The 139054-nt window shown below is 42.2% G+C and overlaps 3 protein-coding genes and 1 long non-coding RNA gene across 6 annotated transcripts; 3 read left to right on the top strand and 1 right to left on the bottom strand.

Moving 5' to 3' along the window:
- Positions 1–19560: 19560 nt before the first annotated feature.
- Positions 19561–29105, bottom strand: LOC103215004 (uncharacterized). Of its 3 annotated transcripts, XR_012092816.1 has the most exons (5): positions 28758–29105; positions 27073–27235; positions 26257–26494; positions 23564–23611; positions 19562–20356 (listed from the first exon to the last, which is right to left on the bottom strand). It is a non-coding gene; the product is annotated as an uncharacterized lncRNA (long non-coding RNA). The 3 variants fall into 3 exon arrangements; XR_005237382.2 differs by lacking the exon at positions 27073–27235 and having other exon boundaries at positions 19561–20356; XR_489949.3 differs by lacking the exon at positions 28758–29105 and having other exon boundaries at positions 27073–28343.
- MARCHF6 (membrane associated ring-CH-type finger 6) lies at positions 28402–111260 on the top strand. The gene is made up of 26 exons (XM_007961212.3): positions 28402–28630; positions 51330–51426; positions 52284–52357; positions 54994–55137; positions 60223–60295; positions 63583–63751; positions 64783–64972; positions 67019–67080; positions 67672–67704; positions 70203–70254; positions 73815–73873; positions 75023–75103; positions 75346–75414; positions 75495–75569; positions 76374–76508; positions 78551–78670; positions 80112–80212; positions 83884–84021; positions 85071–85275; positions 88139–88208; positions 89166–89347; positions 90954–91088; positions 97461–97550; positions 100090–100222; positions 103440–103575; positions 107093–111260. Exons 1-26 carry the CDS (start codon positions 28612–28614, stop codon positions 107181–107183), a joined length of 2733 nt encoding a protein of 910 aa, XP_007959403.1. The 5' UTR covers positions 28402–28611; the 3' UTR covers positions 107184–111260.
- Positions 111261–114909: 3649 nt separating this feature from the next.
- Positions 114910–135628, top strand: ROPN1L (rhophilin associated tail protein 1 like). Its single transcript, XM_007961214.3, has 6 exons — positions 114910–115353; positions 115477–115648; positions 117604–117727; positions 119315–119476; positions 131471–131646; positions 135452–135628. The coding sequence occupies exons 2-6, from the start codon at positions 115518–115520 to the stop codon at positions 135549–135551; spliced, it is 693 nt and encodes a 230-aa protein (XP_007959405.2). The 5' UTR covers positions 114910–115353; positions 115477–115517; the 3' UTR covers positions 135552–135628.
- LOC103215006 (uncharacterized) lies at positions 133358–135628 on the top strand. Its single transcript, XM_007961213.3, is given in 3 exon segments — positions 133358–134300; positions 134303–134448; positions 134451–135628. Coding segments are annotated over 3 exon segments (726 nt in total). The 5' UTR covers positions 133358–134260; the 3' UTR covers positions 134991–135628.
- Positions 135629–139054: the final 3426 nt, after the last annotated feature.

Below are 139054 nucleotides of genomic sequence, written 5' to 3'. Positions count from 1 at the left end.
TGATCCTTCCCCCTCAGCCTCCCAAAGTGCTGGGATTACAGGCATGAACCACCATAACCCAGGTAGGTATCTTTTGGTTGGAGAAGATTTACAATTAAGTACTGAAAACTTGTGAGACTCAAAACCATACCATAGTATTAATATGAAATTTGTTTAAATAGGGATATATGCATATTTGGTATTTTGTTCTTAGTATAGTTAAGTGAATTTGGCCTGTTAAAAAGGTCAGACATGTAACGCAAAGTTAAAAGGTATAAGTAAATAGTTAATTTAGACTTGTGATTTAAGGATGAAGTCTTAATTAGTTTATTTACCATGTTGAAATGCTTAGGAGAGAATTTGTTTTTCTTCCTTTGCAAATTTATTAGGTTTCCTATAATTACTTAGTATTCAGGAATTTTTATTGTTGTTAATTCAGACAGCAAAAGTACTCTAAAAGGAAATCAGTTACACTAAATTTATAAATGTGGTTGAAAAGGTTTGAAGATGGTTAATTAACTAAGTTAGGCTGGGTGCAGTGGCTCACACCTATAATCCTAGCCCTTTGGGAGGCTAAGGCGGGCAGATCGCTTGAGTTCAGGAGTTGGAGACAAGTCTGGGCAACATGGTGAAACCCCATCTCTACAGAAAATAAAAAAATTAACCAGACGTGGTGAGTGCCTGTAGTCCCAGCTACTTAGGGGGCTGAGGTGAAAGGATCACTCAAGCCCAGGAGGTTAAGCCTGCAGTGAGCCAAGATCATACCACTGACTCCAGCCTGGGTGACACAGTGAGACCCTGTCTCAAAAAAAAAAAAAAAAAAATCATTTTTTAAAAAATTAACTAAGTTAGTAAATAGCACCAAGTATTATCCAAAGACCTCTTTTTTTTTTTTTTTTTTTTTGAGACGGAGTCTCGCTCTGTCGCCCAGGCTGGAGTGCAGTGGCCGGATCTCAGCTCACTGCAAGCTCCGCCTCCTGGGTTTACGCCATTCTCCTGCCTCAGCCTCCCAAGTAGCTGGGACTACAGGCACCCGCCACCTCGCCCGGCTAGTTTTTTTGTATTTTTTAGTAGAGACGGGGTTTCACCATGTTAGCCAGGATGGTCTCGATCTCCTGACCTCGTGATCCGCCCGTCTCGGCCTCCCAAAGTGCTGGGATTACAGGCTTGAGCCACTGCGCCTGGCTTCCAAAGACCTCTTAAAATGGATTCCTGAGTATCCTAGATGTATAAGAAAAATGAGATCTATAACCTAAACTTTAATAACCAATGAAAGAATACACATTTAGGATTTGTACGTTTGATACATTGAAAAAACATAAAGCCAAAATGAACATCTGCATAGTTCCTCTGTACCTACGAACTACCCTGAAGAATACCAAAAACCTCCTTTTAACAAATCCATGCCATCCCTTGTCCATTTCTGGATGCCAATGAATGTATTGAATACTTTTTAAGGTCCAACTAAAATGCACCAAGTTAAAAAATTTTTTAATTCCTAGCTTTCTGTAATTCAGATCACATGTTAAACTTCCCTGCTGTAAACCACTATTTTACTTGATTTAAAACTATGATGTGAACTTTAAGTGCTTTGCCTTGAGTTGTCATAGTCTGTGAAATGTGTTAAGTCATGGTAGTTAAGCGGCGGAGCTCTGAGCTCTGGAGCAGGCTGCTTGCGTGCAAGTCACAGCTCTGCTGCTGTGCTTAACTCTCGATGCCTCTTTGCGCATCTGTGAAAGGGGGTAGAAATTGTGTCTACTGCACACAAGCTATTTTGAAGATTAAACTATATGATTAACAGATTAAATTCTCTGTTAAGTGCTTAGAACAATGCTTGGTACTTGGTAAACATTCAATCAATAAATAAGATACTATCATGTTTGTGAACTTTAGTGTTCCTAAACTGTGTCATGACATTGCAAGCTTGTTGTGCAAAGAGATCAGTCTTACTGAGTTGATTATAAAGGCAGGATTTCTCAATCTGCAGCAAGGTAACTGGGTTCAAAGAAATGGATTCTAGATCCAATGCTTGTTCAAACAGCAGGCTTGGTGGGCTGACTAGAAAAACAATCCCCTTAGTCATCAATTAATTTTTCTATCTACAAAGCAAGATGACAAAGGGCAGCAATGCGGGGGAAGATATCTCTTATCTCTGTTCCAAATGAGAGCTTTCCTCAAATTTGATGGACAGTGTGATGGTTAATATTATGTATCACTTTGGCTAGGCTATGGTGCCCAATAGCTTGGTCAAACATTAGTCTGGTTGTTGCTGTGAAGAGAATTTGTAGATGTGATTAACATTTAAATCAGTTGACTTTACATAAAGGAGATTTTTACCCTTGATAACGTAGGTGACCCTGATCCAATCGGTTGGCCTTAAAAGCAAAGCCTGAGACTTCACAGAGAATAAGGAATTCTGCTTTGAGACTGTAATATAGAAATCCTGCCTGAGTTTTCAGCCTGCCAACCTGCCCTACAGATTTCAGACTTGCCAAGTTCCACAGTTGCATAAGCCAGTTCCTTAAAATAAATCTCTGTCTATGTTAGTCTGCTAGGGCTGCCATACAAAGCACCACAAACTGGGTGGCTTAAACAACAGAATTTTATTCTTTCACAGTTCTGGAGGCCAGAAGTCCAAGATCGAGGTGCTGGCAGGGTTAGTGTCTGTTGAGGCCTTTCTTCTTGGTTTGTAGATATCTGCTTTTTGCTGCGTCCTCACATGGCCTTTCTTTGTACCTGCAGAGCAAGAGATCTCTTGGTGCCTCTTCCTCTTCTCACAAGGACCGCAGTCCTATTGGGTTAAGGCCCCACCCTTATGATTTCATTTACTCTTAATCACGCCCCTCAGGGCCTTATCTCCAAATCCAAACACACTGGAGTTAGGGCTTCAACCTATGAATTTGGGGAGGATACAATCCAGGGTAGAACTCTATCCATCTGTCTGTCTATCTGTCTGTGTCTGTGCCTGTATATCTGTCTGTCTGTCTCTGTCTATCTATCTGTCTCTGTCTGTCTGTCATCTATTTATCTATCTTCTGTCTGTCTTCTTATCCATCTGTCTATCCATCCATCCTATCTGTTCTGTTTCTCTGGAAAGCCCCTAATTGACACAGCAGAATGAAATATGAAACTTCATCATATACAGTCATTCAGCTGACTCCAGTGCTGGCCTTTATAATCCATCCAACCTACTTGTTGTTTAATGTAAGCAGTAACACCTAGATTTTCTACAAATAAAAGTGATAACGCAAAAAAAAAAAAAAAAAAAAAAAAGTACTCAAGTAGTTTCAGGGGAGGAGTTAAGCTTTTTTTTTTTTTTTTTTTTTTTTTGAGACAGAGTCTTGCTCTGTCACCCAGGCTGGAGTACAGTGGCACAATCTCAGCTCACTGCATCCTCTGCCTTCCAGGTTCAAGTGATCCTTCCACCTCAGCCTCCTGAGTAGCTGGGTCTACAGGCACGCACCACCATGCCCGGCTACTTTTTGTATTTTTAGTTGAGATGGGGTTTTGCCATGTTGGCCAGGCTGGTCTCGAACTCCTGAACTCAGGTGATCCACCTGCCTCAGCCTCCCAAAATGCTGGGATTATAGGTATGAACCACCATGCCCGGCTCATGAGTTAATTCTTGAAATAAAAAGTAAAGTAGCATAAACTACTGTATAATATTTCTGCTGACAAAGTAGCTTTGAAATCAACAGCATTACAGGTTTTTGTTTATTTGTTGGTTTTGAGACAGGGTCTTGCTCTGTTGTACAGGCTGGAATGCAGTGGTGTGATCATGGCTCACTGCATCCTTGAGCTCCTGGCCTCAATGCACCTGGCCTTGCATTACTGTTGTCGTTGTTGTTATTTGTCCTAATTCCCAGATCTGCGAATATTGCATTACAGTTTTATGAATTAAAATGAAGAGGCCAGGCACAGTGGCTCAGGCCTATAATCCTAGCACTTTGGGAGGCTGAGGCGGGCGGATTGCCTGAGCTCAGGAGTTCAAAACCAGCCTGGGCAATATGGTGAAACTCCATTTCTACTAAAAATACAAAAAATTAGCTGGGTGTGGTGGCACGCACCTGTAATCCCTGCTACTCAGAGGCTGAGACAGGAGAATCACTTGAACCTGGGAGGTAGAGGTTGCAGTGAGCCAAGATTGTGCCACTGCACTCCAGCCTGGGTGACAGAGCGGAACTCTGTCTCCAAAAATTAAAAAAATGAAAAAATAAAAATTTTTAAATAAAAATAAAATGAAGACACGTTTATAGCAGCTCTAATGTGTACTTGCCCCGAACTGGAAACTACTCAAACATCTCTCAATGAACGAATAGATAAACAAATTGTAGTCATCCATATAATGAAATACTACTAAGATTTTTTTTAAAAGTATTGATACATCTTAGAACATGAATGAATAAGTGAAAGAGGTCAGTCTCAAAAGGTTGCCGCCTACCTGACTCCATTGATATGTCACTCTGAAAGGTGACCCTGCAGGAAGGGAAATCTGGTGATTGTGAGTGGCTGAGGTCGGGGGAGGGTTTGACAGCAAAAAGGTACTTGAAGGGGTTTTCTGGGGGAAGGAAATTGCTCTATATCCTGATTTTGGTGGTGGATACATATATCTGTACTATCTATACACCTGTTAAATTCACAGAACTGTACACCAAACTCAAAAGTCAATTTTGGCTGGGCACAGTGGCTCACGCCTCTAATCCCAAAACTTGGGAGGCCAAAGCAGGAGGATTGCTTGAGCCTTGGAGTTTGAGACCAGCCTAGGCAACATAGTGAGACCATTTTATAGTATGCAAATTAAAATAATATAAAATACAGAACAATACAAATATCATACAACATAGACAATAATTTTTCTTTTCTTTCCTTTTTCTAAAATTTTTGAGACAGGGTCTTGCTCTCCTGCCCAGGCTGGAGTGCAGTGGCACGACCACTGGTCACTTGCAGCCTCCGCCTCCCAGGCCTAAGCTCTCCTCCTACCTCAGCCTCCTGAGTAGATGGGACGACAGGCATGCACCACTATGCCTGGCTGATTTTTGTATTTTTTTGGAGAGATAGGGTCTCCCTATGTTGCCCAGGCTGAGCTGGGGCTCCTGGGCTCAAGCGATCCTTCTGTTTCGGCTTCCCAAAATATTAGGATTATAGGTGTGAACCCACCACATCTGATAATAATTTCTTAACTTGTTCTTTTTCTCCAGGTATTTGCTGCTCAGAATTTTGGCAAATAGAGGAATAAATTCTGTTATCAAATTTCTTAATTTCAAGAGAACCCATGAAAGGAGTATCATCCAATCGGGTGGGTTTTTTCCACTGAAACAACAAAGAAGTTCTTCCTGAAATGATAACCTGGGGGCATAAGTTTTAATTTAAATTCTTGCAAGTGATGTCATGATGTCAGGGTGAGACCACAGAGTACAGGGAAACCGCATCCTTTTGGAAACAGCAATGTCTACCAGTGCAGGGAGAGCTGCTCTGAAGAAGAGAGCAGACAGGGAGAGCACAATTTCACTAATGCAAACAGCAGTGAAGTGCAAAGGAGGGCAGCCTCCAACTCCTTCCAGTTGGCAGCGAGCAAAGCACTGGAAAAGGCAAAATGAGGCACAATCATCAAACCCCTTTATCAAGTTCTTTATTTTAAATTTTTTTTTAAGGCAGGGTCTCACTCTTGTCACCTAGGCTGGAGTACAATGGTGCGATCTCAGCTCACTGCAATCTCCACCTTCCGGGTTCAAGCGATTCTCCTGACTCAGCCTCCCAAGTAGCAGGGATTACAGGCATGTGCCACTATGCTCAGCTAATTTTGTATTTGGGTAGAGATGGGTTTTCACCATGTTGGTCAGGCTGGCCTCAAACTCCTGACCTCTGGTGATCTGCCCGCCTCGGCCTCCCAAAGTGTTGGGATTACAGGCATGAGCCACTGCGCCCAGCATCAAGTTCTTTTTCTTTTCTCTCCAACTAGCTCTTAGTCTCAATGATCAAACTCCTCAGGCGTGTTAAGTGAGTAAAGAGTATTATATTTTGGCATTTGAATCTAAAATCATAGGCTTTCTTAACAACCTTGCTTTCTTATTTCAAAGGTGAAACCCTACTCTACTGTTCCGGAAAGTTGGGAAGTGTCTCATTTCTTTTTAGAGATGAGGTCTATTTTTATAGGAAAATGAATCCATTCTGTCACCATTTAGGATACTATTTGCATTAATTATCTGCTGCTGCAGAACAAATGTCCCTAAAACTTAGTGGCTTAAAACAACCATGTATTGTTCCTCACGATTCTGCTGGTCTCCTCTGGGCTCAATGAGGCTGGAGGGTCTAGTGGCTTCATTCCTATGTCTGGGGCCTTGGTATGGTTGCCGGCTGGGCTCTTCATCCGTGGACCCTGGGTGTTCCAAGTGATTAAAAATGGAATGTACAATACTTCTTAAGGCCTATTCTCAGGGGCTTCACAATGTCACCTCTGCTGCATTTTATTGGTTACAACAAGTCTCAAGGCCAGCCCAGAGTCAAGGGGTAGAGAAATAGGTCCCACCTCTTGATTTAGGGAGAAGCAGCAAAGTCACATTGCAAAGGAGTGAGGACACAGGGATGCTATTCACTGGAGGCCATGGCTGTAAGTCTACCACACAATTGTTAGTGATGTTTAAAGTGATTATAAACATTGATTAAATTGCTCTTGGCTCTGAACCATTAGTAAACTGGATGAAATTAGGCTAAAGATGAATTTTGGATTGGAAGCCCACATTCAGCTCAGCTTTAATGTAGTTAACCCTTATTTCAAAACTATGAGAAATTACTTATAGATGAGTCAGAGAACCTTGACCCCCTATTTTTTAATGGGGATTTTAACTATCAACTTAGAGAAAAGTAATGCGGAATCCATTAGCCATTTTAAATGCACTATTATTCTCTAATTGTAGGTCAACCGTCTTTGGTTTCCTAATGTCTAAATATTTCACAATTTGTGGAATTATGAAAGGATCCAGCTCCCCAGAGGATGTGAGCACATCTGACACAATTGTACACTACAGTCAGACCACTGTTAGCTTTCTGGGGCAAAAGACACAGAGAAAGACCAGGATAATCTTGTGCATGCAGCTCAGACTTGGCCCCTGTCACCACAGGCTGCCAAGCCTGTCACATTCTGGCCATAAGGAGCAATGCTTGGATGGGGACCAGGACCATGCTGACATCTGACCACCTCTGCAGTCTGGGTGAATTCCAAGAAATCCCTCAGAAGAAAGTGCCATGCAGAAATATCCTGGCAGGGAAACTGGCCACACACCTGTGCCAGTTATTCACCCTCACCAGATTCTTCATGCTCTTTCCCACTTCAAGGCCCTTGCATTAGCCGTTCTCCCTGACCATGCACTTGACTCTCAAGAACATTCAGGTAAGTCATGTCCTTACCTAAGCGTAGGGGCTTAAGCTAGGGACTTGGCATCCTGGAAGTACTCCCTGGCTCACCACTCTATGTAGCACCCAGTCCAGATTTTCAGCCTCCATCCATCCTTTGGGATTGTTTTATCCTCTGATCCCTTGAGACATGGGCCCTTTCTGTGACCCGCCAGCCTGTGCCAGAGCCCAGGGCCTTAATTCTGAAGGAGACATGATGCTACCCTGGGAACAGGTCCTTCTGGGACACGAGGCAACTGGAGAGCTCTGGGTGTGACAAAGGAATAGGGAAACAGGGAGAAGAAACACAGAAACAGAGAAATGAGGAAACGAGGAAGGAAAAGGTGGCTCCTGGAGACAAATGTTTCCTTCTCCACACTTCTGCTGATGCTGAGGTGGCCTTTAGAGTGCCAGCAAGGAGGAGCTGGGAGGGGTGGGGTGGTGTGTGTGCCAGGATGGGGGCCTTCCTGGGCAGCCACTGCTGGATGGGCGCCCCAGTCAAACCATCAAGACAGAGAGCTAAGGCTTTCTCCCAAACCAAAAGAACTTGCAAACTTCCCTACAAGTTCTGAGTTTTCCTCTGTAGCTAACTTCTTAGAACTCAGTGGAGTGAAACCGTGATGCAGTGAAAGCATTTAAGGGCTGTACATGCCCGGGGGGCTGTCAATGTCATAGACAACGTCATTTCTCTCTCCCTGCACAAAAATAACTAAAATCTTGATGAATCCAGCTGGCTCTCCCCTCTCCCTCGCTATCCTCCGCCTTTTATGCAGTCCTGTGGACATTCTGATCTGTTTCCTCCTCCCCATCCTCCCCTTCCCTCCCAAGTATACTCTCAGCTCTTCATAGTCTCTCCCTCTCCCAACTGCAGCCTCCCCCAAGACTCCATCTTCAGGCCTTCTTCCCTCACCACCTCCAAGGCCGCGGCTCCAGGACACAAGTTGACCATCCTGCCCAACCCCAAGTCCTCGACTGATGCTCAGTGCTTATGGGTTCAAGTCCAAGCTCCCTAGAGTAGCACTGAAGTCATGGCTCAGTTTACCCTTCCAAGCCTGTCTCCCCCAAGTCCTGCCCTCCTCTTGTCATCGCTGCCAAATACATCAAGCACTCCCATGTGGCTGGGCTTTAACCCAAGCTGCTCTCTCTTCCCAGAAGGCTCTTCTCTGACTTGCTGCCAAAACACAAAGTCGCTTGGAGGTGAAGGCAAATATTAGTTCAGCTGGCAAGTTCCTCTCCACATCCTCATCAAAGCCCCCATTCCATGAGCTTCTGGGCTGTTCCTGTGGATTTCTGCACTCTCTGTGTTGAAACATCTGTAACGGGTTATAGCTGGGAGTTGGAATGTCTGCCTCCCTCTTCGCTGAGAAGAAGGGGGTCCTTACAGGATTGAGCCCTCCCTGGGCTCTGTCTCCTTCCTTTCAATCTAGTAAGCAGTTCCTCCTGCCTAGTGGGTTCTCCTTAGATGTCTGGGAGGTCATCTATCCAGTGCTGTTACAGATCTGTGCCGTTGCTTTTTGAACAGGACCCACATCCGTCTTCCAAAATATCTAAAGTTAGGTCTTTGACAGTTTCTGAAAATGTTAGTTGTTATATAACCCAGCAACTCCACTCCAAGGTATATAGCCAAAAAAATTGAAATCATATGCCACACAAAAAATGTATACCTGAATGCTCATAGCAGCGTTATTCACAATAGCCAAGAAATGGAAACCACCCAAATGTCTATCAACCCACAAAGGCATAAGTGAAATGTGATATATCCATACGACGGAATACCGTTTGGCAATAAAAGGAATGAGGGACCGATTCGTGCTACAACGTGGATGGGCCTTGAAAACATGCAAAGTGCAAGACGCCAGTTACAAAAGATCACATATTATATGATTTTATTCGTGTGAAATGTCCAGAAATAGTCAAATTTATGGAGAAAGAAAGCAGATTAGTGGTCGCCAGGGGCTGGGGCAAAGGAGGGCATGAGAGTGTGAATAGGTATGGCTTTCTTTTTAGAGAGGAAAAAGGGGTTGTGGTCATGATTGCGCAGCATGTGACCCATGGAGTTTGTGCCCTTGAGAGGAGGGACTGCTATGGCATGTGAGTTACATACAATTAGGTCTTCAGTGCTGTCAGCATTCGCATCCTTGGAGGGCCAGGTATCTTTTTTGTTCTTTTTTGGTTTTTGAGATGAAGTCTCACTCTGTCACCCAGGCTGGAATGCAATGGTGATATCTCGGCTCACTGCAACCTCCCTCTCCCGGGTTCATGTGATTCTCCTGCCTTAGCCTCCCAAGTAGCTGGGACTACAGGCACCTGCCACCACGCCCAGCTAATTTTTTTTTTTTTTTTTTTTTTTGGATTTTTAGTACAGACGAGGTTTCACCATGTTGGCCAGGATGGTCTCGATCTCCTGACCCTGTGATCCGCCCACCTCAGCCTCCCAAAGTGCTGGGATTACAGGCGTGAGCCACCGCACCCCGCCGTATCTTTTCTGTTCTAAGCACAAGAAAATTGTCTTGGGAACAGCTCCCGGCTCTTGGTCTCAGCATCTTTTCTTCAGCCCCACGTTTCCCCTTTGCTGTCTCCCCACGTGTGATGAGGGCTGCCTGGGTGGGGCTGTCACAGCGGCAGGTCGGGTGAGGAGCCCCTAGGCGCGTCCGGAGGAAGGCTCACCCGGAGGCCGCCTGCAGGCGCCCAAGTGCCAGCCACTGCGGGCCTCTGGGGCTGAAGCCGGCGGAGGGGGAGACGCTGGGTCGTCTGCAACCCTGCCCTAGACCCTGGGGACGCAGGTCTAGAAAAAAGCTGACTCGTGACACTAAAGGAGCTCTTTCAAGCTTCCTCCACGCTCTTAGCGCCAGCGCACCCCAGCCGTCCATATTCCAACTCCGAATCCGCTCGATCGCTGGGGACCTGCCATCTGGGTTCGGTTCCCCCGGGTCGCTGCCGACCTTAGGCCGCGGGGGTGTGGGGGGGCCGGGGAAGGAGACAGAAGAAGGACAGGCGCCCCCCAGGGCCGCGGGGACACGTGGGGCTGCGTCCTGGGTGGGCGCGATGCTCCCCCCCAGAACAACCGGAGATGGAGAGGTTCGGGGAGGGAAACCGGGCGCACGAAATCAGGGCGCTGAGTCGGCTGAATGCGCCCTGACCTCCCCTGACCGAGAGCGGGCTCAGAATCAAAGAGACGGCGCGGGGTGGGAGGTCTGGGAAATGGCAATATTTGTATTAAGGAGAGAAGGAAACAGGAGTGTGAGCCGCAGGGCCTGGGGCACGCGGGAGACCGCGGATCGCGGGGATAGCGCAGCGCGGCTGCCCGGGGCTGCGGGGAGGGGCCGGGCGGCGCCGGGGCGAGCAGGATAACTGTGGCCAGACGGCGGCGGTCGGTCACCGGCTGCACCAAGGTGGTTCCACCACCGCGCGGGGCGCTTGCGGTTCGTCCGCTCCGGAGAAAGCCGCGTCCCACGCTCCCCGCCGCCGCGTGGTTTTTCCTCTGAAACGCGCGCAGCACGGCAGAGTGTGTCCCCCCACCCCCCGGGTCACCCACTCACCCCCCGTTTTGCTTCCCGCCGAGGGACAGCGGCGCCCCAGGGGCTGGCGGTGGATGTCAGGAGTGCGCTATCCTTCTGGGCCTTCTCCCTCATGACTCTGGTTTTGTTTTTAGATTACAAAAATAATTTATGTTTTTTATTTAAAAATACATAAAATATATTGTGATAGTACAGAATAATGGCCCTCCAAAAATGTCCATGTCCTAATGTCTAGAAACTGTTATATGGCAAAATAATACATAAATAAGGTGGAAGGCCTTTGCAGATGTGATCAAGCTAAGGATTTTTATTTTTTTATTATTTATTTATTTATTTATTTATTTATTTATTTATTTATTGAGACAGTCTTCCTCTGTCGCCCAGGCTGGAGTGCAGTGGCCTGATCCTGGCTCCCTGTAACCTCCACCTCCTGGGTTCAAGTGATTCTCCTGCCTCAGCCTCCCGAGTAGCTGGGATTACAGGCTCCTGCCACCATGCCTGGCTAATTTTTGTATTTTAGTAGAGACAGGGGTTTCACCGTGTTGGCAAGGCTGGTCTCAAACTCCTGACCTCAAGTGATCCATCTGCCTTGGCTTCCCAAAGTGCTGGGATGACAGGTGTGAGCCACCGTGCCCGGCAAGCTAAGGTTTTTTAGACCCGGGATTCCCCTGGATTATCTGGGTGGACACAATGTCCAGTGTTCACAGGGGTCCTAGAAGAGGGGGGCAGGGGAGGCAGAGGAGAAGTGAAAGCAGAAGGAGAGGTCAGGGGGATGTGTTTGCTTCAAGGATAGAAGAAGGGGAGCACCAGCCAAGGGGTGCGGGCAGCTTCTAGAAGGTGGGAAAGGCAAGAACGCAGATTCTCCCTGAGCCTCCAGAAGGAACCCAGTCCTGCAGACACTTTGATGTTAGCCCAGTGCAACCCACTACATACTTCTGACCTCCAGAACTGTGTGAGAATAATCTGTGTTGTTTTAGGCAATTTGTTACAGGAGTCATAGGAAATACATAAACACATACATTTAAAACATAAAGAAGTCACTTGCAATCCACTTCCCAGAATGAACTCATTCAGCAGCCTGAGGAGCAGGGCAGACTGATGAGAGCACTTGAAAGGAGGAAGTGCTGTCTTGCTAAGGCTGGTGTGTTCAGATGAGGACACCGCAAATGATTCTCCTGGCTAATGGTCCACTAACAGGAACCAGGGCTCTGTGGAGAAATGGCGACTTCTGGAATTAAGGCTAGAGAGGAATAAGATGAACCCAGAATATATTATTCTGGCAGACAGTGAGGAAGTGCCCAAAGAATGGTAGGAACTCATCCAAAGGACAAAAGCTTGAAGGGGCGCTCACTGGCCAAATCTGGAATCTTCTGAGTAACAATCATGTTAGTATTGAATTGTAACTCTCTCTTTTTTTTTTTTTTTTGTAGTAGCTGGGATTACAGGTGCCTGCCACTATGCTTGACTGATTTTTGTATTTTTAGTAGAGATGGGGTTTTGCCATGTCGGTCAGGCTGGTCTTGAACTCCTGGCCTCAAGTGATTGGCCCACTTCGGCTCCCCAAAGTGCTGAGATTACCGGTGGGAGCTACCACGTCCGGCCTATAACTCTTCTTACTTTATTATAAGCACAGTCTAAGAATCCACAAGTAATTACAGGTACAGTAATACAAATGAAAAAATAAAGAGGGAGAAGAAAACTCTTTCTTATCAACTAATAACTGCAGAAAGATAATGGAATAAGAAAATACCGCGTGGAACCACCATAGTAATGATTATGTCAGGGAGAATCATCAGTGAATTCTAAATTGTGAGAAAAGTTTGAGAAGTAGGATTTGTATATGGTCTCAAACTATCTCCCCACAAGGGAGATGCCCAGTAATGACCGAGGGGAACACAGTCACTTTACCGTGAGAAAACCTGACAAACCTTATTCAAGCGATCAAAGTTAACATCACCAGCAACGGGACAAATAGGCAACACGTGCCTCTGGTGTGATGCACAGCCCTCCATAATACAATAGCCCTTCATGGCGCTCGTGCTGGCCGTGCAGAACCTGCGTTCAACTGTGAGGAAATACCAACGCATCAAAAGGAGGGACATTTTCCAGAATAACTGGCTTCTGCCCTACAAAAAATTCAATGTCATTTTTGACAAAGACTGAGGAACTGTTTCTTATTGAAGAGGACTAAAGAGGCCTGACAACTAAGTGCAGTGTGGATTCTGGATAGTGGGCCGGACGGATTTGCTCGTTTGTTTTCGTTATAAAGGAAATGAATCGTACTAAGGCATAGATGAACCTTGAGGACACTGTGTGCGGTGAAATAATCCAGACACACCAGGCGCAGTGGCTCGTGCCTGTAATCACAGCACTTTCGGAGGCTGAGGCAGGCAGACTGCTTGAGCTCAGGCATTCCAGACCGGTTTGGGAAACATGGTGAAATCCCATCTATGCAAAAATTAGCCGTGTGTGGTGTCTCAAGCTTGCAGTCCCAGTACTTAGGGGAGGTGGAGGCTGCAGTGAACTGTGATCATGCCTCTGCACTCCAGCCTGGGCGACAAAGAGAGATACTTTCTCCAAAAAAAAAAAAAAAAAAAAAAAAGGTCCGGGCATGGTGGCTCATGCTTGTCATCCCAGCACTTTGATAGGCCGAGGCGGGTGGATCGCCTGAGGTCAGGAGTTCTAGACCAGCCTGGCCAACATAAAGAAACCCCATCTCTACTAAAAATGTAAAAATTAGCGAGGCTTGGTGGTGGGCACCTGTAATCTCAGCTACTTGGAAGGCTGAGGCATGAGAATCGCTTGAACCCAGGAGGCAGAGGTTGCAGTGAGCCAAGATCACACCACTGCACTCCAGCCTGAGCGACAAAGTGAGACTCTGTCTCAAAAAAACAAAAAATAGTAGAAAAAAAGAGAAATAATCCAGTCACAAAATGACAAATTATCATGTGATTCCACTTATATGAGGTACCAAGAATAGTCAAATTTATACAGACAAAAAGTAGAAGGAAGGTTACCAGGAGCTTGGAGGAGGGGAAATAGGGATGTAGTGTTTAATGTGTTCAGAGTTTCCGTTTGGGGTAATGGAAGATGGGTAATTATGATAGCTGTACAGCACTATTGTGAATGTAATCAATGCCATAAGTTATACTCTTAATGGTTAAAATGGTAAATCTTATACATATTTTACTATAATAAAAATAATTTCTAAAAATAAGTCTTCAACTTTCAAATAAATGGGTAGACAATTGACAAAATTTACGTAAGGTCTGTAGATTATATAATCATGGTATGTCAAGATTAATTTCCTCATCCTGATAAATGTACTGTGGTTATGTAAGAAAATGGCAGCTGTCCAAAGATAGTGAGTTATCTCCATTGATTGTTCCCAGCCAATTACATATCAAACTCCTTCTTCTACTCTTTCCCCGCTTCTCACCACTGCACTTGACTAGTTTTAAGATAAATAAAATGTCTGTGTGTGTCTGTGTGTGTGTGTGTAAGAAATACATATTGGGGCCGGGCGTGGTGGCTCACACCTGTAATCCCAAAACTTTGGAAGGCCAAGGCGGGTGGATCGCTTGAGGTCAGGAGTTCGAGACCAGCCTGGCCAACATGGTGAAACCCCATCTCTACTAAAAATGCAAAACGTAACTGGGCATAGTGGTGCATGCCTGTAACCCCAGCTACTCTGGAGGCTGAGGCATGAGAATTGCTTGAACCTGGGAGGTGGAGGCTGCAGTGAGTCAAGATCGCACCACTGCACTCCAGCCTGGGTGACAGAGCAAGACTTTGTCTCCAAAAAAACAAAAAACAAAAAGGAAATGTACATTGAAGTATTTAGGGGCAACAAGGCATCATGTCTACAATCCTCTAAATGGTTAGAAAAAGTAATATATACAAGCTATACCTGTATGGACAGAGAGAAAGAGAAGGGTAAAGTAAATGTGGCAAAACGTTAACATTTGGGGAATGTAGAAAATGTATATAGGAATTTGTACTATTATTCCAACTTTTCTATAAGCTTAATAGTAAGCAGTTTAAAACATTAGAAGAGGATCAACCAACTGGAATGGGGCACGTTCTAAAGGAAACAATTCTAAGGCCTTATGGTCGAGATGCAGTGAGCTGTGTGGGCAGCCAGGGCTCTGGGATGTCCTAATGAGGCAGGCTCAGGAACAACGGATGCAGCATCCCAGCCACACTGACTGGTGGGGCAGACAGAGGTGAGGAACATTGGATCGGAAGCCCGGTCCACTTACAGAGATGGGTCAGGATCCAAGGAGGCATGGTGAGCTGGGTTTGGTTCAGATGGGCATCCATCCAAGGAGTTTCAGTGGGAAGGTGTGACGGTTAGTACTGAGTGTCAACTTGATTGGATTGAAGGATGCAATATTGATCCTGGGTGTGTCTGTGAAGGTGTTGCCCAAGGAGATTAACATCTGAGTCAGTGAACTGGGAAAGGCAGACCCACCCTTAATGGGGTGAGCAGCATCTAATCAGCCGCCAGCGAATAGAAAGCAGGCAGAAAAACGTGAAGAGGTGAGATGGGCCTAGCTTCCCAGCCTACATCTTTCTCCCCTGCTGGACGCTTCCTGCCCTCAAACATTGGGCTCCAAGTTCTTCAGTTTTGGGACTTGGATTGGCTCTCCTTGCTCCTCAAGCTTGCAGACAGCCTATTGTGGGACCTTTGATCGTGTACGTTATTACTTAATAAACTCCCCTTTATATATATACACACACACATAAACATATATATACAATACATATGTATATATATACGTGTACATATATGTATATATATGTATCTCCTATTAGTTTTGTCCCTCTAAGAGAACCCTGACTAAATACAGAAGGTGAGGTGGAAAAGCCAGGAGACCAGTCCTGTTGCTGGAGGTGGAGGAACGCATGCTCAGCAGCACCACCCCCATCCTCCAACTGCACACCCAACACGGGAGCATCTAATCAACATAGTGATGAGTGAAGTAAGCTGCACACAAAATGTCCTTGTGAAGCTCACATACAGGCAAAACAAACAGATGGTGATGAAGGTCATATTCATGTCCACAGGGAGTGGATATTAGCTGGGAAGGGCAGGAGGGAAGTTGGTGGGTCCTGGAAATGTTCTATATCTTGATCTGGGTGTTGGTTTCAGTTTATCAAGATGAGCGCTTATGCTTTGTGCATATTTTTCTGTAATGTGTAAATCCTCCATTTAAAAAGGTTTGGATCGCCCCACCCCCACCTTGGCACAGAGCACTGAAATCACATCCATCTAAGTGAGGCATTCACGGAGATTCAATAGAGACACGATTTACGCTGTTTGTTATTTCGTTGCTAAGCAACACAGTCTAAGCTGCATAACCAAGTGACACCAACCATTAACAGCCAACATGGTGAGGAGGGGTGGGTGTGCTAAGACAAGGAGCCCAGCGTGAGGGCTGTGGATGATTCCTGCTCCTAGCCCCCATTTTGCTGTTGGCGGTGGGGGCTGGGGGTTGGGGGTGCAGTGAGCAGTGCAGACCAAACAGAAGGCCTGGCCCCTCCTGGTGTGCGCTGGCTGCAGTGAGCCCTTTCTATGTCTGCCTGCTGCATCCATCGCTATGGCAACCACTTCCCCAGCACCGGGGCTAAAATGAGGTTCTGTGGGTGTCTCGGCAGTGACTGGAGATCTCCCATGCCATAGAATTGAGCTGCCTGATGAGGAGACAGAGAAGTCACTGCAGGGAAAGGCTGAGACTTGCTGAGCAGGGCCATTCCTGCCGAAGTGGCACAGATTTGAGGCTGGCGCACAGGCCTCAGAGAGTGTGGTGAAGGCTGTCTGAAGGCAGGGGCGGGAAGGATGCCAACAGAAAGACCTAAGGACTGGTTAAAATGAAAATGATGTGGAAATAAACAAAGACCACCCAATGAGAACAAGCAAAGGCTATTCAGGGCTTGCTGTAGAAAAGGAGGCGGCTGCCATTCCTAGTGTTTGGCAGAGACTGAAGGCAGGCAGAGGAGCGGAAAGCTTCACAGTGGAGGAGGAGAGGCTCCAGGTGTGCCCCGATGAAGGCTGCAAGCCTGAGGAAGCCTCAGGTGGCTCACCAGAAGCGAGGCATCCCATTGATTGGGTAGGGGAGCATGTTGGGCTTTCTCTAGTCCTAAATTGGAAGCAGCAGGAAAAAGTAGGGAAGCCAGTCGTTATTGATGACATCCTGACCGTTCTGGGCAGATTGCTGTGGACGCTGTGGTTTGGCATCCTGGACTGTCTGCTGCAGATGGCAGGTCACAGTTCTGCTGTCATCTGTGGGCTGGCTGCCGTCTGTATATTCTGTCTCTCAATGCAGCAGCTGCGCAGGTCAAGAAAGAGGTCCCTACTATCTATCAACCAGGAGATGGGCCCTTTGCAGTGCAGGGACACAGCTGTGAGGGCTACCCCAGGAGAAGGAGGACATGAAGCCTCACAGGAAGGAAGGCATAACAATGCCCTGGTCTGTTTGGGGAATACAGACAAGAAGAAAGGTCTATATGTGTTTAGTACAGATGAACCTGTCCTTGATCCACAGTTGGTTGAAGTCATGGATGCAGAACCCATGAGTACAGAGGGACAACTGTATATTTAAAGAGACTCACCAGTTAGAGAGCTACTCATCTGGGACCTAGGGAGCTGACCTGATACCCATTGTAACCACACGCAGCACAGGAGTTTGAAACTCTAGGCCAGGGAGGTAAGTGAGGTTAAATATCTGACTGAACTCAGAAACCTCCAAGGAGCCCCACATGCTTTCCTGACACAGGCCCTGGGGCCATTTCTCAAGTGCAGCCACTCAGGAGGTGTGAGGCCTGGGCAACTCGCTGCACCTGAGTGTTCTCCGCCTCCGTCCTGGCCTCGTTGGTTGGATGGTGCTTGCGCTCAGCAAGTGCTCCATCCATGCTGGATACTGCAATTATTTTAGAGCTTCTGAATAACTGGTTACAATTTCAATTAAAAATATTGTTAGAATCAATGTCAGTCTCTATTGGTGCAGCCATGAACTAAATGTCAGAAGCCTGGACTCAGAGTGGGGGAGAGAAGTGGATTGAAGGGCCAGCAGTAGAAATACAGCACCTCTAGGTACAAGGAGAGGGTACATGTAGTCCTGCCTCCGCTATCCGCCCTCCTCAGACTGGCCGATTCCCCTAGAACTCTGCGTTTTGAGTGAGGGAGGCGTAGTTCTATAAAAGAAAGGAGGATATTATTGCCAGGAGAAGAAGGAAGGAGAACTTAATGGACAAACATAACATGCACATGCACTCAATGTTTGTGGTCAAATAGAAGACTTAAGCCTAAGGGATCTAGAAATTCTAGTTAGATCCCGAAGTTACATCTAAGCAGTCATAATGGTGATCATTATGTGACTTCTCTAACTGATGTGGCTTCTCTAACTGATGTTGTAAAAATGATTCTCGCCCAGTAAAGCTAGGCAGTAGTTTTTAATCTAACTGTAGCCTTTGCCTTCTTTGAGGACAGAAATCAGGCCTTAGACTTGCCTAATCTTCTTGTTTTGGGGATCTTCCATAGCATATTATACAGAATAAGCACTCAAATGATGTTTGATGATAACTGTCTTGTTTCAGTTCAGGCTGCTATTTCAGAATATCATAGACTGAGTGGCCTAAATCCTATAAGAACACTAATTCCATCATGGGGACCTCGTCTTCACGACCTCATCTAAGCTCAATTATCTCCCAAAGGCCTCATCTCCTAGTACCATCACACTGGGGATTAGGATTTTAACATATGAATTTTGGGGGGGACACAAACATTCAGTCCATAAAACAATAAAGACACATGAGAAGCTAACAAGAGAGATTTAGCGTCAGAGCTCAATGGTTTCCATGAACAATGGAGTGAGATATGCCAGATAGTTCCTCAAGGTTCCTCTGGATTCCATGTGTCTAAGATAAAAACTCTTAGGAAGAGTTTCACTTTGGAGCAAATATACAATTTCAGGTTAGAGGTCAAAATACCAGATGAAAATGTGTGATCTCTCCACAATATCTGTGAGGGACTGGTTTCCGGACCCTGCACCCAAAATCCATGGGTGATCAAGTTCCTTATATAAAATGGCATAGAATTTGCATGTAACCTATTCATATCTTCCCATATACTTTAAATCATGTCTCGATTACTTATAATGCCTAATACAATGTAAATGTTATGTAAGTAGTTGGTGTACCATATATTTATGTTTACTTGTTTGAAACAGGGTCTCACTCTGTCGTCCAGGCTGGAGGACTGTGGTGTGATCACAGCTCACTGCAGCCTTGACCTCCTAGGCTCAAGTGAACCTCCCACCTCAGCCTCCTGAGTAGCTGGGACTACAGGCACACACCACCATGCCTGAATAATTAAAATTTTTTTTTTTTTTTTTTTTGTAGAGATGGGGTCTATGTTGCTTAGGCTGGTCTCAAACTCCCGGGGCTCAAGCAATCCTCCTGTCCCAGCCTCCCAAAGTGCTGTGATGACAGGCGTGAGCCACTATGCTTGGCTTGTCATACTATTTCATTTAGGGAATACAGACAAGAAGAAAAGTCGATACATGTTTAGTGCAGATGAACGTATTCTTGATCCACAGTTGGATGAATCCATGGATGCAGAACCCACGAACAGGGAGGGCCTGCAGTAGATTTATTTATTTGTTTATGTATTTTTGAGACAGTCTCACTCTGTTGCCCAGGTTGGAGTGTAGTGGCACAATGTTGGCTCACTGCAGCCTCTGCTTCCTAGGTTCAAGTGATTTTCCCACTTCAGCCTCTTGAGGAGCTGGGATTACAGGTGTGCACCACCATGCCTGGCTAATTTTTATATTTTTTTAGTAGAGAAGGATTTCACTATGTTGGCAAGGCTGGTCTTGAACTCCTGGGTTCCAGTGATCCTCCCTCCTCAACCTCCGAAAGTGCTAGGATTACAGGTGTGAGCCACCCCACCCAGCCCCTACTGTATATTTAAAGAGACTTGTCCATTAGAGAGATACTCATCTGCCACCTAGGGAGCTGGCCTAAGAATCACTGTAGCCATACGCAGCACAGAAGTCTGAAACTCTAGGCTCAGCTGCAGCCTTTTCGGTGATGAAGTCAATGCTGAAGTCTAGACTAGTGATGAATGAGGTAGCTGTAAGCATGAATAGTTCGTAACCCACTGCTGGGTTGGTGTCCTCCTCCAAATAGGCCCTCCTTATTTGCTTCCTACGGCTGCTGTAATAAATTATCACAAACTGGGAGGCTTAAAGCAACAGATGTTTATTCCCTTCCAGTACTGGAGTTAAGAAGTCTGAAATCAAGGTGTTGGCAGGGCCACATTTCCTGCTGAGGCTCTGAGAATCCATTCCTTGTGTCCTTCAGCTTCTGGTGGCTGCCAGCATTCCTTGGCCTGTGGTTGCATCATTCCAATCTTTGCTTGAACCCAGGAGGCAAAGGTTGCAGTGAGCTGAGACTATGCCACTGCACTAAGAAAAAAAAAAAAAGAAAAGAATTGGAGATTGACACAAACAGAAAAAGCACGTTTTATCTTACTGGAAAAATTATGGGAGAATTTTGTGGTAAAGAGCTTAGAAGGTTTTGTAAAATAAACTTATCTTTATAAATAACAAGAATGTTTTAAATAACATGCACTTTCAAATTTAAGAACCATTTTAAAATTTGGCTCTCCTGCTTAATGAATAAGATAAAAATGAAAGGATCTGAGGATTTACTCCATAGAATACTTACTAAATGATGAGACTTGGCAACCACCACTTTAACCAAGTACTCAAACTCAGAATGTGAATCATGGCACAACCTGACTTTCTGGCCTCCTGATGTACTGTAACATGAAAAACACATAACCAGCCAGGCGAGGTGGCTCACGCCTGTAATCCCAGCACTCTGGGAGGCCAAGATGAGTGGATCACTTGAAGTCAGGAGTTCAAGACGAGCCTGACCAACATGGTGAAACCCTGTCTCTACTAAAATACTAAAAATACAAAACACAAAATTACAAAAATTAGCTGGGCGTGGTAGTGTGTGCCCGTAATCCCAGCTGCTTGGGAGGGTGAGGCAGGAGAATAGCCTGAACCTGGGAGGCGGAGGTTGCAGTGAGCCAAGATCACACCAATGCACTCCAGCCTAGGCAACAGAGCGAGACTCCATCTCAAAAAAAAAAAAAAAAAAAAAGAAAAAGAAAAAGAGGGGGTGCCGCGCGCGGTGGCTCACGCCTGTAATCCCAGAACTTTGGGAGGCCAAGGCAGGCGGATCACAAGGTCAGGAGATCGAGACCATCCTGGCTAACATGGTGAAACCCTGTCTCTACTAAAAATACAAGAAATTAGCCAGACATGGTGGCAGGCGCCTGTAGTCCCAGCTACTCGGGAGGCTGAGGAAGGAGAATGGCATGAACCCGGGAGGCGGAGTGCACTCCAGCCAGACTGCAGTCAGACTGGAGACAGAGCGAGACTCCATCTCACACACACACAAAAAAAAAGAGAGAGAGAGAGAGAAAAGAAAAACACATAATCATCTATCAAATATTCTTGCAAAAACATGTTTAACTTGAATCAGATTAAGCCTCTAAGCCTACCTTCTAGTTTGTAGGAAATACAGGGGCTAAAGGAACAAGCTAATGACACCAGTCAGGAATCAATCAGATAAATCTACCATGAAAGACATTCATTGCATGAAACAATTGTTCTGTGGTCTTCCAAAAGGCATTGTCATTGGAAAACAAAAAGTACAGGGACCATTCTAGACTAAAGGAGATGGACTGTAGGGACCAAACCAGTAGCAATACAGGAAACCAGATTGGACCCTTGTTAAACAAACTAACAAAATTATAAAGGTCATTCTTGGGACAATTAGAGAAACTTTAGAGTCTATATATTATTATGGTGTGGAAATGGTTTTCAAGGAGGTTATTCTAACCTTAGGAGATACATGCTAAAGTATTTAGGGGCAAAGATGTTCAAATATATATATTTTGGTCAGGCTTGGTGGCTTGTGCCTGTAATCCCTGCACTTTGAGAAGCCAAGGTGGGACGATCACTTGAACTGAAGAGTTTGAGATCAGCCTAGCTAACATGGTGAAACCCCATCTCTACTAAAAGTACAAAAATTAGCTGGGTATGGTGGTGCACGTCTGTAATCCCAGCTACTTGGGAGGCTGAGGCACCAGAAGCACTTGAGCCCGCGAGGCGGAGGTGGCAGTGAGCTGAGATTGCACCATTGCACTCCCGCCTGAGCGACAGAGCGAAACTGTCTCAAAAGAAAACTATATATATACACACACACACACACGAACTATATATATGAACTTACACATATTTGGAAATCATAATATATAATATTTCCAAATGATACAGAAAGGAATATCATTAAAATAAATATGGCTAAATATTAACAATTGTTGAATATAATGAGCATACAGGTGTTCATTATATTAATCCTTTAACTTTTCTGAATATTTCAAAATGTTTATAACAAAAGTTTGGAGAAAAGAACAGCTGGTCTTCAAGGCCTTCATTTTAGTGACAATCTGGGTTAAATTGTAAGTATTTTTATGTGAATATTGTATAAGAAACACATGGTGCTCTAGTTTGATTATTTAACTTGGTGTATATCACTGTTGAGCATATCTGCATGAAGCACTGAAAATGAATTCATTATAACCAAGAAATCCCGATGTAAGAGCATAGACACACTAACCCTAACGTATGGTTGTTACTGGATTGATTTTTCAGCTATGGTATGAATTTGTCTTTTCCTAAGAAAAGCATTCACACACATGTTGCTATTTCAGTGACATAAAGTATCTCCTGGAAAATCATAGTTACTCATTCAGCCAAAATTTAGTGACACCCTACTATGTGTCAAGCCCTGTATTGGCCTCAGCGATACATCGGTACATGAAACGAGGCCTCTGCCATTGGGGAGCCACAGGCCACAGACTCTCACATGCCTAAGGACAGCCACGCCCTCGCCCATGGAAAAGTGCAGAGTTCTCTGAAGATTTTGCTTGCATGCAACCTAAAAAATTATGCATTGCATATCCTCATTTCTCGATGAATACAATTTTATATTTTATGTTTAAATGGTGGCAAAAGATGTAATTCCAGTTTAAAAATTGAGATTTTAAAATAAAATTGTTTCATTACTCTTTTTTAAATAGTCATAGTGTAGTAGCTTTATCATCTGTGTTTGCTAACTTCCATACCTGAGGTCTTTGTGGATGGTTTCTGCTACCTGTTGCGTGTTAGTTCTTGTGCTAAATGTGAAGTGTGTGTGTGTATTGTATATACACCAACACACACACATCTATCTGTCAAAGAATCTCCACAAATAAATTTCTAGGGACAATGAGTAGCATACAGGTACATTCTTCCACAGAGAATTTGTGTTTGCTTTTGCCAGGTGCTTAGGGGATCCCAGCAGCCCAAGATTACTTCAAACTAAATTCACTGCTTAAGATTATTTGATCACTAGGGTATGGATTTGGGGTACAGTCTATGCCAGGGCTGATTCACGGGTACAAATTTTCAGGAACTTTTAAAAAATAAGGCTCAGATAAGTTTCTTAGAAGTTTCCAGCAGAAGTCAGATTTACTTGGTTCACCATTCCGAGATAGCAGCAGTGTGAGTCTTGGGCAAGGCTCCTGGTGGAAGGTCCCTTAACAGATGCCTTACCTTGGGCAGGCTCTGGACTTTGACAGCCGTCCTTCTTGCTGCTAGAAACTGTCAAACAGAAGTTCAAGTTTGTCTGGTTCAGCAAAACAAAAGCAGCCTTCATGTTCCATTTACTTTTTGGTATTCTCTCCTGTCCTTAGATTTTGGCCCAGTAGGCCAGGCATGGTGGCTCATGCCTGTAATCCTAGCACTTTGGGAGGCTGAGGCGGATGGATCATTTGAAGTCAGGAGTTTGAGACCAGCCTGGCCAACATGGTGAAACCCTGTCTCCACAAAAAATGCAAAAATTAGTCAGGTGTGGTGGCACATGCCTGTAATCCCAGCCACTCAGGAGGCCGAGGCGGGAGAATTGCTTGAACCCAGGAGGCAGAAGTTGCAGTGAGCAGAGATCACACCACTCCAGCCTGGGCAGCAGAGTGAGGGAGACTCCATCTCAAAACAAAAACAACAACAACAACAAAAAAAGATTTTGGTCTGGTAGTTACCTTACTATTTTTGTCAGGCCTTCAGTGCTTTAAAGAATCTGTTTTCTATATTTTTCTTTTTTTTTTTTTTTTTTTTTTTTTTTTTTTTTTTTTTTTTGAGACGGAGTCTTGCTCTGTAGCCCGGGCTGGACTGCAGTGGCCGGATCTCAGCTCACTGCAAGCTCCGCCTCCCGGGTTCACGTCATTCTCCTGCCTCAGCCTCCGGAGTAGCTGGGACTACAGGCGCCCGCCACCTCGCCCGGCTAGTTTTTTGTATTTTTAGTAGAGACGGGGTTTCACCGTGTTAGCCAGGATGGTCTCGATCTCCTGACCTCGTGATCCGCCCGTCTCGGCCTCCCAAAGTGCTGGGATTACAGGCTTGAGCCACCGCGCCCGGCCCTCTATATTTTTCTATAGAATTTCCAACTGTTGGTCTAAAAAACCCAGTCTGCCATAGTCTTAGAAAGGGAAGAGAACATCACCACTTTTCTCAATACTTTACATGAGAGGGTCTTTTAACCTAGGATTCATGCATGGAGTTCAAGGCATCTATATACCCCCCTGAAATTGCAGGCAATGTTCTGTGTTTAACCAACTTTTTCTGGGAACAAAATCCATAGATTTTATCAGATTGTTAAAGGTGTCAATGATGGAGACACCCTCAAATTTGGTAACTATTGCTTTAGAGTTCTATCGGTACCTAGTAATTTAATTAAAAAATGATTTTAGAATAATTTCGAACTCACAGAAAAGTTGCAAGTAGAGTGCAAGACAATCTCCACATTGTCCTCACCCAGATTCGCCAATGTTAACTCCTCCCTGACCCCACGCACAATGAGTCTTTTTCTGAACCATTTGGGAACAAGCTTCAGACCTGAGTCCACATTACCCCTAAATGCTATAGTGGGCATTTCCCCAGACAGGAGGAATCGAGAAGTTAACCTTGCCATTCACAGACCATTCACAGAATCTATTTAAAGTTTCAATTTTTCAATTTCAACTGTCCCAAGAATATATTTTTTAAAAAATTGGGCTGGGTGGGGTGGCTCATGCCTGTAATCCCTGCACTTTGGGAGGCCGAGGCGGGTGGATCACAAGGTTAGGAGTTCAAGACCAGCTTGGCCAAGATAGTGAAACCCCATCTCTACTAAAAATACAAAAATTAACCAAGCATGGTGGTGGGTACCTGTAATCCCAGCTACTCAGGAGGCTGAGACAGAGAATTGCTAGAACCCAGGAGGCAGAGGTTGCAGTGAGCTGAGATCATGCCACTGCACTCCAGCCTGGGCGACAGAGCAAGACTCTGTCTCAAAAAAAAAAAAAAAAAAAAATGTGTATAATATTTACTTCACAGGATTGCTGTGGATGTTCATTGGACATCATAAGGAGTTTGGTTAGTTGTCATTTTTAGTTTGTTAAGTTAGTACTCAAAAACATTACACTGTGTCCCCCTACACTTCGCCTCTTACTCATTGCTTATTGGGGTATGGAAAGCCAGCATCGCTACAGTATTCTCCCAGCACAGTACACACACACACACACACACACACACACACACACCCACCCCAGGCTGGAATCATGGGTATACTATGTCTTTAATAAAGTATCTTTCTTGGCCAGGCACAATGGCTCACATCTGTAATCCCAGCACTTTGGGAGGCCACGGTGGGTGGATTGCTTGAGCCCAGGAGTTCAAGACTAGCCTGGGCAACATGGTGAAACCCCATCTATACCCAAAACAAACAAACAAACAAACACACAAAAAACAAAAATTAGCTGGACATCATATGCCTGTTATCCCAGCTACTTTATACTCGGGAGGCTGAGGTGGGAGAATCACTTAAGCCAGGCAGGTGGACTGTTTCAATGAGGCAAGATCATGCCACTGCACTCCAGCCTGGGTAACAATGTCTCAAAAAAAAAAAAAAAAAAAAAAAAAAAAAAGGTATTTTTCTTGATTGGACAATGAGAACTCTAATACTGATAGATATCTATTGTTTTGTCCTCCCCCTTCTTGTGGGAGACGGTCTTTCTCCACTTCCACAAGGTAGTGTCCATTGTTCTTACCTGAACATGGCAGTTACAAGAACATGACAATGTCCACGTTCTTAAAGATCCTAGATCTTTGGCACAATCATTTGATTCAGGGGCAGGCAACTAGCTGGACCAATGAACTATCCTTCCCTGAGAATTTTTAACTTGGGACTAGATAGAGATCATGAGCCTTACCTCGCCTATCTGATGATGGGGCAGAAGATGAAATGTTGGGAGCTGTCAGTGGCCTTGTTTCCAGACATATGGAGGAAGCCGGTCCAACAGTATGAAGCCAACGTGCAGAGAGAGAGGCAGAGCTGAGGCATGGGGGCAGAGAGGCATTCTCGTTCCAGTAGTCCCAGCAGTCCCTCCCCTTCTTGGAGTCTGCCCATATGAACAGTACATTCCTCCCTTCTGCCTAGCAGTTGAGTTCCTGTCAATGGCAACCAAGAGAGGTGTGACTGATTCATGTATTGGAAGGGCTGTTGTGAGAACCAGTGCCTGACTCACAGTGGGGACTCAACAAATGTTGGTTTATTACTCCTATATTTAATGCCTAAGTCTGAATGCGAAAAGGTTAGGGCAATTCCAGAAGGAATTACTATGCAGAAGGGAGAATTAGTTAAAAGGTTAACTTTCCTTTGAACATCACAAGGGAAGGCATGTAAAGACAAAAGGAAGGCTCCCTCCACGCCCCCCATACACACACATTCCCTTCATTCTAACCTGGCTCTGCAGCTCTGAGGGTCATGTACCTGCCCCTGGCACTACCAGTACTTCCTCCAGCAAACCTCAGTCTTTCTTTCAGAATCCTTCGCCCTTATGCCATATAACATGATAGATCTGATCGTCCTGATCTCTTCCCCTAGTCTCAGCAGGCCAACAAGTGTTCTGCTACAGGTCTTCCAGGGAGGGTTAGCTCTTGTTGGAGTTGGATCGGAAGGAGGGGAGCTGGGGAAAGAGCTGTCTTCAAATTGTTTCTTGGGAGGTAGAATATATAAACATATTTACGCAGGGCATAGCGGCACACGTCTGTAACCCCAGCACTTCAGGAGGCCAAGGCGTAAAGATCGCTTGAAGACAGGAGTTCGAAATCATACTGGTCAATATAGTGAGACTGCAGTAAGCCATTATCGCACCACTGCATTCCTGCCTGGGTGACGATGCGAGACCCCTTCTCAAAAAAAGAAAAAAAAAAATCATAAGCAAACAACAACAAAAAACAAATTTAAAGAATGGCTGTCTGCTTAATTATCAGGGCCAGCCCCTGAAATCAGTGGGTCCGTATCATGTAGAGTTTGAGTTCTTTCCTGCCTTGAGTAACATGACTGACATCAGTAACATTAGTCAAGCGCTGCTCTTTTTGAAAAACTGTATTTCATTATTTTTATTCTAAACCTTATTCTATTTGATGAAGATTGCGGGAGGGGCCCTCCCAATTCCACCACTCACACATAACAGCGGTTGCTAGCATTCTTTATTTGTGCTAGGTCATCTGCATATTGTTTAAACATTCTTCGAGGCTGGCAAGACTGCTACCGCTCAGGCAATTCTGACTTGGCGGCCCTTCTAATTTGTATTCTCTAAATAATTCTTCATTTAGAGAAACAGTCAAGGATTACAGTGAGGGAGGGTGACGTGGTGATGGGGACAGAGCTTGGCCTTTGACCATTTTTCCCTTAGCTCTGCGCAGACAAGCGTCCCTAACTCGGTATCAGAACAGATCTCCCTTAAAGGAGGATTATGTTTCAACCCCCAGCCTCAGCGGTTTACTCAAATAGTCCTTCCAGCCAAATGCAGAAGTCTCCCTGGGAGTAATTTTGGTGAAGTCAGCGTTTGCCTTTTTCATCACAGTGAGGCTTTAGTAGTTCCTCAAAACGTGCACCACAACTGCCCGGGTGCCAAACAGAAATGCTGACGCCTGGGCCCACTCTAACCATTTGGCCTCGGCATCGCGGTGCGGGAGCGTGGAGGGCAGACTCGCATTGTCACAAGGCACCTCCCGGCCTCCCGAAGAGCCCCGCGCCGGGGCCTTTGTCTCGCACGTCGGCTGGGGCGGGCGCTAGGTTCTCGCGGCCTCTTCCCACCGCTCTGCGCCCCTCCAGAAGCGGTCACCAAAGCTCAGCTACTGATTAGGTTTCGGCCCCGCTGTCCGGCGCATTCTCCGCGACTATCCCAGGTGGCCCAGCGCACGCGGTGATTCACCGCGCCCCCGAAAAAGGTGCTTCCCCGCCTTAGCCGACAACCGAGCGTGCGCACCGCGGCCGCCGGAAGTGACACTGTCTGTCGTTGGGGAGCTCCCGCCCCTTCCGCCTCGGTGCCCCGCCCAGGCCTCGCCCCTAGGTGTTCCCGCCCCTCCCCCTCCCGTGTGGTTCGCTTTCTGTCAGCCTCTCTCCCTCTCCCTCTCCCCTCTCCTTCCTCTCGCTTCCTCTCTCGCACCTGAGCGCACGCACCTGCCCGGGCCCGGCTCCCTCCTCCTCCTCCCCTCCCTCTTTCCCCGCCCGGCCGCGGGAGCTCGTGGCTGCGTCACCGCCACCCCCCCCAGACAAGATGGACACCGCGGAGGAAGGTAAGTCGGCGACGCGCGGCGCCCGAGCCCTTGCGTCGGCTCCCGGGTTCGTGCCCCGGCCAGGTCCGCGGCGCTCGAGGTGGGCGGCTGGAGCGCGGCGGGGCGGGCGCCTGGGCCGTTTACCCACCCGCGGGGCCTCTGGTCCGGGGAGCAGAAGGTGACCCTCTACGCGCCCCCAGCCGTTTCCCGCCCGCGCCGCCGAGGGGGGCGGGGACCCTGCCGGGCCGGGCCCGGGCCCGGGTCCTGGGGCGTCGGGGCTGCTCCGGGCCGGCGTGGCCTCCCTCGTCCCCGCCGTCGCGCGCTGGCCCAGAAGAGGGGGCCGTTGTCGCTGGCGCTGCCGTCCGGGGGCGTTTTCCGCACCCTTCCCCCACTGGGTTTTGTCTGTCTTTACGTCCTTCTGCCTATTGCTCGCCAGGCCCTACCCCTTCGCCACAGAACTTCTTTGTTGACTTTGAAACTTCGCGAAAAATACCCCGCCAGGTGACTGCCGAGTGAAGTGAGCTGACCCCTATTGAAAAGCCCGGTCCTCGGCTAGCCTGCAGCTCGAGAATCTGTTTACTAAACGGAGGGAGAGGCTCTTTTGTTGCGATCCATTTGGTTTTAAATCCTTGACACCTATAAGCAGGGTTCTCTTGGTTTTGTTTTGCGATTGCGTGTTGGATACGGTTACTTTGAACAAACTGACCCTTCTACAATGAATACCTAAGATATAAACGTCCACACCTTATGTCTCTTCAAGCGCATCTTCTTACCCACTGAAGGTAGTAAATTATTTTTAATCAGCTGTGTTTTTAAATGAGTGGTGAGTTTATAGAGGAAATTACTAAATTATTCTGCCTTTTTTGATGTTCCGGTTATCGGTGCAAATGCTTTTCTACTTTAGGTATATTTATGGGGGTATAAGCGTCTTTCAACCTTGTAGGTTGTGATTTTGGCAATTTTAAATGAAAATGAATTATCAGACGCCGTCATGGAGTGCAGTAATGAGTGAAAAAAGTTTGATATTATCTCTGTAATGAGTTGATAACGACTTACTTTTTTAAAAGAAGTCTTGCCTTTAATAAAAACCTCAACTATAACATGTGGCACTTGCTGTACATTCGCGTTTGATCTTCGTAAAAGGCCTGTGGAATAGGTAGGTATTATCTTTTATAGATGTGGAAATGTAGGCTTCGTTGTTTTAATAGCTTGTCGAAGCTTTACACAGGTAGTAAGAGACAGATTTGAATGTAGGCATTCTGATGGCAAATAATTTCCCTTTCATTATGCCACAGTATGTTTGTTATATACACTGAGTGTAGCTAATCGCCACTGGAGACGCCTTTGGAAAAAATAGTAAAGCGAAACTGCTGAAGGTTGGGAACTATTTCTTTTTGACAGGTGGTCCTTGTGTGTAAAATTTCCATCTATGTAGGTTTCACATCCTTTCAGATTCAAGTTTTAATGAATAAATCTACTAAGGCATGCATTTATCACAGGATAAGTACGGACGTATTATATTCAATTCTCATTCTTTTGGCCTGGGCATTGCTACTTGCATACTTTTATGGTGTGACAGTAACCTATGGTAATTCAGGAATTGCGCCCGAAGCACGTATGGAATCATGAAATATTTTCATTGTACTTCTAGTACTTAAATATATTTTTTCTCCTGTAAAATTATAATCAGGATAAGGTATACATGACATTTATTTGTTGAACACTGTTCCCTGTTAAAATAACATGTGCTGAAGACTCAAGGGGTAGAATATGCTTTACTAAGCACTTTATATACTTTTCATTTAATTCTGTCAACATCGTTAAGTAGGCGGCATTTTCATTTTACAGATGAGGGAACTGATGGTTAGTATGATTAAGTAACTTGTCCAAGATAATACAGGTAGTAAATGGCAGAGGCACGATTCAAGCTCATGTCTGTCAGACTCTGCACTTAAATTAGATATTTATTTATAAGTGGATACTAAATGTCCAATGTTGGAATTTATTTTTGTCACTCCCTCTATAGGATGGATCATTTTTATAATTTGGCGAAAATTTTATTTTGCTTTATTTTATGAAATTATTAGTCATGAAATGCAAGTGAATTTTAGTGCTATATTCTCATGCCTGCTTTTGCAAAATTTGGAAGTCTTCTGACATTTTTACAATAAAATTTAAGTTGAAATAACACTTAAAGGAAAAGGGAAGGTTATAGAGGATTAAAAATAATAGCGTGAAGATGCCAAAAAACTAATAAATGTTCTATTTGCGAAATCAGTTATTATAGATTATTTCTTTAAAAAATGCAACTTAGGTTTTTAAAATCTGGTATTTTTTGGTAGGAGATATTCAAAATATGGCCAAACATAAAACTAAATTGAAAAAAAATCAGTATCACCTACTTTTGAAAACACTAATGCTGTTGTGGTTCTGTTTTTTATTTATTTATTTTTTGTTTTCTGAGACGGAGTCTTGCTCTGTCGCCCAGGCTGGAGTGCAGTGGTGTGATGTCAGCTCACTGCAACTTCCACTTCCTGGGTTCAAGCAATTCTTCTGTCTCAGACTCCTGAGTAACTGGGATTACAGGAGCGTGCCACGTCTCCCTGCTAATTTTTGTATCTTTAGTAGAGATGGGGTTTTGCCATGTTGGCCAGACTGGTCTCGAACTCCTGACCTCAGGTGATCTGCCTGCCTCAGCCTCCCAAAATGCTGGAATTATGGGCATAAGCCACCGTTCCTGGCCGGTTCTCTGTCCTTTAAAAATATATTTTAATATTCCGCGCAAAGAGATTAAGAATAATGTTACAAAGACACCAACCATGCGCATATAGTGTGTAGCTCTTCCCTTTTAAAAATAGCACGTTGCTTGCCTCTGATGGTACCATATATGATAGTCTAATGCTCAGAATGTTATGCATTTGTAGTAATACTCAGTTCTGACGTGGCCCTTTCATACTAATTGTTTGCTAGATTTTAAAGATCTCTTAAGTGTCTTCAGTATTAAATTTTTGTAAAATCAACAGGTTCATAATCCATTCTCATGATACAGGGATGGATGAATCATTCTTACTGTGTATATGTTATTTGTATGAGTGCAGATGTGTTATGTCAATTGCTATCCATCCGCACATTTTTAAACTTCAGAGCTGTAGGAGACCTTAGACGTTTGCCCTCCTCATTTTATGGGTTAGGAGTCTGATCCTGCAATGCACTGAGACTTCTCAGTTTCACAGAAAAATCTATCCTTTGCTCAAGGATATACTTTTTTTTTTTTTTTTAAAGGAAAAGCAGTACAATATTGGAATGGATGTTGCAAGTGTTGATGTGAAGTTCTCAAAGATAATATTATTTTGTCATAGAATGCCCACATTTCGGCTCAGTAATATAAAGCTGACTTTTTTTTTTTTCTATTTTGCTAAATTACCGTTTGTATTAGCAGAACATAATACAAATTCTTAGTAATTTTTTTATGGAATACCAAAGCAGTTGTTCTTTATGCTTTATGGAACATATTCATTTGAAAAGTGTGAAGCTAAAGAGTATTATGGTTTGAGGTCACTTAAATTTGGAAGAAATGAGTTAAAAGGATAGAAAGTTGTCAGAATCAGACAGCTAGTTACTCTCTTTCTAGAACCACATGGTCGTCTTTGTTTCCAGAGATGTCTGCTGCATGTTTCTTACCATACATCACCTTTCACTGTTTTGGCATGTTTGTGACCAAGTGTACATGCATTTATTTGTTAAATGCTTATTGAGGACCTGTTATGAGCCAGGCACTATTTGATGCATTTGGGCTAGGCAAGGAGCAATATAGAGAAAATCCTTTCTTTCATAGAGCTTACATTATAGTTATTAGCTTAAGACAAAATAAACATGTAATAAATTATATGGCATAACTGGAAGGCTATAAATGCTGTGGAGAACAGTGAATTGGGAGGGAATAAGAAGTGCCAGGATATGAGGGCAAGGGTCGCGTTGGTTTTTTTTTTTTTTTTTTTTTTTTTTTTTTTTGAGACGGAGTCTTGCTCTGTCACCCAGGCTGGAGTGCAGTGTCGTGATCTTGGCTCACTAGGTGTTGCAGTTTTAAATATAGCAGTAAAGGAAGGCCTCACTGAGAAGGGGCAAAGGAGAAGGAGTTAGCCCTGCAGATACTCTGGGCAGAGCGTTCCAGGCAGAGGGAATATAGCCTGTGTGAAGTCTCTTAAGATGGGAGCATGCCTAGAGTGTTCAAAAAATAACCAGGAGAGCAGTGTTGCTGTAATGGAGTAAGAGTTGGGAGAAGAGTAAGTATAATATGAGGTCAGAGAGATCATGGAGCCAATGGGGAGTGAGCATGTAGGACTTCACTGACTTTTACTTTAGTGAGATAGGGACCTATGGGAGGGTTTTGAGCTGAGGTGAGACATAAATTGTCTTGATATGCAGCCAGCCTTCTGTATCTGGGTTTTGCGTCCATGGATTCATCCAATGTCAGATGGAAAATACTTGGAAAAAAATAGATGATTGCATCTGTAGTGAACATGTACAGACTTTTTCTCTTGTCGTTATTCCCTAAACAATACAGTATGATGACTACATAACATTTATAATTATTCTAAGTAATCTAGAGATAATTTAAAGTACAGTTGACTCTTGAACAACATGGGTCTGAACTACATGGGTCCACTTACACATGGATTTTTTTCTTTAATATATTGGAAAAAATTTTGGAGATTTGCAACAATTTGAAAAAACTTGCAGATGAACTGTGTGGTCTAGAAATAGTGAGAAAGTTAAAAAGTTATGTCATTAATGCATAAAATATATGTAGATACTAGTCTGTTTTGCTCAGTATCATAAAGTATATACAAATCTGTCATGAAATGTTAAAATTTATCAAAACTTACACATACAAACATGTAATGGAGACTGCACATGGCACCGTTCACAGTTGAGAGATGTAAAGAAACTTAGATACAATATTAAATCATTAACTGCATGAAATTAACCTTAGTGCATACTGTGCTACTGTAATAATTTCATAGCCACCTTCTGTTGCTGTTGTGGTGAGCTCAAGTGTTGCCAGTATCCTATCTGCTTAAAACACCTTGTGAGGCTAATCACCTTTGCATGAGCCATTCATCTCTCCAGTAAATTGTATACGGTAAAAAGTATGGATTCTCTGGATTCTCTTGTGTTTTTCATTGCATTTAGTGCAGTACCTTAAACTTTGACTAACATGATGGGATCCATATGAGGTGCCACTAAGTGATGCTGGAAGAGCTCCAGGAAGCTGAAAAAAGGCATGACATTATGAGGAAAAAGTCGAATTGTTTCATATGTGCCATAAATTGAGGTTTGTAGCTGTGGTTGCTGGCTATTTCGGAATGATTTATCTTGTAAGCAGACAGGTATCAATAGATATATGGTACAGTGCTGTAAATGTATTTTCTCTTCCTTCCGATTTTCTTAATTTTTTTCTCTAGCTTTATTGTAAGAATAAAGTATATAATATTGAATACAGTATATAATACATATTACAATAAATATTGTAAGAATACAGCATATAATGCAATACATATAATAGTTTATGCATTCATGGCATAATTTTATTTTTTTGCTACTACACAGTTCATCTGTTTTTTTTTAATTGTTCCGAATTTCAAAAAAAATTTCCAATATATTTATTGAAGAAAAAAAATCCATGTGTAAGTGGATGCATGCAGTTCAAACCATGGTGTTCATAGATCTGTACTCTAACTCATCTCTAGAGTACTCATAATACCTGGTATAATGTAATACAGAGGCCGGGTGCGGTGGCTCGCACCTGTAATCACAGCACTTTGGGAGGCCTAGGCAGGCAGATCACCTGAGGTCAGGAGTTCAAGACCAGCCTGGACAACATGGCGAAACCCTGTCTTTACTAAAAATACAAAAAATTAACTGGGTGCTATTTGGGAGGCTGAGACAGGAGAATGGTGTGAACCTGGGAGGTGGAGCTTGCAGTGAGCCCAGATTACACCATTGCATTCTAGCCTGGGCAACAGAGCAAGACTCCATCTCAAAAAAATAAAAAAAATAAAAAAATGTAATACAAAATATATATTTATTGACTGTTTATGTTGTATTGTGTTATGGTAAGGCTTCTGGTCACCAGTAGGCCATTAGTAGTTTTTGGAGAGTCAAAAGTTGTATGTGTGGTGGTTTTTTTTTTTTTGGTGGGGGGGACGGAGTTTTGCTCTTGTTGCCCAGGCTATAGTACAGTGGCACGATCTCAGCTCATTGCAACCTCAGCCTCCCAGGTTCAAGCGATTCTCCTGCCTCAGCCTCCTGAGTAGCTGGGATTACAGGCATGTACCACTATGCCTGGCTAATTTTGTATTTTTAGTAGAGATGGGGTTTCATCATGTTGGCTTGAACTCCTGACCTCAGGTGATCCGTCTACCTTAGCCTCCCAAAGTGCTGGGATTATAGGCATGAGCCACCACACCCAGTTGTATGTGAATTTTTTATTGTGCAGGAGGTTGGTGCCCCTAACCCTTGTTCAGGAGACTCCTGTATATGGAAGGATGTGCATAGGTTACTTGGAAATATTATGCTGTTTTACATAAGGGACTTGAGCGTCTGTGGATTTTGGTACCTGTGGAGTTCCTGAAACCAATCCCCCAGGGTTACTGGGTCTGTCTCTTTCCTGGCTGTTTAAGACAAGTTTCTGTTTGTCTTAAACTCAAATGTCTGGAAGCTAGAATCTCACTGGCTTATCTTGGGTCGGTTGCCTATCCTTTTGATCCAGGTAGCTGGGTGGTGGTGGGAAAGGTAATGTAAGAATAAGAATCATGACTGACTGTGTCCATTCTTGAGCTGGTAAGACAGTCCAAAAGAGATCTGCTACGTTGCTCAATTAGAATACTTTTTAGACTGAAGTCCTGTGAGTGATTATTGCTGGGCTGTTCTCTTCCAGACACCTACTTCCCATTTCTTCCAGGCCAGGCTTACTTTAGTGGGTTTTACCTCTCTCCCGTAAGGATATGAAGATCACTTATTTTTAGTATAATACAGGTAGAAAAGAAAGAGTTCTTAAAAAGTGAATAGGAAGTAAGACACCCCCCAAGGGAAAACTTAATAATTCAGACTATATTTTAGAATGCTGTTGCAGTAGGCTAGATGAGATATAGAAGTTTACGTTAAGGTAGAGGGAATGGAAAGAATGGAAAAGAAGGAATAGACCAAGGTAGAATTAATAGAACATAGCAATTGAAGAGGTAGTATAAGGAGGAGGAGTTAAAAATGATTTTTAGATTTTTTTCAAATGGGAGTGGAAAGAGATAAGTAATTCAGTTTTAGACATTGTTTTAGTTTGCAGGGGCTGCTGTAACAGAGTACTGCAGACTGGGTGCTTAAGAGAAATTTATTTTCTCAGTGTCTGGAGGCTGGAAGTTTGAGATAAAGGTGTTGGCAGGCCTGGTTTCTTCCGAGGCCTCTCTCCTTGGCTTTTAGATGATTTGTCTTCTGTGTCTTCTTGTGGTCTTCTCTGTGTGTCTTCATGTAGTTTTCCCTCTATGTCCTAGGCTGTTCTTTTAAGGACGCTAGTCATACTGGATTAGGGCCCACTCTAAGGACCTCATTTTAACTTAATTACCTCTTTGAAGATCCTGTCTCCGAATACAGTCACATTATGTATGCTGTAGGATAGGGCTTCAACACATGAATTATGCGGGGGAGGGGGAATGCAATTCAGCCCATGATAGACATGAGTTCTTGAAGGCTTGGAAGACTGAAGCATTCCCTGTACACTTATTTTTTATAACTTAACTTCATTATAATACCTTTTTTTTTTGAGATGGAGTTTAGCTCTTGTTGCCCAGGCTGGAGTGCAGTGGCGCGATCTTGGCTCATGGCAACCTCCGCCTCCTGGGTTCAAGCGATTCTCCCGCCTCAGCCTCCTGAGTAGCTGGGATTACAGGCACGCACCACCACAGCTGGCTAATTTTGTATTTTTAGTAGAGACAGGGTTTCTCCATGTTGGTCAGACTGGTCTTGAACTCCTGACCTCAGGTGATCCACCCGCCTTGGCCTCCCAAAATGCTGGATTACAGGTGTGAGGCATCGTACCTAGCTATAATATCCTTTTTACTTTCCTGTCTCTCTTCTTCCCTTCTGTCACCTCTTAATGTATTCTGTAAAGATGGAGTCAGGTTAATAAAGTATAATTTACACACAAATTTACACTGTGTAGGGTGCAGTTCTGTTCTAACACTTTTGAAATAGAATATTGGAGATTCTGTGTCTTTTTTGATTACTTCCCCATTTACCAAATGTCAGGTACATGTCTACTATGTATCTAGGACCTGTGCAACAATGTTTTCTGCATGTTTCGTTTTTTCATTCCAAGTCTTGAAAAGTGCCAAGAGGCATTTCTATTGAATGGAACAGTTTGAAGACCATTGATGTAGAGTAGTTTTCAAAGCTTTGTCCCAGGACCCCTTTCACTCTTAAAATTGAGGACCCAAAAGACTTTTGTTTATGTGGGTTATATATATAAAGATAGATATTTACCGTATTAGAAATGAAAAATGAACACAAATTATTTAGAATATTTAAAAGTAACGATAAACTCAATATATGTTAATAAAAATAACTTTCTCTGGATTATTATAAGACAATTGGATTCTCATCTCTGCCTTTGCAGTAACTTTGTTAAATGTTTTGGTTAGTGTATATAAAAATTTGGCATCACACAGATACATAGCTTGAAAAGGGATGAATATTTTCAGATATTTGTATGTTCTTTGATATTATGTCAAAACTTGACAAGTGGTGGTTTCTTAATGTTGTATCTGAAAACATGTCAATCACCTTAAAAAATTAAATTAACTGTTAAATTAAAATCCATTGGTCTGTTAGTGTAGGATAGAGAGTCCAGAAATAGATCCACACATACATGGACAGTTGATTTTTGGATGGAAGGGCAAAAGCAATTACATAAAATATAAAGGATAAAGTATAGTTTTTCAACAAATGGCACTGGAATAGTTGAATAGCTGTAGGCAAAAAAAAAAAAAAAAAAAAAAAAAAAAAAAAAAAGAACTTTGAGCTATAGCTTGTGCCATATACCAAAATTAACTCAAAGGGATGTTAGACCTCAGTGAAAAACCTAAAACTATGAAACTTCTAAGAGAAAATATAGGAGAAATTCTTTGTAATCTTGGGTTAGACCAAGATTTCTTAGGTATGACTCCAAAAGCATGATCCATAAAATAAGTAGATAAATCCGATGGCATCAAAATTCAGAATTTCTTTCAAAATTAAAAAGACACTGTTAACAGAATGAAGACAGGATACAGAAAATGTATCTTATAAGGGGCTTGGAGTATATTTAAAAACTCTCAGAACTCAGTAATAGGAAAACAAATAACTCAGTTTTAAAAATGGTCCGAAGATTTGTATAGACCCTTCACTAAAATATATATGTACATGACTATTCAGCATATGAAAAGATACTAAGCATCATTAGTCAAAACTATAATGAGATAGGACTTCACACCTACTAGGATGGCTATAATCAGAAAGAACAGGTAAGTGTTGGTGAGCATTGTAGAAAAATTGGAACCTTCATTTGTTACTGGTAGGATTGTAAGATAGTGTGACTGATTATGGTAATTCCTCAAAAAGATAAACTGAATAACCATGTGACCCAGAAATTTCATTTCTCGGTGTATATCCAAGAGATTTCAAAAAATATATTCACACAAAAACCTGTATATGAGTGTTCATGGCAATATTATTTATAATAGCCAAATAGAAACAACCCAATGTCCGTCAACTGGTGAGTGGATAAATGTGGTCCATTTGTAAAATGGAATATTATCCAGCAATAAATACAAAGGAATGAAGTACTGATGCATGGTACAACTTGGATGAATCTCATAAACATTAGACTAAGTGAGATAAGCCAGTCACAAAAGAACATATTTTCTATGATTCTATTTGTGTGAAATGTCCAGAATAGGCAAATCTATACGTAGAGAGATTAGTGGTTGCCTGGAATTGGGGAGAGCAGATGGAGTAGGAAGTATCCACTAATAGTTACAGGGTTTCCTTTTGGGATGATGATGATGTTCTAAAAGATTATGGTGATGGTTGCGTAACTCTGTAAATATACTTAAAACTATTGAACTCTTTAAGTTGGTGAACTTTATGACATAAGTTATATCTCAATAAAATTGTTAATTAAAACTACTGTGAGATACCATTACATACCTATTAGGGTAGCTAAGATGATAATAGAAATGATTGACCATACCAAGTGTTTGTAGGGATGTAGAGCAGTTGGAATTTTCATATACTGCTGGTGGGAATGTAAAGTGGTACACCACTTCTTCTGGGGAGCAGAAAACAACCTTCCAGGGTACAGGTAAGCCAAGGTTGATGGGCAGGTGTGCAAAGGGAGTTGAGATATCACTGTGTGTACCTGTACAAGTCCTGGAGTGTGCTGGGTCCTCATCAGCAGGGCTGTATGAAGGTGGTCACTGAAACAAAACTACTGATGGTGTGGCAGGAGCTAGATAACACCCCTTCCTTCTTTGATATCCCTTCAGCTCCCTCCACTGGCAGAGTTTAACTGCCCCTGGCAAAAAAAAAAAAAAAAAAAAAAAAGCTTAGTGTACCTATCACTGAACAGGGACTGAAAGGGAGAATTTGGAGTTGAGAAGGGGATACATGGATAACTAGCTCATTACTGCTGAAATTGTTGGAATCATTGCCTGTGCTGCTGAAGCTTGATGTTGCCCACTGCTACTGGCAGAATCTCCACCATGACTTATGCATCTGTTAGCAGGAGTCTGCAGTACCTGCCATTAGCTGCAACTGCTGGTTTTTAGAAACAGAAGTAGAAAATGGTTTCACCGTTTCCCTGCTTTATTTTTATTTTTATTTTTGAGATGGAGTTTCGCTCTTGTTGCCCAGGCTGGAGTACAATGGTGCAATCTTGGCTCACTGCAACTTTTGCCTCCCAGGTTCAAGCGATTCTCCTGCCTCAGCCTCCTGAGTAGCTGGGATTAGGGGCACATGCCACCACGCCAGGCTAATTTTGTATTTTTAGTAGAGACGGGGTTTCACCATGTTGGCCAGGCTGGTCTCGAACTCCTGACCTCAGGTGATCCACCCGCCTTGGCCTCCCAAATTGTGAGATTACAGGTGTGAGCCACTACACCCAGCCTCCCTGCTTCTTCTGGTCTCGCAGAAGTGCTTCTCATTGACAGACTCTAACTTAAGCCTAGTTGGCAAGGAGGCCAGAAAGTGCAGTTTTCAGGCTTCCAGGACCAACAGTACAGGTGAATTTTTAATTTAGTAACGATAGTAATCTGTGAGCTAAAATAAGTAAACTTTGGGGTACGTAGAGAATTGGAATTTTTAAACTGTGTTTGCAAGAACTAATTCCCAAACCCACATATTTTGTTTATGGGTATACTCTGACCGTCAAAAAGGAAATATTTTTTGTAAAATTTGAGCAGTTAAACATTTTTTTTCTGCCTGTAATTGTGAAAATAGCAATGAAACACTAGATACTTGGGGACAGGAAAGGAGGAAAAATTACCCATGTTCTCATCTAACCAATTACAGTGCCTATCATTTTTTGCATTTTCTCCTTTAGGCTATGGTGTTTTTACCTAGTTGGAAGTAAGGAAGTGTGGTCATTTAAAAATGTTATATCTCTTTGTATATTAGCAAATAGTGTATATGTATGTGTGTGTGTGTGTGTGTGTGTGTGTGTGTATATATATATATATATTTTTTTTTTTTTTTTTTGAGATGGAGTTTTGCTCTGTTTCCCAGGCTGGAATGCAGTCGCGCAATTTCGGTTCACTGCAACCTCTGCCTTCTGGGTTCAAATGATTCTCGTATCTCAGCCTCCTGAGTAGCTGGGATTAAAGGTGCATGCTGCCATGCCTGGCTAGTTTTTGTGTTTTTAGTAGAGACAGGGGTTTTGCCATGTTGGCCAGGCTGGTTTTGAACTCCTGGACTCAAGTGATCCATCCTGCCAAAGTGCTGGGATTACAGGCATGAGCCACTGCGCCCGGCCTTATATTTGCTATTTTTAAGGGACTGTATACATTCCATATAGTGAATGTGCACCATTTATATAGCTGCTTCCCTATTTTGGGATATATAGGTTATCTGCAGACGTTTTGAGTAATATTTTTAATATATTTACAAAATTGTCTACTATAATTGTAGCTACCAATTGTAAAAATTTTATTGATAATTACATATTAAAAATTCCTTGTTTACTTCAGGCAGATGAACAAGGTCAACATTAACCGTTATACGTGGCATACTGCCATGCTTATTACTTGAGACCGTCACTAGGACAGTTACTGCTGTTATTGAGACTGTCATTACGACAGTTACTACTGTTACTACTTAGACCGTCATTATGAGACTGAGTGAAGAGAGATGAATGTGGAAATGAAAACTTAAGACAAAAGAAACTCTTAAAGGAAGGGTCCAGGGGAAGAAAAAGAGGGCTCCCTGTTTCTAGTGAGCAAAGGCAACAGCCTACCTTCCATAGCCCTTTGTATTTATTGGGTAGAAAGAGCAGGGGGGAGGTGGTAACGATTGGTCAGCCGCTTAATTGATCACAGGTTCTTATTATTACTAACAGGCTTCAGATGTACCTAATCACAAGAAACACTGCGCTTGGGGCGTGACTGCCCTCAGCATTCCTTCTGGGTGGCATAGGCAGTTTGTCAGTTTGCCAACATTCTGCGTTTATGAGAACAGTTTGCTGTTTACTCTTATAGCCTCCAGTGGTATACTGAGTTGATCAGCACCCTCAATCTTTCGACCTTCAACAGTTATAAATCATGTTGATGGCTTATCCCTTGATATGATATGATATGATATATGATAAAAATGCCACTTTATGTGATTTTTCCTTCCCAAAACCCATAGCCCCTAGTCTATTCATGAATCATGCAATTTCCAATAAAGGGACATTCTACAGTACACCTGACCAGTACTCCTTAAAATGGTCAAGGTCATCAGAAACAAGGAAAATCTGAGAGACTGCCTGAGTCCAGAGGAGCCCAGGGAGACATGACAACTAAATATATGTGGATCCTAGAACAGAAAAGGGGCATTAGGTAAAGACTAAGGAAATCAGAATAAACGGTGGATTTGAGTTAATGACAATGTATCAATATTGGTTAAGTGTAACAAAAGTGTAACAAATCCTACTACTAAGACGTTAATAGTAGGGGTATTGTGTGCTGGGTATATGGGAACTCTACTCCGTTCATATTTTCTGTAAATCTAAGACTGTTCTAAAAAGTGAAGTCTGCTAGTAATAAAAAATAATCCTTTGTATATTAAATTATCACTAATTTATCACCAGAAGGGAAGTGGAGAGATTTTGAAGTCTTATATCAAAGATTTTCAAGATAGATAATAGCTCGGGCGCGGTGACTCACGCCTGTAATCCCAGCACTTTGGGAGGCCGAGGCGGGCGGATCACAAGGTCAGGAGATTGAGACCATGGTGAAACCCCGTCTCTACTAAAAAAAAAAAATTAGCCGGGCGCAGTGGCGGGCGCCTGTAGTCCCAGCTACTTGGGAGGCTGAGGCAGGAGAATGGCGTGAGCCTGGAAGGCGGAGCTTGCAGTGAGCCGAGATTGCGCCACTACACTCCAGCCTGGGCGACAGAGCAAGACTCCGTCTCAAAAAAAAAAAAAAAAAAAGTTATAACATGTACCCCAAAACTTAGAGTTTTATTTTTTTCTTCGTACTAGGCACTTAAGGATAAATTATTGAACTGTACTTTTGGCTGGAAAAACTGTACTGTTGGCTAGAAAAAAATGGGCTGACTTCCACAGTAGGCTCCAATTTGATAACCTCCTCTCATTGGTTATTGTTTTCTTTCTTTCTTTCTCATCTCCTGGGCAATCTCCATAAGAATTTGAAAGATTACTAAGGATTTGAAGTTTTTTTTAATTAAAAAAACAAAACAAAACACTGTTGTTTATTGAGCCAAGCTCTATGGTGGAATCTTTAAAAGGTATGTGTGTAAAGACATTAGGTATTCAAACACAGCAACAAAAATTGCTACAGGATTAAATAGAAATATCCCTTTGAAAACCAGGAAGAGCTTTTCCATTTTGTTTCTAAGGTGGTTTGCGTTCATAACAAGCAAGATGCACTGGTTTTACTTTGGCATGAGCAAGACTCATAATTTTACTGCATGTGAGTCTGATGAGAGGGAGCCTCCATCTGCCACAGAACCTGCTTCGTGGTTTAGGTTTTAGTAAAGGACTTTAAGTTGAGCCCTATGTAGACTTCACTCTCTTTTTAGCCTTGGCCTTGTTGCTCTGTTGAGATTTTGGGTGGTGGGATTGGAACTAGTATACAAAACAGGCTGTTCTTTTTTTGACTTTGTATGTTTGTAATAGTTGTACTTGCTTCATGTTTTTGCAAAGCTGCTAGGATTCTGTATAAAATAGGATCAGCTAAGTTACGTCGTGGTCACAAACTACCCTAAACCTCAGGAGCTTAAAGCATCAAAAAGTTAATCATTTCTTGGCCAGGCACATTGGCTCACACCTATAATGCTGGCAATTTGGGAGGCCAAAGCCAGAGGATTGCTTGAGCCCAGGAGTTCGAGACCAGCCTGGGCAACATAGTGATAGTGAGACCCTGTCTTTACAAAAAAATAAAGAAAAATTTAGCTGGGCATGGTGGTGTGCGTGTGCAGTCCCAGCTGGGAGGCTGAGGCAGGAGGATCACTTGAACCCAGGAGTGCTTTTTGTTTCTTTCTTTTCGAGATGGAGTCTTGCTCCATTGCCCAGTCTTGAGTGCAGTGGTGTCATCTCGGTTTGCTGCAACCTCTGCCTCCCAGGTTCAAGCGATTTTCCTGCCTCCGCCTTGCGAGTAGCTGGTACTACAGGTGTGCACCACCATGTTCTTTACCAGAGATGGGGTTTCACCATGTTGGCCAGACTAGTGTCAAGCTCCTGATCACAAGCAATCTGCCCACCATGGCCTCCCAAAGTGTTGGGATTACAGGTGTGAGCCACCGTGCCCAGCCAGGAGTTTGAGGCTGCAGTGAGCTATGGTTGTGCCATTGCACTCCATCCTGGATGGCCTAGATGACAAAGCAAGTCTCTGTTTCTTAATTAAAAAAAAAAAAAAAAAGATTAATTTTCCAATGTGGGTGGAGGGGGAAGCGCTTTTGCTAACTGTAGTCACTGAGGAACCCAGCTTGATGGAAGCTCCATCCCTTACTGCATGCTTCCACGCCCGTTGAGGCAGGGAAAATGCAGCGTGATGAATTGTGTTTATTGACTCTCAAACACTTCTACCAAGAAGGGATACTTGTCATTATACCTCATATTTCATTGACCAAAGTAAGTTACATGTCCATGTCTAATTTCAGAGGTGGCAGGGAAGTGCAGTTCCAGCATATGCCCAGAAAGTGGAAAGTGAGAAATATTTGGTGACCAATGCTGATGATTTCCAGTCCCTAATAACATCAGTTTTTGCCTGGTTGGATGAAAAACGTGCTTATTGGGTGTACACTTCAATCTACAGTTTCATTAGATGACATTTTAGAGAGGGAACAAGTATTTTTTTTATGTCATCATTCTTTCTTATTTGTTCTTTCTTCCCACATGTTTGTGTAGACACTACTGTAGAAGGCCTTTCTGTTTCATTTTTCAAGTTAAAGTATAATTTACAGTAAAACTTACCTTATTTAATACCTATTTTGACAAATACATGCAGTCATATAGCCAGCACAGTCAAGATATAGAATAGTTCCATTACCCCCCTCCTCGCAAATATCCTTTACCCTTTTATGGTCAAATTTATCCCCATTTCCAGCCCCTGGCAACTACTGATCTGTTTCTGTCCCTATCGTTTTGCCTTTTTCAGAATGTCATAAATAGAACCATACAGTATATAGTCTTTTGAGTCTGGTTTCTTTAACTTAATATAATGTTTGAGGGTTATCCACGTCATTGTTGCTTGTATCACTAGTTCATTTCTTTGTATTGCTTAGTGTTTTATTGTAGGGATGTACCACAGTTTATCTGTTACCCAGTTGTGGAATTCTTGAGTTGATTGTTTCTAGTTTTGGGGAATTAAGGATGAAACCATTATATATACTCACATAGGTTTTTGTGTGAACATAAGTTTTCATTTTGTCAGGTTAAGTGTAAGTAGGATTTCTGGATTGTATGGTAAGGGTGTTTTTATTTTCATTTGTTTGCACTTTCAATAGGTATGGGGGTATCTTACTGTGATTTTTTTTTTTTTTTTTTTGAGACAGGATCTTGCTTATCACCCAGGCTGGAGTGCAGTGGTACAGTCATAGCTCACTACAGCCTCCAGCTCCTGCCTTAGCCTCCTGAGTAGCTAGGACTACAAGCAGGCGGCATCATACCCTGCTAATTTTAAAATTTTATTGTAGATATTGGGGTCACCCTATGTTTCCCAGGCTGGTCTTGAACTCCTGGGCTCAGATGATCCTCTTGCCTCAGCCTCCCAAAATGCTGGGATTACAAGCGTGAGCTACCATACCTGGCATTACTGTGATTTTTATTTAAAAATTTGATTGTGGTAAAGTATATGTAATAAAATTTACTATTTTAACTATTTTTGAGTATATACTTCAATGGCATTAAATACACCTTGTTGTGCAGCCATCACCATCTTCTTGTGATTTAAATTTGCATTTCTTGAATGACTTTAACATTAAAAATTTTTTATTCCTCTTTTGGTGAGTGTGTTCAGATCTTTTGCTGATTTTTTTAAAACCATTTTCTTTCTTTCTTTCTTTTTTTTTTTTTTTTACCTAGCCCAGCACGAAGATGATTTTTATTTTTTTAGTTTTCTTATTGTTGAGACCTTGATTAGCAAACTGAACAAAAAACTTGAACAGATAATTCATAGAGAGAGAACTTGGTAAACTGTGGAAATGTTCAGGTTGGCAGTAATAAAACTACTTTTTAATTAGGTGTACTACCTGTTTATGTTTTATCTTTATATTTCAGTAATATATGTTTTACTGGAGGGAGCAGTCTACTGTGCAACTGGGAGAATATGATAAAGTTGGAGGAGCAGATAAATAGAGTATTGACATTATGGAAAAAAAAACATTCAAGATAACCTGATTGCTTGATGAAGGTAGTTGGGAAGAAGCATGATACGGTCAAAAGGAGAGTACTTTTGGAATTGGGAGCTAGTTTTTAATCCTCATTTGGTGCTTGCTTGATAATTACTTGGTTCTCAGTAACTGAAATAGAATTAGCTATTCTTAGATTTCCAGCCAGTTTTCTGAAAGTGTGACAATTCAGTAATATCCTAGATCTCTTGCATACTGCCTTCTCCTTAGTCTTGTGTGGCCTTAGGTGTGTTATATTACCCTGCCCCTTTCAACCTCAGTTTCCCAAACTGTGGGATTGGTATTGTGAGGAGTAAATGATGGAATACATTCAGAGCGCTTAGAACTGTGTGTAGAGATGGTTGGTGTATTAGTCTGTTTTCATGCTGCTGATAAAGACATACCTGGGACTGGGCAATTTACAAAAGAAACAAATTTATAATGTACTTACAGTTCCATGTGGCTGGGGAAGCCTCACAATCATGGTGGAAGGCAAGGAGGAGCAAGTCACTTAATAGGGATGGCAGCCGGCAAAAAGAGAGAGAGAACTTGTGCGGGGGAACTCCTGGTTTTCAAACCATCAGATCTCGTGAGACTTACTATCACGAGAACAGCACTGCAAAGACTTGCCCCCATGATTCAATTACCTCCCACCAGGTCCCTCCTACAACACATAGGAATTCAAGATGAGATTTGAGTGGGGACACAGCCAAACCGTATCAGTAGGTAATGAAATAAAGGGTAGTTCCTAACTGATGTCAAAGTAACAAATGAATGTTGTGCTTTTTTATACTTTTTTTTTTTTTCGAGGCAGTGGTTAGTCTTTTAAAACGCCTTCATTAAAGTTTCTAGTACATTATACCAAATAGAAATTAAAAGACATGCAAGTAGCTGCTGGCTGGCATCTATAGTCACAGCTATTCAGGAGGCTGAGACAAGATGATTACTTTAGGCCAGGAGTTTGAGACCATCCTGGGCAACATAGTGAGACTCCATCTCCTAAAAAAAATTAGCCAAATGTGGTGGTGTGCTCCCGTAATGTCCACTCCCCACAGAGATTTTAAAATAGTAATTTTTATTGCTGCCAATGTGAGTAGGCCAAAAAAAAAAAGAGACATAGAGACATGGAAGATCAAATGCCAGTTAATTACTTAAAATTAATTTTGAGAATATGAAAACATCATTTTGGATTTTGATGTTTTCTGTTCCATAATGGAGCAGAAAATTAATTTTCCTTTTCCTTATATTCCTTTTTCTCCTAAGACCCAGTTGAGGGGGGAGAAAACCCACAGCATCTTAAAGATCTTTATTCTTTTATCATGTCTGTGTACTATTGTTAGTGGATATAATGCTTTATGAAATGTGATCATTTCAGTAGTTTTATAAAATATGTTTTGACTTAAAAGCATGTAGCAATAGTGATCGTTAATCCATTCATTAGAATTTTTTGTACTTCATTATACAATTGACTCTATGCGAAAATAGATACTAGGGAGATTTTAAAGAGTTACTAATACTGCTTGGAAATAATGATATGTTAGAATTCCCTTTAGGATTTTTTTTCCCTACTTGAGACCTAACCTGTCATTGTTTTTGTATAATCAAATTAAAGTAACACATGGATTAATGCACTTGTTGTTCTTCTTGACAAACTCTTTGAAGAGCAATTTTGGAAGTATTTATTAATTTGCTTTAAAATAACAGCACTCATTATGTGTTAATATAAATACTATCTTTCATGAAAATAACTATTCCAGACCCCCAAAATTGATGAGGAAAGTGGATTTGTTTTATATTTGCCAATCTCTTTAATACCTAGTTTAATGAGAAGCAGCTGGGTCTTTTCATCTCTAGTGCATTCATTCTGTTGTCTCATATAGCCTCTAGAAAATACCACTGCAGACTGGCAAGACAATAAGTGAAAAAGAAGTCTTAGGAGCTGGGCATGGTGGCTCATGCCTACAATCCTAGTGCTTTGGGAGCTGAGATGGGAGGATTGCTTGAGGCCAGGAGTTGGAGGTTACAGTGAGCTATGGTGGTGTCACTGCACTCCAGCCTGGGTGACACAGCAAGACCCTGTCTCTTAAAAAAAAAAAAACACAAAAAAACCCTAAGTGTTACTAGGACAGTAGTTGTGTCTTTGCATTCTCTGAGTGAGAAACTTGGGATCCCAGTTCTCTCCTCTAGGCCAAGCAGAGCCCTGGGGCTTGATTTTAGAGTTGTTGGGTTTGCTTAGTATGTTGTTTCTTGGTTTGTCATTCAGAAGGACAGTGTCATTCAGAAAAATCAGTGCTCTAATTCATGTGTATGTCTGCATGCTTCTGAGTGGAGATCCGTGTCTCTCTCCCTACTCCACCTGTCCTGTTCCACCATTCGCTAGCTGGCCATCCACTTGGAGTGAGCAGTGCTTCCTGTGGGTGAGTGTACCCTGGAGTTTGCCATTGCTTTGGTCCCGACCACAGCTTTCTCAGGCCACGCAGGGCTAAGTTGCCTAGGTGGCAGTGTTTTGTATCGTGAAATGAGCCCACCATGTGACCAGTTCTGTACCCATGTGGATATCACTCCACCTGTTGTCCTTGCATCTCACAGGCAGCAGCGTGCCAACAGGACTATCTTTACCATACCCCAGGCCGTAGTCAATGGCCTACCAGTCACGATGTTCCTGGAGGGCAGCGTCCCATGGGTGGGACACCCTTTGCCATGCTGTGGCTGCTATACCCTACTTCCTACTTGCACAGCCATCCGAGTGTGGGCTCGGGAGCCCAGATCCTATACCTGGGATCTGTATATCCACACTTGCACCCACCCTCCCTGGTCTGGTAGATCCTACAGGAGTAGCACATGCCAGTCTCAAAGGTTAATCCACAGTGGTGGTGTGAATGGCTGGATGTGGGTTCAGCTTCTACATAGATAACTGGTTATTGTAGAACTGATCTACATCTGCGGCTGCTGTGACTCTGGTGATTCTAGGTAACCTAGATCAATCACATTTTCCCCCCGCCCCTGCCATGGCCCTGTCACTCTTAGGTAGCCGTTATAGTGCCTGCTGAGACGACCACTGTGACCAAGAATCTTAGTAATAGGGAATCTCAATTTGGTTCTGCAGAGAGAGCCTGATAAATTAATATTCTATCTAAGGAACGCAGCAGGCGCACAAATTACCCACTCCCAACCCTGGAAGATAATGATTAAAACAACATGGAACTCTTTCAAGGCCCTGTAGTTGGAAAGAGTCCACTTTAAATCCTTTAAAGAGAATCTATTGCAGGGCAAGCCTGGTGCTGGCAGCCACGGTAATCGCACTTTCAGTGTGGTGTGCTGAATTTGTGGCCATTAAAATGCTTGTTCTTGGATCTTAGGTGCTGCCGGGGTCCATTGCAAGAAAGTCCATGCCTCTTGCCTTTTGGTACCTTATGGGCTCTTCCCTGAGTTTCCCTGGAGCTGAAGTGTGCACTTGAAGAAAATTAGTGTTCAAAGTAGTGTGGGCTGCCTGGATACTGCTGGTGGGAATCATGGAATGGGAGTGTGGTTCTATTTTGTTTGTGTCAAACTTTGAGGAAGCTGATTAAGCAGGGCAGTTGGGGCATTAGTATTGCACCGCTAGGACTCAAATTCTGGGCCGGTAGTAAGACTGATCAGAGTGAAAGCTTTTGCCAAGGATGTTTTCATTAACCAAGGATGAAGGTGAAAGTAGGAAGTTTAAAGAAGTTCAGGTCCTGTGTAGTTACGAACATAAATGTGATGTTGACCACTGCATTAATGCCCATGACCCACTAGCAGCTTCCAGGAAACCAGAGCCCTTTGGGTTGTGGTAGGGGGAAGGTCTGTGTTCAAAGCTGAATCTGAAAGGCAGCAGCAGTAGAGATGGCATAATTCTACTCAACATGAGCAACCTTACCTGCTTCCAGCACAGACAGGATTGTCCCATTGATAGTTGTTCTGTGGATGGGGGTGCGTGGCTTTTCTACTCGATGAAGAGATTTGACTGGTAGTTAATCGATAACCAGGAAGACTAGCATACTAACCAGTTAGGCGAGCATTCAGCATCCCCCAGTTCAGACAAATGACATTCAGCCATCTGAGATTGAGCAGTTAGACTCTGGATCGCCCAACTGGTTAGCACACTAGTCTCCTTGGTTATCTAGTCACCAGACGGATCTCTCCACCAGCCTAGAAAAGGCATGCACTCCCACCCACAGAAGAGTAGCCACAGGTCTGTGATGCTCTTAAATTCCTGGAACCATGCACCACACTGCTCTCAGCATGTGCTCATTTGAATCCGATGGGTGCCAGAGACCCATTAAGTCCATTAGTGATGCGGATCGGGATTGTAGTAATTCCTTGTTAAGGAAGAATTCCCCGTGAGAGAGCAGGCCGAAAGTATGCATTAAGTTTCTGCTGATTCTCCCTCAATAGGCCACTAGGGATTGGCTCTTGGCCCTGATGCATAGCTGAGAACCGTCTAAAATAAAAGTTATAGCCAGGGTTCCCTAAGTGGACCCGGGTAGGAGCTTTAGAGCGAGAGTGCGAAGGATCAGTAGCGGTTCCTGCACCGTCGTGCTGCTTCGGGGCCACTCCAGGCAGGAGGACAGGCAAATGTGCCCCTAGAGCCTCGTAATGCTGGGCATGAGGGGTGGGCTGCGGTCCAAGGACCCCTTAGCACTGGACTCCTGTCCCTTCTGCTTAAGGTGGCTTCCGGCTCATCTCTCTGTGGCCTGGTGCCTTTGTGACTTTGGGGTATCCCCTCCCCCAACCAGTCCTTGAAGTGTGTGTGTGTGTTTCTGTGTCTGTCTACTTCACACTCTTGTGGGGTGGGACGACATGAAAAGCATGTCTTCTAACTGCTGTTACTGTGGTGAGTCCTCAGATGTGTTTTGTGGAGTTTAGGCTGTTAGGACTTTAAACCATTAAATTGTTAAGACTGGAGGCCAGGCGCCGTGGCTCACGCCTGTAATCCCAGCACTTTGGGAGGCCGAGGCGGTGGATCATGAGGTCAGGAGATCGAGACCATCCTGGCTAACACGACGAAACCCCGTCTCTACTAAAAAATACAAAAAATTAGCTGGGTGCGATCGTGAGCGCCTATAATCCCAGCTACTCCGAGGCAGAATGGCGTGAACCCGGGAGGTGGAGCTTGCACTGAGCTCCATTGCACTCCATTGAGATCGTGCCATTGCACTCCAGCCTGGGTGACAGAGCGAGACTCCGTCTCAAAAATAAAAAAAAGACTGGAGTTTAAAACTGTTAGGATGCCAATGGTGACCTGATTTTACATATTTCTATTATTTGTTGTGGAGAGTGCAGTTTTAAATAAAATCATCTGTTCCTGTTATTTTCAACTTTGGTTTATTTAAAAACTGTCATACAAAGGAACAACTTTTAATACATTATTTAGGAAGTTTTTTTGTTTTAGATATACACTTGAATCGCAACTTAATCACAACTTTCAGTTCTCCATGCTATTAATGTTTTGTCAAGTGATAGATTCTTGCTTTAATGTCCAATATTTTGGTTTATGCTTGTCTCTTGTTTTTTTAAAAAAGTTATAAGCAAAGGAAATTCAATTTTCCTTTTTCATTGACAGACATATGTAGAGTGTGTCGGTCGGAAGGAACACCTGAGAAACCACTTTATCATCCTTGTGTATGTACTGGCAGTATTAAGTTTATCCATCAAGAATGGTAAGTCATACTTTTAGAAAGTTGTGTAAATCGGAGCTTCAGTTTTGTCATGTATACAGTAACAAGGATCATTTCAATGTACTTTCTCTGTAATTATTTTTAAAATTTTATTGTATTGTCCCGAGCACAGGAAACTAAAAAAGCCCTTTTATTGTAAAATTTCAAAAATTTGGAAAAGAAATTATCCATTAATTCTTAATACCATGGCTGTTGTTTTGGTGTATCCCCTTCCAGGTACACGTGATTACCCATCATTATTTCTACCATGGAGAGCTTATTTTGTTCTCCAAAAGTGTTATGGTTTTCTAGTTTTGCTTGGCATAGTAGTAGCTTACATTTATGAATAACTTTTTGCCAAGAACTATTCTTAGTGTTTTGTACATCTCAACTCACTTAATTCTTATAAGAAAACTGTGATGAGGTAGAGTGTTATTATTATGCAGATGAGGAAACTGAAGCATAGGAAGGTTGGATAACTTGTCCTAGGCCACATAGCCAGCCAGTTAGTGGCAGAACCAGAATGCAGACATAGCTACCAGGTGCCAGTATTATCAGACCAGGATTAAAACTGATGTTGATGCTTGGAGATTCTTTCATACTCATTTTGCTTTGAGGAAATTACAGTTTTGATTAATTGAACCTTTTTTAATGGTAGAAAAATGTGTTGTTTTTATGTCTAGCTGTTGTAGTTTTTTATTTTTAGAAGGCGGTTACAAAAAGTTGAGTATTCTAAATTTGAAAATTTTGAAACTAAAAGCTCTGTGATATGTACATTTTTAATAAAAACAATGTTTTCAACAAAACTGTAGGTTTCTTTGTTGTAAACTCTGTACTTACGAATCTGTTTATAATTACAGCTTAGTTCAGTGGCTGAAACACAGTCGAAAAGAATACTGTGAATTATGCAAGCACAGATTTGCTTTTACACCAAGTAAGTTCTTTAGACCTTTTCACTGCATTTTGTTTGGTTATCACTCGTGGCATAAAGGTGTTTAGATCAGTTGACAGAGGAAGGGGGGGAAAAAGTAAGTACTTTAAAACAACTATTTTCAGCTTGATTGTCTTTGATAGTAATAGGAAGTATTGATATTTTATTTAGGAAAATATTTTTTAAAACTGTATGCTCTCTTTTATCATACATATGTTTGAGATTTAATTTGTGGGGTTTTTTTTTTTTTTTTTGGTCTTTAAACATTTTTTTACTTTTAATTATAGAAAAGTTCGAACACATGCAAAAAATCTAACAAGTCCACGTGTACCCATCACTTAGTTTCAACTCATAGCCCGTCTTGTTTTACACATGCTCTTGTTCCCTGCCTCTTTATCCTTTTATTTTTTCTCCGTTATTTAAAAAATAATTCTACCATTTATAATTTCATCTGTACATATTTCAGTATGTATCTCTAAAAGGTAAGGGTTCTTTTTCAAAAACGTAACTATAATACCGTTATCCACCTAGAAAAATTAATGATGCCTTGATTTCATCAGATACTCACTACTCTTCAAATTTGGACTATATTTTGAGTTAAAGTTGTGTAGGTTAGAATAATAGCCATAAAACTTAAAAAAAAAAATAGAGTTTGGGGGGGTCTCACTATATCGCCTAGGTTGGTCTTGAACTCCTGGCCTCAAGCAGTTCTCCTGCCACAGCCTCCCAAAGTGTTGGGATTACAGGCTTGAGCCACATTGCCTGGCCAAATAAAGTTTTAAATTACCATTTTTTTCATGAGACTAACTTTTAAGGTCAGTATTTCATAAGCCTTTATAAAATATTTTGCAACCTTTAAGGTTTTAACTATAATTCCTGTGCCTATTAATACTTAATACGCTTCATCTTAAATAAGTAGAGGACTGTGCTGGCAGATTGTTAAGTATTGGAAGCATAATTTTTCATTCTGGGATCCCCTACATTGCCTTCCCTTACAAAGGATTTCTGTGTTTTAGTTGTGTGTGTGTGGTTTCCTTTAAAGCATCTTGAGCTTCTCAGTATAAATGCTGTAAATTAGTGTTTTACTTTGTTTTTATTTGATGAGTATAAATGATTAAAGTTATTACACTTTCACTTTTGGAGCTGTATATTCATCTAAAAAAGTCAATTCTGTTATTTTGTGGTCATTAATTTTCTGTAGTACATAAAAGCTGTACAGCTTGTCAAGATTCATAGGAAACTTAAGACTAAATAGTTAAGTATCTTCATGAAATTCAGTTGATAGGAAATACGTGGCCTTTTACTTTGAGGCCAAAAGAAGCTTTTTTTGTACATTTTAATTTTCATTGATAGTTATATTCTCTATTTCTTTTATGTTTTCCAAAAAACCTCTATTATTACTGGTTTTAATGACTTGCTCTTGTATACCAGATATCCTATTGAAGTCTATGATCTGTGGTCATGTGTCATTAAAAGTTGCTATTTGTAGCCAGGCGCTGTGGCTCATGCCTGTAATTCCAGCACTTTGAAAGGCTGAGGCAGGCAGATCACCTGAGATCAGAAGTTTGAGGCTAGCCTGGCCAACGTGGTGGAAACCCTGTCTCTACTAAAAATACGAAAATCAGCCAGGCGTGGTGGCAGGCGCCTGTAATCCCAGCTACTTGGGAGCCTGAGGCAGGAGAATCACTTGAACCCGGGAGGCGGAGTTTGCAGTGAGCCGAGATTATGCCACCACACTCCAGCCTGGGCAACAGAGTGAGACTCTGTCTCAAAAAAAAAAAAAAGTTGCTATTTGTTAATTGTTTATTTCTCAATGTTTATGGGTGTGAACCGTTTTGTGATAGTGCTCTTAAAAATTGTAGATCGTTGCTTTTAAACCCTGATATATCATAAGTTCTTGTTTTGGCCTTACTGGAGAAAGAAGTGTTTGTTTTTCCTTTATGTTCTTTCCGAGCTACCTGTGGTAGAGCTTTTTAATAATAAGCAGTGTTTTTTTTTTATTGGAGCCATTTTAAAAGGGAATCCTAAAATGTGGCAGAACCTTTCTTTTTCTGAATGTGTTGAGCCACATTTCGCAGAGTAGTGGGAAGATCTGAATTTATCATTTGAAATTTTACGTATTATGCTAACATTGGGAAAGTGGCTAACAAATGTCAGTGGGATGTTTGCTCCCACGTGAAATGATCTGCCACAGACTGTTGTGCTTTTTGAGTGCTATTTAATGCTTATATTTGGGGGAGTGTTGATGGCGTGTTTTCAGTTTCATCTTTTGCTCCTGTTTGCTTTATTATATCTCTTATAATTTGGGAAACCAGATGATTATATTGGTTGAATGTTAAAATATGTGTAAATGGGCCTTGTATGAAGTTTATGGCTATTTGCAAGGGATGTGAACATCTGTTGAATTTTTTTTCCTGCTCAGAGGCCTTTGTTGATTTCCACGTTTCACACGTGATTTGCCTCATAAATGACTTCTTGGGTAAATGTGATATCGTAACTATTTGTTTTATTTCTTTTAATAAGAAAAAAATTAAGCACAAGGCAAATATTGAAAGTTTAATTAATGTCTATTTTATATTTATGAATTAAGCTATTTTCAAATCTTCATGAAATTTTAAGTACTTTTTTTCTGCTTATAGTTTATTCTCCAGATATGCCTTCACGGCTTCCAATTCAAGACATATTTGCTGGACTGGTTACAAGTATTGGTACTGCAATACGATATTGGTTTCATTATACACTTGTGGCCTTTGCTTGGTTGGGAGTTGTTCCTCTTACAGCATGTGAGTATTCATGCCTCTTATTGGAATTATTTAAACATTGCATAACTACTTGATATTATAAAGCAATATTGCATCATATTACTATTTGATGTTTAGTTATTTGATGTCAGAATGTCACATATTAGGAAAGCCTTATTTAGAAGATGTTCATCTGAACTAAGAATGAGTTTAACAGGTCAGTTTCTTGAATGAATATGGGAAAGAACACAGCATACAGAATGGCTAACCATGAAAGTTCATGAATGCATTGAAAAAATCAAATCATAACTGGATTTGAAGTATACTAGAGCTTTCAAGGACTGCAAAAGATGGCCGGGCATGGTGGCTCATTCCTGTAATCTCAGCACTTTGGGAGGCCGAGGTAGGCAGATCACGAGGTCAGGAGTTTGAGACTAGCCTGGCCAACATGGAGGCTGAGGCAGGAGAATTGCTTGAACCCAGGAGGCGGAGGTTGCAGTGAACTGAGATCGCACCACTGCACTCCAGCTTGGGCAACAGAGCAAGACTCTGTCTCGGGGGGGGGGGGGGGAAAGGACTGCAAAAAATGAATTCTTTTGGGATTCCGCAACCCTCCTTTAAAAAAATACTCACATGGCCGGGTGTGGTTGCTCACATCTGTAATCCCAGCACTTTGGGAGGCCGAGGTGGGAGGATCGCTTGAGGTCAGGAGTTCAAGTCCAGCGTGACCAACATGGTGAAACCCCGGCTCTACTAAAAATAAAAAAATTAGCCGGGTGTGGTAGTGTGCGCCTATAATCCCAGCTACTCGGGAGGCTAAGACAGGAGAATCACTTGAACCCGGGAGGCGGAGGTTTCAGTGAGCTGAGATCACGCTACTGCACTCCAGCTTGGGCAACAGAGTGAGATGTCACCTCAATAAAATACAAATAAAATTAAAATAAAATTAAAAAATGCTCATACATGTAATGGTCCTAAATAATTGGGAGGCTTATCTTTCAGATATAGGAGGCTCTTTGGGAGGTTGATGTGCTAATCAACCCCCCTAATCAATCCAAAGAATCCTCTTGGATTCTTTGTTGTTCTTATAGACATGGAGAGAAGTATGTAGTATATGGGTGGCAGAGTATATAGATTAGATTCATTAAACAAAATTTTAAATTAGCATAATTAATATCTTCATGTCTCCTTAAAATATGGTAAAATAATGTTGATTACCTATGGAAATGAAATTCTTGGAATATACACCAACTAGCAGAATATAGGCACTGTTGAAGAGTGAGTTAGCTAGAAAATTGTATGAAGGAGTTCTCCCAGGATGAAACTCAGAGGGACAAAGTAGTTATGAGAAATAAATATAGAGAAATGGAGGCTAATCTAGTTCTTTCAGTATCTGTCTAGTAAGTAATTCCACAAGGTAAAAGAGACAGTGGAGATGAGGAAACAATTGGTGTCTTTTAGATTGAAAGAGAAAGCTGACCATGGTAAAGGAAAAGTCTCATGAACCTAGACATATTCTCAAGTTTTCCAGAGCTGGGTAATGTGGCGATGGTGATAGAGGTATAGAGATTGTGTGCTTCCAGATTATCCTACAAAGTAAAGAAAATCAGAGTGGCATCAGACTTAAAATTAGCAATGTTGAATGCTCGAAGACAGTGGAAACTCAAAATTTCATGTTTTTGAACCTAAAATTCCCTTCCTGCAAATTACTCTCAGATAGAAGGACAAACTACAGATGTTTCAATAGATGTGAGAGATTGGAAAATTTACCACCTTAAACCTTTTTGAAAAAACTGAGGATATACTCTACTAAATGAGCAAGGAATCAAAGAGAGAAAGATGTGAGATTCAAAGAAGTGTTTCATATAGCTAAGTCTCGATTGTTAATCTACAATAATTAATAGTTTTTGGGTAACAGCCTGGAACTGAAATTCCAGATGATCTTAATGTGGGAGAAATTGTGACAGGAAGATAGAAATTCAAGCTTTTAAAATTGCTTATCTCATTTGTGGGGAGATTATAGATGTTCTAGATGTAGGTAGAAAAATAGAGCATAACTGTGCATTAAAAATGTAGACTAGACTCACAACTACCCAGAACTAGACTCACAACTACATTGTTTCATTATTAATGACAAAAGTGCCACCACAGATCAGTGGAAAAAAGATGGTTTTTTCGGTAAATGGTATTGCAACAACCAGATGGCCATACAGAAAAAAATGAATCATATCATTACCTCAACGTAACCCAGAAATTAATTTGAGATAAAAGCCTGAATGTGAAAGTTAAAAAGAAACTTCTAAAGTAAAATATAGGAGAATAAGCATAAAAGAAAATATTAGTAAGTTGAACATAATTAAAGTTAAGAACTTATGTTCATCCTTAGACACTTTTAAGAATAAAAGGCAATTTAATTCTGGCACGCAAAAAAAGTAAATAAATAAAAAATAAAAAATTGAAAGGCAAACCAAGCCATGGAATGAGCGAAGATATTTGCAGTACACGTATCCAACAAAGGACTTGTATCTAGAATATATAAATCAATAACAGAAGGTCAAACATATCTCAGTTAAGCAGTGGACAGAAGGTCTGAACAGGTATTTCTGGAAAAACAGCTAAATATACTAAGCTCTCCATATCTGTGGGTTCTGCAATGCTGACTATAGAATTTGAGCATCTGTTTATTATTGAGGAGATTCCTGGAACCCATTCCCCATGGATACCAAGGGATGACAGTAGCCAATAAACACATGAAAAAGTGTTCAGCGTCATTAGAGAAATGCACAAGGAGGGTGACTAAAAATAAAAAGAGTAGACAGTGCCAAATGTTGCTTAGGATGTAGAGCATCTAGAACACGTGTACAGTGATTGAGGAGGAGTGCATATGTTATAACCACTTTGGAAAACTGTTTGGCAGTATCTGCTGATGCTAAATATTGTATACAAATACCTTATGATCTAGCAGTTCCATTCTTGGGAATATAACTAACAGAACAAGAAGTTTCTGTTCACTAAAGGACATATATATAAGAACGACCACAGCATTTTTATTAATAGTACTTAAAAACTGAGATCAGTCAAATGCCTATTAATAGTAGAATGGATACATTGTGGTTTATTTATGCAATGGAATACTACATAGCAGTGAAAAAGCTGACTATTGTGACATGAAATAACATGGATGAATTTTACTTCTTTGACAGAAAACAAGCCAGGCACAAAATTGTGTGATTGCATGTGTGTGAAATTTTAAAACAGGTTAAATTTATCTATAGTGATAGAGATCTGAATAATGGTTACCTTTTGCAGGGGCTTTTGCCTCGGAAGAAGCTTGAGGGAGCCTTCTGGGGAACTGGAAGTGTTGAACATCTTGATTTGGGTGGTGATTACCCAAGACATATATATTTTAAGAATTCACCCATCTGTACGCTTAAGATTTATGTAAAATGTACTTTAATAAAGACATAACAAAACTCAAGGGCAACAGCTAGAAGACTAGAAATAGGATGAGTAGGAAACAGCAAATAAAATTTGGAAATTTCAAACAAAGGCAGGAAAGGAAGGGAAGGCGGAGGAAGGAAGTAGGGAAATGAAATTAAATACGTCCGTAATCATCAGGGATTAGATTTCTCTGTTACGAGAGAGCTTCATAGATGTGTAGGTATAAAACTTGCACTACTACAAGAGATAAATACAAAGCAGCACAGGTTAATGCTAAAGAGATACAAAAATAGTTTTGTTAGCAAATGGCTAACAAAAAGCCAGAGCAATATTAATCAGCCAGATATCATTCAAATGCACTAAATGGGACAAAGCATTATATTTCCTATCAATAAAAGGCATAATCCACTAAGAAAATAGAATTAAAGAACTTTTATACACCAGAAAACTGGGCCTTGAAATACATAAAACAGTCACAGTCATAGTGGAAGACTTACATTCCTCTCTGAAATCAGTAGATGAAATAGGCAAAAGTAAGGACTTATAAGATTTAAGTTATTAATCACAAGCTTGATTTCTGTTCTGACTTGTTTATATACAGATACGCACAATTTAAATTACATCACACGATACATATTCTGTAACTTTTCTCTTTAGCTTAGCATCGTATTCTGGCAGTCTTTCCATGTAAGTGAGTGTTCTGCTGCCTTTTTTTTTTTTTTTTTTTTTTAACAGTGCACAGCACTCTGTAGTAAGAAGGCCTATTGCATATGAATTCATTTACCTATCTAAACATTTGGTTTGTCAGTTTTACATTGTTACAAGCATACTTGCGTGAGTATTTTATAAACACATGTAAGTAATTTTTATTACCGAAATTCTTTTCCTACCTTTCCATTTTGACTTGGTTTTGAAAACAGCCATTGAAGCCACTGAAAATCTGAACTGAAGTCTCTGATACAAGGCTGTATAGGGAATGCTTAAGCTAATACACAAGTACTGGTTTGAAAGAAAGCCTCAGGTTTTTATTCTTGTGCCCCATTTTCAAATCTGTGGTCTGTTATCTCATTCTGTCTAGAATTCTGCCTTCCTAACTAAAAGACTTTCTACCTTGATAGCAGTACATTCACCCAAACTTTGTCTTTCTCTGAATGGCCAGAATTTAGAGTAATATATTCTGTATTTTAGAGAACCTCTGAATCTGTGCTTTTCAAATATTGATTGTCAGGTTGCCATTTATGGCATTGCAGTACATACTGTACTGAAAAATTCTCTTAATTTCAAAGACTTATACTTCCAAAACTGAAACATTTTATTGTCGTGAGCAGACTTAATGAATTTTGGAATTCTAGAATTTAAGAAATTCTTTATATTATAATTTTGGAGATCTTTACTTTAGATTTTGCTTTTCAAATATCTAAGCTCATTCAATTAAAAAAAAAAAAAGTAAACCTAGAGAGAATCTAAGCACTAAACATGATTGTGTAACATTTACTCTTCATTGTCACTCTATTTGTGCTTGATCATGTTTTTAAAAATTTAATATTTTGAGACTTAGGTTTGTAAAGACTAAATGTTTATTTCAGTGGCATTTGTGGTGTTCCACGTTACTTCTGCTTTCTTGAGCAGCTATATGAGTTCATGATGCGAGTTGTGACTGTATGCCATCATGCTCTTTTTCGGTAGGCCGCATCTACAAGTGCTTGTTTACTGGCTCTGTGAGCTCACTACTGACACTGCCATTAGATATGCTGTCGACGTGAGTATTGAACCTGTGTGATGAATGTTGCATGATGTAGATGATGCTTGCTTTTTTCCTTGCATATTTGTTTTTATTATAATTTGTAAATTCTTCTGTTTTGAGAAAAAATAATTTTTGTCTATTACACTAACAGTTTCAGCTGCAGTAGATGTAGCTGATAAATGTAAATGACATTTCTTTTAAAACATACCTGTTTCATGGGACTGTTTTGTAATGATGGGATGACTTTTCTTTCTTTCTTTTTTTTTTTTGAGATGGAGTCTTGTTCTGTTGTCCAGGCTGGAGTGCAGTGTTGCTATCTCGGCTCACTGCAACCTCTGCCTCCTGGGTTCAAGTGATTCTTCTGCCTCAGCCTCCCTGGTAGCTAGGATTACAGGCACCCGCCACCATGCCTGGCTAATTTTTGTATTTTTAGTAGAGACAGGGTTTCACCATGTTGGCCACACTGGTCTCAAACTCCTGACCTCAGGTGATCCACCCACTTCGGGCTCCCAAAATACGTGGATTACAGGCATGAGCCACCGCGCACAGCTGGGATGACTTTCTAAATAGGCTGTCATGCAGTTTGAAATATATGCTACTGTCTTATGTTCATAAGAGTTTTTTGTTTTTTTTTCTTTAAATGGAGCCTCACTCTGTTACCTATGGTAGGGTGCAGTGGTGTGATCTCTGCTCACTGCAACTTCTGCCTCCTGGGTTCAAATGATTCTCCTGCTTCAGCCTCCTGAGTAGCTGGGATTACAGGCGTGTGGTCCCAAGCCAGGCTAATTTTTTTTTTTTTTTTTTTTTTTTTTTAGTAAAGATGGAGTTTCACCATGATAGCCAGGCTCGTCTCAAACTCCTAACCTCAAGTAATCTGCCCACCTCAGTGTCTCAAAGTGCTGAGATTACAGGCATGAGTCACTGTGCTTGACCAAGAGTTCATTTTAATACGTTTTTAACATGCACATTTGAACTCAGATTTATTTTTTAAATGTTTTCCATGATTATTAGAATATAAATGCTAAAAACTTGCCTGTAGTTACTTTACTATATCTTGACATTAAGCATTGTTGCTTGCCTTATATTGGCAGGCTTCTTTTTTCCTCTGACCTGATTGGTTTGAGGGTCACCTGAATTGCTTTCAATAGACTATTCATTGACTACAGAGGACCACTGGAAGCCTAGTGGGGCTTGTCAAACTAAATTACAAACATGGCTTGGTTTTATAGTCCTAAGCTGCCTTTTACAGTTTGAAAAATTGAGCCAGTTTTTCTGATAACAGTTGTGGCCAAACTACTTTTTTTTTGAGTAATATTTTGTACTCTATAGAATTTTTTTTTTTTCTGTGAAACTTTACTTTAAATTTCCTTGATGGCTTATCAGTTTCTATATATTCTGTAGCTCAGTAATTGAGGTCATCTCTAGGTGCACTGTATCAGTTATCTATTGCTACAAAACAAACTGTCCCAAACCTTAGTGGTTTAAAACAACTACCATTTTATTTGCTTATAATTCTGGGGTCAGCAGTTTGGGCTGGGCTCAGCTGAACTTTTCAACTATTGGGCTTGCTTAGGTCACTCAGCTGTTTTACTGAGACTTAATGATCTAAGATGGTTTATCTGAGATGCCTTGGTTCTCCTCCTTATGGCCTCTTCTGGAATGCTAGTGGAGCTTCTTTACATGGTAGTCTCAGGGCAGCATTCTAAAAGGGCAAGAGAGGAAGCTTGCAAGCCCTCCTCTGGGCTCTGGAACTTAGGCAGCATCACCTCTCTCCAGGATTCACAAAACCAGCCCAGATTAAAGGAATAAGCGAAAAGGACTAGAGTTTGTCACCAAATGTTTAAAATCTGTAACAGACAGTTAGGATTATTGCTGATAGCAAGGAAGATATAAAGGGGATATTTTGGTCCAAACCTTTCAGAATGTAATAGCCTGGAGAGTTCCTTAGTAAGGTGGTAGTTAGGATTCCTCTTTTGATTCAGGACATACTGCAGACTATATTTTCTAGGGGCCATGCCAGTTTAGTTTAAGTTTGGAGCTGCTGGGTCAAGGTCTACGAGATTGACCCTTCTCAGGTTTTCTATGGAGGAAAAAAGTGATTCCATTAAAATAATGGATTTTCCAGTGGCTAAGAGTTCAGAGGTGTTTGAGTTATCTGTGAATAATTCTGAAATCATAAACATGGACTAGGGAAGGAAAGATAAACCTCTTAAGAGAGGAAAAGGAGAAAATGGTCCTTGGTATCACAACATTTGATGCATTTTCTTGTATGATTACTAAAGGAACCATACTTCACCTTTCTGGATTTGTTGAGAAACGAATACACTTTTGGTATATTTGCAGTTAGCATCAAAACTTGATTTGCTTTCTGAATGAAAAACTTTTTTTTTTGAGATAGAGTCTCACTCTGTACCCATGCTGGAGTGCAGTGGCTCAATCTCGGCTCACTGCAACCCCCACCTCCTGGGTTCAAGCTATTCTCCTGCTTCAGCCTCCCAAGTAGCTGGAATTATAGGCGCACACCATCATGCCTGGCTAATTTTTGTATTTTTAGTACAGATGGTGTTTCACCGTGTTGGCCAGGCTGGTCTCAAACTCCTGACCTCAAGTGATCCGCCTGCCTTGGCCTCCCAAAGTGCTGGGATTACAGGCATGAGCTACCACGCCTGGCCAAGTGACAAACTTCTATAAAATTTGTAATAGACCTCTTTGTCTTACATATGGCATCCTGAACATCTCTTAACCTTCATTTCTTTATGTTGTCATTAGACTTGTCTGGAGGAGCTTCTCCTCTTTTCTGATTTGATGATTCTGTTAATTTGTGTGAGTTCAGGTGTCAGCTAATCACATTTTTAAACGTGTGTAAAATAAGGATACAGAAATTCTTAGAGTTGGACAGAGTTTTTAACCTTTGGTAAATTACATAAGTTTAATGCATGGCCTTTGTCAAGTATTAGACTGCTTTTGTCTTTTTTGCTCTCTGCCTTTCTGTTTCTAGGCCATTTTCAAAAGATAGGCTATGGATAGGTAATTTCCATATAGTTTTGATGGTGTTTGATGCCTAAATAAGATATATAATACAAGTATATAAATATGTATAGGTTCTCTTATAAATAGAATTTCACCATAATCACAAATAGTTCTGTTGGAGAAACTTGAGATTTTCATCCAAAAAATTATTATTTATTTTTCTGGCTGTTTTTTTCCTGAGACTTAGTGTAAAATAAAACATTTTACCTTTATTTTCCTAATTTTAAGTGTTCTTTGGAGTAATTATATGTACTTTTTTTTTTTTTTAATAGGGAAAATTTGTTGGCAGATTGTTTGCAGGGTTGTTTTGTGGTGACATGCACACTGTGTGCATTCATCAGCCTGGTGTGGTTGAGAGAGCAGATAGTCCATGGGGGAGCACCAATTTGGTTGGAGCACGCTGCCCCACCCTTCAATGCTGCGGGACATCACCAAAATGAGGTAACTCCCCTTCTCCAAAATTGATTTTACTTAGGTAGGTCATGAGAATTATTGTCTGTCTCTAAGACTCAAACCCTTGACTTCCATGTCCCTCATAAATGTTCTTTTGTTATTACAAAGGAGGGCAGTGGAAAGGTTTGGGCGAAGATGAAGAGAGATGTGAAAAATCAAGAAAGTGTTGTTATAACTTTGCCTCTTAATTTTCTAGCTAGAGTAGGGACAGCATTGGGGGCATACTAAAGTCCGTGTGCACAGTCTTACCCACTGAGCAGAAATTTGAAAACATTTCCTCAAGTGTTTGATAACAGAATTAAGTTGCGTATATGTATATATGTATGTGCATTTTTAAAAAAATGTATTTTCATCCCTGATGCTGTCAATAAAGACAAAGGCTGTCCCATAAGGAGGACTACAGAATGATGTTTTTAGGAGAGTCAGGTTTGTTAACCATTTTCTATAATGGTTTGTGAACTGTTAATCCGCTAAATTATACTGAACGAATATGTGCACTATGAAGTGAGGTTATGTTCCTATATACTAAAATTGATCCCACATCGGATACATTTAAAAAAGATGTCTTTGAAAGGTTTTCTTTTTAAAAAGAGTTTGGTAGAGTTTATATTTGTTTTCTAGTTTTTTGTTTGTTTTGTTTTTTTGAGATTGGGTCTTGCTCTGTCACTCAGGCTGGCGTGCAGTGGCATGATCCCACCTAACCGCAACCTTACAGCCTCCGGGCTCAAGAGATCCTCCTACCTCAGCCTCCTGAGTAGCTGGGACTACAGGCGCAAACCACCATGCCTGGCTAACTTCTTAATTTTATGTAGAGACAGGGTCTTGCTGTGCTGGCCAGGCTGGTCTTGAACTCTTGGGCTCAAGCAATCTGCCTGCCTTCGCCTCCCAAAGTGCTAGGATTACAGGCATGAGCCACTACACCTGGCCCAGTTTGTTTGTTTTAGCAAGAATAATGTGATTTGGAGACAGAGCAAAACAGACAAGTGGATCTAAATTTCTGGGCTTTTCTGTGATTTTAGGCTCCAGCAGGAGGAAATGGTGCAGAAAATGTTGCTGCTGATCAGCCTGCTAACCCACCAGCTGAGAATGCAGTGGTGGGGGAAAACCCTGATGCCCAGGATGACCAGGCAGAAGAGGAGGAGGAGGACAATGAGGAGGAAGATGACGCTGGTGTGGAAGATGCGGCAGATGCTAATAACGGAGCCCAGGGTAATGGCTGCTTGTGTGTCCTCAGTCTTCAGCACTGCAAATCTGTTCTCAACTTGCATTGAGGAAAAGGGCTGGCATTTTCAAATTTTAATGTTGTGAAGTTCTATTTCTAACTTATTTTTACTTTATTTTGGCAAACTGGCATTTATGGATGTACATAAATATGTTTTTTTCTATGAAACAGCATGTTTTATGTTTTAAAATCCTTTTTACACAGAGATTTTTTTTATAGGATAGATAGGAAGAAATTATTTTTTAAGTTGGATTAGGTACTACTTTTTTTTAAAATAAAGGACTTTGGTACAGATTTACTACATTCATTTGCTTCTCTCTTTCCATGTCCCTTGAGTCAGTGCAATTTTTAAAATTGAAAAAGAATCTTGAAGTGTATACTGCAGACAAGGTGCCATCCAAATAAATCAATATCTCATTTTCTAGCAGTGTAAACTCTAGCATATAAAATAAGATCCAAGACAGGAGGTGGGTAGATCACTTGAGGTCGTCAGGAGTTTGAGACCAGCTTGGCCAACATGGTGAAACCCCATCTCTACTAAAAATACAAAAATTAGCTTGGTGTGGTGGCGCACGCCTGTAATCCCAGCTACTTGGGAGGCTGAGATAGGAGAATCACTTGAACCCAGGAGGCAGAGGTTGCAGGGAGCTGAGATCATGTCACTGCACTCCAGCCTGGGTGACAGAGCAAGATTCCGTCTCAAAAAAAAAAAAAAAAAGATCCAAGACAGAGTCTGCCAGTCAGCTGTTGGTCACTCACTTCCCCTCCTCCCTCCCACCACAGTTTTTCTGTCAAGCTTTGCACTGTCTCTAGGTCTACTTGGCATGCCTGATACTTGATTGTCTCTTTGTGTCAGGCACTCTGTTAGACACTGAGCATGTAACTGTGACCAAAACATTAGACTGCTGCATTCCTGGAGTTTCTGGTTTAGTGAAAAAGTAGGAAAGACATGTCGTGTGATAAGTGTTGTGCAGGTTGCTCTGAGGATGCCGTTGGGGAGAGACCTTTTTAATTAATTTACTTTTTTTTGAGACAAGGTTTTGCCCTGTCACCCGGGCTGGAGTACAGTGGCAGGAACACAGCTCACTGCAGCCTTGACCTTTTGGGCTCAAGTGATCCTCCTACCTGAACTCCCCAAGTAGCTGGGACCACAGGTGTGTGCCACCATGCCCAGCTGATTTTGTTTTTGTTTTTGTTTTCCTTGGTAAAGATGGGTTCTCCCTGTTGTCCTGGCTGGTCTTGAACTCCTGGGCGCAAGTGATCCTCCTGCCTCAGCCTCCCAAAGTGCTAAGATTACAGGCATGAGCCATTTTGCCCAGCCGAGACCTGTCTTAAATAAGGTTTCCCAGGTAGCTCAGAGTACCTGGTATTTGAGCTGAGACCTCTGAAGGATGATGAAAAGTGGCTTGTGTAATGGTAACAGGGAACCTTTGCAGGGAGAGGTCAGAGGCTCTGAGAATACAGCTTGCTGCTACCTTTGGGTCTGGCTATTATTTCTCTCTCTCGATCTAATACAGTAGCTCCTAACTATTCTTTCTCCTTCCATTCTTGCTCCACATAATTCATATTACTCTGCTGCCTTTAAATCTTTTAGTAGTTTTCCCATTACTAAATAATAAAATCCAGACTCCACATTCCTCTTGTATGATCTGATTTCTGTCTTCTACTACCCATATCATTACTCAGAATGTCCTAGTCCCCTGGTTTCCTTTTCTCAAATCTGCCAGATTCTTTCCTGGCTTAGAGCTATCGAATTCCTCTCTTTCACATAACCCTGTTTGTTCCCTTTCTGGCATTTATCTCAATCTAGGATTACATTATTTTATATGTAGTATTTATTTATATGTATGTTTTTATTCTTATTTGTTCCCTGACAAGCAAATACTTGGTATGGAAATGTGACTTAGCTTCTCAACAACAGCTTACAAAGTACTAAGTTTTACTATTTTTAGTGCATTTTATTATTTTTTTATTATTTATTATTTTTAGTTCAAATTCCATCAGTAATCTTTAAATTGCAATTATATTTTCAGATGACATGAATTGGAATGCTTTAGAATGGGACCGAGCTGCTGAAGAGCTTACATGGGAAAGAGTAAGACCTTTTTCTGTCAAGCATCCTGGTGTTTTAATCCTAAAATATATTTTAAACTTTGTTATATTTAGATGTTATGGTTACAGTTGATGAAAAGTTACTGGAATTTTCATTCCTAGTGAAAGTTAAGTGATATACTGTTTGTGGTGAAAATATTGTGATGTTGGTGGCTTTTTTTTCTCTCTTACGAAACCTTGTTCCATTTAGGAAATGCTTTACCTGAAATTGTGGACTTTTGAAAAACAAAATAACAATTTAAATTTAAATAGTATTTTCATGCTTCAGTTGACAAAATAATACAGTTGTATTATGAAGTACTCTTAATTAGCTCTATATCTTCAGTAACGAATCCAAGATGGAATTTTTTTAGACTTTATAAATCATGTAATTTTGAGTAAAAGGAGACTCAAAATATAAAACTGTCATTCAGAAACAGAAATTTTTTTATTTTCTGAAAATGATAGGAAGTAATGGAAAGTTGTGGATGGAGGACTATGTTTAAAGATATTGAAAAGAAAAATGAGGCTTTTCATAAATTAGGATAGAAAGTTCTGTTGAATCTTAATGCTTATCGTTTTTGTTTATTTTTAGATGCTAGGACTTGATGGATCACTAGTTTTTCTGGTAAGTGAAACTAATTAATTTATTTTTGTATTTATTTTTATAATGGAGTCTCTCTCTGTCACTCAGGCTGGAGTGCAGTGGCAAGATCTCGGCTCACTGTATCCTCTGCTTCCTGGGTTCACACCATTCTCCTGCTTTAGCCTCTCGAGTAGCTGGGACTATAGGAGCCGGCCACCACGCCCAGCTAATTTTTTGTATTTTCAGTAGAGATGAAGTTTCACCGTATTAGTCAGGATGGTCTCAATCTCCTGACCTCGTGATCCACCCACCTCGGTTTCCCAGAGTGCTGGGATTACAGACGTGAGCCACTGCACCCCGCCAAAGCGAATTCTTTTTAATGACAGAATTGGAGTTGTCTTAGTGATTCAGAAACTTCACATTTATAGTATGTAGTAAAGGTCAAGATGCCTTTTGGCTTTTGATTACTTTATATGTTGAAGATTGTATGTTTAGTGTGCTGAAAATATTAAAAAAGCATAAAGGTAATAACTATTTTTAAAAAATTATTAAATATTTGATTTTTAGTAAAGAAAATAAACTTCAAAGTTAATGGTAGTTAAAAAGAACTTGGTCTTCTTTTAAAGTTCCATCTTGCAGTGTTTATTGCCTGTACTGGTGGAAGCAAAGTGGTTTTGCATATTTACACAGTTAGACACCCCAGGCTGATGTTAGGTTTTCCTGTTTGCTGAACCCCACCTATCTTTACCTAGGAACTCTGCCTTATTAGTAAAGGTTGCAACTCTAAGGTGAGAGCAATTCTTTAAAGAAGTTGTTCTTTAAAGAAGAAATGATGCTGTTTTCAGGTCCTGTAATATGAAGTTATTTGCCATTTGAGATTTTTAAATAGCTTAAGATGACTTTGGCTGCAGGTAACAGAACCCTGCTGGTTGGAATATTAGTAAAACAGGAAGTCCGGAGGAAGAATGAGCTTGAGGTTGCTTGATCCGTAAGCCCAACAATGTCCTCAGAGACCCAGATATCTCCATCTATCTCCTTTGCTGTCCTCAGTGTTGGCCTTCTCCTCAGGCTGGCTCCAGATGTTAACCAGAAGAGGATGTTGAATTTAGCAGTGTGTAGATTTTTAGGAACATATCTGGTATAATTCCACAGTTTAGTGGGAATGTGGTATTAGTGAGCTTCTAGTCATGGTTTGATCACAGTCAGTATAGAAAGCATTATTTGGCCACATACTGATTTATATTTATTACCCTGCCAGTTCCTCATAAATGACGGACAGAAGTCATTAAGGTAGTGGTGTTGACTGAAGCCCATTTGAATTATTGGAAAAACTTTTGACAGGATGAATTCATTATTTTAGTAAAAAATATTTAATATGAAGACGTGTGCCAGCTATTGTGATAGGCACTGGGGAGTTCAGTGATGAATGAGACAGGGTCCCTGTTCTCAAAGATGCTCTATGTTGAGGTAGAGAGAAATGCACATGTAAAAAAGGAACGTTTTGGAGACTCAGTGACAAAAAGTGTGCACAGGACACAAGGGGCACAAAAGGGAGTTTGATTAGGACTTTCTTAGTGGAATGGAGTTTGTCAGCAGGAGATTTTCAGTGAAGATAACTTAGAGGTTGAAGCATAAAATATGTTGAGGATAGGGAAAATTTAGGAGCCCTTAAGGCAGAGAGGTTGAAAAAATTGAGCCAACATGGTGAGAAGAAATGTAGTAGTCATTTACAAACGAATTACCCTTCTTGCTGGTTGGATTTGTGGAAGATTAGGGGACCTGAACAGAGAAATCCTTTTTTTAGACAAAAGATCTTTCGAAGGATCATTTAACCTGATGGTTAGGAAAGGTTGTGGGCATAAATGAATGGACTTGGGCAGTCTGGTCAGTGTCAGCATGGGGCATAGCTAAAGTGTGTGCAACATGACTGAAGGAATGGGTAGACAGCTGTCACCTTAGAGGCGACAGTATGTAACTGTGGGAGGTGACCAGATGGTCAGGTGAGACAGGACAAAGAAAATTAGCGCACCACAGGGAGTGAGGGGACCAGAGGGAGATCAAGCTAGAGTTTTCCAAAGGAGAGGTAGCCAGGCAGTAGTGGCCTTGTAGCTGTCAAGAAAGCAGAGTAGATGTTGAAAGAAACACTGCAGTTGACATTAACGTGATGTTTACAATTAATTTGGCTTTCAAATTTTTCTCCATTTGAAATTTTCGATGTTATTTGATTTAAATGAAATCTGGTATTTATGAAAATCTATGTAATTTGTGTTAAGATTATTTCTAAAAAGGAAGTATTTATAAATTAATTTGTTTTTTCTACATGTAACATTTTTGAGTTGTGTTAGGCTTAGTTGTATGAGCTAGCTAATGAAAAATGAAAGTTACATATTATGTCTAGATTGAAATCCCAAAACAATAGAGGGAAAATTTCAGTCTTAGCTGTTTTTAGTATTTGGTTCTAGCTAAGTAAGTGGAATAGTCCAATTAAACATATATTAAATATGAATTGAATATGCTTTATTGATGCTTTTTTCCTTTAGGAACATGTCTTCTGGGTGGTATCTTTAAATACACTGTTCATTCTTGTTTTTGGTAAGTTGTGTTTGTGCTTTTATTTTTTTATAGTATTATAGTAGGAATTTAGTTTTGTAGGAGCTTTGTTATAGATTTATTATTTTTTTAACATAAAAATAAATACTAAGCAGTATATGAAAATAGTTTCAGATACAAATACCTGTATAGATAGGCCCCAGACAGACAGATACTTTCCTAAGCAGCAGTGACTGCAGTTACCTACTTGTCTCTCCTTCTGTTGGGCATTTCTGGGTTTTTTTTTGTTTGTTTGTTTGTTTTTGGTAGAAGCTGGTTTTAGACTGACTTGAGAATAGACAGTTTCCCACTTCTGGAATTAGTTTTATGCTGATTGTCTGTGTGCTCTCCCCTATGCTGGAAGATCTTGTTTTCATCTGTCAAAATCCTGACCATTGCCTTCTAGAGATCTTGACTTGGGAGCTGTTACCAGAGCTGGGTGTAGGCTTGTGGGAAGACAGTAAGCCTTCCCCAAATGTGAGCCCCCCTTAGAACCAGATTCCAGCACATGCAAATTCACTTCCAAGCACTTCTGTGGGGGCAGCTGTGAGGATTCTTTGACAACACATGGTGGTCCTTCCCATTGGGAGTAATTAGAGAAAGAAAGGCAAGGTTAAGGAGACACTGTTGACAGAGGTTTTTCTCCTTTCCAGAAGAGGTAAGGAAAACTAAGTTGAGTAAACCAAGGCCTTAGAATTCAGTTTCTGTATCTCTGAGGGGTGAGGAGGTAGAGTCTGATAGAATGGGGTTACTGTTAGGTGTCCTATGATTTGTGTCTGAGAGAACTCAGGCAACATATCCCTATATAGGGATAATCTATGAGAAATTCCTTCCTTAGTACATAGGATTTACCCCTTAGTTCTGCTGAAGAGGATGAGTAGAGATTTCCCAAGGCTTCTTCCACCAAATTGCAAGTTATTTGCTCTGTTGGGGACTACATTGTGACGTGTAAAGCAGATATCTTTAATAAGAAGCCATGTGGTGTAAGGGGCTTTGAATATTTGGACTGAAGATGAGACCAAAAATTGATTTCTGTGTATTATGTGTAAAAGAGGAAGAGAAATTTACTTGTATTTTGTTAACAGTATTTCGGATACTTCCATTGATTTCTTAATTTTTAGTAGATACTCACAAAATTACAGATTTAATAGGAAGCTCATTCTTTGTTTGCCTTGCATGTGGGGGTGTCTGTATGTTATTCTGCATTTATTTTTCATTATGTGATATAATTCATATATAGACTGAAACTGTTTTGATCTTGACTGTATTTGTTTTTGAGAGAAAAAATGATCTATAGATTTAGGTCTTTACTCTTGCAGAAAAGCTTAATGCTAAATTAATGTTTGTAGAAACAGGTCACATTTAAAACATGAATTATACAAATAAGAACTCTCATTTATAGAAATCTAAGTAAATAGAAATTATAGAAATCTAAGTAAAGCTTTTTCTAATCCAACCTCCTGAGCTTATACTGCGAAAAGAATTTTCTTAGTAAACTTATGTTTTTTTATATAGTTAGGATCTTTTGGAAATGAAACAAGTTTTCTTCCATTAGGAACATACTTTTTCTTTTAATCATTGGGATTAAACACCCTCCTTTTTTTTTTTCCTGCATGGGTTGCTCTGTTGGAAGTTTTCTATAGGCAATGTTTTGACTCTTGTGGTCATACGCTTTGCAGAAATATAATTTGACAAAGCTGTGGTCTTCCAGTAGAAGGTGACAATCCTGAGAAATTGTCCTTTTTCCATTAGTTCGTGTGTAATGGGATAGAAATCTATTGTTGCAACTGGTGTTTAAGGTTAATAATTATTTAATACCTCTGCAAATAGAGTTAAAACTTACCCTTCCCAGGGGCCTAGTTGAGTCGTCTCCAGACTGGGATATGAGAGCAAAATAGGCAAAATTCAGCATACAGCTTTTTTTCTTACCTTTTTAAATTTCTTCTGCTTTATATTGCACACAATATGTTAGTAAACTAATACATCTATATATATATATATAATTTATAAATAAATTTAAATATATTGGGAATACATGTTCAAAAAGATTCCTACCCATGAAATAGTGAGAAAGGGTTAGAGGCCAGATCCCTAGTAGATTCACTCTGACTTCTGTGATTGAGTTTCCCACTCCCCTGGTAATCTGTGCTGTCAATTTATTTCTACCATAAAGAAAAGATAACTGCATTTTATTATTAAGACTGAAGTAAAATTTAGCCAGAAAGACTTGAGGAAAAAGAAGACTATAAAAATTCTTACTATAAAGATTTTAAAAAGATTTTCATACTTAGCTGTAATGCCATTATCTCACCTTACAAAATTATTAGAATTTAATATTTTCCAATAATCCATCATATTCAAACTTTCTGGGTTGTCCCTTGGATACCATTTTGCAGTTGGTTTCTTTTAATGAAGATCCAAATAAGGTCCACATATTACTTTTAGTTGTTAAGTCATAAGTTATTAGTCTTTTAATCTAGAGTACTCTTCTCTTTGCTTCCCCCAACTCACCCTTTTTGGCCATTGATTTGTTGCTGGGATTAGGTTAACTGTTCTTGCAGCATGTTGTGTTTTACATCTGTCCATCTGCTTCCCAGATGTCCTCTGCCTTTATCCTTTGTCTCCCATATTTCTCTTAAACTAGAAGTCAGATCTAAGGGCCTTAATTAGATTCAGGTTCAATACATCTGGGACAAATCCATCACTGGTCACACTGTGCCTATTAATAGTGTATGTGAGGAGCTGAGATACTTATGTTGGATTATCCACTTTTATCACTGGATTCAGGTTATATCAACCTGGGCCTCTAATGTTAGGTTTTATTTTTCCCTTTACCATTAGAAGATAATCTGTTGGGAGTGATATTTTAGTGTCTTACAGTGTTCCATCAACCTTCCACTTAATGATTTTTGTTAGCTCTTAATGGTCCTTGCCATAATCACTTACGGTGTTAGGGGTGGCAAAATGGTGATTTTTAAATTGTCATTTTTTACATTTATTGGCTGACTTTTCTGTAAAGAAGAAGAAATTCTCATCAATTTGGGACTATTCAGTCAACCTGAACCTGTTTGTCCAGGACAAGTAGGACAGATGCTTATTTTTTTCCCATTAATTTTAGTTTTCAGAATAAGGAATTGGCACATTAACTATTCCAGTTGGTGTGCCAACTGCTTCCAAAACATGAAAGTGTTTTATTTGATGTTGCTTTTTCTCTTTTCATGATTATTATTTTGGGCTTTTCCTTTTTTGAGCATCATAAGCTCATGGATTTGTATATGTTCAGTGTTTTTCCATCAGTTTTGGTCATTATTCTTTTTGATACTCATATTCTCTCTTTGGCCTGTTTTCACAATGGTTTCTCTGTTGATTTGGCATGGCCTTATTAGACCTTAATAACTTGGTTGTTCTCTAGTTACAGAGAATGTCCTAGGCAGTGTATTTTTAGCCTAGTTCTGGAATCTTTCATTTCTCCAAGAAGCCCTGGTTCCTTTTAGTGGCGGATTGTAGGAGTGTACATTGTTTTGATGTTGAAGTTTTCATTGAGTTTTTTTCCCCCCTTTTAGCATTTTGCCCTTACCATATTGGTCATTTCTCCCTTGTTGGTTTGGGATTTGAAGAACACGTGAGTATAATACTTTTACAAAATTATTTTCATTCATTACTCCCAAATGTGATTATTAATCAAATAGCATTCTAAAGAGTTACATCATTTCTTAATTGGCATTATGCAAGGGAATAGTTAGGCAATACCCTCTCTCTTTTTTTTTTTTAAATAACAGTGGCTCAAGAGTTAGTGCGTTCCCACAGGCTGATTTTCAATCCATCTTAAGAACTTGTATGTTCACTTCTTTCCCTTTCTGCAGGTGCCCCCTGCTGAATTTAGAAAAGTAACAAGATATCAATCAATTAAAAAAGGATAGACTATTTTGGAATAATGGGTTGTAGTGTTTTCTAGAGTACTTTAGTTTTGACATTTTATCAGTATTCTCCAGAGTTAAATAAATTTTGGAAGGATTATTATTTCTCTGTTGGGTCCCTAGAAGAATTTAGTCTTTTAAGGAAGAGCTGACTATCTGGGATCATATGCTCAGTTTGTATATATAAGATCTGAGAGATCACATTCTGAAGTGTTCTAATATTTAATACACATCTGATTCTCACTAGTTGAATGCAAGAACTTGAAAGGTTCAGATAAGTGTTTTGAAAATTTTTGACTTTCCAAACTATTGCCACTTGCTATCTGAAACTCAGAAATCAAAAAATACTGATAGGCATTGTTTGTTACTTTCAAAATTCTTTCTGTAAGTTGAGAATGGTACAGATTTGCAGAGCAAGGGAAACTTGAACAGTTACTTCTAGTGGTAAGAAATGAGGTGGCTAGGATATTACCCGGCTGGTGGGTGACTTGGGCAGTGTGTTCTGCTTTCAGTGGTTAGCTTTTAGCAGATCTGCTTTACAGTGAGAGTAGAGGGCAGGCTGTTGTATTACAGGGCTCTTGTTTTTGTAAAATAGTTATTTTGTCTACTCTACTGTTATTTTGTCTCCTTGGGTAAAGTGTTATTTAATTTTTCTTCATTTTTTAGTAATTTGTAACAGTCAGTGAGAGAATTTGGTTTTCAGAGATGTCATCCAAAGGAGATTTTACAGTTGTTTTCTAGTTATAAATTGTCTCGACAATTCTCTTCAGTCATTTTGATTGTTTAATATGGGAAAACTGGGGTGTAGGATATGTCGTAAAATTAAATTTTATTTATTTTTTTCTTATTTCCAGGTCCAAGCATCTCATTTTGAAGGCCTAATCACAACCATAGTTGGGTATATACTTTTAGCAATAACATTGATAATTTGTCATGTATCCTTTAATGAACCAACTTGGGTGTTCACTAATGTTACTCATACCAAAGAACTCTTCATTAATGGTAAAACTTGTCTCTCCTTGTCCTCTTAGTAAAAGTTGTTGGTATTTGCAGTAAGGGTCAGTGGACAAAATGTGAAATAAATTAATTCTGTCGAAAAATACTAAATGTTGGCTAAGGAGTTACCTGTTTCATTGTACCTTTAAATACTCAGTTTTTCCTTGACCTGATGCTGTAGGGCTTGGCAACTCTTGTGAAATTTCATAGATCTCGTCGCTTACTAGGAGTCTGCTATATTGTTGTTAAGGTAATTCCTGTTATAACTTAAAATTGGAAATGATTTCTCCTACATTTGGGTGATACTGATGACCTTTATTTTCACTTAAGGTCTCTTTGTTAGTGGTGGTAGAAATTGGAGTATTCCCTCTCATTTGTGGTTGGTGGCTGGATATCTGTTCCTTGGTAAGTTGAGTATTAATTATTGTATAATAGCATAATTTCAAGGCTTCAAAAAAGGAAGTTTTCAGCATGGGTTCTTTTTAAAGGAAAGTAAATATTTGATAATTTCCTTATTCTTTTGGCAAGTGTATCTGTATAGAGTCTTAATGTTAATTTTTCTTGAGTACCTGAGTTTTTGAGGCTTTGTGCAAATTTTTTATGTCAGGATATTTTGGATGGAATCTTTCTATTAACTAGTGGAGAATTTTATTGCCCATTTTGCTCTCTTAAATTTTTATAGATAATGCCAAGACATTATATACATAGAGTGATTTGATAAGGAAACGGTCTTTGTAGTAATAAATTTAACCCTAATCATTTGATTTAACTAAGATGCTCAGTCTTGATTATAATCTTTAATTGCTGTTAGTAATAATCAGTTTTTGATTTTTTCAAAAATGTTTTATGTATGGAAAAGCTGTCTTTGGTTCTGAGATAACATTTACCCTCCCATACCTTACTTTTAAAACTTCTCAAGAATGCAGACCTATAACCAAGAAAAGAAGGTTTTATATTCATCAAAAATAGTTCTTTAATAGAATCAATATTAATAAAGCTTTTACCAATTGGTTTATCATTCTTTATATTTGAAGCAGTAGCCAATCTTGTTTGTAGTTCTGTGTCACCGTGGAATGACATTAAGTGAACTGCAGTTGTAGAAATTGTTCCTTGCACGTGTATTGATTATTTATTTCCTAGAAGATGAAAATGTTAATTTGGCAAATGTAGGCGGCACAGATCTCTCTTACCTGTCCTCTTTTGGCTCAGGAAATGTTTGATGCTACTCTGAAAGATCGAGAACTGAGCTTTCAGTCAGCTCCAGGTACTACCATGTTTCTGCATTGGCTAGTGGGAATGGTATATGTCTTCTACTTTGCCTCCTTCATTCTGTTACTGAGAGAGGTAAGTCCACAGGGAAATGCTGATGCTATACATTTGTAAAAAGGACTTTTGCTTTCACCACCAGTCATGTTTCAAAGGCTATGATGATTTCCTACCTAAATCATATTCTCTACTATTTTATTCTAAGAGGGAATAACTTATAGGGGACTTTGACTTAATTGCTTTTAACTTCTTTAGTTGTTTGTCTCCATAATTGGCAAGTTTTAATATTTCTGTCTAAGTTTGAAAGATGATTCAACTGAGGAAAAAAATAAGAGTACTCATTTTATCATACTTTGTATATACTTTAGCCATCCTCTAATACAGATTCTTGGAATTTTGTATGATGTGAGTGTATCTCAGACCTCAAGGAACTGTAATGATGGAAAATAACCAAAAGGATATGGTTTTGCAGGATCGGATATTTAAAGTCACTTTGATTTAGGCACCTTAAGTATAGAATTACAATGAGGGTCCTTTATGATTCCAATTCACTGGCCTGATGGGTTACCTTTATTTATTTATTTATTTTTTGATACTGAGTCTTGCTCTGTTGCCCATGCTGGAATGTAGTGCCATGATCTTGGAACCTCCGCCTCCTGAGTTCAAGTGATTCTCCTGCTTGAACCTCCCAAGTAGCTGGGATCATTCCTGGCTAATTTTTGTATTTTTAGTAGAGACAGGGTTTTACCATGTTGGCCAGGCTGTTCTTGAACTCCTGACCTCAAATGATCTGCCCACCTTGGCCTCCCAAAGTGCTCGAATTACGGGTGTGATCCACTGTGCCTGGTCTGATGCCTTTATTAATCCTATTTTTGGAATCTGGTTCTAAGTGATTTGAAGATGATGAAAGCAGATGAGTATTTCATTAGTGTACATGTTAAGCTCAGTCGTTCCCCAAATAGTGAATGCTCACTGTGTGCCGGACACTATCCTGTATTGTGGGGTATCAGTGAGAAACAAAGGCACAATTCCTGTTCTCCTCAATTTTATAGCCTGAAAACGAATACAGCATTGGAAATGTCAGCTTACACAGAGACTGGTGATGGAGATGTGCAGGGTGTGGAGGAGCAGGTTGACAATTCCAGTGGGAATGGAACACAAAAGCACAAAGGCTGAATGCTGCTCTTGGTGTGCTTTGTTCTTTGAAAGATTGCAGGAAGAGGAGGAGGGGTCAGGGGCCAAAGCATTCTCCTGAATCATGTAGTATAATTTCAGTAAATTCTCTTGGTAACTAAAGCTTTCATTCTTTCTTTGAAACAAATGATTGAGAACTGAAGCAAGTACAGAAATGTGTTTCTTAAAAATGTAATTGTATGTGAACTCCAGATTACTTCATTAAGTGAATAAAATGCTTTATAATGATTTTTTTCATTTTATCAGTGTGGTGGTTTTTGTTGATATAAAATTTTAGTATTTGGAACTTAGATAGAACCTTAGAAATCACACACTGTAACCCCGTTGTTTAGGAGATGGAGAATAGAAGTTTGGGCAGATTAGATGCGTTACAGAGGGTAACTCAGTGAGTTTGGACCACATAGGACTAGTACCCAGACTCCTCCTTTACCCCATCACCTACAGCCTCTTGGGTGATGATTTTCATTCACAGGGGGAAGGCATAGATAGTGAAATGAAGACACCGAGGCTGTAGGGTTTCTTAATTAAGATAACTCCGTGGAAGTGTAAGACTGAAATTCAGACCTTCTATTTAGGACATTTATAAATTACAACATAACCCTTTTATGGTAGTAATGGTTGTATTTATTTTTCATCTCAGAGGTCTAGATTTCTTGACACATTTGACCCAATGAGTGGTTTTTTTGTTTTGTTTTGTTTTGTTTCCAGTGAATGCTGATGTCAAAGGACATCATCAGACAAAGGGTACTTTTCATAAAGATTCTGGTTTAGGAACTTACTTTCCTAGGAATACCATATACATTTTCTGGGGCCCACTTTAGTTGCCAGAATAATTTTAAGTGCTTATTTTTCTGTTAATGTTTTAGCTCATATATAGAATTTGAAGACATTGGTGAATATTTATAGTATTTAAAATATATTTGCAGGTACTTCGACCTGGTGTCCTATGGTTTCTAAGGAATTTGAATGATCCAGATTTCAATCCAGTACAGGAAATGATCCATTTGCCAATATATAGGCATCTCCGAAGATTTATTTTGTCAGTGGTAAGAAGATGTTTCCATTGTTTTTTTGAATAAAGTATGCTAACCTATAGTTTTGTTTAGGTTTTTTTTTTTCCAGTTCTCAAGCGGGCTGATAAGAGTATATTGAATAATATAGTCATCTAAGCCTGTGGTATTCAATTGTCAAGTAACTGTTTTATTGGTTACTTGGTTAAAATAAATATGTAAAAAGATATTTACTAAAAGGAAGATGCTTTCTTGTTCTATCATAGTATAATTCAGGGGTCCCTAGCCCCCATGTTTTGGCTGGGTACTGGTCCATGTCCTGTTAGGAAATGGCTGCACAGCAGGAGATGGGCAGCGGGCAAGCAAGCATTACCACCTGAGCTCCATCTCCTGTCAGATCAGCCTTGGCATTAGATTCTCATGGGAGCGTGAACCCTATTGGGAACTGTGAGTAGGGGGGATCCAGGTTGTGTGCTCATTATAAGAATCTAATGCCTGATGATCTGAAGCAGAACAGTTTCATCCTGAAACCCCTTGGAAAACTGTCTTCCATGAAACTGGTCCCTGGTGCCAAAATGGTTGGGTACCACTGGTATGATTGATTGCTGAATTACGGTTGTCTGAATTATGTTTAATTTGCAATGAAACAATGGAGACTTATTACTGGCTTGTAAATTAAATTCTTAACAGAAGCATGTCAAAGTTTCCCCACCTGGAAGAAGAAATTACATAGATAAATCTAATTTCTTTCTTTCTTTGTTTCTTTTTTTTTTTTTTTTTTTTTTGAGATGGAGTTTTAGTCTGTCACCCAGGCTGGAATGCAGTAGCACGATCTCGGCTCACTGTAGCCTTCACCTCCGGTTTCAAGTGATTCTCGTGCCTCCACCTCCCAAGTAGCTGGGATTATAGGCGCCCACCACCATGCTCAGCTAATTTTTTGTAGTTTTAGTAGAGACGGGGTTTCGCTGTGTTGGTCAGGCTGGTCTTGAACTCCTGACCTAGTGATTTACCCGCCTCGGCCTCCCACAGTGCTGGAATTACACCCAGCCGTAAATCTAAGTTTTTCTAAAATAAAATTCTTAAAGTAACATTATGTGCTTTGAAAGCTTTTGTAGCCATGTACATGAGGTCACGTCTTAGCTGGTTACAAGTGATTTATTAAGTTGCAGGCATTTCTGCTGCTTCATTTTAAGTTTCTATCTCATTTCTTAGGTAGCAAGCGGTGATTATCCTTTGTGGCTTCCGTTTTAGCATTTGTGTCCTAGATGGGAGGTCCTTACAGGAAGAAGGGCAGGCATCTTAGGAAAACATTTTTATACAAAACGACTCAGGGATAATGTGTAGAGTGGGAACCACTTGGGTTTTGAGTAGATACAGGCCTGGAGTGCATGTTGCTTGACTGTGTTCAGAAGTCTGCCTGTCTTGCACAGGAGTGATTGACTCTTATAGTGGTGTCATACCCTGTTTCCTTCTGCAGATTGTCTTTGGCTCCATTGTCCTCCTGATGCTTTGGCTTCCTATACGTATAATTAAGAGTGTGCTGCCTCATTTTCTTCCATACAATGTCATGCTCTACAGGTAAGTTTTAAAAATTCAGAATAGCTTTACTAATTTATCTCTGTTAGGGATTTGATATTCAGATTACATTAAACGTTAAAAACATTTCTTACAGATAACTAGAAATCATCTGACAGTTAAATATTGCCTTATTCTACCTTTATTTTTATTATTTTTAAAATTAAGCTTAATGTTTAAAAAATTTTCTGGACCTTTTCCACTTTGCATAAATTTTGCCTTATTCTAGATCAGATAAGCATTAGTAGTTGCATTTTCTAAAGGAAGATGTTTATTTTTTCTGCACATAAAGTATGAATTTACACAGCATTGAAATGTTTTACCATACCTAAGGAGAGTGTATTAGCATCATCTTTATTTTGAAAAGCACATTATGAAGAATAAAACCAGAGTTGCATATTTAATTATTAAAAATAGGGTACAAAGCTTGTAGATAGAAACTCTTTTTTGCTTTAAAATCTTACGTGGGCTAAGGCTGGGCGCGGTGGCTCAAGCCTGTAATCCCAGCACTTTGGGAGGCCAAGGCGGGTGGATCCACGGGGTCAGGAGATGGAGACCATCCTGGCTAACACGGTGAAAACCCATCTCTACTAAAAATACAAAAACAAAATTATTCAGGTGTGGGGGCGGGCGCCTGTAGTCCCAGTTATTTGGGAGGCTGAGGCGGGAGAATGGCGTGATCCCAGGAGTCGGAGCTTGCAGTGAGCCAAGATTGTGCACTCCAGCCTGGGTGACAGAGTGAGACTCCGTCTCTTAAAAAAAAAAAAAAAAAAAAAAAATTTAGGTTGGCTGGGCATGGTGGCCCATGCCTGTAATTGCAGCACTTTGGGAGGCCAAGGTGGGCGGATCACCTGAGATTGGGAGTTTGAGACCAGCCTGACCAACATGGAGAAACCCCGTCTCTACTAAAAATACAAGAAAATCAGCTGCGCATGGTGGCACATGCCTGTAATCTCAACTACTTGGGAGGCCGAGGCAGGAGAATCACTTGAACCCAGGAGGCAGAGGTTGCGGTGAGCCGAGATCGTGCCGTTGCACTCCCGCCTGGGCAACAAGAGTGAAACTCCATCCCAAAAAAAAGCTTAAGCCATCCGGAAACCTACCACTACCGGTAGTCTCTACCACTCATCCTATATGCTCTTTCTTTAGGGATTTGCGTTATCCCCATAGTCATTATCCCAATTGCAGGCAAATTGGATTATTTCCTCAAGTTTACTTCTAATAAGTCTTTAAAGTATTGTCAATTCTGATTTCTTAAAATCTCTTACTAATGTAACTTGATTTGCCATTTAGTAACTAATTTAGGCCATCCTAAATTGCTCTCCATTCATCTGCAACACTTCTGCCTCTAGATTCTCTAGAACTTTGATTATTTTACCCCTGTGTTTAAAAGTTGTCAGCATTTCCTCTGTAATCTGTGTGATATCTACACCATTTAGAATGAGATGCAAGGCTTGGCATAATCTCATGTTGCTTTTTCAACATCTTGTGTCAGCATTGACTGACTGGAATTTTTTTAATTGTGCTACACTGCCATTGAGGCTCCCCTGATTTACTTAGCTGTTTGTCTTTTTCTCTCTGTTTACAATAATTTTCTTGTCCATGTTTGAGTGGCAAGCATTTGATATTCTTTTTAAAATCCAGATTAAGGTTTTTAAATTTTATTTTTTATGAGAAAGAGTCTCGCTGTGTCATCCAGGCTGGAGTGCAGTGGTATGATCATGGCTTACTGCAGCCTCAACCTCCTGGGCTCAGGTGATCTTCCCACTTCCGCGTCCTGAGTAGCTGAGAGTACAGGTGCAAGCCACCACACCTGGTTAATTTTTGTATTTTTTGTGGAGACCAGGTTTCACCGTGTTGCCTGGGCTAGTCTTGAACTCCTGAGCTCAAGTCATCTGCCTGCTTCAGCCCCCCAAAGCGTTAGGATTACAGGCATGAGCCACTGTGCCTGGCCATCATTCCATTCTTTAAAATCGTCTTCATTGTTTTATTTCTTTTTATAGTACGTATTGTTTTATCCAATTTGGCTGAAATCATGTCTTATTTAGATGTTTTTCTCTTTTTTTTTTTTTAATTTTAAAAATATTTTGTGAAGACAGGGTCTGACTATGTTGCCCGGCTGGTCTTGAATTCCTGGCCTCAAGCAATCCTTCCACTTTGGTCGCCCAAAGTGCTGGGATTATAGGTGTGAGCCACTGCGCCTAGCCTCTTATTTGGATCTTAATGCTTTGCATAGGAACATGATTATTCAAAGATAAAAGCTTTATTGTACACAGAGTAAAATCTCAAATTTGTATTTTATTAGATTAGAATTGGAAAATACTTATATCCTGATTCTTTAAAGTGGCAGAAAAAATACCAGTAAGTAGTTTAAAATGCAGCATCAGTTTATGACTTTTAAAATCGTTACTCTTTTGTGATAAAACTTTATTTTTCTACACTTAGAACTTTTATAGATTTGGAGGATTTCTTACCTTTTAGTTCATGTATAGTATGCATGATTCCAGTCATAAGAGAACCAGGAAACACACACAGGTTCAGCTTTATATGTTGTTGGGATAAACCCATTGCGGTGATCAGTTATACATAGAAGGTTAGAGTTTTTGTGCTATAGCAGTATTTAGTTCATCCATTAAACAAAATTGAGAGCCCTTATATGCCGGGTACTTTTCAGTGTGCTAGGGACATAACAGTGAAAAAAACAGAATCAAGAAAACATCCTGTGCCAGTAGAGCTTACATTTTAATGGTGGAGATAGACATTTAAATAGATGAAATATACAGTGATGCCAGTGGTCGTAAGTGCTATGGGGGAAAATTCAAGTTGGGAAAGGGGATAGAGAGTGGGCAGGATAGGGTGACAATTTAGGAGGCGTGACTGGTAAAGACCTGAGGGGGTGACAGTTGAGGAAAGTCCTGAAGGAGTTGAGAGAGTGAGCCACGTGGATCCCTGAAGGCAGAATATTCTTGCAGAAAGTAGGTGCAGTGGCACCCAGGTCTGTTTGAGGACCTGCAGGAGGCAAGTTTGTCTGCAGTAGAAGGAGAAAGGCAAAGAATTGGCCCTGAAGTCAGAGGTCATGGAGAAAGAGTCTTGTAGGACATAAGCACTTTGGCTTTTACTTGAGTGAATTGAGCTCTTGGAAAGCTTTGAGCAAAGGAGTGATCTAACTTAGGTTTAAAGAGGATCATTCTGACTGCTGTGATGAGAGGAAACTGGGTTGGAGTGGCTGGGTCAGAAACAGGAAGCCAGCTGGGAGGATAATACGGTGATCCTGGTGAGAGGTGAGGGTGGCAGAGATGAAGGGGAGGTAGCAGTGGAGGCCATGAGAAATTTTTAGGTTATTGTTAAGGTACAGTCAAAAGGATTCTCTAGCTGTTTGGATGTGAGGTGTAAAAGGAAGGAGTGACCTTTTGTGTAATATGCTACTAATGTAGCAAGTGAGGAGAGAACCAAGACCTACCTATCAGTTTAGCAAAATGAAAGTCGTTGGTGACCCTTATCAGAAACAATTTGGTGGAGTTTGTGGGGAAAGCCTCACTGAGTTGGAGAGAGAATGAAAGGAGGGATAATAAAGATAGTAAGTTTATTAGACTCTTAAGAAGTTTTGTTGTAATCCCGTTAAATAGTAGTCATATGCAAAATACAATTCACATTATCAATCCTGGCTCTTTCAGTGATGCTCCAGTGAGTGAACTGTCCCTCGAGCTGCTTCTGCTTCAGGTTGTCTTACCAGCATTACTTGAACAGGGACACACAAGGCAGTGGCTGAAGGGGCTGGTGCGAGCGTGGACTGTGACCGCCGGATACTTGCTGTGAGTATGAGCAGCTGACTTCTTGGATGTGCATGTCATTTGTGACTATTGAATAACCTTTCCGGAAAAAGTATGTAGAAAAATTAGTTTTAATAAAGGACAATTTAGTAATACTTGCAAGTGCATATGATACTTCTAAATAAAAATTATTTTTTATCATTGTCTATCCTTTCATGGAGAATATATGCATTATTTTTGCCCTCTTATAGAAGTTTGCTGCTGGTCCAGCTTTCATGGAGTAAATGTCTTTTTTTTAAGTGCATTAAAAACAAACCAGTTTACCTTTATTTAGACGAACTAACTTGCCTTTGTTTAGTGCTCATAACCTGGTAAATGGGTTCTTCTCAGATTTGATTTCTCAATCTTTTAGTGAACATGTTGCATTGTTTTCTTTTTTCAAGCTTTATATACTCTATATTTATTTAAAAGTTGAATCTTTAAAAATTTTTCAGTTTGGCATCTTGTAGGTATCTTAAAGATGAAGTACAGATCTGGTTATATTTGCTTGAACATCTGTCCTTCTGTAACTGCTTCCTCCCCCAGTCTCAGTTTTGACTTAGCTGATTTATAGCTTGGAGGTTTTACAGATTTATAGCTTGTAGCTACATGTTGCAGTAGTCATGGGTAGAGAAGATAAGAAGTTTTTCTTTTCCTCCTGTAGATCCTTAACAATATATTGTACATTGTAAGTATGTACTTACACCTTGTGCTTGTAAGTACTTACATTTTGTACTTACAAGTGTACTTGTAAGTATCTTGTACATTGTACTTTTTTCTTTCAGTTGTTGATTTCTTCTCAGATACTGGCTGAAGAAAGCATAAAATAGGTTGAACTTATGGGGTATTCTGCAAGTTAATTAACATTAAATTTAGAAAGATTTAATTTAAAGCAAGTATGAACATTTAGACCAAAATGAGGTAGTAATGTGTACAAGTTCTGTATTGTACATTTTCTGCCCTTAGTAGTATATATGAAGAAAATGAGAGTCATGTCTGCCGTTTTATTGTGACCTGAAGTGAGACTTGTTACTGATGTAATTTTTGCACAGGGATCTTCATTCTTATTTATTGGGAGACCAGGAAGAAAATGAAAACAGTGCAAATCAACAAGTCAACAATAATCAGCATGCTCGAAATAACAATGCTATTCCTGTGGTGGGGGAAGGCCTTCATGCAGCCCACCAAGCCATACTCCAGCAGGGAGGGCCAGTTGGCTTTCAGCCTTACCGCCGACCTTTAAATTTTCCACTCAGGGTAGGTACTGTACAGACTTAATCACATATAGAGGTTTTTTGTTTTTTTGTTTTTCAAATTGCTGTTGAGAATTGGTGCTGTTAGCATGCAGTCCTCTGTATAGACATGTTCCACATTTTATTACCCTCATTATCTAACGTAAATGATCAGGTAAGTTTATCAAATTTTAGAGATAAGTCACAGAGTTGGGATTCCCTCGGCTCTTGCTCCCTATTTAAGAGGAAAAGACTCTACAGTAATTAAGAAACTAATGTTATTGATACATTTCAACAATGTATCAGGAACTAGAATGGGCATTTTGATGTTCTCTCATTTAATCTCCACTCAAATACTGTAAAGTATAGGCGATAATTTCATGTTTATAGCTGAGGAAACTGAAGGCAGTATTGGTTAAGAATGTGCCTGTTCCATGTTCTTTAAACTAGCAAGTGATCAATCTTTGTGCAACTCAGAATTTTGTCAGAAATGTAAGCTGATGACTGCTATATGATTACAGTGAAGTCATCCTTCATTTATATCAAGTCTGTTATTTTAAAATGCCCTTTAATAATGATATGGACTTGTGAGTCTGATCATTTTAAAATGTGGACAGGTTATTTAACCTCTCAGCCTCACATTTCTTTTTTTGTAAAAATAGTCATTATTATACCTTTGTATATTACTGTAGGTCACGTGTTCAGTCATTCAGCAAACATGTCTTAAGTATCTATGATTGATATTTTCAGTCTCTGTGAGGATATAGAGAGCATACGTGGTCTTTGCTCAGAAAGAGCTTACAGTCTACTCAGAGATGAGAAAGGCAGTGGCATATTTGGATTCTCATGCTGGATGTCTACAGTGGGTGCTGTGACTCCTTCAGTCAAGAACCACTTGTTCTTAATATGGGCCCAAAGGAATCTTCCTAGAATAGGTGGTGCCTGAACTGTCTTAAACATTGAGAGACCTGGCAGAGAGTGAAAAAAAGGAAGTGGGAAGGACATTCCAGAAATATGTCAGGACTAGGGCACATTAGGCATGGTGCGCTTGGAATTGCAGATAAGGGAGTTGTGTTGTTTTGTTTTTGAGACAGGGTCTTGCTCTGTTGCCCAGGCTGGGGTGCAGTGTTGCGATCACGGCTCACTGTAGCCTTAGCCTCCTGGGTTCAAGTGATCCTCCTACCTACTCAACTGTCCAGTTAGCTGGGACCACAGGTACATGCCACTACACCTGGCTAATTTTTATATTTTTTATTGAAACAGGGTTTTGCTCTGTAGCCCAGGCTGTTCTCAAACTCCTAGTTAAAGCAGTCTGCCTGCCTCGGCCTCCCAAAGTGCTGTATTACAGGTGTAAGCCACTGCACCTGGCCTAATTGAATATATTTAGAGGGTGAGGTCCAGGAAAGGTGAGGAACAAGGGGAGAGATGAGGGGCCACGGGAGTGGTGAGGGATAAGGTCGGGAAGAGGTAAGGGACAAGAGGAGTGGTGGGAGGAACCAGATAATGGAGCACCTTGAGCACCCTCTGCACGAGTCCACACTCACTGAATTGTTCTTCTACTCCTTTGTCCCCTTGAGGGGTGTATCTCTTCCTGATTCTGTGGCTTATTCTAGAGGACTTTGCTGCATAACCCTGAGGAAAGCATGAAGGTCATCTTTTCCTTTATCTCTTAATAGCAGACCTCATAGTCAGCTCCCTTTTTTTTCCCCTTGGTCTTTACTCAGCTCTCTCGCCTCTCCAGAGACAAAAAAAGGCCTTCTGAGCAACAGTTACTTTCTGGCCAGATCAGAGACAGTATCAATAAATGACTTTTCAGGCAGTTAGAGCCGACAAAGCCTGGGAGTCTCGTGGGTTTTGTCATCTGTCCTTTTCAGGCTTCCCATCAGGGCTCTGCCCTCTGGTCTTGTGGAGATGAACCTCGTAAGCTAGCAGGCAAACCACAGTTGCTGCCTTTCTGCTTAGGGAAACTGGTTTCCTCCTCTCTGTGTGATCACTTTTTATCTGCACTTCTGTATGAGTCTGTTTTCACACTGCTAATAAATACCTGAGACGAGGTAATTTATAAAGGAATGAGGTTTAATTGACTCATAGCGTTCTCGTGGCTGGGGAGGCCTCACAATCATGGCGGAAGGTGAATGATGAGCAAAGTCATGTCTTACATGGCAGCAGGCAAGAGAGCTTGTGCAGAGGGACTCCCATTTATAAAACCATCAGATCTGGTGAGACTTACTCACTACCATGGGAACAGTATGGGGGAAACTGCCCCATGATTCAGTTATCTCCATCTGGCCTTTCCCTTGACACCTTATTACAATTCAGGGTGAGATTTGAGTGGGGACACAGTCACACCGTATCAACTTCTCAGTACAGAAGCACCGGTTTATATGGCTATTTACATTTCGATTTAATTAAAATTAAATAAAGTTAAACATTTCATTACTCATTTACACTAACCACATATCAAAAGCTCAGTAGCCACATGTGGCCTAGTGGCTACTGCATTGAGCAGTGCAGATCTAGACATTTCTGTCATCATAGAACGTTCTAATTGGATAGCACTGTTATTTGATTAAAAGGTGAATGTTTTTAATTTGTAATGTTTTATTTTAATAATGGGAAAATTTAAGCTGAATTAAAATGTTCTCTGAATAAAACATATATTTGCCATTTATGGGATGTATCTGATTATGTGAGAATGGATACTTATTTTCATTTTGGCGTAAATCATAGGTAATTTTACTGAAAATACAAATTTTATGTGAAATTGCAGGAAACCTGGCAACACAAATATAGACAATTTCTTTTTAATGGGAAGATTGTGTTGATTCTTTGATAAAATACATTGAGCTCATGTTCCCTATTTATGCACTTTTTGTTTTACCTTGCAGATATTTCTGTTGATTGTCTTTATGTGTATAACATTACTGATTGCCAGCCTCATCTGCCTTACTTTACCAGGTATGAGCTTGTGCTAGCCTTCAGCTAATAGCATCATTAAGGTTGGTTATTTAGCTATTTGACAGAGTCTTGCTCTGTTCCCCAGTCCGGAGGGTAGCAGTGTGATCATAGCTTATGGCAACCTTGAACTACTGGGCTCAAGCAATCCTTCCGCCTCAGCTAGGTCTATAGCTCCATTTAGGAATTCAAAAATTAGAGTACCATATTAGGAAGACAATCTGTAGGAAAAAATACGCTGGAAATTTGGGTCTTGCTGTTCTCTCTAGCCTATTGAGAAGTAATCACGTAAAGTAAGTTACTGAATTATGTAAGTGATCTTACCCAAGTGATCGTTGTGGGACGCTGTAGAGTTTATTCTGAACAACTTTTTGTATGAGGTGCTCCTTCAGACTACTCTCAGATCCATTTTTCACATTCCAGTATATTCAGATAGTCTTAACTTTTTCTAAGAAAATTAATACGGTATTCTTTGATTATTGTGCTTTAAAATGTTATTGTGTCCACTCATTAAAATAAGCTTAGTTTTCTGTCTTGATGAATGAGCCAATTGGAAGAAAGTTACTCTAAATTATTTGTAATGTTTCTAAATATTGAAAGTAATTCCCCACTTTTGTCCTATTATTTGCGTAACAGTTTCATTTGGTGATAAAAACAATGAAAACATTAATTCCCTCAAAAGCTTTTTTATACCTAAAAGAACAAGTAATTGGCATGACAAAGCAGAGTGTGTCCCAGTAGAGCTCACCTCCATTGAACTTAACCTAGTTTTGGTTGTGATTTCATGAAATCGTGCACTCTTTAGACGTTGTGGTTTTTGTCATTTGTTTTTTGATGAAGACATTGATATATCGAATGTGATATCTTTTTCCTAATGTGAAAATACTAAAAGAACAACATGAAGATTACAATTCTCTTTACCTAGCCACATGTCTCATTTATCAGCTTTTCTATTTTCAGTATTTGCTGGCCGTTGGTTAATGTCATTTTGGACGGGGACTGCCAAAATCCATGAGCTCTACACAGCTGCTTGTGGTCTCTATGTTTGCTGGCTAACCATAAGGGCTGTGACGGTGATGGTGGCATGGATGCCTCAGGGACGCAGAGTGATCTTCCAGAAGGTTAAAGAGTGGTCTCTCATGGTATGTGTTTGTAATAAAAGACTGATCTTGTCTGTTAGGAATAGTGAATATTTTTCCAGTCATCTTAAATTTTTTTTTTTTTGGGCACTTTTATTTCCTTACTATATTGTTTCAAGAGAGTTGATTTTTTGAATTAGAAGGAATATTCTTTTAAGATAGTGGCTTTCTGGTTCATTCCTGTTCAGAGTCCTACATTCAGATGTATTTGAGGTTTAAAAGAAAAACAGACCGGGCACGGTGGCTTATGCCTGTAATCCCAGTACTTTGGGAAGCTAAGGCGGGAGGATTGCTTGAGCCCAGGAGTTTGAGACCAGCCTGGGCAACAAAGCAAGACCCCATCTGTATTTTAAAAAGTATATGTATATAACATATTTTTTACTGGATCACTTAGTAGCGTGTTTTTCTTTATACTCGGGCATGCACACACCCACACAGGCTTATATTACTTACTTAAGGGCCTTACTGGACACTTCGTAACATTATTGCTCTCAGTAACACATTTGACTGCCACAAATGTAGGATTAAAAAAAAATAGATGATTATCTGAGTGTGGTGATGTATGTCTGTACATGTGTAATGTTGGCTGCAGCTGGTAATTATGTTTAGGTTACTGCTTATACCTTTTCATTTGTGTAATCAACTCTAATTTTGTATCAATTTGTATTTTGATTTTGATTTCATTAGAAGTTTAATATCCATTTAATATTAATGTTGAAGAAAAATATAAAATCCATTTTTATAGTGAGAGATTCATTCGATATTATGGAGGGGTTTAATTGCTATTTAATCCATAAGATAATGAGACACTTAACCGTATTTAAAATACAGAATCCAACTAATTCCAGTTTTCATTTGATAGTCTTCCATATTATTAGAAAGTGCAGTGTAGAGAAACAAGTACTTTGTCTTACACACACATCATATTTAGTCTCTTGTTGAAACAGGTGTGTTTTCTGAGGCCACCTGAAGTAAAAGAGAGGTCATCAGGATCCAAGGCCACTTTAAATCATTTTTTTTGGTCAGAATTTCATCATTACTCTTTTATAATGTCTCCTGTCTGTGTCAGCTTTGTTTTCATTTTGCCATTTAGTCCAGTTGCTAGAGCTGCACTGTCTGGTATATTAGTCATGTGGCTAAATGGCTACCATATTTGACAGATACAGGGCATTTCTATCAGTATGGTAAGTTCCACTGGACCATGTCGTCCTTTGAGGGAGCCAGTTTGATCAGCTTTATTAATTAATTTAGGATTGTGCAGAGCCCTTCCTCTATACCAGTCCACCTCAAGGTTCACAGATCAGCCTGTGTATGGGTGGGCCACTGTTGGAGCAGGGGCCCTGGCCAGTCGGTGGCTTTTCTTGAGCAAACGGAAACCTAGTCCTGAGAATTGGATTGTGAGAAAAAACAGCCCAGCCACCTGTGTGCTTTTTATGTAAGAGACTTGAGCACCTGCAGATTTTCTGGGTCCTAAAACCAGTCCCTGTGGATACTGAGAGATGACTGTGGTTGCTCTGCTAGGCATCAGTCTCAAACCTCAAAATGGAAATAGAGTTTGGCTCAGTCAGAAAGATCCTCTTCAATGATATGGTCTCCTGTTTCCTGATAGATCATGAAGACTTTGATAGTTGCGGTGCTGTTGGCTGGAGTTGTCCCTCTCCTTCTGGGGCTCCTGTTTGAGCTGGTCATTGTTGCTCCCCTGAGGGTTCCCTTGGATCAGACTCCTCTTTTTTATCCATGGCAGGTAAATGTATGTCTTTTGTTCATGTTATTTCATTAAGGATTTGGGATCAGAAAATAATCCAAGCCAGGCATGTGGCTCACGCCTGTAATCCCAGCACTTTGGGAGGCCAAGGTGGGAGGACTGCATGCACCCAGGAGTTCGAGACTAGCCTGGGCAGGATGGCCAGACCTAGTCTCTATAAAAAATTGGCTCATGCATCTGGTCCCAGCTTCTTGGGAGGCAAAGGTGGGAGGATCGCTTGAGCCTGGGAGGTTGAGGCTGAAGTGAGCTGTGCTCATGCCACTGCACTGTAGCCTGGGCAACAGAGTCAGCGTCTGTCTCAAAATAAAAAAAAGACACCAAAAATTTTTTAATTATTTAATTTTTTAAATATTTAATTATGATATTTAATTCTAAGAACTCTTATAAAATTGTTTAAGTAATGCTCTTTAATCGATCTTTTGTTTCAGAATATGCAGTTCTTATAACTTCTTTAAAAGTGCTTACCTTATAGGTTAAAATGTTACTAACCATTTAGTTTTCTCTAATATTTGAAAATACAAACTAATAGTCATTGATTTTCGTTCACCTTTGAGATAGGTTGAATTGTCTTATTCCTTTTGACTTGGAGGCTTTAATACTTTGAATTATTGTAGCATGTTTTCCCACAAAGTCACAGATTCATTAAAAAGAGTATCCTGGCTGAGTGCAGTGGCTTATGCCTGTAATCCCAGCACTTTGGGAGGCCAAGGCACGTGGATCACCTGAGCTCAGGAGTTCAAAACTAGCCTGGACAACATGGTGAAATCCCATCTTTACCAAAAATACAAAAAATTTGCCAAGCGTGGTGGTGTGGGCATGTGATCCCAGCTACTCGAGAGGCTGAGGTGGGAGGATCGCTTGAGCTTGGGAGGCCACGGTTGCGGTGAGCTGAGATCATGCTACTGCACTCCAGCCTGGTGACAGAGTGAGACCCTGTCTCAAAAAAAAAAAAAAAAAAAAAAAAAAAGAGCATCCTGAGGGAACCCATGTAAGTCACAGCAAAGGTCTTAAAGCTCATGGAAAAAGAAATGGAACTTTTCTATTGTATTTAGAGCCTGAGGTTTTTAACATCATTGAATTAAGATCTCAAGTTCTTAGTAGGTATTGGGGGAAAAGAGCTAGGTATTGACTTCAGTCATTCAAAGGCTTTTTAGCTTTATTTTTATCTCTTAGTGTATTGCAATGGATTTTTCAGAAAATGAAAATTATTTGGGCCATATTTCCCTTTCTCTGCTTTCCAGATGGAGAAGCTCTACAAACTTCATTTACCAGAAAATTTTTATTTAAGTGCTTTTAATGTGTACCCACACCCTGGATTGTATCACCCAGGTGAAAATGAGGCTAGTGCAGGAATTTTCCTGAGGAATTTACACTCTGATGGGAAAGCCAGACAGATACACAGGTGTTGTGTGGTGTGATTAGGGAAAGCACAAGGAACTGTGGCATTGTGTAGGAGAGGCATTTAACCTGACTTTGGGAGTTTCAGGTATGGTTTTCTGTAAGAGATAGTATCTAAGCCAACCTGACTAGTAGAGAACAGAGAAGTGGGTAAAAAAGGAAGAAGTATATTCCAGGAGGGAGATGCTGGGCAGACCTGGTGTGAGACAAAGCATGCATATGTGGGGAACTGCCTCCTTTCTAGTCTGTCTCATAGACTAGAATAGACAAGAAATAAGTAATACAAAGAAGTACAGAACTGACTTGTGTTTTGATTTATGACTTTTTAACTTTTTGATCGTTGAAAGCGATACACATTCAGTAGAAACTGTACTTTGAGTACTCCTACAGCTATCCTGTTTTTCACTTTCAGTACAGTATTCAGTAAATTGCATGAGATATTCACTACATAATTATAAAATAGGCTTCGTTAGGCCTCAGTTTTACTACAAGGCAAAAAATAAAATAGGTTTTGTGTTAGAAGCTTTTGCCCAAATGTAGGCTAATGTAAATGTTCCGAGCGCATTATGATAGGCTGGGCTAAGCTATGATGTTCGGTAGGTTAGATGTATTAAATGCATTTTTGACTTAGGTGTTTTCAATTTAAGATGGGTTTGTCTGGACCTAACATCGTTGTAAGTTGAGGAGGATCTAATTAAGCATATGTTATGCCTTTCTGTAAGAGCTGTATTCCAGAGTAGTCTAATAGTATCTGTAATTGAAGGAAAGAGCTACTTTTTTTTAATTTTTTTTACAGAAAAATGCCAGCAAATAAAGGTAGAGAGATTAATGGGATTAGAAAAATACTATTTTGCAATACCAAACAAGATAATTGATAATAGCAAGGATTGTTAGTGGATGTTGAATCCAACAGATGAAAGGTTGATCGGTCTTTAATTGCTATTGCTGTATAACAAGTTATTCCACAACTTTGTGGCTTAAAACAACCATTTTAATTTTGTCCATAGAGTTTATGGGTCAGATATTAAGACAGAGCATATCCGTTTGTCTCTGCTCTGTGCTATCTGGAGCCTTAACTGGGAAGATTCAATGGCCGGGAATGATTTGACAGTTATAGCTGGAATCATTTGGCTGGAAACACAGCTAGTGGAGGGATCAGGTTGACAATACCCTAACCCAGTCAGTGATCACTGAACAATACGAGAGTTGATGCTTGTTGTTGGTTGCTACCCATCTGGGGCTGTTGACTGGAGCTCCTGTATGTGCCTGGGCTTCTTCATAGCTATGTAACCTCAAGGTATTTGGGCTTCTTATGTTGTAGTTTAGGGAAATGAGTGTCCCCACAAACAAGAAGCTGCATCATCTTTTATGACCCCCTGTCAGAAGGTCTACAACATCACTTTTCAGTAAATTTTACTGGGTATAAGCAAGTAACAAATGTTGGCTAAGATTCAAGGGAAGAGGACATAGACCCCCTACCACATGATGGGAAAAGAATTTGCAGGTATGTTATATTGCAGTGTGAAAGTGGTTATTTGCATGGTGGCGAAGTGTCACCTTATGGATTACTTGATGGCTCAAAGGGAAACAACTAGTGGAGGGGTCAGGCTGACAATACCCTAACCCAGTCAATGATCAAGCACAGTGCTGCTGCAAATGAGACAAACAGATACTATCTGCATTTTAATGTTACGCGGCATGAGCCCTGAAAAAGGCCAAAGCATCCTGTGACATCAAGGAGCCATCTTGGCATTGTTAGCCAGGCCTTGGTGTTCTCCTGTTGGACATAAACAATTTGACAGAACATCAACGTCATACGCTGTCACTCTATGATCAAGATAGAGGAACACAAAAGCAAGGCCCTCTGTGGTCATGTCTGAACACAGACAGAACGTGAGCATTATTCAAGCCACAGAAATGACCAAACATTCCCCTTTACTGGCTAACATGATTGGTTACTGCTTCATTACCAATTACAGTTTTAGCTTCTGCCACTTTTTCTAGATAAGATTTATTAAGATAACCATTCACAGATTACTCTGCTTTCTAATAGCATCCGATACCAAATTCCTGCTTCCTTAAATCCTCCCCCAAATCGCTAACACAAGCGGAAATCCTACAATAACCCCTTTCTGGCACTGTTACTGAGGGGCCCCAAGTTCTCCATGCTGTGTTACTCCCTTGCTGCAATGAGTAATACATGCAACTTGTTGTAGTTATACTTGTATTTTTGGTGGTCTTTACGGTACTCAGCATTACCTGTGAAATCATCATCACCTTAGAGAATTCTTTGGTACTATCAAAGTTTAAAAATGCTTATATATTATGACTCAGCAATTTGGCTTTTTAGAATCTACTGCATGTATACAGGAGGCGTGAGCAAGGCTGTTTCTGCAAATACATCATTTTTTATAGCAAAAAAATGAGAAATGATCCAGATGTCCACCAATAGAGAATGCCCAAATAAATGTGGACTATCAGTGCAGCAATTGAAAAAATGAAGTGGAGATATTTGTTTTGACATCGATAGCTCCCAGACATGTTTCTGGGTTGGGGGAAAGCACAAGCTGTAGACAGATAATGTGCAGCGTGCTATCCTTAATGTTTTGCATTAAACCCCCAAGTTTTGGAAGGAACAGCTTGCTTTTTCTCCATTCATGACTTTAAGCTACTTGCCTTCCCTGCAGCAAGTGGCTGCAGCCCTGTGGGATAGTGGGCCACTTGGAATTCTAGCAGAGCAGCTAGTGTGGTGTGTGTCCTGTCTGACAGGAAAGGACTGCAAAGCAGTGGGTTTTAGAGAACGTGAATCACAGTGATCTTGGACCTCCTCGGGTAAACATTAATCTCATTTGGGTGTCTGCTGGACTCCCAAAAGGCCAACAGAAAGCTGAGTTGGTGGGTTGTTGCATCTTCCCTGCCTGTGAGAAAAAGCAGGGAGGCTTTCTTCACGTTCCTCAGGAGGAGATTGTTGGACGCTATCCCAAAGGTCTGAAGAGCTAAAAGATCCTTTTGAAGCCCTTTAGGATATTCTGAACCAGGCCCAAGCCTCCTTGAAGCTGCAAAGGAAATTGTAACAAGTGCTTTATATGCAGGAGGTTCAGCAGCCACAGAAAGGCCGTTAAGGCAGAGCAGTCAGAACGCATGCCAGTTTGACAGAGAACTGCTGGCAGAGCCATGAGCTTCCAGAGAGAAGAGCAAACACACAGGACGCTGAGTGCAGTATGTTCACACGCACACACAAACAGCAGCTCTAAAGCAGAATGCAGTTGTTGTGGAGCTGTATGGCATAGATTTCAGACAAATCTAGTAGTGAAAAAAGATGCAGACAGTCACCACTGGGCTTGGCTTGGAGACATGGAAGATGAATGCAAAGCACTGAGCAAAATGGAAGAGGAAATTGAGAAAGAGAAGTGTTTTGGAGGAGACATCTAGGAGACTTAGTGTAGTGATAATGGGGGTTCCAGAAGGAGGAAATGTGAGGCAGCATTGATACAAAAATAGGAAAAAATTTAACTGAATTGTAGAAAGATCTAATTCTGTAGGTTGAAAGGGCTCATCAGATTTGGTAAGATTGAGATCCAAGATAAAAACACATATTTAGGTATATCTTGTTAGACACGGGGAAATCATATACAAGCTTCAAAAATCTGTACTGTCATTGGACTTCTTTTCTATAGCACTGAAAACCATAAGTTATCAGAGAATTTATAGATGACTGAGATAAAAGGGACAAAACCCAAACTTCCTCTACCCAGACAAAAAATAATATAACTGTTCAGCTATCAGGATGAAGATTGATATTTGAGGGTATTCAAGAATTCAGTGTGTGTATCAGCCTCTCACCCCATTTGAAGAAGATCCTTAGAAGATTAACCAATCAAACCAGTAAAGAAATGGGAACATTGGCCTCAAGATGGTAGACAGTGAAGAAGAGAATTAACAATCTGAGCAAAGTCCATATAAAAAATGATACTACATATTTTCTATGGGATATAGATGTATAGGTGCAGCTGAATGCATGGGAAAAAATGTGGATGGTATGTACCAAAAGCTAATAGTAGTTATTGCTGGGGAGGGATCAGGATTTAAGGTAGTGGTCACAGAGGACTCCAGTCTTCTCTGTAAAGATTTTGGTTTTATGTAAGAATCAGTCTAAATGTTACATGGGGTTTCTTTTTAAAAAAAAAAAAAAATATATATATATATATATATACACACACACACACACACACACACACACACACACACACACACATATTTAAATAAGTTAGATAGAGACCAGGTTGTAAAGGGTTTTGTGTGTCTTGCTAAGGACTTTAGGGTTGTTAAGCAGGGAAGTTACATTCATGATCTGATTTGCATTTAAAGAGATATTTGGTGGTGGTGGTGATGGGAGCTGTGGGGAGGTAGTCATCACTCTGACTGCCCGGTGGAGAGTTGAAGGGTAGGCAGGCCAAGAGTCCATTGCACCATGAGGAGTAACCTAGTAACAGTTTCCCGATAGAACCACAAATGCTTCAAACTAGAAGCTATCTGTGAGCCTTTAGAATGGTTTCTTAGGCCAAACTTGGCTCCACAGTCTTAATTTGACATACATAAGCTCAGTTGAAACCAATGAAATAGCCTAAAGATGGTTTGAAATAAAATCTTGGCATTTATTTTATTTGCTTTTTGAGATCTCCATTAGTGTCCAGACTTTTTCTAACTCTTGGGAAAACAATATAGATTTTTAAAAGACAGAAGAATGATTTTTGGTGGAAACACTGAATTTGAGCTGTTGAAGAAAAAGAATTCTCTGGGTTTTCAGTACATGTTAGTCTTTTGTAAAATTGTTGCCAGTCCTGTAGAACTTCTGTTTTGATGTGAAATAATGTAAGAAAATTATACAGCCTTTCTGCTGTGTTTATTGTTAAAAAACAACAGAAATCTGTTAAATGGTTTTTAATTCCCTAGGACTGGGCACTTGGAGTCCTGCATGCCAAAATCATTGCAGCTATAACATTGATGGGTCCTCAGTGGTGGCTGAAAACTGTAATTGAACAGGTAAGCAAGATCAGTTTTCAGAGAAAGACATTCTGGAATTGGTTGTGTTTATGTTTGGTGGCTATAACTCTTATTTCTTATCTTTCTTTCTTGCTGAGTTTTCTACATTTTGTTTGATGGGCATATATAATTTTTTTTTTTTTTTTTTTAAGACGGCAGTTTAGTTTTACCACTGTAGGGGAGGAAAAATAATTTTTTTCTCAACCCTTTTTTTTTTTTTTTTAAGTTAAAATGGAACCCTTTAATAAAAGACTAAGAACAGAAAAACAAAAGTTTATTAAAGTACGTATTTCATATATACATGGAGATACCCAGGGAATGAGTAATTTCAAAGAGGTGGCTTTGAATTCCAGCTGATCTTCAACAAAGAATAATAAATTTTTAGAGAAGTGACAAGATGAAAAGAACTTTGACTCTCTAGGGGTGGCTAGATGCTGCTCCTTAGTAAAGCTTGGCAGTGTAGATTCCTCTGGTGCCATCTAGAGGCCCAGAAAGGCCCAAAACTCTCTTCAGTGGGCAATCTTTGTCCTCCCTGGTGGAGGCAGGTAGGGTGGGCTACCTTTTGTCTTTATACGTTTATATTCTGCTTCTAGGCAATAGAGGGAGGACAGAAAGTTTTCCTACATCTACCCTTTCTCAGTTGCATTCAGCTCAAAACAATCCCTATGCCAAAGAGACATATTTTTAGGGTGGCATATTGTGGTCTTCTATATTCCCATGAATTTTCATCAACCACGTTTAAGACATCCTTTATCTGAAGGTTAACCAGTAGCTTACAGTATCTAGAACCCTGTTCGTAGTGGAGACAGAATGAAAATACGTGCTTTTTTTCTGGTGAAGTTTGATATGAATGTATCTAAGCCTGTAGTAGATTTTGGAGTGGGGAAAAGGTTATTGCTCGAGGTGGTAAAGGCAGAGGAAAAAACAGATTACAAAAGGAGAGCTGTTTTGGCTTGATCTAGCTACGTAGTGCCTAAGACTGTTATTGTGTTACAGAACTGCCAGATAATTTGATTGTTGTGGCAATACCTTGGAAAAGATAGACTGTGCTTTAGCACTCCGATAATTAGACTAGGAGTATGGTACTTCTTTTAAGGAAAATTTCTATCCAAAATGGCCAACATAACAGATTTTGCTACCTCTTTACGCTTTAGTTATCTAGCAGATGTACTTGTTGGGACCCCTCTTATCCTTAGGCCAGTGCCACATAAATAAGACATGACAGTTCTGTAGCAGTAAAGTACACCTCTTTTTGATGTATGAGAAGTATAGACAGTAGTTAGCCAAACATGCTCAAGAAAATCTGTTCAAAAAGTACCTATATTTCAAGATTTTGATTCTTAGGAGTGGGGGGTTGGGGAGCCAGCACATTGCAGTGTGTTTGTGTGTGTGTGTAAAGTATGGGCTAATTCTGAAGTCCACCAGGAGTGTGATGGATTGGGGGCTTCTGGCTTCATATCCCTTCAGGATCAGAGTGCAGGCCAGTACACTCTAGAGTGGCCAGGTTAGACTCTGGCCCTTGAAAAAGGAGCGTGGAGATAAGGTTTATTCATACTGGAGGCTGTGGAACATCATTGATCCTCTAAATAATTTGTTCTGTTATTGTTTTCTCTTGCGTGTGTGTGTGTGTGTATAAATTTAAGTAAAATGGTTGGGAATGGTTGAGAAACACTGGGATGCTTTGCTTCATTGATTAAAATGCATTTGGGTTAACTAGGTGTCTTTGGGAATGGAAGCATGCCTTTAAAAGGTTAAGCATGTTTGCCATTCAAATTCTGAGGTGATGGGTTTGAGTTATGCTACATTCAGTCACAGCTAAGAGAGGTTTAAGTGCTGCTGGGGAGGCAAGAGGAGAAGAAAATAACAGCCTTCTGCCTTGTTTCTGTCTGCACTCCATCTAAATTTTCTGTCCCCAAGGTTTTCCCATTTCCATCCATTCTTTCCTCTGCATTACTTTTGTAGAGTTTTCTGGATAAGATGATGGAAATGTTCTAGCAATTCTTAGACTTGCTTTTTTTATATTCACTATATAATTCTTTCATACTAAATTTTTAACTACCTTTTGATTTGTTAAAGTTTGATTTATGCAAGCTTTTCAGAAATGTTTCCTGCTTCAGTATTTTCTCATCATACTCAGATAAAATGAATGCAATATTGTATAATAACACAATATTACATATTACATGTGTCTTACATAAGGTGTATGAAGTTACTTCAGGTAGTGTGGTCTTGAATGAATACCACTGAATGTCATCTGGTATTGTATAGTGCAAGTAGAGTATAAATTATTCTAGATTAGTGTGTTATTTCATCACTTAGCTAGCAGAGCTAATTGCAGAGTGTTAGTGGGTAAATACATTTCCTCAGAAACTCGTGGGCACTGTGCTTTTATGTTGGTATACCAGAATTTGCCTTGACTTAAAAGTAACCAGTTTGACTATTTTTGGGTTGGTAGATTCAGTTGTGTGGAGATTGCTCTATTAACTTGGAGGAATTTGTCTTGTATCTTTGTTCTAATTGTTTTTTTATAATGTTTCAGGTTTATGCAAATGGCATCCGGAACATTGACCTTCACTATATTGTTCGTAGACTGGCAGCTCCAGTGATCTCTGTGCTGTTGCTTTCCCTGTGTGTACCTTATGTCATAGCTTCTGGTGTTGTTCCTTTACTAGGTACGTAATGCTGGTTGTGGAGCTTTGAAGGAGCACTTTTACTAACATTGGACATTCTTTTCACCCCTAGTAAAAAGGATGGCTCACTCCATATGCTTTATTTGTAAACATGAATCCAGCTAAAACAATGATTTCAAAATACTACTTTTCTTAGATTTGACTACTCTGGGTGAGATTAGAGGATCATAAAGCTCTTTGATACAGTTCGTTTCTCTACCAGAAGATAAAATTTGAAATTTACGTGCTGTACAAAATAGGCAGGATCAGATTTCCTTCAAGTTGTCTGCATCTGACTAGAAGTGCTGTGGTTATGTAAAATTAAGTAACAGTGTTGTTATATTTAATTTTTAAAGAAATACTCTTTGGCATAAAAGGATACCCAAAGAGGAGATGCTACTGTGCAACATGTTTATACTTGGAAATACACTGTCTTATTGATTGTGTACTGAAGAATCCTCATAGCTCCTTAAACCCAGCATATTTTCAAAATTATAAGCAGAGACTTTTCCTTTCCAAATCTTTTTCTTCTCCAGAATTCCATCTCTCAGCAACAAACATTATCATCCAACAAATTGCATAAGTCAGAAACCTTGAAGGCTATCCATGTCACCTTATTCTGTCCTCCATGTCCCTCTGGTCTCCAAGTGTCCCATTCTTCCCTGAGGAATCTGGTCTCGTCTCTGGAGCCTTTGCTCCTGACTTCTGTTGAGTCATTCGTCTCCTACCTTCGTCTCCTACCCTAGCTTTGGCACCTTCCTATCTGGTTTCCCAGCCTTAAACCTGCCACCACTAATTCCTTCTCCACACTGGGCACAATGACCTTTCAAAAGAATGAATCTCACTGTGCCTCTTTGGTGAACATTTTTTCATTGGTTCCTCTGTGGCCTTTAATACAGTCCAACCTTTTGGCATAGTTTACAAGGCTCCTCCTTTTGCTTTGATGTGGACTTCAGTTTGACCTCACTCCTTGCCTTACTGCATGTCATATACTCTGAGTTTTGATTAAACAACCATGGAATGGCCTCTTATCAAACACAGCATGTCCTCTTATCTCCATGGCTGTCTCCACATTTTCATTTGTCTTATCCATCTGCCAGAAATGCCGCCCTCCTCCCTTTAACCATGAGAGAAGAGCTTAAAAAAACACACAACCAAACTTGCAGTGTAACATGTATACTTGTATGTTACCTTACTAGGTCAAGAAATAGAACTTTTCCAGCCCCTTGGAAGCCCTTTGTGTGTGTGCCCTTCTTTACCTTTTGCCATTGGTTTGACTTCTAATAGTCTCATTGCTTCTTAGCCAGTAAAGATATTAGCCATGTGCAGTAGCTGCTTGGGAGGCCAAGGTGGGAGGTTGCTTGAGGCCAGGAATTCAAGACCAGCCTGAGCAACATGGCGAGACCCAACCTCTAAAAAAACAAATAAATAAATTATCTGGGAGTGGTGGCACATGCCTGTAATCTCAGCTGCTCTGGAGACTGAGGCAGGAGGATTGCTTGAACCCAGGAGTTCAGGGCTAACCTCAGGTTGTGACACTCCCATCTAGCCCAGGCAACAGGGCAAGACCCTGTCTCTTAAAAAAAAAAAAAAAAATTGCTAAACACAGGTTTGTATAGAGAGAGGCTAAGCAATGTATCCCTCAATCTGCAGGGTGGCATGGGAAACAGGGAACAGTTAAGCTGAGGACCCACAGTGTGCAAACTGCATTGTTTCCTGGTTCCTTCCAAGTAGAAACTTCAAGGCTTTTATTTGGTTTGAATTGTGACTATGCCAAGTATCATAAATACCATATTAAAATGCAAACATATATTTCATGCAAAATATATTTCAAAGTCCATTTTTGTTTGTTTGTTTTGTTTTTTTTGAGAGACAGACTCTCGTTCTTTTGCCCAGGCTGGAGTACAGTGATGCAATCCCGGCTTGCTGCAACCTCTGCCTCCTGGGTTCAAGCAATTTTCCTGCCTCAGTCTCTTGAGTAGGTGGGACTACAGGCATGCACCACCATGCCCGGCTAATTTTTGTCTTTTGGTAGAGGTTTCACCATGTTGGCCAGGCTGGTCTTGAACTTCTGACCTCAGATGATCCACCCACCTCGACCTCCCGAAGTGCTGGGATTACAGGCGTGAGCCACCACGCCCAGCCCATTGCTTATTAGTTGAATATGTCATTAAAATTAAATTATTTTGACTCTGTAGAACAATCTATTTACTGGTTTTGTCTAGACTAGGAATGCCCTATTTTCTTTTTTATTCTAATTATCATATTATTTTCTGCCTATTAATAGTATATAGACTTAAGAATTTGGATTTCCAAACCAGTCGTTCATATTTTCATTTTTAAAAATTTTATTGTGAGCTTTTCTGGAAAGACTTTGGAAGGGAAAAAGAGTGGCAAATGAAAAATGTTAGTACCTGTTTTGCCCTGTTTAGATGCTTTATGTAATTCTTACACGTTAGTCTTATGCACAGCACACTATTGTGTTTGGAATAATCCACCTGAGGGTATTAATTTTCTGATTTCCTCGGAAATACTTGCTCTGATTTTAAAGCCCCCCCAGTCCCCTCTGCTAAGGAAGTATTAAAACTCATGAGTTAAATATAGAAAAATAAATACATGTGTGTGCTACAAGTTTGAGGATATTTTTTATTATATAAGCACAGTTTTGGTTTTGCCTCTTTAAACTGTGGCACAGTTGAAATGTATAAATGATACCACTGCTTGTGGAACATGAGAAGTCATCTCATCCACTTCTCACTCTGTTGTCCAGGTTGGAGTGCAGTGGTGTGATCTCAGCTCCTTGCAACCTCCACCTCCCAGGTTCAAGCGATTCTCCCACCCCAGCCTCCTGAGTAGCTGGGACTACAGGTGCAACGCCACCACACCTGGCTAATTTTTGTGTTTTTTGGTAGAGACAGGGTTTTACCACATTGGCCAGGCTGGTCTAGAACTCCTGACCTCAAGCAATCCGCCCGCCTTGACTTCCGAAAGTGCTGGGATTACAGGCGTGAGCTACCATGTCTGGCCGCCTTGTTTTACAAATGAGAAAAGGGGGGGTCAGAAAGGGCTCATGACCCACACAGATTGTAGAAAGTTAACAGACCTGGAGCTTAGAAAGCTTGTCTGCCCCAGTCCATTCTTCCTAGGGGAAGGACATGTTTATGTTTCATGTCACTGTTATTTCACATACACTTAAAGTTTTTCTTTTTTGGTTTTCTAGGTGTTACTGCGGAAATGCAAAACTTAGTCCATCGGCGGATTTATCCATTTTTACTGATGGTGGTGGTATTGATGGCAATTTTGTCCTTCCAGGTCCGCCAGTTTAAGCGCCTTTATGAACATATTAAAAATGACAAGTAAGTCTGGTGTTCTTTTCATCTCTTGTTTACGTGTTTTCACTTCTTAATTTATGTGTCTGATGTGACAAATCATAGGAGGGAAACATGCTCAGATTCTGGATATACTTGGAGGTGGGATTAGCAAGGTTTGCTGACAGATAGTGTGACATGTGAAGGAGAGTGGAATGAAGGACTCAGTTGGCCCAAACAACAGGGAATATGGAGTTGTCACTTACGGAGCTGGAAAAGACTGGGAGAAACTGTTTTGGAGAGGGAGGGTTTTTTTTGGTGGTGATGGTTTTTTTTCTGAGACCGAGTCTCGCTCTGTTGCCAGGCTGGAGTGCAGTGGTGCGATCTTGGCTCACTGCAACCTCTGCCTCCCAGGTTCAAGCGATTCTCCTGCCTCGGCCTCCCAAGGAGCTGGGATTACAGGTGTGCACCACCACGCTCAGCTAATTTTTGTATTTTTAGTAGAGACAGAGTTTCACCATGTTGGCTAGGATTGTCTCGATCTCCTAACCTCGTAATGCACCTGCCTTGGCCTCCCAAAGTGTTGGGATTACAGGCATGAGCCACTGCACCCAGCCAAGAGATTTTTTAGTGCCCATTCCAAATAGTTTTTCAGTCTGTTTTCAAATGTTTTGGTCTGACAGTATATTAAATAGTTTTAGATAAAAATAAGAAGCCTGCATTAGAAACCAGCAGTGCCCTGCATAAGCTCCTCTTGCTTATGCAGGGCCACTAGGTTACTCTCAGGTTGCACAGAGAGGCTTGAGGGTTACTGCAAAAATGTTGTGGTACTCTGTGTTTTGAGGAAACCATTGAAAACTCTGTCACTTGATCTCAGTGAGAGATCGAGGAAAGCCAAGGAATACACCTTCCTGGGATAATATTTGACCTTTCATGTCCTGCCTGTAGGCTGAATCATCTGCTTCACTGGGTTCTAGCAGAGAAAGTGAGTTTGTTGTTTATCCAAAGAGAGTCCCAGTTTATACCTGCTGCCTTTGTATCATTATTAACACTATCCCCTTTTACTTGTGCTTGTCCCCCCTTGCACAACAAATTATACAGTTACCTTATTTGTCCTGAGGAGTAAGATTTTTGAGAATGAAATTTATAGCGTTCAAGACTTCTCCAAAGCATTTACTGACAGTAAAAAATACAAGTATACTTAGCCAGTCAGAGTACAAAGGACTGTCAACTGAAAGAAGAGGAAGGGGTATTTTCAATGATGAAAATCAACTTTTTAGCACTTTTTGGCAGAGGAGTAAATACTGCAAACAGAATGACAAGCAAGACATGCCCTGAGGGAACTTCCTGCCTACTTCTTTCTGTATGCTGGGCGCCTGCCTTTTTGCACTCTGCCCTTCTCAGCCTTTGCCACGGGTCTATTCCCATTGACCTCTTATTTCTCATGCTTTATCTTCTTCTGCTTTTTGCTGTAGCCCAGTGTCCTCTTTCCTCTTTTCCCATCTATTCCTTCATGCAGAAAACTGTAGACTTAAGTGAGGGCATGTCTTGTCAGCTGTTGTATATGTACTCTTTAGCACAGTGTTTGGTCTGTAGGAGGTGCTAAGAGTGAGTGAGTGTGTGTGTGAGAGAGAGAGTGTGTGTGTGTGGTGGGCTTGAGTATGAGGGAGTGAGTGGTGGTAGAAGAGAGGGAGTTGGGTTCAGAGTCTCCTTTTTCTGCCACTGAGTTACTCTTTGGGCTTGTTCAATTTAACTTGGTTTCTGTATGCTTTTTATTTACTTACTTTGTCATTGCTATAATGCTGACCATATTCTTAGTGCATCTTGCTATTGGGTCATCACTGTGTGCCAGGTAGTGCTATGTATATTTTAGTAGATATTGCTCAACCTTCACTGTTTAAAATATTTGCAAAATCCTCAAACTTTTAAAAAACACTGGTTGTTTGGGAAACAGTGGGGTAAGGAAGGGCTAACTTCAAGAAAAGAAGGTAAGACAAAAGAAAAGGAATAAAACAGTGACATTATGGATAAAGATGCAGTAAGATTAGCATACTTTTTAAAAAGTGACATATTAAGCTACTGGACATAAACTACCCAAATATTTCCTTAGGCTTGTGTGCATTTACAGAAAAGTAATAGATGAAAGTCAAGGTGGAGAAGGTATTGGTGAAAAGTAAGAGTTCCGACAGTGAGCTCTTATTAAAACATGCTAAGCCTTTGTCACCAGGCTTCATATACTTTCCCTTTCTTAAAACAATGCTGCAGCATGGGACTGTTGGTCTCATTTCCTCCATAAACGGAGGAAAGGGATGAAGGAAAGCTCCCTGGCAGCCTGTCATGTGCAGGCCTCACTCTCCCTCAGTCTCCTTAACTCAACTCTGTGAGCTTTTACTGGATCTGCATCTCTGCCTCCAAATGGGTGCCCTTCACACTTGTGCCCAGCCACCTACAGCTTGTTGCCATCCAACTTTGTTGCTGCTGTCCTCTTGGGGTCAGCCTGCAAGCCATCTGCTCACGTTAAGTGAGGCAGGCCTTCAGTGAGCCGTCAGTGCAGCTGTCACCCTTCCCTGGCATTAGAGATGTCTGTCTCCTTGAGTAGGATCTCCAGCCCTGTCGCTCCAGCCACAGTGACATCCGCCTTGTTTCTGCAGCCCTATTGGCCTTTGCCATTGCCTTCTCCTTTCATCACATACGTAAGTTAGGAACATTTGCCATTCTGTTGAACCATATTCTCCCACTTCCTGTCACTTATACTCACTCACTGCCATGCTCTCTTCCCTTTGACTTCACTGATATCTCTCCTTTGATTTCTCCTTTCTTCTCTATAACTAGAGCTTCTAGTTTTACTTTCGTCCTTTCCTACCTTTCTTTTTTTTTTTGAGATGGAGTCACACTCTGTCACCCAGACTGGAGTGCAGTGGCATAATCTCAGTTCACTGCAACCTCTACCTCCCGGGTTTAAGCAGTTCTCCTGCCTCAGCCTCTCTAGTAGCTGGGACTACAGGCATGTGCCACCACACCCAGCTAATTTTGTATTTTTAGTAGAGATGGAGTTTCACCATGGTGGTCAGGCTGGTCTCAAACTCCTGACCTCAGGTGATCCACCCACCTCTGCCTCCAGATGTGCTGGGATTACAGGTGTGAGCCACCGCGCCAAGCCCCTTCCTAGCTTTACTGATGGTCGTGTTTTTAGTCTGTCTCCTTAGATTTGTGCACTAAGTTGTTTTATAAAATCTGAACCTTAACAGATAAATCCACTGCATAAGTTTACTGTATCCCTCCTGACCTCCGTGTGTCTGAGTGTCTGAGACCCCCTAAACCACTGACTGAAGCATGTCCTCCACTGCACAGCATTGGAGGCCTTCCAGCCTTTGCTGCTTCTGCAGCTCTCTACAAACCCGTACCTAGCTAGACGTGCTGGCCTTTACAGATGTTCACTCTGGACTCCCTTTGACTAGCCCAACCATTGACGGGTTTTAAGTAGGAGTTAGATTTAAAAAGACATCTGAATGTTTTACTCTGTAAGTTCATACAAGAGAGTAACCACCTTGTTTTTGCAACCTAGGTATCTTGTGGGTCAACGACTTGTGAACTACGAACGGAAATCTGGCAAACAAGGCTCATCTCCAGCACCTCCACAGTCATCCCAAGAATAAAGTAGTTGTCTCAACAACTTGACCTTCCCCTTTACATGTCCTTTTTTGTGGACTTCTCTCTTTGGAGATTTTTCCCAGTGATCTCTCAGCGTTGTTTTTAAGTTAAATGTATTTGACTTATGTTCTCAGCATTCAGAGAGCAGCGGTGTAAGGTTCTGCTGTTCTTCCCTGGATCTTCTGACTTTACTGCTGTCTGAGATTTGTATATGTGTAAATACAAGTTCCTTGATACCCTAAAACCTTGGATTAAACAGAATGTGCATTGTACATCTTTAAACAAAATGTATATTAATTTATTAAATCTAGTTGTCACTTTATTTTGGACCTGCTGTGATCTCGACAGGAAACATGCCACAGAGCAGTAGTGCACAGGCAAGACTTTTCAGTGATGCCTTGTGGAGCGCAGTTCATGATGTCCTAGCAGCTTTCACTAAGGGAACTGTACATTCTTTCTTGGCTATTCAGACCTTACCAAGAACGTTAAAGGAAACAAGTAGAAATCAGCAGTGGAGTGTCTGTGGTAAGAAAACATGAACTTTATGCTTCACTGTTAGTTGTTTGTGGAAGTTATTTTGTATAACACCAAAGCTGTTGTACATTTTCTACTGCCTGATTTTTTTCATGTGTCTGTGTTTGTAATATTGTATAGTATCTTGTGCTAGGTGAGGAAATTATTTTTAATTTTGATAATTTAATATTCCTAATGTGATCAGCATTGGGAGTTGGGTTTCAGTGCTTGTTAGGGGCATGTCTATACTTAGAAAAGAGAAAAAAAGTCCAAATGAAGATTTTCATTAGTCCATCCCCCACCCCCCTGCCCCACATCCTTTCTTTTCTGTAGCAGTGGCCAGAAGTCATGCAAGGTCATAAATCTTTCAGAATGACATCACCAACTGTATTGCATCTTACTGGATTTAGGACTTCTGAGATGTTTGTGAGGTGTAGATGTGGTTGTGGTCTTAGATTGACAGCATTAGAGAAGACTGGTTAGGACATCTGGTCTCGATGGTTAGCGCCTCATTGGCTGAGGACTAGGTGTCCATTTCTCCTAGCTTTTCATCAGGAAATCCCAAAGTTTCCAAAGCTTTTTGTTTACAGAATAAAACTTCAAATAAAACCAATTCATTATTTTTCCAGAAGGAAGCTTGACTGAGCTGGCCTTTTAACATAGGAATGTATTTCATTGGAAACATTCTGAAAAATCTCAGAGAACTAAACCCTTACAAACTTTGTTTTCCGTCATAACCAAAGCTTCAAATTAGAAGTTTAGAAAAATAGAATGGTTGGGTACATGATCTAAGTGTTTAATGTTAAAGGTATATTGTAAGGGTAGTGTTTGTTTTTGAATGATACTTTAGGAGGTCTCATAGAAAGTGTATAGCATAGGTCTTCAGGAACTATAAAAGAATTTTCATATAGTATTAAAATCCAGAGACTAAAATCTGAGAAATTTTTAACATATGCAAGTCAGCCAAACATAAGCTACCAAAATAAAGAGCAATGTGTTCTGGCTGTTTTATACTTCAACAATTTTTTCCCTAAGTGGTAAGCAGTTACTTTAAAACACATTTTTAAAAACATCAGTATCAGGAGCTGCGGTGGCTCTGGCCGGTTGTCCTAGCACACAAGGAGGCGAGGCTGTGCGTTCAAGGCCAACCTAGGCAAAATTTGGAAAATAAAAAAATCAGTATTAGAAATAATGCTTGACATAGGATTCAGTGTTACACCCTTTGGCACTTTGGAGTAGCCTGTTCTCTCATTTGAAATAAGGTCTTTGTTAGCCCTACCTTTACTCAGAAATGTAGTCCTACTGTAAAAAATTAGGAGGATTTTAAAATATAATACTGCCTGTCGTGTATTTCTAAATTGTTCTCTTTGGGAGAAAAATATTGAGTTGAGCATATAACTTGATATATTTGTAGTTTTTTTTTTTAACTTTTTTTTTGGCCCCCAAGATGTAGTCTTACTCTGTTGCCCAGGCTGGAGTGCAAGTGGCACGATCCTGGCTCACTGCAAACTCTGCCTCCCAGGTTCAAGTGATTCTCCTGCCTCAGCCTCCCAAGTAGCTGGTACTACAGGTGCACGCCACCACACCTGGCTAATTTTAGTTATTTTAGTAGAGATGGGGTTTCACCATGTTGGCCAGGCTGGTCTCGGAACTCCTGACTGCAAGTGATCTGCCCTTCTTGGGCTCCCAAAGTGCTGGGATTACAGGTGTGAGCCACCACACCTGGCCAACATGATTATATTAATTTTGGGTTTTGTTTTGTTTTGTTTTTTAATTTTTCAAAGAATTTGTGGATCTTGGTATAAAGTCATTGGAACATATCTGTTTTAACAGAAAGAGATCCTAGGCAGATACCTCAAAAGGTTAAAAATTCTTAATCCTACAGAATTTTAAATGAATCTTATCAAATGTTTTGTAAACAAAATATGAATGGCCAAAACATTGCTCTCCATTTCACTGGCAGGTAATTTATATTGTCTTAGTTAAGAATTCTCCCCTAGTTTTTCTATTGTACTTTATCCTGTTGTTTTCAATGAGATAAGTATTGTCATAGAAAAAGCATTTTCCGGCATAATATTTGCTTGGGTAGCATTCAGGTTTTATTATTAATATTAACCAAGAGCCTTTTATATATTTAAAACCCATAGTTCAGAAAATGCTAGTATTGCTGCCCTTCTTCACATAAATTTTTAAAAGAATTATACTATAACTTTGCTTCATTTTATATTGGGTTAAAACAGCCTTCAAGAAAGTTAACTAGGAAAGAAGACCTTTTCGTTTTATTTTTACTATTTATATATAGAAGACAAATCAGCATTTGGGGTTAGTTTTACATGACCAGTTATCAAATGGTCATACTATGAAGTGTGCAGTTGTTCATTATTAGTAAATTATGTTTGATTTTTAAACTATTTAGTACTAATAGTTGAGATGAAAACTGAAGACAAATGCCAATGTGATGTTTGTGTATAGCTAGCCTTAAAAAACTTCCCATGTTTTTAGGTGATTTTTTCCCCCCGCTTAGTTCTTTGGAGAAACAATGAAGATGGGCCATTTTAATTCCAGATGTAAACAAAAAGTAATTTTTATTTCAACATTTAATGTAACTGTTATTGTGGATTCTTGTTTTGTGTATTTTCTTTCCCTTATTCAAGTAATAGAGAATAACTTTCCTTCAAATGATTTGATCCAAGATACGTCATTTCTGTATTGGCAAAATGCCACTATTAAAAGTGTAATTCTTGAATTTAGGTTGAATTGATGACTTTTTAAAACAAAACAGTAACACTGGACATTTCTACATTGTATTGCGTTTGCAAATGTGGGTGAACACGTACACATGCAGGAGAATGTAGTGCCATAAGAACACTGGCACTTTTTAAAACTTTCCAAGTTAGCTACTTATTTTGATTTTCAGGGTTGAGTACTCTAAGCTCTCTACTTACTGTGAGAAGTTTTCTACATTGTAAAATTAAAAGATTACATTTAAAATACTCCTTTAGGATGTTATTCAGCCATCAAAAAAAAGGAAAAAAAAACAACTAAAATGTCTTACCACTAAAGTATTATTAAAAGCCTCATTTGTGGAGATTCGCTGACTTTCTTGGTTAAGCTGTTTTGTATTTGTATTTACTTAATTTGTCCCCTCAACCAGGTGTTTTCTTTTCAGCCTGTTACTGCCCTGTGCCATTTTAAAAAATAGCCATCATGAGTAAGGGCTTCTTTAAAATAATCCCTGACAATATCTTTGGCATTAATAAGACATAAAGATAAGACAGTATATGTATGTTTTCATTCTTGTTCTGTACGAGTGCCTCATTTTGTAGTCATGAAAGTAACATAGTACCTTAAATAAAAATGTAATGACTAAGGTCTAGGAATAACTATTGTAGAAGCTAAATAGAACACTTAGTTGGGGGTGTCAGTTTTCTATTAAAGCAAACACCTTAGGTACCCAGACCAATTTTTATGTATATATATTCTGAAATGCTCCCTTTTTTATGTGGTCATTTGTTGCCTTCTAAGTTGAGAGAACAAAACTGAATAAAGTGAATGTTAGTTGTAGTCTAGTTTTTTTGTTTGTTTTCGTATTATTGCAAGATTGCAGAAATATCCATTATTAGCCAGTATAGATAATCCAGATGTTTTAATATAATAGGAAGGAAAAATAACTCCAGTTAAATGTGACTGTGGCCCCTCCCTTTTATGTATAAATTGAAACGCATAGTTGCAGAGGATACATCCCTCCCCTTCTGTCTCCCTAACTTGAATTGTAGACCATCCTCACTGGGAAGAGTAAGGCCCCACATTTTGTGCAATAGCAAGCTACTGCCCACTTCTGCATGTCTGCTACAAGATAGGTTGTCTGTTAGCTGAATACTTAGAGTAAAACCAGTCAAATCCATTGTACATACTTGACCATATGTCCCAGATAAAAAGGAAAGACTTGCGTGATGTTTTTTTCCTTCTGAGTGCCCTGAGGAGATCCTTTTGCTTCAGACTGTTTCTAATTTTTCTTTGTCTGTAGGTTCAGAATTTTTCCTATGATTGTTTTCCCCCAAACAAGTGCATTTTTACTTTAAATGCAGAGGTGATAGAGGAAATGCTGTTTGAACCATAGACATCTTTAATCTGTGAAGTTGAAATTTTTCAGTAAAGGAAGTTGCATGGTGAAGTTCAGAAACTGACCATTAATTTCCCCCTTCCACTCCACAGTTCTTAGCTACTCTTGTTGCAAACATACAGTGATAAGGAGAACTGATGTATCAAGGGGCTGAGAAGGTAACGTTCCCCTCCTCCTGAATGTTTGTATTTTGATGTCTTGTTTTGTTTCTAGCACTGTACTTAGTAGTATAGTTGAATGAGGTATGACGTCTCCCTTCAAGGAACTCAGAATGGAACAGAAACATGAGCAAAAGATTGTATTACAGAGGTGTGAATAAAATGCCATGGGGAACATGGAGAAAGGTTCACCCGGGAGAGATGGCCTAGCCACTTCCTTAGTGACTGTTTGGTGTGTGTAGGTCCCCCTGCCATTACTCTTTCAGCCTTCTGCAATCTAGTTCTACAGAGTCACACACTTCTCCAAAACCAACCATACGTAAACACTACGTAGAGGCCCCTTTTTGCCTCATTTTACATTGTTTAGTTATCATTTTGAAACTTTTCTTTACATATGTAACAGTGCCAGAGTTTTTCTGCTTCTCTGTGGTTGTTCAGTAACTCCTCTTTAGGACATACCTAAAGATGAGAAGCTTCATACCCAGTACTCCCATTCATTCACTCATATGTTTTTGGGATCGGTCCCTTCTGCTTCCTGTGCATTGGTTTGATGGAACAGAATAGAGTCCAGAAATAACCCAACATGTATGTGGACAACTGATTTTTAACAAAGGTGCAAAGGTCTTAAAAAAATGGTGCTGGAATAATTGGGCATCAGATGCAAAATTAAAAATTGATCCATATCTTAACACTGGCAAAGATTAAAGTCAAAATGGATTATAGTTCCCCAAAACTGTATAATTTCTAGAAGACGACAAGGAAAACGTGTTCAGCCTTGGGTTAGAAAAAGATTTCTTAGATCCAACATCAAAAGCACAATCCATGAAGGAAAAATCAATAAATTGTACTTTATCAAAATTGAAAACTTCTCTTTCAAAGGTACCATTAAGAGAACAAGAAGACAAGCTGTAGAGTGGCAGAAAATATTTGCAAAACATTTCTGATAAATGACTTGCATCTAGATTACATAAAGAAGTCTCAAAACTGAACAAGTAAATCCACTGTTTACTTAATTGCTGTTTCTCCTGAGCTTGCTGCCTCTGCCCCTGCTCTTTCTTCCTTTTTCCATTTGTTTTCAACATTGAATCCCGAATGTCCTTGAGATCCAAGTCAGATCACACCAACCCTCAGAACTCTCCAACAGATTACCATGGCACTCAAAATTCCACAATAGCCTTCAACGCTGGGCAAAACATGGAGCATCCCTTTCCTTCCTTCTCTGACCACATCACCTCTGTGTTCACCCCGCTCCTGCCGTCCTGCCTGCCTCCAAAACAGGTCAGGCCTTAGGGCTTTTGCACTTACTATTTGCCCTACCCAAATGTTCTTCATTCAGGCTCTTCAGCCTCCTCGTTTCTTTCCTGAAGTGTCATTCTCACTGAGGCTTATCTAAAGCTGCAGCTACTGGGGCATTCCTGTCTCATCTCCCTGCTGTATTTTGTACTCCCTGCTCTCTTTTGTACTTTTAAACATACTATATCGTTTACCTTTCTTGTTTATATTTGTGTGTTTTTTCCCACTTGAATGTAAGCTCCAAAGATTTTATTTTTTTAAACTGAATTATTACTGTATTCCCAGAATAATTCCCTGGCAAATATTTGGTACTCAATAGTAATGCTAAGTTAGTAAATAAATGATGAATTTAGAATCAAAATAATGTATCTGTGGCCAAAATAAGACCTGAAATCCCTGTCTCATTTCCCAGACGTAACTGCTGTTAATAGTTTTAGTTATATGCTTCCAGACATACCTTCACAGAATCATTTATCTCAATAAACGTGTTATACTATGCAGACTGTTCGACAGGATGCTTTTTTTCACTTTACACGGGCATCTTTTCATACCATTGTGTAGCTAGGCCATGATTTGCTTTCCAAAAGACAGTTACCCAATTTATATGGCAAAGATTTTTGTCTATATTTTTGTAGTATTTCTGTAGGGTAAGTTCCCAGAAGAAATATTGCACAATCATCGAAAAATTTTAGTGTTAAATTATTGGCCCCTAAAGGTACTAATTAACATCCCTCTCAATAGCATATAAGATTCTTTGTTTTCTTTTTTTGGGGGGGGGGATTGGGGACAGAGTCTCACTCTCGCCCAGGCTGGAGTGCAGTGGTGCCATCTTTGCTCACGACAACCTCTGCCTCCCAGGCCCAAGCTATTCTGCCTCAGCCTCCCAAGTAGCTGGGATTACAGGCATGTGCCACCACGCCCAGCTAATTTTTGTAGAGATGGGGGTTTCACCATGTTAGCCAGGCTAGTGTCGAACTCCTGACCTTGTGCTGGGGTTACAGGCATGAGCCACCGCGCCTGGGCCGATTCCATGTTTTCATACTGTCATCAACTTTAAGTACAAGTATTTTCAGTTTTTGCCAATGCTGTTAATTTAGAAATGTGTATGTGTATATTGTCTGGTGGGTGTTTGGACGGAAACGATCAAAATCGGGCAACTTTCCCAGTTTCCTTGAAGGGAGGGCTTGCCATTGGCGCCTCCTGGAAGTAGCTCGCTGTAGTTCTCCATCTTCCTGTTTTGAGGAGCGCAGGAGGAGATGGATCTGGGGTCTCATCCATACGGTGGCTTGTTAACGGCAACTGCAGCAGCCAGCCAGATCACCCCCTAAAGCAAAGTTAACACCTTGCATGGTGCCTTGGTGAGCACCCACCAAATTCGAGGATTCTCCTATCCTTCGACTCAAGGCTCTTTTGACAGATGTGATTTATTTCCTCCTAGAGCCAGTCACATTGGGTCAACCACCCTGTCTTAAGAAAACAAATATAATATTGTTTTAGCTGGAAACTGCCCGCTGTCTAAGTGGCTTTTTAAATGAAGAACTCAGGTTCACTAAGGCACGGCTTAGGCAAGGGCATGTGCGAAGTTCGAGGCCTGAGACGTTTGGAGAAGCGGCCCCAGGCGCAGGCGCGTCCCGCAGTGGGGCCCGTGCCGCCCAGGCGATCAGCCCCTTCAGTTAACTCGCTTCCCTCCTAGCAGGCCCGACTCCCCTCGCCTCAGCCTCACGCAGCCAGAGCAAGGGGAAGAGGGAGTCCTTCGAGAGTTCGCCGCTCACTTTTGGCGGTGGGAAACCGATCCGAAGACCCTTTTGTAGGTGAAACGCTCAGCTCGCGCGGCTCTGAAACACCGGGGAGCAGCGGCGGCTGCGAGCCGGACTGCGCCAGCACCTCCTCGTCCCGCCCCGGGGCAGCCCCGGCCCGCTCAGGGCCGCCTGCGCGTGCGCGGTGCCAGGGGCGGGGCCTGCTCGCGTCTCGGTTGCCTGGATACCGAGAGCGTCCGTAGTGGCCGCTGGCGCTCGCGAACTGCAGGGTCTGGGGTGTTATTGGAGGGGCAGTTGGTCCTCATTTCTCCCGAAGCCCGCGGAGGAGCGGGTAAGAGCCCCGCGAAGCCGGCCCCAACCTTGGGAAAGGGATGGGAGGCGACCCTGGCCGCTAGCCCCGCGCTGCTAGCGGCTCCACCGCGCCCTAGCCCACAGCCGCCCTTCTTCCTCGCAGCGCGCCGCGATTCCCCAGCCTGGTCCTTTCTGCGGAGAGCGATGCCGCTTCCCGACACCATGTTCTGCGCTCAGCAGATCCACATTCCCCCGGAGCTGCCGGACATCCTGAAGCAGTTCACCAAAGCTGCCATCCGCACCCAGCCGGCCGACGTGCTGCAGTGGTCCGCGGGGTAAGCACCCTCGGCCCGGGGAGCGGTCCGGTCTACGTGCCCAAGCCAGACAAGCCCAGAGGGCCCTCCTCCCGGACCAGGGGCCCGACGCGGCGCTCATCGTCCGTAAGAGTATCAGGCAAAACTTTCCCCTTAGCGTTGGTGACATCTATACTTGAGTGTCTATCTAGGAACCATTTCGATTTATCGACCATGAGACCCGAAATTATTGCAAAATGCTCACTTACCTACAAAGTAATGGCAACTCAGTTGTTTAAAAGTGTTTATGATGAAGATAGACTAAAATGTAAAGCAATTGCATTAGGCAGAAATGTGTCTACATTATGTTAAAAAAATTTACATGGTTGCGGTCATTTTACTTGTGAAATGATTTTACAAAGAGGAATATTTTAGCTAAGTTCCTCCTCTGCAGAGAATCCTCTCAAAGCTTTGTATACCCAGAGCTGGTTAAATTGATTAGAACCGGGACGACCGTGGACATACTGAGGTCATCATCCCTAGAGTGCTCCTGGCAAACTGTCCAGCAAATGAACCTTCACAGTTTTGTGTGTTTTTTTTTTGCCACAAACATTACAACACTTTCCAGGAACAGACATTCATAATCTCAAAGTTACAAGTCAACAGATCTTAGAGGCATTAAAAGAAATCCTCTTGGTTTTACAGGAGAACTCTTTGCCCCTTTTCAATAAACAGATGTAAAACAAAAACTCACTTTTATGATGACAAGAGTCAGCATAGGTGTAAATTTAATTTAAATATTTTAGTCATCAACATATCAAATTTTGACTGGGCTTGGTGGCTCACGCCTGTAATCCCAGCACTTTGGGAGGCCAAGCTGGGAGGATCACTTGAGCCCTAGAGTTTGAGACCAGCCTGGGCAATATAGCAAGACCCCATCTGTATTTTTTTATAAGAAAAATAATTTAAAAAGAAAAAAAAAGCCAAATTTTGCTGGCTTTCTCCAAATTCTATAATCAAAGTGAATTACTTTCCTTTGGCTGCTGTAACAAATCACCACAAAACTTGACAGCTTAAAACACAGACATACATTCTTGCAGTTCTGGAGGCCAGAAGTCCAAAATCAGTTCCACTAGGCTAAAATCAAGGTGTTGGCAGGGCTTTGCTCTTTCCAGTGGCTCTCAGGAAAACCCAACTCGTTTCCTTTCCTTTTCCGGCTTCTAGAGCTGCATTCCTTAGACTCCTTGGCTCATGTCCCCTTTCTCCATTTTCAAGGCCAGCATTTTCAAATCTCCCTCTGCCTCTCTCTTCCAAGGACCCTGGTGATTGCATTCAGTAGCCATCCAGATAGTCCAGGGCGATTTTTCCCACCTGAGATCCTTATTCAGTCTACAAAATCCCTGTTACCATGTAAAGTAACATTCCCAGGTTCCTGCGACTTGGACCTGGATATCTTTGGGGCTGTTATTTTACCCACCAACTGAGCTACTTGTCCATCCAGTGCTTGCCCTCTGAGAAACACTTTTATCAATGGTTTCTGAAAGACTCTTTCAAAGTTCTTGCTAAAGAAATATAGCCTCTGGTTTTAACCATTATTCAAGCTTAAATAAAAGGATTTATAAGAGTTTGTGCCCTACAAAAAGTTGTGAAGTGGCAGGGAGGAGGGGATTGTGAAGTGGCAGGGAGGAGGGGAAGAATAACACACGTTGAAGGAGCTTTTGCGAGTGCCAGCCACTGTGCCAAGCCCTTCTCACTCAGTGCTCCCTGGCCCTCTAACAGGGACTCTCATTATCCCCTCTGCCGACAGAGAAGCTAAGGCATGCAGAGAAGGTTAAGTCAGAGAACTAAGTGGAGGAACCAGGACATAAGCCCGGGATGTTGGTCTTCAGAGCTGTCCTTCCTAATCACCATTGTTTTGGGGGATTATTTAAGAAATTGCATCGCATAGCTGCTTTTTGTGGATTGATGAGCTTTCAGAGATGTCTGTTATTTATTAGATATTTTTCAGCTTTGTCAAGAGGAGATCCACTTCCTGTAAAGGACAGAATGGAAATGCCCACGGCAACCCAGAAAACAGACACAGGCCTGACTCAAGGACTCCTGAAAATTTTGCACAAGCAGGTATGGGGGGTTCTGTGGCCTCAGGCAACTGGCCTGTGCTTTCCTTACCATTCACTGTGCATTGATGACAGAGCGAGGCTCACCCTGGCAGTGTATTGCAAACCTCCCAGGGTCCCTGAAGTCCTCTTTGCCTGCCACGCATCGTCAAGGTTGATTCAAGGAAGAAATATGTTGTGTTTGGGAGGTCTTTTTCTAGCTTCAACAGCCCCAAGTAACTATCCAGGGGTAGATTTTAGAAAAGTGAAATATAATTTCTTTTAAATACAAAATTTACATGACACTAGATTCTTCTGGGCGAAAAATACAAAATTCCAGAACCTGGGGGGTTTCCAGTCTGTTCTCCAGGTGTGCATCTGTGAAAGCTGTGTGCGGGCCTGAGTAAGCCTCTGCCTTCTCTGTCTGAAGGCGGGGCTGGACTTTGGCGCCCAAGGTGGGCAGCAGCCTCTGGTGTCCAGTTCTGTGGAGAGCCTGGGCCCCCTTCCTGCCTTGCACTTCTTCGCCCCACACGCCATCCTGTTTTTAGAGACATGAGTTACTAGAAAGTGGGTAATGGAGCAAGGCTAGGCATTCCTCATGACTCGGTTCTTTTGCTAAAAGAGACACCAGTGGCATAACCTTGATTTTCAAGCTGACTTATCCCGTTCTACATTGTGAAGTGCTGTACTTCTGCGTAGGATACAGTGAATTCTGAAACTAGGACTTTTCCGTGGCTACCTTAAGGGAAATGAAGAACTCTTGAATGGTGTAGCTTGGGAAAAGACACGCTGAAATTGCCCAAAGCCTTTTCATCCAAGATACTGCCAGCAGATTGCAGAAGTTATCAGTTTTGATAGATTGTTTAAAATAGTAGAAGGAAGGCCGGGCATGGTGGCTCATGCCTTTAATCCCAGTACTTTGGGAGGCTGAGGCAGGCAGATCACTTGAGGTTAGGAGTTCAAGACCAGCCTGGCCAACAAGGTGAAACGTTGTCTCCAATAAAAATACAAAACTTAGCAGGGTGTGGTACTGTGCACCTGTAATCCCAGCTACTTGGGAGGCTGAGGCGGGAGAATTATTTAACCCTAGGAGGTGAAGGTTGCAGTGAGCCGAGATCATGCCACTGCACTCTAGCCTGGGCAACAGAATGAGACTGTCTCAAAAATAAATAAATAAATAAATAAATAAATAAATAAATAAATAGTAGAAGGAATACATTTATTTTCAGTTTTAAGATTTCTCCTATCTAAATGTGTTTAGGGGCTGGATTTTTAAAATGTTTTTTACTGAGGTCTATTTTTTATTGTGAAGCATTTCAGACAGAGAGTGGAATATCATATACTCAACATCAGTATGCCTGTTTCATTAAGTCATAACATGATGCTATATTCGCTTCACCGTCCTTTTTTCATTTAATAAATAAAAGGTTGCCGCTTACTGGCTTCCCTGCCTCCCCTCCCCAGGGCTGACAGAACCCACGGTCATGCATTTGGAGTTCATCTGTCCCCTGCGTGGGGCGGGTTACTCGGTGTATGCTGAATTTTCACAGCATTCTAGTGTTTGCCAGGTTTTAAAACGTACGTAAATTGTCATACTGTGTTTTCTAAACAGTGTCACCACAAGCAGTATGTGGAATTAACAGATCTGGAGCAAAAGTGGAAGAACTTGTGCCTGCCGAAGGAAAAATTCAAAGTGCTCTTACAACTGGATCCTTGTGAAAACAGAATCAAGTGGATAAACTTTTTAGCACTTGGGTGCAGCATGCTTGGTGGGGTATGTACCTATAAACACATGTCAGTCGTTCTGTGTTAGCATGGTCCCAGCTTAAAAATCCTTTCGGTTTCAGTAACTAAAGGAAACACTTCAGTAACTTTGTCTTAGAAAAGCATTTCCCCCTGCTCCAGGCCTATTATATTAATATTTTTGGGCTTATAGTTATTTTAGTTTACAGAAATTACTTATGAATGCCTCAATTTAAAGGTTAACAGTAGAAGAAAGATATGGATACTATTAAACTATATTTAGGTTTTAGAAGAAAATGCATCAATGACTTTTTAAAACTACAAATCATTTTGTAAACTGATAACTGTTTTCCTCATCTGTGGAAAGAGGCATATAATTATTTTCTACTTTAGTAGAAATCTATTATTATTATTATTATTATTATTTTGAGACGGAGTTTTGCTTTTGTTGCCCAGGCTGGAGTGCAATGGCGCAATCTCAGCTCACCACAATCTCCGCCTCCCAGGTTCAAGCAATTCCCCTCCCTCAGCCTCCCGAATAGCTGGGAGTACAGACGCATGCCACCATGCCTGGCTAATTTTGTATTTTCAGTAGAGATGGGGTTTCTCCATGTTGGTCAGGCTGGTCTCGAACTCCTGACCTCAGGTGATCTGCCCATCTCGGCCTCCCAAAGTGTTAGGATTACAGGTGTGAGCCACCACGGCAGCCTAAGAAGTCTATTATTAATAACTAATAGATACAGTGCAACTTTGCTGATGTTCGAGTATAAGCCAAGCGACTTAGGAGTAAGACATATCCTCCAGGTGACAAGGCGAGCCTGGGAGGTTGGGGCGAGAAGGGAGCTGGGATGATGTTGGCAGGACTTCCTTTGCAAACCCAGAGTCAGTCTTCTCAGCTAAAGTTTTGCTGTGAGACATGGTGGTTGGGTGAAGAAAGAGTAACCGGGCATCAGCCATGTGAAGCTTACGAAGAAAGGAGGCAGAGCAAGGAGAACCAGCTCCTTTGACTACATAGATTAACAATTTGATTTTACCCCCTCCCTTCAGTCTGTGGCCCAGTGTGTGTAACTGGACGCCCATGTGCTTGCTTCACAGCCCTCACTCAGCTTTGGTCCATGCCCAGAGCTCTTTCATTCCATTTTCATTAAAACCAATTCCTTGAAATGGGTGGTGGTAAACACCTGCAAACCTACCCAACGTGGTCGCTAACGCACCCACTTCCAACCACCCGTGTCCTCCTCCCGCGTCCTGTCCCCCTGCCTGGTGGCCTGAAGCAACGACGTTTCTGAAGCTCCTGCTTCTCGCTCCCTGGCCTCTGAAACGCATACTTCTGTGTGTCCCCCAAGAGGTACATTGCGGAATTGTAGTTGGTTTTGACTTGATGAAAAGACAATTGTGTTGTTAGTAATTTTCTGAAATTTTCATTCTAAATTATACGACTAGATGTATTCATCTGTATATCACAGACCACGTTGTTCTTTCCCTTCCTCTGCCATGTCACATCTGAGTGCGGCACAGCTCACCAGCTCGGCGGATGGCCCCAGTGGGAAGCTCTGTGCGCTCAGGGAGTCGGGTGTGGTGCGGCTGTAGAATGAGCAAGAGTTTTGTTGTGTAACTGCTCAAAGGCAATGGAGGTGCTTCCTGTCAGCCCTGGGCTACTTGTGCCAAGGCCTGGATGTTGGCAGGCCCGGTACCCTCCAGTAGCAAGGACAGGTGCAGATGGCACCAGGGGAGTGTCTCAGGGGTATTATCAAGATAGACAAAGGCAAATACATTTAATTATTGGAGACATTTTTATGTCACTTTGTTAATCTGGAACTCTGTGAAATCTGTCTATCTATCTATCTGTCTTATCTATCTATCTATCTATATCTGTATCTAGCTATATATTTTTTGAGATGGAGTCTCACTGTGTCACCCAGGCTGGAGTGCAATGGTGTGATCTTGGCTCACTGCAACCTCCCAGGTTCAAGCGATTCTCCTGACTCAGCCTCCCAAGTAGCTGGGATTACAGGCATGCACCACCATGTTCAGCTGATTCTTGTATTTTTAGTAGAGACGAGGTTTCACCGTGTTGGCCTGGCTGGTTTTGAACTCTTGACCTCAGGTGATATACCAGCCTCGAGTTCTGGGATTACAGATTACAGGTGTGAGCCACCGTGCCCCGCCTAAATAAATAAATAAACACACACACACACACACACACACACACACACACACACACACATATATATATATTTGTTTTGATTCAGAGTCTTGCTCTGTCGCCTAGGCTGTAGTGCAGTGGTGTGATCTGGGCTCACTACACCCTCCACCTCCCAGGTTCAAGTGATTCTCATGCCTCAGTCTCCCAAGTAGTTGGGATTACAGGTGTGCACCACCATGCCTGGCTAATTTTTTTGTATTTTTAGTAGAGACGGAGTTTCGCCATGTTGGCCTGGCTGGTCTTGAACTCCTGACCTCAGGTGATCTGCCCACCTCAGCCTCCCAAAGTGCTGGGATTACAGGTGTGAGCCACCTCTCCCAGCCCTGAAATCGATATGTTAACAATATAAAATTGTATGCAATATTTGAATTAATGTTGGTGGTTTCTGCCTCTAAGCTTAGTTGTAAAATTTTGATTTTAACAATGAGAAACTAAAATAATTCATGTTTTTGGATCCATCTTTATAGTTTTCACCTTCCTAATTGTGAAAATTGAGCAATAGATTTAAAACACAATTGAATGTGATTTGGAAAATAAGGCCGAATCTCCAATCTAGTGTGACACTAGATGGAGACATTGTGTTAAGGATAGAGCTTGGCCATCTAAACTGATTCCTGGGGAAGAGACATCACAAACAGCACACATTCTTTTGTGTTCTTCCTATCATATGTTACTTGACCCACAGAGAATAAATTGACACCAGGAAGCATGCTGTGTGTCACTGTGGGTTCCTGCATGTCTCCTAACTTGAGCCACCTTTGCCAGCAGGACTCCAGATTTGCCCTTGACTCCTTCCATTGGTGCTGGAGGCCCCTCCTGGGTGTAGAAAGCCACAGTCACCCTCTGCTCTGGTCCAGTGCGGCTGTAGACTCAGGGTCAGGTTCAGGTGTGAGAGCTGACCTCTCCTCCCTCAGAGGAGTGTGTGCTCGTCTGGGGTCCTTGTCTGCTGCCAGGGATGCCTGCTCTGCCCTGGCTCCCGCGGCCCACAGAGTGCTGAGCTCAAACACCTGTTTCGGGATGTGGCGGGTAGACAGGAGGGGCTCGGACCTGCCAGGCCTTGGTGTGGACACTTGTGTTGTTGACCTTGTTGGCCCTGGGTGGCTTGGAAGTGTGCTAAGAACACAAAGCTGTGAATTCAAGGAGGGGTTTCATCATGTTGCTTGGCATCATAAGCGTTCATTTTTATGCTTTAAAAAATACCTTCAAAAAGGAGGAAATAAAGAAGTGAAGTGCGATGAGAAGAATTTGTAGTGGATTACCGCCTGCGGATGTTTATTTCACATAGGGTGCTGTGTAAGTGGTGGCTAGCTGCTGCCTGCGTGAGTGGGATAGATGTCATTCCTGCTCCCTGCGTCTATGGCGGGGCATGGCTTGTGACAGGTGTACTCTCTGTGCTGTTACATTTATTCCTCTTAGAAATCACTCTAGTCAAATTCGTCGAGTTGAAGATCTCCAAAAAGACTGGAAACCTCTGTTTTAATTTCTGAGTCATACGTATCATTCATTCCACAAATGTTTACTGTGCATTATTTTGTACCAGACCCCGTTTGAAGGTTCTGGAGTGAACAAAATGGTCAAACATCACCAGGTTATTGGAGCTGATGTCCTGTTACATCCTTGAATCCCTGAACACTGCTCTAGTTATTACATCAAAAGCCATCAATTCAGGTTAAGGGGCACTGTGAGCTGCCCCAGGCAGGTGATCAAGGACATTAAATTGCCATCTGTATGTTAAGAGATTCCTGTCCTCCTTCTCAATGTTTTGATGTGCTTGCATGGTGAAATGACCATATTTATATGTTGTGGCTTTAATTTAATTTTTTTTTTTTTTTTTTTTCTGTAAGAGACAGGGTCTCGTTCTGCCACCCAGGCTGGAGTGCAGTGGCATGATCATAGCTCACTGCAGCCTCAACCTCCTGTACTCAAGCGATCTTCCCACCTCAGCCTCCCAAGTCACTGGGATTACAGGCCTGCGGCACCACACCCAGCTAATTATTTATTTTTTGTAGAGACAAGTATCTTGCCATGTTGCTCTGGTTGGTGTCAGTTCCTGAGCTCAAGCAATCCTCTCATCTTGACCTCCCAAAGTTCTGGGATTTATAGATGCAAGCCACAGAGCCTGGCTGACTTTTATTTTTCCGTTTCTACAATGCCATTAATGATCCTGAGCATTAAAGCTGTGGATCAAAATGTTTTCTTTTGTCTTTTAAGCATGAAGATCTTTTTTTAAGATAAGAAAATTGTGAACCAAGTCTTTCATCCCCATACTCACACTGATAGAGTCAGTCCGTTATGATCAAAACAAATAACATAGACTTCAGTGAGGCTTTTTTTTTTTGGAGACAGAGTCTCGCTCTATCGCCCAGGCTGGAGTGCAGTGGTGCGATTTCGGCTCACTGCAACCTCCGCCTCCGGGTTCACGCCATTCTCCTGCCTCAGCCTCCCGAGTAGCTGGGACTACAGGTGCCCACCACCACGCCCAGCTAATTTTTTGTATTTTTGTAGCGATGGGGTTTCACTGTGTTAGCCAGGATAGTCTCAATCTCCTGACCTTGTGATCCACCTGCCTCGGCCTCCCAAAGTGCTGGGATTACAGGTGTGAGACACCGCGCCTGGATAGTCAGGCTTTTAAACACATTTGAACTTTCTTAATCACAGAAGCATCTCTCTTCGTTTACAACCACAGATGCACACGTGTCTAGCGCAGCTTTCCATCTGGACACGGTGCATGCAGTGGCCAGGATTTCTAGGGTTTGACCATGTGCGGGAGTGCACAGAGCGCTGCATGTGTATTCTCTGGAATCCTCCTGACAGCCCTTTGAGGAAGGCACCGTCAGGTTTGCAGGCTGGTGCCCCAAGGCAGAGAGAAGCTGAGTCACAACAGGTGACTTGGAAATGGGGAGAGGAGAGGATTCCTCCTAATGACTCCGTAGCCCAAGGAGTGTGCAGCCCACAGGTTAGGACCACCTTATTCAAGTTTACGCCTGAGATTTCCTGTCTCAGAGAAGAACAACTCCTCGGGACAATCATCAAAATCATTTTGTGTCCTGAAGTGATTCATCCCTTGGAAGGCATTCAACCTCGGCCTTCTGACAACACACACTCTGGAGCTCTCAGAACATCGCCCCATCCAGCTGTGCTCCAGCATGTCAGAGTCAGTGACTGACCTATCACGGTACCCTGCTGACCCGATGAGACGGCCACCTGCGCCAGTGACAGAGGCTGCATCCTGGCTTACTCCTTGCTGCCATTTCCTTCCAGGTTTCCCCAGCTAGGGCTCGAAAGCCCATTTGGACATGTCCAAGAAAGGCCAACAGAATTCCTCGTAGCCCCTGCAGCTGGTGGGAAGACACAGCCATGCCCCCACCGCTCAGTGGGAGCCTGAGGCCATGGGCATGTTTAGGAAGCTGTCCCTGAAACAAAGGATCTGCTCGGGCTCCTGACTCCCTGGCCCCAGCTCCAGTTTCCCTGATTGCTCATGTCCCTCCCTCTGTGGGAAAGAGGCAGGGCCCACGCTCCACTGACCAGCCTTGCCCCTTCCGCTGGAGGTTCCCATGGGCCGCTGATGTGGGCCGCTGTGGCCTCCCCTTCCCTGTCCTGGACAGGGTATCACACCCTAGCCACAGGGTGAACTGCTGCTTTCCATTCAGGGCCTCCTACCCTTACCTGCTGTCAGCCCCATAAATGGTTTTAAATTAGAAAACTCTGGAGGATAACAGAATTTGATGAAAAGGCCGTAAGCTTTTGAAAATACAGTGCTGGGTTAGAGGCTTTTAAAAACACAGTGCTGGGTTAGAGGCGCGGCTTCACGGGAAGTCCAGTCTCTACCCCCAGCACAGGCAGCCGTGCCTCGGAGGGGACTTCCTTTGTTCTGATTCTGTGTAAAACGGGCCTATTTTCGTTTCCATGCCAGCTGAGAGGTGCCCTTGGGGAGGTGTGAGGTGACTGTTGAGGGGCCGCGTGTCATCATGAGAGCAGCTATAATTTGGAAACTGAAAAATCCCACAGAGCTGGCATGCCAAAAATGCCCAGAAAATAGTGGGTGCCCCCGTGCCTGTGTTCTTCACACATCTCTGTTTGAATTTCAGATTATGGATCACGTGTAAATACTTGGTTAAAAACTAAGTGCTTGGCCAGGCGCAATGGCTCACGCCTGTAATCCCAGCACTTTGGGAGGCCGAGGCAGGTGGATCACCTGAGGTCAGGAGTTCGGGACCAGCCTGACCAACATGGTGAAACCCCCGTCTCTACTAAAAATACGAAAATTAGCTGGGCGTGGTGGTGGGCATCTGTAATCCCAGCTACTCAGGAGGCTGAGGCAGGAGAATCACCTGAACCCAGGAGGCGGAGGTTGCAGTGAGCTGAGATCGCGCTATTGCACCCTAGCCTGGGCCACAAGAGTGAAACTCCATCAAAAAAAAAAAAGAAGCAGCTAAGTGCAGCTTGCCAATCACCTCTGCCCAGCACGTATCGCACATGGGAGAATAAATCAGCAGCACGGCGGAGGGCAGCATGGGGCAGCCGTGCCGAGGAGAGGGTCTTTTGGCTGGTGTACAAGTGACCGTGCCACCCCCAGGCCTTTGGAATTGAGAAATAAATTTGAAGAAATGTAACTCTGCACAAGATCAAGCCAGTTGCCTTATGAATCCTTCTGGATATAAAGATTGCTGCAGATCTTATTGTCAGAAGCGTTGACGTGGGTAGTGTCATCACGCCTTTGCAGAGGCAGTGCTGCTCGAGTGTTTTGATGTCTTTTTCCTTAAATACCACTTCCTCTGAAGCCTTGGAACAGCGCGTTACACAGATCTCATCTGCCTGCTCCATCCACGCCAACTCCTTCCTTCCCGACTCATCCTTCCTGAGGCCCCGCAATCCTGCACACGGTGGTGACGGACTTCCATTTGTGTCGGGTGTTAAAGCAAATCCCGTCATAACAACATGTCTTTGAAAGTTTCAAGCAAGCAACATGGATTGTGAAATACACGACTCTACTTTGAGCAAGTCCTTTCTTGGGGACAGTCTTTTAGGGGAGCCACGTGTGCAGCGGTCCTGGAGCGGTGCCTGCAGCTCCCCAGAACAGGTTCTGCACTTTTCCTAGAGAGAGCATCACGTTGCCCTGGGGGCTGCACTCACCCGCTAACCGTGCCGTCCACCTCAGCAGCACCAGGTGTAGCCGCCAGCCCACCGGCACTGCTGGCGTGGGAAGCGGGTGGAAATGGGAGGAACTGCCCCATCAGGCCGCTGGGGATGGGGAGCTCAGTTCTGTTCAGGGCTCCATCTCCTGCAGCCAAATGTCTGGGTCCCCAAGTGGGCGACGTCTCTGCCCTGGGTCTTGTTCCTGGAGCCCACCTGGCAGCTGCTAGACATAAAAAAACAGAACAGTCACTGGGATGAGCTCAGAGGCCCACCAGCTGCGCTCCAGTCCTGGCTGGGTGACTTGGGTGATTGCTGAGACCGTCTGGGCCTGGCCAGGGTGTCTCTCTGCTCCTCACAGTAACCACACGAGGTGACTGTCATTATTCTCACAGCCAGAGGAGGACAGCGGGCTGTGTTATCAGCCTTGCTCTGACCACAGTGTTCTGTAGGGGGGCTCATTTTGTCCCATAGCCTGGAGCGGGCTCAGAGCCCTTTCCTGTCCCTGAGGATGTGGGGTTTATTCCTGACACAGCCGCTGTGGAGCCAGACAGGCCTGGCCTGGCTTGCGGCGGCCCTTTCCCTGCGTCTGCAGCATTCCTGTGGGGACGGTGCTCGGCGCTGGCCCTACTGTGTTTGTTTCTTGCGCTTCCCTCAGAAGCACAGCCCCGGATTCATCCCTGCAGGCGATTCCCCAGGGTTGCCAGCCGCCTCTGTGGCTGCTGCAAGCCGGAGCTCTCAGTCTGCCCTCACACCCCATCCCAGCAGCCTGCGGGGTACCAGCCTGCTCGGGAAGGTCCTGGTTCTCAGCCATGTTTGCCAAGTGATGTGGTGTAAATACTCCCACTGCAGCTGAGTTCAGGCTGCCAAGGTGAAGTCCTCCAGCTCACACAACTGCTGGAAACTTCGCAGTTGGCTCATGAGCCGGCTCCAGCACAGCACTGGGCTCTGAGGAAATCCTGTGCCACCCACCAGTCCTTGTCCTTCCTGGCCTGTCCCATGTGCTTTGACACAAGAGATTGCTCTCTCCACCAGGAAACGCTTTTCTTCACTCACCAGCAGCCTCCCTCCTGGCCGTGCCTTCCAGGTCCCCTGGTTGGTCCCTCACTCCCCAGCTCTTGGTGGTATGGTGTGTCCATGCACTGTCCTCCCACCTCAGCAACCTCATGGGGCTCAGCTGTATATACCATCCTGCTCGTACACACCATCCCTCCCCATGTATACCATCCACCCCATGTATACCATGCCCCCCATGTATACCATCCCGCTTGTGTACACCATCCTGCTCATGTACACCATCCCCCTTGTGTACACCTTCCCCCATGTACACTACCCTGCCCATGTACACCCATCATCCCTGTGTACACCATCCCCCCGTGTACACCACCCCCTGCTGTGTACACCATCCCACTGTGTACACCATCCTCCTCATGTACACCATCCACCATGTACACCACCCTGCCCGTGTACACCTTCCCCTTCATGTACACCATCCCCCCATGTACACCATCCCCCTTGAATACACCATCTCCCTTGTATACACCATCCCCCTGTGTACACTATCCCCGTGTACACCACCCCACCCATGTACACCATCCCCCCATGTACACCATCCCCCATGCACACCATTCCCCTCATGTACACCATCCCCCCATATACACCATCCCCCATGTATACCATCCCCCATGTACACCATCCCCCACCGTGTACACTGTCCCCTCATGTACACCATCCTCCTTGTGTACACCATCCCCTGTGTACACCATCCCCACTGTGTACACTATCCCCTCATGTACACCATCCTCCTTGTGTACACCATCCCCCGTGTACACCATCCCCACTGTGTACACTATCCCCTCATGTACACCATCCTCCTTGTGTACACCATCCCCCATGTACACCACCCTGCCCGTGTACACCTTCCCCTTCGTGTACACCATCCCCCCATGTACACCATCCCCTTTGTATACACCATCCCCCGTGTACACCATCCCCCATGTACACCACCCTGCCCGTGTACACCTTCCCCTTCGTGTACACCATCCCCCCATGTACACCATCCCCCTTGTATACACCATCCCCCCGTGTACACCATCCCCCATGTACACTACCCTGCCCATGTACACCACCCCACCCATGTACACCATCCCCCCATGTACACCATTCCCCATGTATACCATCCCCCACCATGTACACTATCCCCCCATATACACCATCCCCCCATGTACACCATCCACCATGTACACCATCCCCCACTGTGTACACTATCCCCTTGTGTACACCATCCCCCAGTATACACCATCCCCTGATATACACCATCCTCCTGTGTACCCCATACCGTCCGTGTATACCATCCTGCCCATGTATACCATCCTCCTCCTGTGTACACCATCCCCTCATGTACCCCATCCCCCCCATGTACCCCATCCCACCTGTGTACACCACCCCGCCTGTATACACCATCTCGCCCATGCTCCCGAGTCTCCTCTGTGAGTGCTAGGCCTACTAAGTAGCCACCTGAGTCACCAGTTCCACCGGGTGCCTGACAGAGATGTCAGTGGAAGCCACCCCAAACTCAGCTTCTCTCTGGAACTTCCCAGTTGATAGCAAATCTACCCTTGCAGCTGTTCAGGCTCCAAACATTGGAGCCACTTTTCATGGTTCTGTCACTGCCCACATGCAGCCAACAGCGAGTTCTGGTAACTCCACCTTCAGGAGAGGCTGAGTCCCACCCTTCCCAGTGGCTGCTGCCACCCAGGCCCCAGCTGTATTATTCCAGCAGCCTCCTCGCCAGGTTCCCGCCTTCCGCCCTCATCACTGGGTTCCCGCCTTCCGCCCTCATCACTGGGTTCCCGCCTTCCGCCCTCATCACTGGGTTCCCGCCTTCCGCCCTCATCACTGGGGCCTCCTCCTGTTCACACATCGGCAGAAGGACTCCTTAGAAACACTCCACAGTGCTCTGTCTTTGTTTAAAACCCTTTGACACCTTCCCATAGAACCCAGCCAAAGCCCAAGTCCAACCTGGGTCTGTAAAGACCCCCCTGATCTGCAATCCACCCCATCCCGCTGACCTCATTTCCCACATTCCTGCCTCTCCATGGCCTGCTCTAGCTACCCGGAGCTCCTGGCGGTTTCTGGAACACACAGAAGTACCCCTGGAATTCTCCCAGCATCCCACATGACTGGCTCCTTCCCCCTGGGTCTGTGCTTACATGCTACCTGCTCTGACCTTCCCTGACCACCCGATTGAAAATGTCACCCTCCATCCTGGCACTGCCTGCCTGCTGCTCCAGGCATGCCCCCTTCCAGAGCACCCTAGAATCCAGGTGTTGTGGCTTTCCCACTCGACTGGGATCTCCACCTGAGCAGGGCTTAGTTGTCTGTTCATTGCTACATCCTGGTGTGTAACAGGCACTTGGCAAATGTGGAGGGAATGAAGGGCTGTTGCCATGTGTGTGTGTTGGCAAGGGGGGTACATTTAAGCAGCCACCTGTGTGAGCTCACCTTCATCAGTAGGCAGTGTGACCATCCAGGCAGGTACGAGATAGCCACTCTGGCAAGGACGGGCTTCACAGAAGGGACTCGAGTTGGGGACCGAGGGGAGGGTCCCATAGGCCAGCTGCAGAATTAGAACACCTGCCCCCCAGCTTACCCTGGCCAGGGTGTTGAAGGCTGCAGGTCACCGTGATGTCTTGGTGCAGAAGGAGAAAAGGAGACCTGGGCTATGCATTTTCTTTTGAAAAGATAGTAATCTTGTGTTACAAGGTTTCCCCCACCTCCTTCAAACAAACACACACACAAATAGCTCATGTTTTTTCAACAAGGATGAATTGAGCAAGTTGGAGGTTGGAGGCCACAGGCTGGCCCCAGGGGGCCCTGGTGCCCAAGCCCTGCAGTTCCAGCACCACAAAGCTCTGGTCTCATGAAGATGACCTTGGCCTCTTAGCTGCCCCAACCAGGGCCTTGGCTGGGAGGGCAGGTGCTGAAAGCGTCTGCTGTGTGGAGGCAGGAAGGTTGCTCAGAGGATGGGCTTTTCCTCTGAAGGCGGAGGGTGGGCTGCTGTCTGAGGTGAACCCAGCAGTTTGGAAGAGTGTGAGGGAGATGAATGGTTTGCAGGGAGGAAGTCCAGGTGTTGTCCTGGAGCTAAGACAGAGCCCAGAGCCCTCTGTGTGAACAGGGATGGAGCCAGGACAGAGCTCTCCCTTCTGCCTGGTGGGCATCGGCTGACACCCAGGGCCTCCGTGTAGGCATGCAGGCTGTTGGCTGCCAGCCCTGCCCTCTGCAGGCAGCACCTCTGGCTGGTGGCAGAGTTCATTCAGCCCCTGGGCACATTCCCGGGTGTGTCTCTGGGCCAGTTGGGGCTGCACAGTTCTGCATTAGCTTAGGAAGTTGGTTTTAAAGACATTGATGCTTCCTTTTGTCTGTAACAGTCATTTCTATTTGAATAGAAAATGAGATCTGTGAATTAGAATTTTTTCCTGGTCAGTTGCACTCCATTCAAACCTTTCCTTTTGATTTTTCATTATGGCAATTGTACATACCCCTAGTTCTCAGTTCAGATGGAGAGCGTACTTTTTGGAGAATTTCTGTCAAACATGCTAGTGTTGATTCTGCTGGTGCCTGTTTTCAATGTGAGTGATGCCAGTAGTAACTGTTTTTCTCCCCACCTGGCTGTGGTGCTCCCAGTCCTTGAACGCTGCGCTGAAGCACCTGTGTGAGATCCTCACGGACGATCCGGAGGGCGGGCCCGCTCGCATCCCCTTCAAGACGTTTTCCTACGTCTACCGCTACTTGGCCAAATTAGACACAGATGTGTCTCCTTCGGAGACGGAATCCTATCTTGCCTCTCTAAAGGAAAATATGTAAGTATGCACACACTCTAGGATTCAGGTATGTTGACCATGGGAGAATTTCCTGTTTCACTTCCCCCTTGTAGGGGAAAACCCAGTTTTTCCTTTGCTCTTACACCACAACAAGAATCAACACAGAAGACTGCTATGACCAAATGTGTGGAGGTTTTTCCTCACCAAAAAGCGAGCAAGCAGTCCTGCAGCGACACCAGCTCTGCGTCCTCATTACATTGCTACCCTGTCTGCCTGGAGATAGTGTGAGATCCCACAGGTGGAGGGCTCCGTCCCCGAGACTGCCCCCACCCTGCCGCATTTCTGATGCTAGGTGCAAGCCCCAGGTTATTTTGCCTGTGCTTCTGACTGACTGGCTGTAAATCAGGGTTCCCCCAACCCCTCCTCGGGTCAATTAGTTTGCTAGAATGGCTCACGGAACTCAGGGAAACAGTCATGTTTACTAGTTTATTACAAAGGATATTTTAAAGGCTACCACCAGTCAGAGGAAGACAGACACGGAGGTCTGGAAGGGTCTGGAGCATGGGGGCTTGTGCCCCCACAGAGTTGGAGTACGTCCCCTCCCTGCCTGCGAATGAGCTCCTGTTGGCCTTCCTGTTGATCTCTATGTGTTTAGCTACCGGGAAACTTTCTAAGCCCTGTTCTTTTAGGGTTTTTTTTTTTTTTTTTTTTTTTCCTGGAAGCTTCATGATTGATTAAATCATGAAGGCCATTAGTGATTACCTAAGCCATCAGCCCCTCTCCCCACCTCCAAGGTTAGGCTGGGCTGAAAGTCCCACCCCTCTAATCCTGCCTTGGGCTTTCCAGTGACCAACCCTATCCTGAAGCTATGTGAGCCGTCAGCCAATCATGTGTATAAAGAAAGAACTCACTTTGGAGATTCCACAGATTTTAGGAGTTGTATGCCAGGAGGCGGGCTTGAAGACCAAATATATATTTCACAATATCACGTCCCTTGTCTGCAATAACTTTGTCCCAACAAATCCTGTGTTTGGCAGAAGGTTTAGGCACACCTGATGGTATTCAGGGTGTGCGTAAGTGGAGCTGCAGATCAAAGGCCATCAGCGAAAGCAGGCAGCACCTCAGAAGGGAGCCGACCTCTTCTGTGGCTCCCATGTGGGCTGAGGCTCAGGTTTCTTTAGACTTTAGAGGGAGAGAATGTATCCTTTCATTAAGACTTGTTTATCCCAAATCTATCCTGATTCCTATGTACAGCATGTCAGGTGGTATTAAATTGTAGCATGTGAAAAAGTGAGATAGAGGCTGGGCACGGTGGCTCATGCCTGTAATCCCAGCATTTTTGGAGGCTGAGGCGGGTGGATCACTTGAGATCAGGAGTTTGAGACCAGCCTGGCCATCATGGCAAAACTCCATCTCTACTAAAAAAAAAATACAAAAAATTAGCCAGGTGTGGTGGTGGGTGCCTGTAATCCCAGCTACTCAGGAGGCTGAGGCAAGAGAATCTCTTGAGCCTTGGGGGCAGAGGTTGCAGTGAACCGAGATTGTGCCATTGCTCTTCAGCCTGGGCAACAAGATCGAAACTCCATCTCAAATAATAATAATAATAATAATTTAAAAAGTGAGATAGAATTCCTTTCTCCACAATGAAACGTAGACATGGATTACTGCTGGTGGACCGCCTGACGGTAGTGCCACGGAGGCAGGATCATTTGCAGAAACTTGAGGATGTCACTGACATCAGTCACGCAATTCTCACTCCGATGAACTTGCTATATGACCCTGACACATGGCTTGGTGTATTGTATTTGCACCAGGCTGCATGTGATGTAAGGGTGGTTCTGCTCTGCAGCATGACTTGGAGCTGATATTCGAATATATTGTCCAGTGTTCTGATCACCTGCCACATTTTTTAACAAGATGAATGAATCCTCCCTTTAAAGACAAGATGCAGAGCAAAAAGGAACGAAACTCTTGGGTCCTGCGGAAGTTCTCATTTGTTCATTCCTTAAACCACCATCGGATGCTGACTCTGCACCCTGCACTACCTATTGGGAGGCAGAGAAAGCAGCCCGGGGCCGGTGGGGTGTGCAGAGGCGGTGGTGACAACCGAAGGGCGGGGCCTGGGGAGCTGTGGTGCTGCAGAGTAAGCCTGGTTAACAGAAGAAAGGGCCTTCAAGGTGCAAGGGCAGGAAAGGGCCCAGTTCCTCTAGGCTCCAGCCCCAAGGGAGATGGGGCCCCTGAGGTCTTCCCAGCACTTCCCCTTGGGACCACTGCCCCCCGAGTGCTGGTTGTGGTTTGCCCCTGAGCCCCACACCTCTCATCTCGAACTGCCCACAGTACAGTTTACTGAACACCTGCTCTGTGGCGGGCACTGGCGCGGGTGCCGGGGATGAAGGCAGTGAACAGGTCATGCCCGACCCCTGGAGTTTTGCCCTGTGAAGCAGACAGACATCAGACAAGCAGATTTCAAGACAGCAGGTCATGCTGAGGGCTGAGACGACAGTAAGCCAGGGACAGGGACTGATGGGGGCTGGTCCCAGGGCCGCCTTCTGGCACAGCACATACCCCTGCTCGCCTCGGCCTCCTGAGAAGCCTCCTGGCCTGTCATCACACCCAGACTCTTGTCCTCTCCTCCCACCCTTTCTAACCGGCCATGGTGCCACCTAGGATGCCGGCTGTGGCACCAGGAGCTGGTACTCTATGATCCGCCAGCCTTCGCCTCCCTTCCTGCCCCAGTGGAACCTGCATCCTGTGCCCTGCCCCACCTGTCCCAGCCCTCCTCATCTCCTTGTCCCTTCCACACCGTTTCCCCTCCTGTCTTCAAACTCACATCCCCTCTGGGATGCCCACCATGGGCTGAGCCTCTGGACTTCATGGTCCCCCTTTTTCCTCTTTCCTCTGTCATCCACTGTCACTCCAACCCTCCTGTCCTCATGGAACATGGCAGCTCCCAAACTGTCTCTTCTCTCCACCTTATTCTTGACACCGTCCTGGCTGGTGTCTGCAGTCACACGGATGACCCGGTACTTTGTCCCCAGCTCTCCTCCTGATGCCCACAGCCTCTGCTTCTGCACCGCCATCCGGATCATGCCGGGCCCCTTTTCCTGCTCTATCTACTCACTTCTTCTCTTCTCTTGTGCTCTCTGACCCGGCTACTCCACCTGATGGAGGCGCCTGGGACACGGGTGGTCCCATCTCATTCCAAATCCATGTCCCCAGCCTCCAAAGAACTGGGACCCTGTGCAGCAGCCCCTTCTCCCACCACTTTCCTGAGACCGCCAGTCATGAAAAAAGAAAAACCTATGCGTATAGTACCCATCTTTTCACCTAGAAATAAAGGTACATTTATTATACGTTTTGGTACATTTTACACAAGAAAATAGAATGCTTTATTTTTGGAGATAAGAATTACTGATGAGCAACCATAAATAGTTTTTTAAAGTAGACTTTTTTTTTTCTTTTTTTTTTTTTTGAGACGGAGTCTCGCTCTGTCACCCAGGCTGGAGTGTGGTGGCGCGATCTCGGCTCACTGCAAGCTCCACCTCCCAGATTCACGCCATTCTCCTGCTTCAGCCTCCCAAGTAGCTGGGACTACAGGCGCCTGTCACCACACCCGGCTAATTTTTTGTATTTTTAGTAGAGATGGAGTTTCACCGTGTTAGACAGGATGTTCTCAATCTGCTCACCTCATGATCTGCCCACCTCCCAAAGCATTGGGATTACAGGCGTGAGCCACCGCACCCGGCCAAAGCAGACCTTTTAAATTATATTGCGTTTTGTAAAAATGTTACTAAGTATACGATGAGAAATGACCAATAAGCATCTTTATCTGTTTCCAATTTAGAGACACCAGGAGGAACGGCATGATAGGACTGTCAGACTTCTTCTTTCCAAAGAGGAATCTTTTAGAAAGCCGTGAAAATTCTGAAGATGTAGGCCATTAATACAGAGAAGAATACATTTTAGTGTCAAAATAGTGCTCTTTAAAATTCTGGCACCAAATACAACTTATCCTGAATCACATACATGTGTAGTGTGTTTCTCTTCATGGGAATTCAGTGTGACCGTGCTTCATGGGGTCTGTTTCATGATTGCTCTTCACTGTGCCGTTTAAGGACCTGAAGTATAAGAAATTGTTAACAGTGAAATAATCTCTTTTAGTAAAATAATCTATTTGGTGACTGCAGAGTTGGAAGTGGGGCTGGGCAGTTTTAAAAGTAGCTTTTTGGCTGGGTACAGTGGCTCAGGCCTGTAATCCCAGCCCTTTGGGAGGCTGAGGTAGGAGGATGACTTCAGGTCAGTAGTTCAAGAGCAGCCTGGCCAACATGGTGAAACCCCATCTCTTCAATAAATAATACAAAAATTAGCCAGGCATGGTGGTGGGCACCTGTAATCCCAGCTACTCAGGAGGCTGAGGCAGGAGAATCACTTGGATCTGGGAGGCGGAGTTTGCAGTAAGCCGAGATCGCACCACTGCACTAGAGCGAGACTCCATCTCAAAATAAAAAACAAGTGACTTTTCTTCTCCTTGACTCTAAGCTGGTGGAGGGGCTTGCCCTTTGCTCCCTGCCCACCCTCCTAAGACTCCCTGGGAAGGGCATTGGCAACTGAGGCTGGATCTTTTCTATGAAAGGTGGACCCCAAGGACCCTGCTGTCTGGCCCAGCGTCCGTGGCTGGGGAAAGTGTACTGGACAGCAGCGTGATCCACTTGAATGGAAATAAGCATCCAAGATCCTTTATTTGCTTTCCTTTTATAAAGTCTTCAAAAAGACCAATACCAATGACTACATTTCAGGTTAGCTTCCAGGCCAGGGCTCAGGCCATGGAGAGAACTCATGCCAATGCCTGTCTGGAGGTCCAAGGAGCGAGCGTGGGCCCCTCTAAAACTTAGAGGGACAGATTACATGACGACTTTGGGGACAGCTTGCTAAGTGTCCATTTGGCAGCATTTAGGATTTCACCGTGACTGTCTTGTAGGGAGGTGATGGGGGAGGGTGAATAGAGTCCCCGCTTCCTCTAACCCTGGAGGCTGCCCACGTTGACCAAGAGAACCTCATCCAACTGCTGACCAGCTCAGCATGCAACACAGCATCACTGGACCCAAGAAAAGACATTTGGAGAGGAGTTTTGTAAGCCTGAGCACAGGTGAGTATCACTGTAAACAAACTCCAACGTGAAAATCTGAATTTATAAAGTATAAATCAGGAACAGCTTCTCACTCAATCAAAAAGGCATGTGGTGTTTCAGTAATAAAAAGCATGAAGTGTGGAGACTTGGGGCAGCGTGGGTGTGATTAGGCCCACCCCTGCTGGCGAACAGGCCCTGGACTTTGTACCTTGAAAAGGCTTTTGTCTCAAAAAGCGAGTTTTTCTTGGGAATGACTTGGTCATAGAAGGAGAAATAGCATTCTCTATGAATCGGCGAGGGCTGCCAGAACGAAGTACCGCAGACCCAGTGCCTACGTAACAGAAACACTTCCTCACTGTTTTGGAAGCAGAAGTCCAAGGTGAAGGTGTCGGCAGGGCTGGTTTCTCCGGAGGCCTGTCTCCGTGGCTGGTGGATGCTATCGTCCTCCTGGGTCCTCACTTGGTCTTCCCTCGAGCCTCTCCGAGTCCTCATTTCCTCCTCTTAGTAGAACACTGGTTATACTGTTTTAGGGCCTGTGCTGATGACCTCATGTTAACTTCATTACCTTTTAAAGATCCTGTCTCCAAATACAACCACAGTCTGAGTTACTGGGGGTTCGGACTTCAGCTTGTGAATTCTGTTGGTGGGAACACAAGTTCCTCTATACCACATTGCTTCTCCCAGCCCCTAGAATGGTTTTAGCCTGACTTAGCAAGTGAGAGCTCTGAAGTTCAAACAGAAAGATTTTCACATAGAAACATGTACTGGTGCTACAGGTATAAAAAGAAACCTAAATAGGAAAAAAACCAAACAAACAAACCATGAACCGGCCTTGTCTAGTAGACACTGTCAACCAAAAAGTATGAGACAGATCTCAATCAACTTAGAAGTTTATTTTGCCAAAGTTGAGGACATGCCTGAAAGAACAAAACCATAGGCTCACAGAGGCAGTCTGTGGTCTGTGCCTTTCTTCAAGGGCGATTTCAAGGGCTTCACTGTTGAAAGGGGAGAAGCGGGCTGGAGGGGACGGGGAGGGTGTGGTCTTACGGAATCCACAGGCTGCGAGGGAAAAGGAGCAGACAGGAATCATCAGTTACGCATCGTATGGTCTTGTGCTCAGTAAATCCGCGCGTCACCCAAGATAAGGTGAACGCAGAACTGCTACCTGAGGAGATTTTAACCTTTTCCCTGTAGCTCTCTGCTGAGGAGCAAACGGAAAGGCAGCTTCCTGCATGACTCAGCTTTCAGCTTCATTTGTTTTCCTTCTGGCAGAGTGAACTGGGGTCCCAAGTTTTTATTTTCCCTTCATGACACCGTCTGAACACCTGTGTCACACAGTGGTGACCAAGATGCCAAGGCCTCATTCGGAGGATAAGCACTCATCTGCCCAGCCAGACCCAAGGTTTCAGAACGCTCCTTAGAGTGGACTCTGGGTCTGGAGTGGAGTGGGGGTGGGCGCCCACCCAGGTCCTGTCCCCTGAGTGCTGGGCACTGGCCAGCTCTGCACGAGACTCAGACGCACAGCCCTTAGATCACCCACACATAGGATTCTCCTGCTTAACGCTCTGTCCCTGTCCCTCCCCACAACACAGTTGGGGATCTTCGTCTGGTTCCTGGTCACTCTCAGCTCAGTTCCAGCCCCCAGAGGTTGTCCCCGCCTCACCACTGGGGCTCCAAGTGCCCAGAGGCCGAGCTCGATCAAGGGTGGAAGATGAGCTAATTTCGTAATTAACAAAGCATAATGGACCACTCTCCATGCCATTTAGTCGGGGAGCTTTAAATATCTTGCTCTAACACCTGATTAAGGTGCCATGCTTCTGTGAGCAAAAAGTGGATTGTTTGTGCCTCATAAACCGGATTCCTAATCTCGGAATACTCAGGCAGAGGGCTGCCTCTCATCCAGGAAAACACGTTCCCTGTTCTGCTGTTGATTTTGACTCTTCTTGTTACAAAGCTGAATCATCTATGTTCCCCTTCGTAGCCTGCAGTTATTTCTTGTTAAAATAGCCAGATGTAGTTGGGCTTTCAGCCAGACTGTTACTTGTCTTTAGGGGGTAACTCAAATGGTTTATTTAATAACTACAAGCTTTGTTGCAGATATCATTAACTGGTCAAGATGTTGAATAAAATAAACTGTTCAGGTGGCTGGTGTGTTTGAAGAAAGTGGCTGTGGGAGGAGAACAGCAGAAACTCCTTTGCTGCAATGAGGATGTGAGGGGGTGCCTGAGGACCCTAACGGGGTTGGTGGGGCTCTGGTACGAGAAGCGGGGATTTGCTAGCACATGAAGAGGAAGCCACATCTGGATGTAGTACCTCGAG

Source organism: Chlorocebus sabaeus, chromosome 4 (assembly GCF_047675955.1).
Source record: "Chlorocebus sabaeus isolate Y175 chromosome 4, mChlSab1.0.hap1, whole genome shotgun sequence".
NCBI classification, from domain to species: Eukaryota; Metazoa; Chordata; class Mammalia; order Primates; family Cercopithecidae; genus Chlorocebus; species Chlorocebus sabaeus.
Note: the sequence above shows the minus strand (reverse complement) of the source record. Positions and strands in the feature narration are given on the sequence as shown.

Excerpts from the sequence above, each read along its gene's own strand:
- MARCHF6 (XM_007961212.3), top strand. Across the intron at positions 76,509-78,550 it reads TCATTCTGTTACTGAGAGAG|GTACTTCGACCTGGTGTCCT; the intron begins GTAAGTCCACAG and ends ATATATTTGCAG. Across the intron at positions 100,223-103,439 it reads TGGTGTTGTTCCTTTACTAG|GTGTTACTGCGGAAATGCAA; the intron begins GTACGTAATGCT and ends TTGGTTTTCTAG.
- ROPN1L (XM_007961214.3), top strand. The coding sequence starts at position 115,518 with ATGCCGCTTCCCGACACCATGTTCTGCGCTCAGCAGATCCACATTCCC. Across the intron at positions 117,728-119,314 it reads TGAAAATTTTGCACAAGCAG|TGTCACCACAAGCAGTATGT; the intron begins GTATGGGGGGTT and ends TTTTCTAAACAG. Across the intron at positions 119,477-131,470 it reads GGTGCAGCATGCTTGGTGGG|TCCTTGAACGCTGCGCTGAA; the intron begins GTATGTACCTAT and ends TGGTGCTCCCAG.